The 141,738-nt window shown below is 36.1% G+C and overlaps 2 protein-coding genes across 3 annotated transcripts in view; one reads left to right on the top strand and one right to left on the bottom strand.

The window, feature by feature from the left end:
- Positions 1–36,837: 36,837 nt before the first annotated feature.
- On the bottom strand, positions 36,838–88,459 carry ADSS2 (adenylosuccinate synthase 2). Of its 2 annotated transcripts, none has more exons than XM_044677210.1 (13): positions 88,226–88,459; positions 67,664–67,766; positions 66,475–66,543; positions 64,440–64,481; positions 54,833–54,899; positions 54,227–54,334; positions 53,553–53,634; positions 50,812–50,938; positions 48,800–48,954; positions 47,995–48,119; positions 42,200–42,297; positions 41,314–41,463; positions 36,838–38,106 (listed from the first exon to the last, which is right to left on the bottom strand). In XM_044677210.1, exons 1-13 carry the CDS (start codon positions 88,406–88,408, stop codon positions 38,054–38,056), a joined length of 1,362 nt encoding a protein of 453 aa, XP_044533145.1. In that variant the 5' UTR covers positions 88,409–88,459; the 3' UTR covers positions 36,838–38,053. The 2 variants fall into 2 exon arrangements, with proteins under 2 accessions (XP_044533145.1, XP_044533144.1); XM_044677209.1 differs by having other exon boundaries at positions 64,440–64,490; positions 88,226–88,458.
- A 10,988-nt stretch (positions 88,460–99,447) lies between these two features.
- The window catches only part of CATSPERE (catsper channel auxiliary subunit epsilon), a 177,140-nt gene continuing 134,849 nt past the window's right edge, over positions 99,448–141,738 (top strand). The window contains exons 1-5 of the mRNA XM_044674979.1: positions 99,448–99,545; positions 104,703–104,751; positions 113,584–113,657; positions 117,836–117,905; positions 119,194–119,270. Of these exons, the coding sequence (XP_044530914.1) occupies positions 99,481–99,545; positions 104,703–104,751; positions 113,584–113,657; positions 117,836–117,905; positions 119,194–119,270 (335 nt within the window). The 5' untranslated portion in view covers positions 99,448–99,480. The remainder of the gene's footprint in view (positions 99,546–104,702; positions 104,752–113,583; positions 113,658–117,835; positions 117,906–119,193; positions 119,271–141,738) is intronic.

The following is a 141,738-nucleotide window of genomic DNA, read 5'->3' as shown; positions in this document are numbered from 1 at the left end:
CAACTTTGCAATCAACACATCCTACTTTACTATCTCTCTTAGCTATATATGCACAAGTTCTTTAGCTTATTTATTCAAATGCATGTTATAATATGGTCAAGAAACATTTTTCATCCATTTACTCTTTTCTACATGGATGATCAAACCAAACTCTTTGAGTTGTTAGGAGTCTCTTCCAGGAAGCTCTGTAATATTCCTGAGCTTGATATAATTAGCACAACATAATCTGCAAACAGGAGAATCTGGAAGGCCTCCACCATTCACCAAGAAATTCATCTGGATTCAAATGGATCTCATCTATCAACTTGGTAATCACCTTTGTTGTGTACACATCTCCCTGTTTTCTACCTTATATAACAACAGTATGATCAAAGAGTCATTGAGCAAGTTTATTTCTGTTGTATCTTTCAAGGAATTGCTAATGATTTTGATGTATGAGTAAGGAGCAGAGTGTTGGGTAAAAAATATTTAAAGTAGAATTTTGTTTTATCAATTTTTCCCATAATCAATAAATAATCACAAAGAGAAATTATTTCCTACACATTTAATTAATCCTTAGATTGCAAGAGCCTGCATGATCCCTACTAATGCCCTAATCAAGCGTATCCTTGAGGTATAGATAGAGATGATCAGAAAATAGATGATTCTCATTTAAAAATGTGTATAACTTGGAAAGTAGGCATATAAATCAATAGCTGCTGATGTTCCCTTGGTTATCTTTAGGCAGTATTAATAAAACTGGAGATATTGTTCAGATACACTTTGGTTATCAATCTCCCAATCTTCTCACAATTGTGTCATCTCTGTTATATGTTCTTTCTTATCTATTCTAATCCAGCTACTTCTTCTGTCTTTATTTTCTTTAGTAGCATTTCTTTTTTTAAAGCATTTCTAAGACATCTGGAACTGTGAGTTAAAATTCAAATATCATGGCTACACTGTCCTTGATGGTGAAGATCATCATTATAATGAATATTAGGTTTTACTCTCAATAGATTTCACATTTATTTAACTCTGAACTTCATGATATCTCAAATGAAATAATATTTGTAAAGCTTTTGACAGTGCATGGCACAGAGTGGGAATTTGATAAATGCTTGCTTCCTTCCTACCTTCATAATACAGACTAGGATACCTGACTGCTTCATGATTCTTTTTTCCTCTGTAAATTGGAGGGGGGAGGAATGAATGTGCCTCTAGAACAAAATCAAAACATCTATAACAGAAATGTTTCCAGTATAACATCACCAGGAGCTTAAGCTACAACTAAGATGTTTTACTAGATTCCACCCTTCCCTGGAAAATCCTCCAGATAGATGCCCACCATTTTCTTCCTATGTCACTCCATATTTTCTAAATGTTCCTTCCAGAACATTTTTCCACCTCCCAAATCACAGTTCTTGAGATACCTCCTCCCACTACACTGTCACACTCTCCTGGATGTTCAACTCTCAACCACCTAGTCTCTAGTTCATGAACAATTCCTTCTCTTAAATTCCTCCCACTTCTTGCCCAAGCAAGATTTTATGGAAACAATGTGATACATAGTGCTATATTTTACGGGAAATTTTTTATGCAACTGACTACTAAAATATCAAATTCTACCACAGATGACTCTGTTCTTTGTAGCTTGCCCTTTCTGGACTCCAAAGGTAGGGACCAAAAATCACAGCATGCCATATATTGATAAGTATAAGCAAAAGAAGAGACAGATAACATAAGATATTATTTTTTAATTAAGGAACATGTATGCAAAGGCACATATGTGAAAAAGTGCATAAATAGAAAAAAAAAGTTTGAACAGGTACATGTAAAAGGAATATTTCTGACCAAGTCAAATGAATAGAGAGGCAATTTGTACCTCTAATGTGGCAGAACTATTTGTCTTTTTCTAATGGCATTATCAAGACATTACCAGTGTCTCACTGACAATAGTCTTATATTCACTAACATATGCTGCTCTGCTGATATCCACAGGTCAGTGCTCTGCTAAATACTTCTTATTTGTATTTTCCTTGGACTCCAACTATGGCTCAGTCAAAATCCTAAGCTATGTGCTACAAGCTCTTTAGAACAAGGATCAGAAGGGTGTCCTATAGAGCTAATGTCTTTATCCTTTTCCTTATAATCCTCTTCCTAGTACTATATTTAGTCCACCTGGTCAAAGATCTCACTCCAGTTTATAGTGACTCTGCAATATATTTCCCAAAATATTATCTCTGAATTCTAGGCTACTAATAAAATAATGGTTATTTGTCTAATAATTACCAGCTACTCTGAAGATTTCAGGTTCCCCAGCCTTTAAACCATAAGTTTCTCTTGTTTTCCTATATGGAAAGTGAACAGAAAAGGGATATGGAGGCAGCAAAACCCAGGAGACATGGTCAGTTGTGTTACATTCTTGACTGCTTTGTTTGAAGAAGTGGATGACCCAGATTTGAAGAGGACTTTGCCCCTACCACACACCAGTTGGGATGTGTCATAACTCTCAGAGCTATTCTTGGGGGAAAGTCTTTGAGAAGAGCTTCAGAAACATACTTTTAATGGAGGTAGGGAAGTATCTTGTACTTTTTTTTATCTATAAAATTTATGAAAAGGAAAACAGAAAAACTGGTCAAATTTACATTCTTTGGAATGAATTGAACCAAGAACAATTAAGCAATTTCATTTATCAATAAAGCAGAGCCTCCGTGGGTGTAAATTTTCTAAGCATTTAATAACTAATCTCTCAAAATCCAGACATTTGGCATCACATTTCTTCAGCCTCAGTCAAAAAGTTCTTCCTCATATTTAAACTTCTCTTGCTACAGAATCAAGTCCAGAAAGGATTCAAAGTCAGAATTGTAGAGTTGGGAGGCCCTCAAAAGTTAAGAAGTCCATCCCAAAACTGAATGCTAATCCTCTTTCTTATATCTCCAAGTTTTCATCCAGTCTTTGTTTGAAGACCAACTATGATGAAGGCACACACCTTATCCAAAGAGGTAACCCATTTCACTCCTTCCTAGCTCCATCAATGTCAATTTCTCAGAGGTATTTAGTGTAAATCTTACCTGAATTATCAATTCACCTCTACATGAGGTAGTCATCTAGCTTCATCCAGATGGCATTTGTCAATACCTTCAGTGACAAAGAACTCACAATCTGCTGAAAGGTCACTCCCTTTTTAGATAAATCTAACCTAATTCTTAGTTAGTTTTCCCTTTATGGTGAGTCTAAATGTGCCCCTCCTTACTTTCTCCCCTCTGGCCCTGGTTCTGACTTTCCAGAAGAATGAGAACAAATCAAATTAGCAAGTACTGCATCTTATATACCAACACAGTTCAGTATTCAGATTATACATGTTATATCAGCTATTCTTTTTCTTTTTCATTTCCTTGATAGCTATATTATAAGTTATCTATTAGTTTTCTCCTTTCTAGGTTGTCATTCACATTTCTGAAACAAAATAATCACTGCTCTTTTCCTACTTTCCAGATCTTTGATTATTATAAGTTTTCTGGGGGCTTTTTTCAGATGTGGAACCCAAAGACTAGAAATCTACCAGATTATTTCTCATCCTTGAAAATCGACCCAATTGTGTGTTTTTTTGTTTTGTCTTTGCACAGTTGAGATACAGTTTCAAAAACAATCTCTAGAAGGCAGTTCTCATGTAAAGGAATTAGTCATTATTTTCATGCATAGGAAAGAATATGCTTTTTTTTCACTCTTACTGTTGGCATAATACTCTCCCCCATACTCCCACCCCAAGATGCGCAAGCCAAAACTGTTGATCTCACAAATGAGAAATTTACTATATTAACTGCAACAAACAGGGGGAAAATAGTTATTTTGTTTAGAAATTTTGGAATTAGGACATTTTCATTTCTATCTCAGAAAGTCAGCCAAAGCTGAACCAAGATGTAAGCTAGAAACTCTTTGAGGAGAACCAAATATAATTGGTGGACATTAACTGATAGGTTTGCCCCCTTCCAAGTAACATAATTTATTAAACCATTGTCACCCTACTGCCAGACATGAACTTTGTAGCATGGTATATACCAAGTAAGTCCTACTGGATAACTTACAAATAAATAAATGAGCTGAAGAACAGATAGATAGATAGATAGATAGATAGATAGATAGATAGATAGATAGATAGACCTTTGAGTCCCCTCCCAAGTCTAAATCCTAGAATTCTAAGTGAATTAGTTGAGAAGATGCTTAAGCATCCACCCTCTGGCCATTTTCCTGATAAGGAGGCACTGTCAGTTCTGTGAAGGTCAGGTTTTCTGCTACTCCCCAAGGACTTAACACCAACCTTTCACTGCAATGAACATTTGCATTGATGCTGCTGCTTGAGTACAGCCCAATCTAGACTACTCTTGTTGACTGACAAAACTTGGTAACCAGTGAATGATTTCTTTATTCCAGGGAGCAGTGACTCAGAATTTCTAGACACTGACAAAATATTCCATTCTCAAAGGCAGAGTCAATCTCAGCCTTATTAGGAAGACATTATTTCTAGGTGCACTGAAATTATTTGTCAATGTCTGCCCCCTCCTTTCTCCCCACCTCATCACCACTCCCCTTTCTTTCCTAGTAATAAAAAATAAAGCCTTGGGAGGTGTGATGGAGTGGGGAAAAACACTGGATTTAGAATCAGAGGACATGGGTTTAAAACTAGGCACTACCACTTAATTGCCATGTGACTTTGAGCAAATTGCTTCACCTGGGAATTAGGTCATGTAAAATGAGGGAGGGCTATACTAGACAATCCCTTGACGTCCCTTCCAATTCTATGATTTTTAGCAGCTATGTTGTTTTTCATACTTAAACTATCAAAATAAGCCCAGAAAATGAATAAAGCAAGGGCCTAAAGTTTTTCTCTAAGTTTAGAAAATAGGGTCTGAAGTCAGGAAGGGACCTGAGTTCAAAACCAGACTCAGACATTTACTAATTATGTGACTCTGGACAAATCACTTAACCTCTAGAGATTGGTCTCATTTTTCTCAACTGTAAAATGGGGTAATAATAGAACCTACCTTCCAAGACTGATGTGAGGATCAAATGAGGTAATAATTACATAAAGCACTTAATACAGTGCCTGGCACATAGTAAAAAATATATAAATGTATATTCCCTCTTTTCTCTGCCCTATTTATTTCTAACAAGAACAATAGACATTTACATCACTCTTAACTTTGCAAAGCATTGACATGCATTATTATCTCATTAGATGTACTCTCAACAACTTTGCGAAGTAAGAAGTACAGATATTTTGATTTCCATTTTTTAAAAATAATTTTTATTTTTTAGAAAAGTTATCATGGTTACATGATTCATGTTCTTACTTTCCCCTTCACCACCCCCACCTCCTTCCCCCCATAGCCCACGCGCATTTCCACTGGTTTTAACATGTGTCATCGATCAAGACCTATTTCCAAATTGTTGATGGTTGCATTGGTGTGGTAGTTTCAAGTCTATATCCCCAATCATGTCCACCTCAACTCATGTGTTCAAGCAGTTGTTTCTTCTGTTTTCCACTCCTGCAGTTCTTCCTCTGAATGTGGGTAGCGTTCTTTTCCATTAGTCCCTTAGAATTATTATGGTTGATTTCCATTTTTAAGATTCATAAAGGTTGAATGACTTGCCCATGGTCATATAGCCAGTAAACATCAGAAGAACCTGAATCCAGGCCTCTCCTGCCTCCAAGGCCAGCTCTATTTCTAATATACCAAACAGCCTCTTACAGCAGTGAGATACATAAAAACCTATAATAATGAATGCCAAGTGACTACGAAATTGTTTGGGTATGATGGAATTATTCATATTAACATTGTTTGAAAATATAGCCCATGTTTTTAAGATGCAGTAATAACACTGAGCTGATACCCAGTCTTCCTAATAGTGAATTAATTGGCAGAAAACATTTGGAACCCAGTAAGGGAAGAAAGAAATTGTCAAGCAAAAAGAACCATGGCTCTCTTCAAATTCTAGATCCTAAGACAAACTCAATGGTTGAGTGAGAAAAGAAAGGAGGAGGACACTTTGGGATGCATAGAGAAGCACCAGTGCCAGTTGAGAGCTCTGCAGCAACTAAGGGAAAAGGAGGGGGGAAGGAGAAAAAGAAAGGGGGAGGCAGAAGAGAGGGTGGATGAAGGCAAGGACACTGAGGTACTTAAGACAGTCAACCCTAGTTAAATGTAGTTGGAACTGGGCAACTTTCAGGAAGAGGTAGAAAGAGCAGGAGGCGATCATTGGGTGTTATGGTAGTGAAACAATATAGTAAATGGCAGCAGATAGAGTGTGGTTTTGGAAATAGGAAGACTCCTTTCATGAGTCCAAATCCAGCCTCAGACACTTCCTAGTTCTGTGACCTGGGGCAAGTCAATTAACTATGGTCTTCCTCAGTTTCCTCACCTGTAAAATGAATTAGAGAAGAAAATGGCAAAACATCCTAGTATCATTGCCAAGAAAACCCCAGATGGAGTTAAGAAGGAATCATACACAATGGAAAAATGACTGATGACTGACAGTAATAGTGGAAGATGGGTCCTGAAAAAGAGACAAGAACCCATGATATAATTACTTTCTCTAGGAAGAGACAGAGAAGAGTCAGGCAATAATTTGTTGAAGGAAGTAAGGGTTTAATAGAGAAATAGAGTCCTACCCAAGTGTATAATTAGAGAATTTTATACCTTTTGAACTACATTCCCCAGAATTCCTTTAGTATTACCCACATTCTTTTCTTTCATTTACATGCATCTTTACATTATTGTTTATATAGTTCTGTAATTCCTTCTCCTCACTCTCCTCTCATGACCAAGGCTGGGTTAGCTAGCTTTTTACTTTAGTTATTATTAATAAACTTTATAAAATATAAAGACCCATAATTTTATGAACTATAGGAGAAATAGCCCTATGAGGCAGCTAGACAGTTCAGTAGAGAGAGTGTTGGTCTTGAATCAAGAGGACTTGAGTTTATCCTGTGTCAAATATTTACTATTTTCACTGTACATGACCCTGGAGAACAAAAATCAAAGAGGCAACTTATGCTCTGTGGGAGGAAACAAAATATGTATCTATGAGTAAACCCAAAATATATTCCTGGAAAATAAAAAACAATTACTGGGAGTCAAGGAAAGATTATTGAGTTGGGAGGTGGAGATCAGAAAAGGCTTTTGTAAGAATCCATGCTTGAGCTGAATTTGAAGGAAGTTGCGGATTCTAGGAAGCAGAGAGGAGGTGAGAGTGTATCTGGAATGTAAAGGCCAATCTAGCAAAGGAATAGAGAGACTAGTAAATAGAGGTAAAATACTGTATACAAAGAACCAACAACTGGACCAGTTTGGTCAAACCATCTTCACAAACTTTTTATTTTTGCCTTTCCTAGAAGAAACCTAAAAAACATCTTTCCTAGAAGAACCTAAAAAACATCTTTCCATTAGTTGAAACTTCTTTTTGTTTTCTGGCTTTATTATAGCAAGAACATCAATGAGCTTCTCCAGCAGTATAACTACTCACTGGTCATTGGACAAGGAACTTGCATTTAGAGCCAAATTCAAGTTTATGGACCATCTAAAAATGGTGAGATACTTTTGGTCATCTGCCTTCTTTCCTGGCCTGCTGTTCTATGGCTGCTATAACTGCTTTTTTCTTTGTTCTCTAAATTGCCAAAGAATGTATCGCCATCTGACTAATAGTGAACCTCTTTTGGTTCCTAGGGGGGAAACATTAACTTTTTCTTTTGAATTTAGTACAACTTTGCCTCACTTAACACAACAGATGTGCACCAGAAAAGACATGTACAGAATACACGTTTTCCCATAAATTGAATCACATGGTACAGGCAATCCCTTGACTAGAGGAGTACATTGCTTTTATGAAAAATATGATTTTAAAGGAGTAGTTTTTTAATTGCTTTTGTGTCATGGACTCCTCTGAAAGACTAGTGAAACCTATAGACCTATTTTCAGAATAACATTTTTAAATACATAAGAAAAAAAGAGTAGGCTTTAAAAGAAAACCAACTCCATTCATATATCATAGGTGAATTATATGTACATAAGTCTTATATAATTATTAAAGTAGTAATATATATTTATATAATTTTATAAAATATAGATCCAATATAGATACCACATATGATATATATATATATATATTGTAATGAATAAGTGAGATGGCGATGCTAAAATCCTATATTACAATATATAGAAACAAGTTCACAGGCTGGAGGGTTAGAACCCCTGTCTAAGGGGGGGGAATTACAAGGGAAGTTATTTCCATAAGAACCCCAATTAAAATTGATGAGAAGGACAGAGTTGTAGAGGAGTTTGGTCTAGGGCCTAAGAAGAGTAACTAGAATAATTCTACAGGTACTAATGAGTAAAGTGACAGGGCAAGTCTGGGGAGGGGAAAGGCAAAGAGACAACAAAGAGCTGAGAGCATCAGAGTTAAGTCAAGGAAGCTCTGAGGACTCAGATTGCAGAAGAAGGTAACCTGGTACTGAAGAAACCTGGGAGATTATTATTATGATTATTATTATAAATAGCTAGTATTTATATGGTGCTGTAAGGTTTACAAAGTACTTTCTGCAGGTGAACTCATTTGAATATCACAACAACTTTGTAAGGTAGGTGCTATAGTTATCCTCATTTTACATATGAGGAAATTGAGGCTGACAAGTTAAGTGACTTTTCCAGGGTCATGTAACTAGTAACAGTCTGACACAGGATTTAAACTTAGGTCTTCCTAATACAGATCCTGAGATCTATCCATTTGGCTGCATGAGGTTGCAAAAAGGAAGAAAGAGAGAGAAATTTTGGGATGATTTTGGGATTGGGATTATGTCAGTGTTTGGTTACAATATACTAATAGCACCTAATATACTAACTTATACACTTAACATAAGTCTGTTGAATTGTTGGTCAAGGCACCAAAGTGTATCAGAAAAAATACTGGCTTGGAGTCAAGAGAGAGCTAACTTGAAATCGAGGCTCCATCACTTGATAACCATAAATGTAGTGAATAATGGGATTCTAAAGTTGGTGTGCTTTCTTTTCCTTGCTGAATGAGGAGGGGTAAAGGGTAATTGAGGTAATAGGAGAGAAATGAAATGGATGGCTGAGTTTAGGGAAGGAAGCACAAGGTGGTATTTGGATGGTAAGGGTACAGGTGAAATATTCAGGAGAGTCAGCTAACACAGACTAGACACTCAGGCTAGAGACAGAGGATACTAGGGAAAATAGGCTGAACCCTTCCAGGCAGGAAAGGTATCTCTATAAACACAAAAAGGGCTTTCTTGTCAGTTTCCCAAGTCCCTCAAAGGAAGAGGCAAAAGGCTCCTCCATGTCACTGAAACTGAAGGGATTCAGGAGGAAGTGTCAGGCAACTACTTCCTCCCAAGATGGATGCCTCCAGTTCCCTCAAGAAATAAAAGAGAATAATCCTTCCCTCTTCAACGCTTGGCCAATTCTTCAACACAATGATTCACCGGAGGGTTTGATTAGGTAACAAGGGATTTATTGATATTCAGAATTAGTCAGAAAGGAGAGAGGGGTTTAGGGTTTCTGACAGCTGCTAGGGAGAAACTCAAGATGTGGGGGGGAGGGGTCACAGGAATGGGTTAGACTGAGAGAGAACCTGCTCTCTCAACCAGGGAAGATTTGGCTACTTTTAAAGTAGAGGGTATACTAAATCAATAAAATAAGGGATAGTTTGATTCAAGGATGTCCTACTTGCCTATGGGGAAACTAAACCCACAAAGTCTATTCACTAAAAACCCAAAAGCCACCACAGGAAATCAGGAAAGGTAACAGGGGAATAATATGGAGAAGGTCAGGGAGAGGTCCAGAGAAATTAGCTAAGTTCAAATTGTCCAGAGACAAAAGCACAGGCCAAAAGCAAAACTGAAACCCAAAGGCAGAGCAGAGCGTCAGTTGAACTTTCTGCTCTGCTCAAGCATCAGGATCCAACTGATCCTCTCAGGATTCTAAAGCTTCTAACTGCCAGAAGTTTTCAGTTAACTTTTGCAAGAGCAAACGCCTTTATTGCATCTTTGCATTACATGAACAATATTCACTTAATGTCTCACCCATAAAATGAGAATAATCTATACTGTCAACGTCACAGAGGTGTGAGGGAAGTGATTTATAAACTTGAATGTGCTCTACAGAAGATAATTATATTCACTTATGCAGATGTAATGGGCTTTTGTTTTGCTCACCTACAGATCACTTCCTGTGGAGACACCCATATGGGAGACACCAGGAATCTGCTCCTGGGAAAAGATCATCTGTGTTCTCCTTCCACATAGATAGGAAGGGCCCCTGTCCTTTGACTGGATAGTGGGAACAGGCTGTATCTTGAAAACTACCAGCCTAGGGCAGTTTCTCTCTCTTTTCAGCTATGTCCAAGGGGAGTGCCCTTTCCTCATGCTTAGCACAGTGTTTGGCACATAGTAGGCATTTAATACATGTCTATTGACTGACTGACTAATGTTAAAAGTCCTGCTCACTCACAATCCAGACACCGTGGATTCTCAGAGCTTCCTTGCTGGCTGTCTTCGATATTCAGCATGGAGTCCTGCCTAAACAATTGCCAAATCTTGAATCTCAGTTCAGGGAGACTCCCTTTATTGTGTCTCAACAGGAAAAACAGAACAGCACAGAACCACAAGCCTGTTTGTCAAGGCCTCTCACCCAGCTCAATTTATGGTCCCTATATGGTGGGTAAACAGGACCTCATCTTCCTTGAATGCTGCTGGAAAGAGAGAGATTGTCCCTGTCTATGGGGAAAATGCTGTTCCCACCCATTTGAAAAAGGAATACAAAATTTCCTTCTCCCAGAAGCAGATCCCTGGCCTCTGCCATCTGGATGCCTCCATATTAGGTGATCAAGGTAGGCATAAAGCAAAATTCCATTCCCCTCATTATGAATAAACTCAAGGATCTGACTGTTTAATTGCAACTAAATATAAATTTCTTGAAGGTAAAAATTACTTGACTTTTGTCTTTCTATTTCCAGCACCTAGGACAGTGCTCTGTCCATCACAGGTCTGCCATAACTGCTTGTTAAATGAATGGAAGAAAGCTTCATCAAATGAAAAATCACTTCTAGACTATACAAAAATCTAGACTGTTAAAAATAGAACAAGTCATAAAGTATAATGTATATTTGTTGGCTTAGGATTTGTTTTACTCTTCCTTACCTTGCCATTTGTGTTCTTCCCCAGGTATTCTAAAAGAGGAACACACTCATTTCCTGGAAGAGGCTAGTCATCTCACATGTCATTTTTTTTCTGTGAAGTAACTGAGGAGGGTTGAGGCTGTGACTTAATATCTTTCAACAGTCATTTAAAAAATTTTTTTTCAAGCACGATTATTTACCTTTTATACCAAACTTTTCCCAAACTGGACTCTACCCACTATGTCTTTCATAAGACTACGAGAATTCCTTGATCGCAAACCTGTCCAATATCCCAGGTAAAGTACTAAGTAGTATAGTTGCATCTTCCCAATGCCTTATTTGAAATGAGCAGATATACACCAGAGTAATTAGATAGATTGTACCTAACTGATTAATTGCTATTAATTGCTGCTGGAAATGCCAAAAATGGGACCCTTTGGAGGCCTGGCAAGAATTTCATGGAAGCGTCATGAATGGGCAAACCACTGGTTTTGTTCATTGAATTCCCCAAATCCTGCAACTCTGAATGACTATTGGTCTAGCCTCAGGAGTGCCATAGCTGGAAATATGGAGTTCTTCTCCCTCATTACCTTTTGCCTTTTATTAATGACAAAATAAATAGGTCTCTAATCCTTCTACTATTAAGAAGTGTTGTAGAGAAATGGGATCATCTTAGCAGCGTATTTGGCTGGCAAAAGAATTTGGAATCTTGAGAGGGGACCCAGTGACTCAGGCTGTCTGGCAGTTTGAAGCTGTCAAAGGGAGCCTGTGAATTTTATGGTGGATCTTGTCAGACTCAACAACTCTATGGCTATTTCCCTCAATCTCGGACTGTGTTATCTTCAATCAAGCCCAGTGAAGTAGGAGGTTGAGAAGTGGATTTATTCTGGTGTGGTGGACAAACACAGATTATCCCATCTCCCTCTTTTCACCCTTGGATTTTAACTTGCTATACCAGCTTTTGAAGAAAACATCATTGGGGGCAGCTGGGTAGCTCAGTGGAGTGAGAGTCAGGCCTAGAGACAGGAAGTCCTAGGTTCAAACCCGGCCTCAGCCACTTCCCAGCTGTGTGACCCTGGGCAAGTCTCTTGACCCCCAATGCCCACCCTTACCAATCTTCCACCTATGAGACAATACACCGAAGTACAAGGGTTTAAAAAAAAAAAACATCATTGGACATCTGTGTGAGATCCCCTGTTTCCTATCAAGACATTGCCCTTAGAAGTCTGCAATTAGATTATAGTCTTTAGAGTAGTTTGATCCATCCCTTTACCCCTGGATGGAGATTTATAGATCTTGGTGGCAGTTTACCTAATCCCCTTCATTCCCCATCCCAATGAATAACATTAAACAGTTAAGTTAGTACAATCCTGCTTGTGTATGTCCTTTCCCAGATACTAGGTTGACACATCGAACAGTGGATGTATTGAAGTTGCTTTACCTGGTTATTATTCTGTTATATGTTATTCCCAGCTAAGTGTTATTATCTGTGGTTATTCAGTTACCCTTTCCAATTCCTTTTAGTCAGTTTATTTACCTAACTGACAATCCAGTCCCATTTTACCAATAACTGTTGTGGCACCCTCTTTCCCCACTTTTCCCCATTTAGTGATGTATTTATTTAACCCCTTTACTACATTTATTAAATCCCTTGAATCCAGGAGGAACTTCTAGAGAAGGACTAAAGATGAGTTTTGCATTTTTCTCAGGCAGGTCAGAGTCACAGCATTAGCAAACTGAGCATGATCATTGACTGGGTATCTTTTTTAAGTTTAAAAGGAATAGATAATATGGAAGTCCTCATAACACTGTCTAGATATTTCATATCATCAAATAAATCTTCACATTGTTAGAAAGGCCATGGTTCTGTATTCAGACCTTCATGTTGGATTCTTGTGGATGCTTCAGCCCAAATCCTAAGTCTCATAGTGACTACTTGGGCTGTAATAGCTACCTATTGCTACTTGAATAAAACACAAATTTACTAGCTGGCATCAAACACTTTTTATAATTTGGTGCCAAATCAACTTTCCAGGCTTATGGCATCTTACCTTCTAAACTCTGTGTTCAGCTAAACTGGCCTCGCTTTTCCCTTTGAAGTTAGTCAACTGTTTGTCATTTAATGGAATGGAAATATCGCTGCAGGAAAATGTAGAGGTTGTATTTTTTAATCATATCATTTTTTACCAAAACATACTATCTAGCAGAGTTGATTGGTTCTACGTGAACATACTTTTAGAGCTCTACATCTCTTGACTCCATGCCTTTATCCCATGGGGGACAGGATCAACCTTCTCATGAGACTTTTGGGTCAGTTAACTTCAACACATTAAATGTTCTCTAATTACATCTAATACCTTAGAAAATCTAGTCACTATTCATTCATGACCAGTTTTGTTTTGTTCTTTCCAGACTTGTCTCCATTCCCCTTGAAAGAGAAAATAAAAGCAAAACAAAAGTTGAGAAACTCTGCTTTCTCTCTTTTACCATTTATTAAAATTCAGTCACCATAAACAGTGCTCCTGTCCCTTCTCTTTAAGTTTCTCTCTCTCGAATAGTTGCATAACCTGCTTTTGTCTTAGCTTTTTTTCCCCCAGACTCAGCTCTTCTGAGTTTTAGCACTTCTGATTCTATTCTAAGAAGATTTTCCTTATACATCATCTGTTACCTACTTATTTCTTCTTTATATGACTTTTAAGTTCTTTGTTTGGATGGCTTCACAGCATTAAAAGTACTGTGTGATTTTTCAAAGGCAATAGAGCCCACTTTTCTTCTTCATTTCCATTTTGGGAGCCTAGCTGTAGCACCTGTCCCAAATATATCAATCAATTCACAAGCATTGCTTAAGCATTTACTATGTGTCCCACATGGAGGATAGGCATTGAGGGAGCTCAGACCAAATAGATTCAATCTTCCCAATAATGTAAGAGTTGAGATCATTTGAATAGAGTGCATGTTTGGTCATTTGGAATGTTGAGGTTGAGTTTGCTTACATTCATAAACATTCAGTTAAAAACATCACAGTGTCCCATAAAGCCTTGTGTCTTATTTCACAAAAGGCATATTTCTAAAGTGTTTTACTCCATAGGTTCATAAGCAGAGCTGGGCCTAGTTAATGCTATACTGGGGTGGCACTGTTCCTTATTCAATCACTAATTGCCTTAGCAATGCATTTAGTCATGCAATAAACATGGCTTCCCACAAAGTTCACTTTTACCATACCCTATTAGAAATAACTATAAGAAACTAAGACTAAAACAACTTTCTATGTTTTTTAAATTGATGCTCTTTTTTTAAAAATCACTGTCACTTGCTAATGATTCCTTCTACCCACCACTAGTATTATCCTCATTTGTAACAAATAACTAGTCAAGGCAAATAAATCATCACTGGCTATATTTTAAAATGTATGCCTTGTTCCATACCTATAGTTTGCCACCTGCTGAACAGGAGATTGGAAGATGTTTTGCCATCAGTTTTCCAAAGTTTTAACTTGTCAATGCAATGATCAGAAGTCTAGTCTTTTGATATAGAAAAACCAATTTTCTTAAGGTTATTTCAATGTCTTGTGGATTTTTAAGTTAATAACAGCACATGATCAGAACATTTCTGAGCCTTCTTTAGCCACTTAAGGTATTTGTCTGTTCAAGGTCTCTAGGCTTATTGAGGTTATGATTCATACAGACGGTGGTTTGGTTTCAACAAAAGCTATCAATTTTCTCCTCTGTTTTGTATTTGAAAATGCCATTTATTCCTTACCATTATTCCACTTCATCTACCTTCCCATGACTAAAATCCCTCAGCTATTTATATTCTTAGTATCATATCATACAATTCTGACCACTAGGAAGGCTCAGATTCCCTGAACTTGTTTTGAAAACCAGAACTCCTCAATGCTCCTAATTGTACAGAGAGATCCTTCATGCACAGACTCAGAACCATTTTCTTCCTGAATTTAGACATTAGCCTACAAACAAAATGTTCATTCTTGCTTCTCTATCTTTGCTCATGCTGGTTTTCATGCCTGGAATACTTTCTCTTATCTTTTCTTTTAGCTTTCCCTATCTTACTAATAAATAATAAGAAAAAAAGGACCAGATTTGGAATCAGAAACACTGAGTTTAAACAAATCCTAGCTAGATTATTTTATTGCCTTTGCTTGAGTTACTTAATTTCTATGGGCCTAGGTTTTCCCATCTATAAAATAAGAAAATGGGAAGAGATAACCTGTTGGGTGACTTCAATCACTAAATCTATGATTTTATCATAGATTTAATCTTTTAAATTTAATCTTAATCTCTCAAAGATGGCTCAAATATCATGATTTCTATGAAGCTTTCCTCACCAATCTACACTTTGTTGGTCTCATTCATTTATTCAATCAACAAATATTTATCGAACTGTTACCCAAAGTAGAGTATTAGATGAGTTTGACTTTGCCCCTTCTAACCTCTTTTTTTAAAAATTACTAATATTTCTTTTGTTTTTATATCACCTTAATATCAGAATATATCCTTCCAACTTCCCTAATGAGTAAACCATCCCTTGTAACACAGAATTTAAAAAGTCATATAAAAATCTGAGCAAAGCAAACCATATGACAGCATATGCCACATGCTACACCTCTAGTCCCCCACCCCTCTGACTACTAAAAAGAGAGAGAAATACATTTTCTATACTCTTCTCCAGGACCAAGCTCCTTATCATTATAATAGCATAGTATTCTGCTTCTTTCTTTATTTCTTTGTGCATTTTCTTCCTTCCTTCCTTCCTTCCTTCCTTCCTTCCTTCCTTTCTTCCTTCTTTTCTCTCTCTGTAGATAGATAGATAGATAGATAGATAGATAGATAGATAGATAGATAGATAGATAGATAGATATCCCCTTTCTTGATATTGTTCTTTCCATTTGCATTGTTGTAGTCAATCTGTATATTGCTTCCTGGTTCTACTTATTTCTCTTTGCATCATTTACATGAATTGAGATGCTTCTTTGAATTTTTCATAATCAAATAGTTTTGTGATCTCATTAATTTAGGAATTCTCTTCAATGATGAAAATTACAAGCAATTTATGCCTTTCCATTCTATATTCTTTTTGTGTATGTTCTCCCCAAAATTCACCACATAGAATCCACTTAACAGGTTAGAGGCCTTCCTGGATTTCTCTCAAAATTGCTAGAGCTCCAACAGAGCACTCTGGCTGTCATCTCTCACTTTTGCCACATGGCCAATCCACCTTCCCTTTCTGCCATATAATTCCTGATACACTTCACTCTTGTTCTATTTTTTTTAACTCTGATCTTCCATCTTAGAATCAATACAGTGTATTGCTTCTGATAAATATGAAAAATGATAAAGGCTGGTATAAATATATAAATTAGTAATTTAATTAAAGCCATGCTGATAGATAGTTATTAGACCACACGCTTGTAAGCATTCAAAACTGCCGCCTCCATTACTGTCTCCAGTCTGCTGGCCAAGAGACCACCCTCTCCTAACCCAGGAGATTATAAACCCTCTCTGCGTCGTCGTAGGCCTCCTCATGCCCAAAGACCGGGAAACGGAAACCAGTTGGACCATGTTGGATCACGGGAAATGTAGTTTTGATACATTTTCCCAAATTTCACTTTTACACTTCCAAGGCAGAAAAGTGATAAGGGCTAGGCAAAGTTAAGTGACTTGTCCAGGGTCACACAGCTAGAAAATGTCTGGGGCTAGATTTGAACCAAGGACCTCCCATCTCAAGGCCTGACTATCCACTAAACCATCTAACTGCATCCCCTTTACCCTTGTTCTTCAGAGTTCCTCCTCAATTATTTACCACAATCTGCTTATACCCACCACAGGCCTCTTCATTACTTTTTGTATGACATTCATCTATAGCTCTTCACAAATAATGGTGCTCCACTTCTTGCTGTCATGTGGCCATGAGGGTAAAAGAATAGTATTGAAAAGATAGAAGGCAGCAAAGTGACTCAGTGGATAGTGAGCCAGGCCTGGAGATGGGAGGTACTAGGTTCAAAACTAGCCCCAGACACTTTCTTTACTGTTTTTCTGCCTTGGAAGTGATATTCAGTATCACTTATCAGACAGAAGGTAAGAGTTGTTTTTTTAATGGGCTATTGCTTTCCTAGGAAGACTGATCTGGAATTTGGGGAGAGGTAAGTAAAAGAGCTGTATAATTTTCCAAAACCAATTAGTCTGTTCCCTTCTTTTTTTCCCCTAAATGCTACATCCAGTTCATTATTCATCTATACTATCTGCCCCAAATTTATGCACTGTTAACAAGCTCTCCAAGGTGTCCACTCAAATGTAGATTAAAATCCAGGCACTAGGTAGTCTTCTGCATTGAGTTTTTCCTATGTGAATGGACAAGCCAAAATCCTTTTAGTGAGCAAAGTTCTCTCAAGAGGCTTTGCAATGTTCTAGACTTGAAGAAATCAGCAGTTGGCATATGCTCAAAGAGTTGGCACACACTCACATTCTGGAGGACCTCATCATCCACAGGGAATCTTTCTTTGACCACAGCTCTGCTCTAGATCTCTTCTATGTCAGGAGCAAATTTACTTTGGTAAGCATTCATTTTTTTCATAATTATTCTTTGGGTCTGATGCTTACTATCAGAAAGTTATTGAAGAAGATTCTTTCTGTTGTTAAATATTCCAAGGAATCCTGGATGATCTCAATATATAAATGGGAGTTACATTGTTGTAAAAGAATCCATTGGTGATAAATGGGCAAGGGAAATGAATAGGCAATTTTCAGATAAAGAAATCAAAACTATCAATAAGCACATGAGAAAGTGTTCTAAATCTCTAATAATTAGAGAAATGCAAATCAAAACAACTCTGAGGTATCACCTCACACCTAGCAGACTGGCTAAAATGACAACAGGGAAGAGTAATGAATGTTGGAGGGGATGTGGCAAAATTGGTACATTAATGAATTGCTGGTGGAGTTGTGAACTGATCCAACCATTCTGGATGGCAATTTGGAACTATGCCCAAAGGGCTTTAAAAGACTCTCTGCCTTTTGATCCAGCCATAGCACTGCTTGGTTTATACCCCAAAGAGATAATAAGGAAAAAGACATGTACAAAAATATGTATAGCTGCGCTTTGTGGTGGCAAAAAATTGGAAAATGAGATAATGTCCTTCAGTTGGGGAATGGCTGAACAAATTGTGGTATCTGTTGGTGATGGAATACTATTGTGCTCAAAGGAATAACAAACTGGAGGAATTCCATGTGAACTGGAATGACCTCCAAGAACTGATGCAGAGTGAAAAGAGCAGAGCCAAAAGAACATTGTACACAGAGACTGATACACTGTGGTACAATCGAACATAATGGACTTCTCTATTAGCAGCAATGCAAGGATCCAGAGCAAGGCTGAGGGGCTTATGAGAAAGAAAACTAGCCACATTCAGAGGAAGAACTATGGGAGGAGAAACAGAAGAAAAACAACTGCTTGAACACATGGGGTGATGGGGATATTATTGGGGATGTAGACACTAAATAATAACTCTAGTACAACTATCAATAATATGGAATTAGGTCTTGATCAATGATATATGTAAAACCCAGTGGAATTGGGCATTGGCTAAGGGGCACTAAGGGTTGGGGAGAGAGAAAGCACATGAAACATGTAACTAGGGGGAAATATTCAAAATAAAAAAAATTTTTTTAAAGTCCATTGGGTGGGATTTTGTTCTATTGAATCAAAAGTTCTTCATAATCAACAAACAATAAACATATTAAGATTTTGTAATCTACAACTTTCAGTTAACGGGTTTGTCACGATCCATTTTTTAAGTTCTCTTTTTTTAAAAGTCTGCTTTTTATCCTGCTTATTAAGTATACCCTTATAAGATTACTCTCATAAAGATTTTGAATAGATGGAAATGAATATATAGATATGATAGTGTGGTAAAAATTTCCCAGGTGTCCGTTTGATGTGTGCATGGCAAAATTAGGGTCTTATCTAAAGAATTTGACAGCTCAAATTGATACCATGTAGAGGGAGCTAGCTTTATTATAAGAGAATATAGCAATAGAGTGGCTATGCTTAGCTAGCTAGTTTAATAAGACAGGGTAGCTAGTTAAAGAAGTAAGCGAGTAAGTAAGTAAGGGAGGTGAGTAAGGGGTTTTCAGGAATACCTTTTAGCTTCATTAGTCACTAAGGAAGGGTTATTGCCCTGTCCTTCCCCAGGAACTGATGTTACTTAATCCATGGTCCACTTTAGTCTGTGTGGCTTTACCCATGGTTCACTGCAGGGAGCAAACCCCAACATAAATGGTATGCTAATAACATGTTAAACACCTCAAGGCAATTTTCCATCAAATTTTGCTCTTTCTGAGCAGATTATAAGAAAGTCAGTGGTTGTGGAAACCAGGCATTATTTGAACCCTTGTCCTGGGTGAAAGGGAATCTGATGAACCCCTTCAACTTAAATGATTTAGGAGTTTTCTCATCATTGTAAATCTAAGCATCCTTAAATCTTATCTGAAAGATGGCCCCATCCTAATCAACTAGTTATTGTTTCCATGTTCTTTTGAGTGTTTACAGCTACTTGGCAGTTTCGTGGGACACTTCAGCCCACATCATGTTGTCGCCAAGAAAGAACCACAGTTTCATTATGCTCAGAGCAGAGGTTCCACTGAAAACTTACAAAACACTCAATGCACCTTGATCATCAGTTTTAACAGCCTTTTAGAATGTAAGTATATCAGCAGGATGGATACAATGGAATTATACAAAGAGAGGAAGATAAAGGTTTACATATCAGACAATAAACAGGAGGGGGAGATAAAGATACTTGCATCAGGAGGATCAAGAAACTAACTAGTAAAAACTGGAGCTGTTATTTCTGTCTCAAGCTTGATTTTTTTGTACATTTCTGTAAGAGGTATGACTTGCCTGCTTTAAGCGAAAAATGTCAGGAAGCTCAAGATAAGAGTCTGGAGCAGAGTTTTTCTTAGCATAATAGCAAAAAAGCCTGATCCAGAAATTTATATATTACAATAGTTAGATGTTCTTTTGGTCATCTTTTTGGAGCATTAATGAAGTCCAAGAGGGGAAACCCTCACCTTTGGCATCTTCCCTTCCCTTAGATATCTTGTATTTTGATCCCATAATTCCTTCCCAGTTATGTTGCCTCCAGCACAGATTTTTTTTCTACAATACTTGGTCCATTCTGGCTTAGTTTCCTTTAGTGACATTTCTAGCTCCACTATAAGCACATTAGAAACTGTGATAAGAAAAAGTCCAAGTAGAATGATTCCAGTAGCCTCAAGGAAGAAAAGTTTATTGATATGATTTTTGTGAGTCTTTCTCATTTTGTATCCTTGAATATATTTGCCAATCTGATAGGTATATTGTGGAATCACAAAGCTACTTTCATTTGTATTTCTTGTATTAATGATTTATAGTGCTTTTGTTTTTCATATCGCTGCTAATAGATTGTCTTATTTTTGTACACTCAGAATTGTTTCTGTTATCATCTCTATCTTGCTTGGGTCAAGAGCCCTTTCCTTCCATGGTTGTGAATGGTATCTCCTTCCTCTTTATCAAATTTGTTTGTGATATGATTTTTTATGTTTATCTATTTGGAGCTTATTGTGGTATATGGTGTGAGAAGTTGGCATAAATTTGATTCTTTCTAGATTTTATTTTCCAGTTTTTCCAGAAGTTTTTTATCACACAGTGAATCCTCATCCCAGTTGTTGGTGTCTTTACACTTATCAAACATTAAGTTACTGCTTATTGCTTATGGGTCTTATGTATCTATTTGTTCCTCATTATCTCCCAGGGGATTTTTGACCTTTTATTTCTCCAGGTGAATTTTGTTATAATTTAGACCTTGAATTGCCAGTGTGACTAATGGAATGGGACCATAAGGTCCCATTCTTCTGGGTCCAGTTCAGGGTAAGCCTACCAGATTCTTTGTATATTCTCCAGGAAAGGCCATATTGGTTTCAAGCAAAGAGTAATACTTCAATCACCCTTTTATAAGGCACAGAAAATATAGAGACAAATGGCACAGGGGTTCAGAAGTAGACAATATGGGAACAGGGGATGGAATGGTAGGGGAAGTCAGGCAGCATAGGGAAGAGAATGGAGGGGAAGAGGGGCACAAAGAATCACTTACATAACCATGGATCAGAGCTGGGAGCACTTCAGCATCATAGACCCATAACAGATAGAAGGGTGCTCTGAAGTGCAAGAGTTTGGGTGGGTCCCATTTTTATAGGATTATGAAGATAAACAGACTATCCTTGCTACCTTGGGATTAGTTCATTAACATATCCACAAAATCTCAGTTATCAGCAATGCATTAGGGTTAGTTCATTAGCATAATATTTGCTGGTGTTCTGCTGGTCTTACTAAGCCTGTCTAGAGCTTATCTGAAGCTTACAAGCCATGGGCAGTTAGCAGGACTGAGAGCTCCTTACAGTAAGAAGACATAGCTGTCTTTCCCTGATTTTAGCACATAGTCTCATGATGTGGCCTTAGTTAACATATGAGACAGTTTCCACTGGCTCTTATTCTTCCTGCCAAACCTATGTGACAGTTTTCAAGTAATTGTTATTCTCTCTTAATTTAGGGACAGACTGCAAGTGACTTCTAGGTTCTCCTTTGCAATCTTATTTTCTACTATTGTTACTTTATGCTAGCTATTCATAACTAATTATATCAACTAGAAGAGGTAAGGAGGAAAGGTAGTCAAGGGGTACCTTCTAAACAAATACAATCTTTATAGAGTCCTGTTATATGGAGTAACCCATTAGTAATTTGATTGATATGAGAATGAAACCATAAAATTAATTTAGGTAGTATTGGCATTTTATCAGCAGCAATTAATGTTTCTCTAATTATTCAAATTTTCCTCTATTTCTATAAAGAATATGCTTTTCATTTTCCCAGGAGTTCTTGTCCAATAGGGGAAATGTTCCTTAAATAATCTATGTTCTGTAAGGAACAGTTGGCACAGAGAAGTTGCTTTTCTAATATCCCAAACCTTCTCTGTGCCAACTGTTCCTTACAGTTCTCAGATTTATCAGACACTTGATGATAGGAAGTTGTTCTCGAAAGAATTTAAATTAAAAAATTTTTTAATTTAAAAAAATTAAAGATTTAATAAATTAAAAAAAAAAAAGAAGTTGGTCTCTGCTTTCAAGGAGCTTGCCGTCTAATAGGAGTCTACAGTCTAGTAAGGAGTTTGCAATCTAGTTTTCTTCATTAGTCATACCTTTCTAATGAAATTATAAATTTCAGGAAAGCACAGACGGTGTTCTAAAAATACATGAAAGTTGATTGATCAATTTACATTTGAAACTAGTCAGCTTTCAAATCACTTCAGTTGACATTTGTTCCAGTTATACAGTAGGACCTTGTTTTACATGGCCAATACGTTCCAAGACCCTTTAAGTCAATTGAAAATTGCACATAAAAGCAAGCCTCATTATTTAAAAAGTATTTACTATCTGAACATACTTATTATAATTTTTATTAATAAGGCAAGTAGACATGTGAATCATGTAGATTAGAAAGAAATGGTTCAGTGTGAAACAGAAGCACTGCTCTGGAATGGACATGAATTGTTACAAATGAGAATTCTGGACAAAGACTAATACAGTTTGGTGCAAAACAATGTAATAACTCAAACTGTTGCTTCTCCAAGCAAGAATGATCATGATCAGGTGAGGTGCTGCACGACTTCATGCCACTTGAGAAAATGATGCAGATTTAGCACATAAGTAAAGATTTTTTTTATTTTACGTATTTTTCTGCCTTTATTTTTTTCAATTGCCAATCATGTACACCTGAATTTTTGTGTGCTGAGTTTGTGTAGAACAAGGTCTATTGTAATCATTTTTTTTGCAGAATTTATTTTAAACAAAATAATGCAAATCTAAGAAATATTTGAAAAGAACTTTTAAAAATATATCTTTAGCTTGAATAGGCAAGCCTTCCTAGTCTTTTTTCCCCCCAACTAGCTCCTAATGTTGATCCTTTCCCCTGACAGTGAGGCACGTGGATAGAATGTGAGCCTTAGATACAGGAAGATTTGGGGTCCAAATCTTCCTTATAACATTTAGTTACTCTGGAACCCTTGGCAAGTAATTTATTCACTATTAGCCTCAGTTATTCCATCTGTAAAATGGGAATGATAATAATGGTGCCATTTACCTCAGAGTTGTGGTGAGGATCAAATGAGACAATGTATGTAAAGTGATATATGTGGTGTCCCAAAAATCTTCATGTGGCTTAAATTTTAATTCCTTACCACGACTGCAAGGTTACATCTTAAAGCTATTAAAATAAAGCTTAAAACTTCACTAGGACTTTTGGCACACCTGATATGACTGCCAGTTATTCTTCTTATTCCTTCCCAAATAAAACCTTTTGTGCTAGAAATGGGGGACTCATTTCTTAAACCATTTATATGAGATTTTTCAAAATGATGACCATCTGTTGTTCCTCTGCTAATTCTATGCTTTCTCCCCTAGGTTATATATTGTTCATCAAGGCAAGCACATCAATGGCTATTACACTGGGCAGTTGGCAAGAGTCTATCATGCAAAGCATCTTGAGATACCTCCTGGGTAAGACAAATTTCTAGTTTATAATATCAAAGAATTTCAGTAAGAAATGCAGGAATTAGTTTAGTGCAAGTTTAGAATTAGCTAGTTTTATTTGGGGCAAATCATTTTCCTTCCCTGGGTCTTTGTCATCATCTGTCAATAGTTCCATTCTACATTACTCTAAGACTCTCTTAACCCTAATGGTATCAAGAGCAAAGTCTGTCATCCAAGGAGCCCTCTGAAACATTTTACATTATTTATACTCCTAGTTGGCCTCTTGTCTCTGTATTTTCCTGATATTACTCTTTCCTAGTTCTCTTCCTGTCTGACTCTGTCATATGAACATTCTGAAAATGCTACTCCCTATTTATGGTGTAACTTAGGGTTCTGTCCAGGACTCTCTTCTTTCGCTATATTTTCTTGTTGATTTAATATTTGTTGATCTAAATAATTAAGGAATTCATATAATTCACATAAGGAATATAATCTCTGTAGATAACACCCAAATCTACATATCTAATCCTTAGTTCCAAACTTGCATCAGCCACTCCCTGCTGGTTATATATTTGGATGGTCTATCAACATCTCAAACTCAGCTTGCCCAAAGTGGAATTCATTGGATTTTTTTTAACTTAAACTCCAAATTTTAAAGAAGTTCTACCGAAGGCCCTAACATCCTTCCAGTCGTACATTTTCATTTATCCTGTTTTTCACTCTCTTCTTACCACCACCCCTACACGAATCAGTTGCCAAGTCTTCTAAATCTGACCATAACTCACACGGTCAGCACTCTAATTCAGACTTTCATCATCTCTCGTTTGGACTATTTCAATAGCCTCCTAACTGGCCTTCCTGTCTGCAATTTATCCCCTTAACATTCTTTTATCCACAGAGATGCCACATGGTACAGTAGGGGGGGGAAATGAACTGAGAGTTGTGAGACCTAAATTCAAGTCCCAACCCTAATACATAGCTATAGGACCTCTCAATTTCCCTCTCAATCCCTCAGTTTACTCATTTGTAAAATGAAGTATTTGCACTATGTGACTTCTAAGGCTCCTTTCAACTGTGGATCTGTAATTCCAATATTTCTTGAGCCCTGGTCTGACCATATCATTCTCTGGCTCGGGACACTTTGATGGCTGCCTCTACTCCTATGTCTGGCATTTAAAATTCTTTGCATTCTGAACTCCAACCTATCTTTCCAGATTTATTTCATATTAATCTCACACCCTCTATGGTCCAGCCAAGCTGAAAGGTAGGCTGATCCCCATACATATTTCATCTCCCACCTCCATGTCTTTGCACACGATGCTGCCCATGCTGAGAATGCTTTCCCTCCTCATCTTCATGCCTTAGAATCACTAGTTCCCTTTGAGGTTCACCTCAGACCCCAAATCGTATAAAAACATTTTCTAAGCCCCTTCGTTTATGCCGATTTCACCCTTTCCCTCATTACCACCACCCATTACTCTATGTGTGTGTGTAGGTTACACAAACTGCCACATAAAGCTTATAGAACGAAATTCAACTGAAATGAATTGAGCCACTGAAAACACTGAATCTTCAGAGACTTGTCAAATCATTAAAAGAAATAGACCCAATATGGAAAGAATGAAGGTTTGTCAGAATCAGTTTAGATAAATGGAATGTTTTGCCTATGGTGTGTGTTCAGCAAGCTCTTCCTAATTTCTTTAAGGCATCCTGAAGACTGGAGACCTTATTTTAAACCAAAAAGTCCTTTTAAAGTTCAGTTTGACCAAATAACCCTTGCCAACTACATTTGTCATCGAAGAAAGGACCAACAACCATATAAAGGGTGGTACAATGAAACCACTTACGAAAAAGCCTTTTCTTTGCCATTTTACAAGATGGGTAAGTTAAACAAAGTGCTTAGAATTCTGCTTGAAATTCATTCAAAATTATATTTTAAATTACAAAAAAAAAATTCATCTTAATCTCCCTTTGGCCAAACTGGTCTTTTCTTATCTTAAGGACTAGGTCATAGATGAGCAGCTCTAATGTATAGGGTGTCAAGTGCAGAAGAAGCTGTCTGAAAATGGCCAGGGACTAGATCTGAACTCCTCACCTTTCCTTCCCAATGCCACAGGGAAGAATTTACACAGCTTCCTATTTAATGGAAAGTTTCTTGCGTCTGACTGCCCTGCCCTGAACCTCATTACCATTTATCCAACTAAACTTGGTTATGGGGTGTTTTAAGCAAAAGGGACGACAGAAGAACATACTATTTAATGATTTAGTACAGTGATGGGCAACTTTTTAAAGAGGGGACCAAAGGAAAAGAAATGCTCATCTGTCAGTCTGTTTCTAAGGCAGCTCTTTCAAAGTTTCATCATATTGTATCCTACTCATTGTATTCATCACATTAGGAATACTATCCCCCGTCAGCCTGATAGAACACTTCAGGGGGCTGCATCTGGCCCCCGGGCTGTAGTTTTCCCATCACTGGTTTAGTATATAATTGAAATAGTATAAATTTTTAGTTAGAATATTTTTCCAAAAAAGCACTTGCCAACATCCCTCTTTTTGAAATTCTAACAACTCTATTCATTTTTGCAGACTCCTGGGTCAGACATAAATACATGTGATCCAAATGGAGGACAGGGAAAGGGCCCATTTGACACAATGATTCAGATCATACCCCTGATACTATGTGACCCTGAACAAGTCACTGAAATTTTCTTTTTTCTTTTTTTTTTCAAACCTGTACTTTGTGTCTTAGAATTGATTCCAGTTCCAAGGCAGAAGAGTATAAAGGTTAGGCAGTTGGGATTAAGTGACTTGCCCAAGGTCACAGAGTTAGGAAGGGTCTGATGTCAATTTTTTTTTAAACCCTTACCTTCCACCTTAGAATCAATATTGTTTATTGGTTCTAAGGCAGAGGAGTGGTAAGGGCTAGGCAATGGGGGTCAAATGACTTGCCCAGGGGTCACACAGCTAGGAAGTGTCTAAGGTCAAATTTGAACCCAGGACCTCCCTTCTCCAGGTCTGACTCTCTATCCCCTGAGTCACCCAGCTGACCCCTCTACATAAATTATTTACAATGTAAATGGAAAGTAATCTTAGAGGGAAGGCACTAGTAGTTCTGCGAAAGGTGGCATCTAATGTAAGTCTGGAAGGATACCAGGGAAGCCATGAAACATAGATAAGAAAGGAGTGGGAGAAAGAGAAAGAGAGAAGAGAAGAAGCATTTATACAGGCACTGTGCTAAGTGCTTTACAAATATTTTCACTTTTTTGCAGGTCAGGGAACTGAGGCAGACTGCGATTAACTGAGTTACCCAGGATCACACAACTAGTGTCTAAGGCTGAATTTGAACTCGGGTCTTCCTAATTCCGGTTCAGCATTCTATCTACTATGCTACCAGGAGAGAGTGATAGAGGGAAGACCAGGCAGAGCACTACCTTAGGAGACTCATTAGTAGATGCTAATGTGAATTAGTCGTTCAAGAGGCAACTTGAAGGGTAGTACTAAATATCATCAGGCTAGTTAGAAACATAAAAAGAGAAGGATCCTGCCTCTGACACTTACTTAGCTACGTGACCTTGATCAAGTCACTTAATATCGCTCTGTGCCTGTTTCCTCATCTGTAAAATGGAACTGATCACAGGGTTGTGAAACTTCCCACAGAACAATGTTATACTTCACAAATTTTAACATGATAGAAAGATAGATAGACATAAAGTTTTCTTAGTTGAGAGACGTTTATTGGGCATAACTCACAGTAATAGCTCAAATGTTGGTGATATGAAGAAATATAAGAGAGTAAAAGAATATAGACCCTCGAAGTGTGAAAGAGAAGCCAAGAACTAAAAATTCAGGCAGCATTATATGTGGTCGTAGAGTCATTTTTCAATTGTGTTCAACTGTTCATGACCATATTTGAAATTTTCTTGGCACTAGAATGGTTTGCCATTTCCTTCTCTAGCTTATTTTACAGGTAAACTGAGGCAGAGATAAATGACTTGCCCAGGGTCATGCAGCTAGTAAGTGTCTGAGGCCAGATTTGAACTCAGGAAGGTCAGTCTTCCTGACTCCCAAGTCCAGCACTCTATCCACTGCACCACCTGGCTGCCCTCAACAAGCAGTATATGAGAAGGTGCCAAACAATAAAGAGCAGATATTTACTTGTTGCTTTGTCATAAAGCCCAGACATAACACGGCCCCTTATAAGGCCCCAGGTTTGGCCTGAAGTTCCTACACTTTCTGCATCAGTCAAGCAAAAGATTAACTGGAGGCCTTAATGATTATGTAAGAAAGAGGAGAGTGCAAAGCCATGAGAAAAGAAAGAGCCAGGTACAGAGGAGTCAGATTGAAGAGAATAAGTGCTTATGCGGCAAGTTAAGCACTTCAAAGATATTCTTTAATCTTCAGCCACTTGTGAAGTAGATACTATCATTATCCCCATTTTATAGTTGAGGAAACTGAGGCAGACAGGTTTAGTGACTTGCCCAGAGTCACACACCTTGTAAATGTCTGAGGCCTGATTTAAACTCAGGTCTTCCTGACTCCAGGTCCAATACTCCATCCATTGCACCACTTGCTAGCCTATACAAAAAAGATAATGTTCTTTGTTTTTATTATGTTATTCTTGTACAAATTTTTCTGCTTATTTCACTCTGTATCATGAACTTATGTTTTAAAAATATTTTGATAACTATTTCACAATGATCTATTTCTTTGATAAGCCTATGTGTTTTATTTTATGCATTTAACAACATGATTCTAACAGGGAATCCATAGACTTCACCTGACTGCCCAATGGGTCCTTGCTACAAACAAAAAAAAAGGGGGCAGCTGGGTAGCTCAGTGGATTGAGAGCCAGGCCTAGAGACGGGAGGTCCTAGGTTCAAATCCGGCCTCAGACACTTCCAGCTGTGTGACCCTGGGCAAGTCACTTGACCCCCATTGCCTACCCTTACCACTCTTCCACCTATAAGTCAATACACAGAAGTTAAGGGTTTAAAATAAAAAAAAAAATAAAAATAAAATAAAAAAAAAGGTTAATCCTGCCCCTAGAATAAAGGCTGCAGGGCTTCTTAATTCTAGAGCTGTAATAAGGCAAAGGATTGAAAATTGAGGGAATTCCCATCAATTGGGGAATGGTGGAACAAGTTGTGGCATATGACTGATAGAATACAATTTTGCTATAAGAAAGGATGGGCAAGATGCTTTCAGGAAAAAAAAAAAAAACCTGGATAAGAGGGCAGCTGGGTAGCTCAGTGGAATGAGAGCTAGGCCTAGAGACGGGAGGTCTTGGCTTCAAATCTGACCTCAGACACTTCCTAGCTGTGTGACCCTGGGCAAGTCACTTAACCCCCATTGCCTAGCCCTTACCACTCTTCTGCCTTGGAGTCAATACTATGTATTGGCTCCAAGACAGAAGGTAAGGGTTTAAAAAAAAAAAAGAAAAAAAGAAAAAACCTGGATAGACAAATGAACTGATGCAAAGTGAAGTAAGCAGAACCAGGAGAACATTGTACACAGTAATAACAATATTGTAAACAATGATCAACTATGAAAGACTCAGTTACTCTGAAATAATCCAAGACAATTCTGAAGGGCTGGAGATGGAAAATGTTTTCCACCTTCAGAGAGAAAACTGATAAAATGAATGAAGATTTAAGAATAATGTTTATTTTTCTTGCTTTTCTTTTTGAAATTTGTGGCTAATTTAGAAATACTTTTAAAATAAATTTGGCTCAGGCCCCTTTATATTTGAGAAATGAGATCTTTAAGAAATTTGTTGCAAGTTTCCCCCCCCTTTTTCCTTCTAATTTTGACTATAATTGTTTTATGCAAAAGCCTTTTAATTCCATGTAATCATAATTATCTATTTTACTTCCCATAATCTATTCTATCTCATTGGTCATAAACTCTTCCTTTATCCACAGATCTGACAGGTACATTTTGCCATGCTCCCCTAGTTATTTATGATATCACCCTTTATGTCTATGCTTCTTTCTTCCACCTCATCCCCTTTCTCCATCAACAACACCTTCATTTTAGAAATTCACACTTCCTTTTCTCTGGAACTCATTCCCTGCCTCCTCCTTCAATCTCAAAGAGGGCTAAGGCAAAGTCTAATAACTTAAGAAGCAAAAAACTATAGCTCCCCCCATTACATTCTAGGCTCTCTACCAGGCCTCCGAGAGATATAAAAGAAATATGAAATGGTATCTATTCTCAAGAAGCTTGTATGTCCAGAAAAAGTACTAAACTGTGTGGTATTGATCATAAAAACAATACAAATTCAGGGAAGGGAGAAATCAGTGTGGTCAGCAATGGCTTGAGTAGGTGTCAGGAAGGAGAGGGATTTGTGTTCTAGATCCCACCCTTATAATTTGGTAAACCCAGCTTACAAATGAAGCAAATTTCTTGAGTCAAGAAGTGATGGGATAGAAGAAAAACATTAGAGAGCTTAGTTTCGCAAGAGTATGCAGAATGGATTAATTTTCATCAGAAATTGCACTTCTTTGTTTTACTCACAAATATTTAGTATGGTACTTTGCAGATAGTAGGCACTTGATATCTATTGCATAAATTTGTCATTATTTAAGTGTGGTCTTGCCTGGAAATGATAAAATGATAAGGGCTGATTGTTTCTTTTTAAAATTTTATTTACTTTTAACATTCATTTTTTTAATTCTGAATTTCAATTTTTCTTCCTTCTAATGCCTCCAAATGGGAATGTCCAAAAGGGAAGCGATATATCAATTATACATGTGAAGTCATGTAAAACATTTATATATTAGCCATGTTGCAAAAACAAAACCAAAGAAGCAACAAAAACAGTGAAAGTGAAAAAAGCATACTTCAATCTGAACTCAGTTTATCAGTTCTCTTTCTGGAGATGAATCAAATTTTTTATCATGAGTCCTTTAGAATTGTCTTAAATAATGTAGTTTTTAAATTAGCTAAATCTTTCTCAGTTAATCCTTACTACAATATAACTATTACTGTGTACAATGTATTCTTGGTTCTGCTCATTTTACTTAGTTATCAGTTCATATAAGTCTTCACTGGTAGTTTTAATATTGTCTATACTTTTTACAAATAGCTAACTCATAGAAGATGCTTATTAAGATTTTTATTGATTCAGTTTCTTCTAGAAACTTCTGGTCCTTCTTTAAAATCATAGCCTGGATTGAGATATAGTTATGATAAAACTTTGCCGCATTTGCCTTCCCAGAGCTCAGGTCACATTCTAGAAAAATTAGGTTAGCCTCAATTCAGATAACCTGAAGCATGTTCAAACCTACCCAAGAATCTTCAGGATTTCCCACTGCAGTCCTTGCCATCACATTTATGTCTAAATGAATGTTTTGTGACAGATGCCCATCATGACAGTCTAAACAAATAAATGCAATGTTGGCTTACAGACAGTACATTCTAGGTCCAGTTTAGTGAAAACAATGAATCCTATGAAGTAATTATCATTATTCGAATTATGCTACATTATTTCCAGTGGGTTTGAACAATCAATTACCATATTTTACATAATTATAACTTTAAATAGTATGAACCTGAATACAAGACTTTTCTGTACTAAAATACTAATTACTAACATTTACATGGCATCTACTATGAGTTATATTATCTCACTTGATCCTCACAAGAAGCCTGAGGTAGATAGATGCTACTATCTCCATTTTACAGATAAGGAAACTCAGGCAAAAAGAAGGGACTTGCTTAGTCACATAGTTAATGTGTCTGAGGTTGAATTTTAACCTAGGCTTCCTCATTCCAACGCCACTACTCTACCCATTGTACTGCCTTGCTGCCCAAGAAACCTATCTGTAAACAATTTGCTTTGGAGGCTCAAATGAGTTACTGACCTGATTAGTACATAGTCAGAGAGGCATCAGGGTGTCGTGGGGTACAGAACTACTGTCAGTCAGGAAGACTGGGGTTCAGATCTCTAAAAAACTAACTTTAGGATCCTAGCAAGTCAGAATTACAATTCATTTTTAGAGGGAGTTTCTTCGCAGAAATTCCCTATAACCAATAATGTGACAGGCTTTATTTGTCCTCCCCACCCAAACAATTTCTTGCCTAGTCTAAATTTAACTACCAATTCAGCTGTTAAAAAATCATTTTTTTTAACTGTGATATATATTTGTGTTTTACTATATGTATTGTGCATGTATGTTATGTGAGAAGAAATATTATATATCTAATAATATAAATAAGTACATGTATATACATAGTATATAAATCTTTTTGTATAAATTTGGAGGTCATAGAATTAACTCTAATCATTTAACAGTAGCCAAAAAGGTCCTTTGTAGTTGTGTAAATGTTCTTGAAATAATATAGTACAATTACTAAGAAAAACCACTTACATTCTGTCTTGGTAACTTTCTAAGACAGAAGGACAAGAACTAGGCCAATGGGGTTAAGGGACTTGCCCAGCAGGGTTACTTTGTTAGAAGGGTCTAAGGCCAGATTTGAAACCCAGTCTGTCCACTATGCCTGCCAATCTAGCTGTCTCCAATTTTAAAGCTCTTCATTTTTAATGTAATATTTAATACTTGCATGTTATTTATAATCCATAAAATTAAGTGTAATTTCTTTTTTTTATTTCTGTCAGACCAGATTTTAGGCACACCAGTACTTCAACCTAAGCCACTTAACATCCTGCCAAAACTCATCTGATGTAAAGCTTTTGAAAGAAGTGGATTTGGACTCCAATAACACCCCAGGCAGACAGAGAAATTATTTGGCTTTCTCAGGTGACTTTCCAATTAAAGGCAATTGTAGCAAAATGACATCTAAAGGTATAGATGGGTAATACTAAAATCCAAAACATTGTACAAACTATCGTCTATCACCAATTCATTAGACACCAGCATGAAACCAATTAGGCCAAGATCAGAGATTCTATCCCAATTATATCAGCTAGTTCTCATCTCTCTTACAGTCAGACCATGTGTACTCCTGGCAGACATTCTGCTATTGGTTATTTAGGCTAGTGATGAAGAAAAGTATGGAGAGGAAGCTCAAAGCCCACGTGTGTGGTGGGGGGCTAGTGGATCAGTGTGCACCACTCTGGAAGGCAGGACACTTTAAGCAATGGGTTGAAGGAAGGTAAAATACAGGTGTACTTTACAGATGGATGCTTAGAGGTGATGAAGACTCTGGCTCATCCTACCATTGGTTCAAATGAAATATCTATCTGCTAGAGAAGTCAACTCCTTGTCATGCCCTATCCTCCTGTTTTTCAAGTGGGCTTTAAAATAATCATCTCTATTATAACTAAATGAGCCTTCTGGATTATAACTAAATTACTCTTTGTAAGCAACAAAATGGTAGACTGGGGACTTTCTTTAATCCCCATAATCTCTCAAACCTCTCCCAAACAGAAATTGTGCAATTTCAGCTGTTTCCATGACAGAATCTAAAAGCTAAAAAAAAAATTTTTTTTAAAAGCCAACCCCAAAACTGCTGCTTACTGGCCCTTAGTTCACGCAGCTCCCTTATCCCACCTCCCACACTACTGGCAAGAAGGCACACTCGGCATAAACATGGGCCTCCATCAAAGGCCACCCCTCCACCCCACTCCCCCTTTCCTATTTCTACTGCCACGGAGACCCTGGCTCCAGGCTGCATACATTTTCTTGGGCTTCAACAGTTAAGTGTGGCTACAGCCTTTAGAAACAAAAATCTAACTAGGGGGCTGCAAAACTCCAAACTGGTGGTGCTGAGGGAAAGGATAAGGCAGAGAAAAGAGGGGCGGCTATTGTTACACAGAGACTGTGCAGCACTTCACCAAGCCCAAGATAAAACAAGCCCAGCTTCCAGCCAGGGTCAATCCTGACCACCCGGAGGGCAGCTGGAGCTGGTATCTAAGCTGGTGAACTTCCATGGCAGTTAGGAATGGAGAGATAAGGGGGAGGGAAGCCAGTGAGAAGCATGTTACAGGAGTCCAGGTGAGAGGTGGTAAGGGCCTGAAATGTAGTTTTAGGTATGAAAGGGGCACCTAAGAAAGCTATCAAGATAAAGACAACAAACTTTGGTAATAGACTGGATACGTGTATTGGAAGCGATGAGTCAAGCATAACACGGAGGCTATATATGCCTGGGGTGACAGAGAACAGCTAGGGGCCCCTTTTAACAGGGAAGTCAGAAAAGCTAGAGATATTGGGGGATGTCTCAACATTATTTTTATAGAACCAACATTTAGTTATCCTTTGTTACCTGTACTTACTTCCCTCTTCTATATGCAGCTTAAAAGAATCTATGGTTGGAGAGTTCTCTGGGAATCCACATGGGTTTCCTTCTCAATTATTTTGATTGTCTTCATTTCATGGGCTAAATGATGGGAGGGGAAATGCCAACACTACTTGTTTTCTTAGAAGAATCATTATAGATATATGGAGTAGGTAAGCTACAGAACCATTTACAATATATAATTATAATATAGAAACTTTATTATTTCCTACTCAGTCTTAATATGTTCTAACCTCTCAAATGAAAACTGCCCGAGATGAAGCCTTAAATTAATGGATATAATATATAACGTGATTTACTTTGTACTTTAATGCTTATAGGTTTAAACTCTTTTTAATTGCTTGATTTCTTAGGAACTCTTGCAATTCTCCTTTTCAAAAGAAAGCTAAAATTACTTTAAAAGATTCTCTTCAGTAGAACAGACAGAACCATTCATGCTTGCCCATCCTGTGACTTTCATCCCACTTCTCCAAATTTGTTCAAAGCAGGTAATCCCAACCTATTAGGGTCTACTTCATGGTCTCTCAAGATTAGAAGAACCACAACTGGGACACAATTAGCCTTCCAATTATCACTTGTGCTAAATACCTTGTTGACTGTCACCATACAGCTCCATTGACCCTAGACTAATACTTCAGCTTTAATTTTTCAGAAGAATAATGGCATTAAAAAGATTGGCCTTTGTTTTAAGGAGCTGTTTAAAAAACAATTTAATTTGTGATAAAAATTAACAGAATAAGCTAAGTATAAAGGTCTTATCTATCCAATGCTTTCTTAACGACTAAACATTTATATATTACAATTATAACTATCCTTTCCGTTTATAATCAGAAATGTTAAAGAACCAAGTATTCATTTTAGACAGTTCTGCATAAATGAGGTTGTTGCTGAAGATACCATGACACTCAAGTGCATAATGACTCAAATACAACTTAAATTACTACATTTAGTAGTACATTTAGTCGTAAGATTTTTGTATTCTAATTCTTTGAAAATTGGTAATCTAGGTATATAGTATGGGAGCATTCATGCAGCAAGAAGACTGGACCTGAAATTAAACAAAAACAAGTTAAAATTTCATCTCTGGAACTTATTGGCTAAGCGGCCATGGGCAAAGTAACTTCTCTGAGCTTCAAGTTCCTTCCTTTCTAAAAAAGAAATATTTCTACATGTAGGAGGTTAACACTATACTGATTTCATGGGGTTGTGGTATAAGTCAAATAATATAAGGTACTTAGCAAACCTTAAAAGAAAGACATAAACCCATTATTGCCATTATCCCATTGCCCAATCACTCTGGATAAAGAGTAAATTGTGAACAGTTATGGATTAAGCATGTGTTTGTGCCATCAGGTAAATAAATGTAATATTTTATATGTTCTTTTTTCTTTGCAATTAGAAAAGGAAAACCATACAAGTCGGCTCTTAGGAAAATTGTACAAGTTTGTATTAACTTGATTAAAACTAATTAAAAGAAACCTAAGCTACTATGGAATTTGTGATCATTAAATAGCTTGACCAATGATTTGTGGAAATAAATTATCATGCCTATGATTTGTGTCTGATATTCGGTCAAGAACTCAAAAACAGACCATCTCTATGCTATTCAATTTAGGGAAAAGGCTACATTTAAAGAGAAAAAAGCCTGCCACACTGTCAATGTAACATAATCTATTCTACTTCTCAGTGACGTGAAATGTATTCTTTTTATCTCTCTCTCCCAACCTTGCTTACCACCATTCTAAAACACACTTCCAGATGCTGACAATGCTAGACACATCTGTCTTCAAATACAGGCTTTGTATCAACTTACACAGAGGAGGCATGATACAGTGGAAAGAACACTGCATGGAGAGTTGAGACCTAGATTCTAGTTCTGGCTCTGTCAATAATTTATCATGTGCCATGAAGCAAGTTACTTAGAATGTCTTGATAGATTTCCACATCAGAAGGCTGCTAACATCCACTTCTAGCTATGGTTGCTAGCCTATCAGTACCCAAATGAGTGGGGGGAGGGAGAGGGAGAGGGGTTGGGAGAGAGGGAGAGAGAGAGGGAGTTTGGGAAGAAAGAAGCAAAAATAAAGCATTTCTTTAAAATCCACATACATTGTCTAAGAAATGATAAGCAGTGGGAAGCACTACATGAAATTATGAAGAGTGAAATGGGTAGAACCAAGAGGACATTATATAGATGAACAGAAATATGATTTTAAGAATCATTTGTATATATCCACCACCAGAGAAAGAACAGATAAATAGAAACAAGACACAGTTTTAGACTTATATCTATCTTTCTGTTACCTTCTCTAGGGTGAGGAAGAGAGGAAGGGTGAGAAATACCTGGGAATTTTAACATAACTAATTAAATTTTTTTTTTAAATAATGAAAATCCACATAAGATACTTGCTTTCCCTACTCCTTATTTTCCCATCATTGGGAAGGCACATGACAATATCAGTGTACTATACCAAAGTAGTTAGTGGGTAACACTTTTAAACTCTAACATTGTTCTTATTCAATCTTATTTCTTTTAGGCCTAATTTTTACTCTAATGTTTGAATCTTCAATAATCTGTAAGACACTTTTAAATCAACTGGCATTAAGCATCTGTTCTATTCCAAAGGCTGTTCCTAATTTTATTATGGTAAATCTTCAACAAATAGATTATTTTAAAGAACAAATTTAAGACCAGGAAGTAGTTTTAAAAAATACATAAATTGAGTCATCCCATTACCAAAAGTTAAAAACAAATCATACAAGTCTACTTTATATATAATCCACATTTAAATTCTATTTTTCCAGAGAATAATCATCTCTGAAATTCCAAAACTACCAGTAAAAATTTTATTGCCTTTTTCTCCAGAACAAAGACACATTATGCAAAGGTGTACTAGAAATATTTGGTTCTTTTTAATCAGCTATTGATGATATAATAAAATAAAGGAATTTAAATGGCACCTAATTCAAATATTTAAAATATCTCATTTAATGTGTCTTTCTAATCTGAAACACAATATAATTTAAGCCTAATCTTCAAAATTGTGCCTTTTTTTCCCCAGGAGAGCAGAAGTATAATCATCCAGATATGATTTAGAATTTGGAGAGGCTTGTTTGGTGCATTTGGCAACATGTGATTTTTATAGGCATAGCGGTAGGCACAATGTTGAAGAATAAGCCTACCAGATGGAAGAACAATGCTAAATTACAAAAAGCAAGGTACATCTTTCTGAATTGTTTTAAATCACAAAGAATCAAACCCACCAAATAATCAGACTAGTTTTTTAATTATTATAAGTGAACTTTTTACAATATGCAGATTTTTGTGGGTACCTTTTCCTCTTGACCAATTAAATGTTCAAAGTATTAAATAATTCACAGAAATCAAGTTCTCCATGCTGTCTGTACAAATTAAAGAACCTATGCATGCCTCCCAAATTCAATGGTCTCTGGATAAAAGATAGTTCACAATTTAAACAGAATTTACAGCATTACAAAAATGACCAGAACCATCTTCTTTTAATCATTTACTCTAACAGCAAAGATTACAATGACAGAATTTGAATGATCAGAATGTAAAAGTATTTGTGCAAAACTGCATTAATTGTTCTTACCATCTAAGATTTGCGGGTAACGCCAATGACAGCACAGAGACAATAATGAAAATTAAATACAATTGAAGGAGTTCTCTACATTAGATTTTTTAAAATGTGGACTATATTATGACTAAACATTAAAAGAAAATGTGGCACCATGAGCAGCAGGAGCAAAAACAATCTGGCAGTTATGCCAGCTCAAGAAAGCTGACACTGGAAATGCCGAAGTTTCTTTCCACAGCAGCCATTGATCCTAAATCTGAAAACAACTGTAGGATGTACTTCCATTCAGTGTCCATAACCTTGGCTTTGCAGATTGAAAATAAAATGTTTTTTTAAGAATAAGCAGTCTTTATCTTTCTTCCTTTCTTTTTTCCTTTCTTTCTTTTGAGGGGGGCAGGGGGCGGGCAGGCGGGCAGGGAGGAGTGTGCTTCTTTCCTGCATTGGCAGTCCTTAAAAGAGTTGAATCATTGATTCTCTGGATTTACCTACACCGATCCATTTAACTAAGAAAGAGAAAATTAAAATAACAAACTTATTTTAGCACTTTCAAACCCGAAGCACAAAAAATAGGCAATCTCTAATTTTTCAGTATTTTTATCTTAACCACTACATATTCCAAGCTACCCAATAAAAACCTGTATTGACTTCTTGCAGCCTCTACTTGCTAACTTCATGGTTTATTTCTATCTCTAAACATATGCAGGAAATAGAACAAATTCAGTCAAGATAGAACATACGTTAAAGAATTTCACCTTAATGCAATTCTGCTTTCAATAAGTATATGAGGTACTAAAGAGACATGGTATGTTACTAGCAAGTATGAAAAAAGTTTTTGAGAACAGTATAAGTATTTTATTCTTTAGTAAATTTTTTAAAAATCTGATATTGAATTCAGTTCTGAAATGTCAAAAATGTAATTTGCCCGATGTCTGTAAAAGACATTCATTCAGACAAGTAAATGAGACTGGGATGTCTGAAGCAACTTTTTTTTTCTAATAAAAAAACAATCTAATGAGATTCCAGCTATAATGGGGAAATCTATCCTGTAGAGAATTTTACATTTAAGACTTCCAAATAAGTGAAATCTTAAAGATTCTCAACTATGAACAATTGATGAAAATTAGTCTGGTGGACAAAAATGACAGGCTATTAAGTATTCTCTCCTCTTCCAGATACATACAATTTTTTATTTATTTGTTTCAATATATTTTCAGGTAGAAGTATTAAATTCACAGGTCTTAAAAACTACTTAGGGCATTTTTTTTTGTTTTAGTCCTTTCCTAGCTCTTAGGTATTGTATTAATAAATGACTTTGCTCAGGTAACTTTCCCTTACTTAGCTTAGTTTTCTTCTCCCATACCATTCAGTTTATAATTGACTTTCTGTGTACAGATGATAAAATTCCATTTCTAAACAGTTTGGTATGGCTTCATTATTTGTTATCATTTAAACATTGGTTAATAAGCACCTACCCTGTACAAAGTGGGGATTCAAAGCTAGAATCAGAACAATTCCTGCTCTTAAAGGACAGAGTCAATTTAGCAAATCTATCCCACATCTCTATTCTGTTGCCATCTGCCAAAATGAAAATATCTCCTGTGTTTTTTCTCTGGAAAAAATTTTTCATTCCAGTTAGGACTAATAACATTGGGGAGAATGTAGAGTTAAGAGATCTAATGGTTGTAACATTGTGTTGTAGTTGAGGATCTTTAAGATTTCTCTACAGGATAGATTTCCCCATTTCAGGTGGAATCCTGTTAAGATTTTTTTTTCTTGTGAGAAAAAAATTGTTTCAAACATCCCAATCTCGTTTGCTTATAAAAAGCATGATAGCATCAGAAAAAAAAAAAAAAAACAGCAAACATTTATAGTGGCACAGACATTTATAGTGACATTTATAGTGGCTTCTCAGTGACCCACCCAGGAGGTTCTTTCTTAGATTCTATACCTTTGCTCACACTGTTTAGCTCCTCTTCTAACTAAAATTTTCTCCAGTCTTTAAAATAAATACTACTACTTGAATCAAGTCTCCATACTGTCTTTTCAGCCCTGAGTCTTTTTATAAAAGCAAAGACCTTGCTAAACTTTTTATTTTTCTTAAGGTTATGCAGTAAGCAAGTTAATAAATCTTTCATAAGTGAATTGATTAAATAGTGACAATGTTTGTTAAGTCTGTAGGTGACACCAAGCTGGGATTGCTGGTTACCAGTATGGAGACCAAAATTAATAGCTGGAAGAACATGATCATTTGGAATGAACTGGATGATCATGGGAAAATATGGTGAGAAATCCTTAAGATTTCTTGACAAATTCAGAAAATTAGGCCTGGAAGAAATCTCAGAACATTTTTAATGCAGAGATAAGGAAACTGAGGTTAGATGGGCTATTTGCCCCCAAGTTCACAAAGGTACCTTCTCTTATCTTTATGACTTTCTCCAAGGTTGGAGATTTCATATATTCCTCAAACATCTTATGTTAACTAATCCAATAAGAAGTTTTTGCATTCCAATTAAAATCTCATCTGTTCACAAATTCATTTTCACCTTCTTTCTGTCCAGTCCTCTGTAACTATTTAGCAGTGACCGCATAAAAAACCTTTATAGACTTGGAGTAATTTAGCCGTCTCTTCTCTACATGGAATATTAATCCCTTTAATTTCTATATATAAGATCCATTTAGTCCTTTAATAATTTCAGTTTTCTCTGAAGCCTCAAGCTTCTTCAAATCTTTTTTTTTAAAGTCTAGTCAGTAAAATCAAACACAATACTGAAAAATAAGCTTGAAGAACAATATTCCTTTTAATATATCTTAATGTCATCTAGGTTTTTTCCTTCCTTTTTACAAGACTAATAAAAGTAACAGTCAATTATGTTCCCCCTTCAACATTTTTTAAATTCTTACTGCTCTAGGGATGATTTAAGGTTCAGATAAAATGTGGCCTCTGCCCTCATGGGAGTTAATAGTTAGTATAACAGTAGGATAAGACACATATACAGATAACTAGAATGCATTGACACTCCTTGGCTATCCTTCTACCACGTTATGCATTCTTTTATTTGCTGTTTTTCTTTCCCTCTAAACTCTACTGGATCTCACTTTGGATAGGGCCATTTCTCCAATGTAAAAGCTATTTCCAATTGCATTTCTGTCTTCTAAGCTTTCCTTTGACTATGTTAACAATAAAGCTATTGAACATAATAGGCCTAATTGAGGCAATAATAATAAGTAACATTTATATAGCACTTACTACAATTATTTTATTTGATCCTCACACAATTCTGGAAGGTGGATGTTATTATCTCCATTTTACGAATGAGGAAACCAAAGCAAAGGTTAAATGGTTTGCCTAGGGTCACAGAGCTAGCAAGTATCTGAGGCCAGATTTGAACTCAGGTCTTCATGACCCTAGGCTTCTAACCACAGCACAATTAGTACTTAATCTGTGTCTTCAAGGACTCTTTGATTACCAAGTGGTAATAGTAATAATTCTTGGATTATCAGAGCACATACTAGAGAATAGCATCATAGATCTCTTAGCCAATCATGGACCTGATTTTAGGTTCCTACTATTGTTTGCAAAATAATATAATTTTTTCTTAATCTTCTCATATTTGGCCAAGTATATATATGCTCTACATTTTAGAAAATGGGCTATTTTATGAAGAATAACAATTCACAAATATATGAAATACTCTTTTTTCTTTAGTTACCTGGAATTTGAAGCTCATCTTGAATGAACTGAACATAATTCTGTGCATTGACAGGGAGATCTTTAAATGTCCTTGCATTTGATATGTCTATGTTCCATCCTGGGAGAGTTTTATATTGAACTTCAACTTTATTTAAGACTTCCTGGTTTGCTTTAAAAAAAGAAAACATTTTGTCAGTGCACATTTATTAGCTAGTCTGTCAAAAAGTTTGTAACTCATACAATGCAGCACTGTCAATATTTAATAAACATTACAAAGGTACACAGAATACAAATTGCTTGCTTGCTCTTATCTGAAGAACCTAAATGCAATACTTAGAACCAAAGCAGGCTAAAAGCTTAGCCAAAGTGTTTTTCTGATCTTCCTCCACTTTGTATAAGAAACTGAAAATATAGCCTGGAAATGGTTAACATTCCCCTTATCCTATCCCAACCCATTATTTTAACCATGATTTTTTTAAATAAGAAATTAACACATCTATCACCAGAGCAAACAATTATTTAATGTAGCTTAAAAAAAAAAAACCTCTAAATTCCAAATGTACAATTATGTACCCCATAAAATTAATGAGCTTCAAATAACTTCACTATTTAACATAATTGTTAACCTGAATTTGATAACAGCATTTTCTTCTCACACACTGACAGATTTATTGAGGCCACTCCATAAGTCATATTTTATACGAGATTCTCCTAAGGGTCTATTAGCCCTAAAGTATGTCTGGAACATGATGAATCAGCCCTCTAGAATTAATTCAGAAGAGTAGCCTGGGCACTTTAAACCTGCCTCAAAGCATAACATGTCCAAATGAATTGTTTGTTAAAAAGGCATCTAGTGTCCAGAAATTGTTCATATTAATCAGTAGGCAGAGAACACAAAAGATTACCTGGAAAATGAGGTATAATTTCACCATCTAACTTGTACGCAACTCCAACTTTTATTTCTGTAAACACGTCCAAAATATCCAATTTGGTAAGAGCCAACCTAATTTGATAAGAAAAAGCTAAAGAAATCAACAATGAAACAGCAAACTAGAAAATCCACAATATCATAAAGCCATTAAAGTTAAACTCAAACAAAACTAAATTTTCACATCCATTTGACTGTCAGATTACAGACAATATAGTAAAATTAGGTAAGCTGTCAGAAAATAGGCATACCAATTAATGCACTGTTTGCAGAAACATGAATGGGTCTAGCCATTCTAAAAAGGAATCTGACATCATGCCCCTAAAGTCATTAAACTGAACTTGTCCTCTGACCCAGCAAAAAAAGGAAGACTGTACAAAGAAGACTCAAACATAAAATAGTTTGTTTCTCCCCTTCAAGTACATAACTGTATCCTAAAGACATCAAATGGACTAAGTAGAGTGGGGAAGAGACTTTGAAGCAGGAGACTGACCAATTTAGGAAGCTGTCCAGGCATATGTTAAGGACCCATAATTAAGGTGATAAATAGAAGGTTCGGATTAAAGAAATCTTTATAGTTTACTTGAAAAAGAATTTGATACCAAATAGATGAGTTTGGTTTAATAACACAATAAGAAAAGCTCTAGTCTTTGAAAAGAATCAAGAAGACAGGTAATCATGTCTCTGCTACAATGACATTTATTCTGTTTATACTTAAAAATATACTTCTCTTTCCCATTAGAATGTAACCTCTTGAGAGTGGTTTCATTCTTTGCAATATTTGTATTCCTGGCATCTAGGCTAATACTTGGCATATAGTGGTGTTTAATAACCCTTGTTTGAGCAAAGATATACAAAAGCTTTCTTTTGGACTCACCCTATTCTCATCTATACCCTCTCCCCATGATTTTTTATTGCCTTATACTTTTAAGGGCTTGATGGTTAATCAAAAAATGTTCTTGGTGAATAGATTGCTGAAAACTTTTCAAGAGTCTAAACATTTCTTGAAATTTATTTCTTAACTTAATACAGTATACTAATTTTGTTTGGCAATTGAAGTGATAAGTGATACTTCATGTCCTAGCTTCCTAATTTTAAAAACACTGTATTCTGATTTATTTTAATATTCTTTGGCTCCTTTGAGAAGTGCATTTTGATCCTGAAGAACATTGCCAGGTGGTCTTTTTCTGTCTTTCCCCTGAAAAAACTGGAATTTATCTTTATTTAGTATTTATTGGAATCAATATAATTGTGCTTAGGAAAGTTCAATCTTGAGTTTTTTCTTGTTGATATCCTGTGAATCCTATTAGAATAAACTATCTTCTTTTGCAGGGAGAAAACAAAGAGGTAGGAATTAAATTGGAACATTTTTTTAAAATCTTCTAGAATCTTTTTTTCTACTTATTCTAAACTTTCTGGAATAGCAGTAATTCTGATTTCTCTGTTTGCTTCTATTTTTCAGGCTTGCAATTTAAATGTGTATGTTTTTAAGTTTTTAATAATTATTTTCATTTATATTCTCATATACTGTTCATGTAAATACATTTTCTAATTTTTTTAGTATTTTTAAATTCTAGCTTCAATTCCCAGAATAGTTTTTTTCATAAGCCTTTCTCTTATTTGGTTTATAGTTTTCTTACTAGTGTTAGTTTCTGCTCAAATTCTTTGAAGTATCACTTATCTTTTTAAAAACAACTCAGGATGTTGAGAGTTGTTTTTTGCTCATTTCCTAGTATGGGTAAATTTTATTTTCTTATGTGGACTTTTGAGTTTTTCTTCTCTTTAATGTTCCCAATTTATGAGTTATAAGAGGCACCTGGATTCCTTCATCTCTTCTCAATCATCTTGATATGAATTATAACCCAAAATGTGACTCTGTCCCTAATACTACAGAAAAGCAATTCTAACCATTCCAGAAGGCAATTTGAAACTATACCCCAAAAATTTACCAAACTGTGTATATATACCCTTTCCCTAATATTGACACCACCAAGATTTCACCCCAAAGAGACCAAACAAAGAGGGTAAGGTCTTATGTACAAAAATGTTTCTAGCATCACTTTTGGTTGTAGAAAAAAAATTACAGGAAATGCCTATCATTTGGCAAGTAGCTGATAGTCTAAAAATATAACAGAATATTAGTGTGCCATAAGAAATAACATAAAGGAAAGATTTAATGAAATCTGGAAAGACTTGTAAGAACTGTTGTAGACTGAATTGAGCAGAATCAGAATAATTTACATATTTACTTCAACATGGTAAAAGTAAAAAAGTTGTGATTAATGCACTAAAGCATCCCAAACCCCTAAGACTAATAATGAACCATGTTTTCCAACTCGTGGCAGCGGTAATGCAAGGGCAGAATGAGACATTTCTTTTCAAAAATGGCCAAAAAGTGCATTTTGTTTATCATGGGGAAGACTTAAAGGGGAAAGTCAAAGAAGTAGCTACGGTGATACCAAAATAAACAGGGTGTCAATGAACTATTTTTAAATATTCAGAAGAGAATAGGAGGAAATTCAGAAAGGGACATGAACAACCAGGGAAGTGCTAGTAGCATCATTTAAAATGTGTGTATTTAAAAAGACTAAACTCCATATTTAAACAGAGACTAATGGTTTCATCTACAACACTTTTTAAAAATTTGTTTTTCTGTAGGCAGTGAAACGTGTCCTGATCAAACCAATCATGTTTTAAACAAGACTCAAACCTAGCTCTATTGACTTTAAGTCTAACATTATACACAGGGGATTGTATTGACTTGGATTTCTGAGATGCCATACTTATGAAACTGATATTATTCTACCTCCCCTCCTAAACTTTGAATGCATTCCAACTATAAAATTTCATTTCAAATAAGATGCAAACAGAACACTGAGTTACAATAGTGACAGCTGTGTACTTAGCCATACTTAAAACGAGACTGAATAATGGATCATAATTTTAAAACAAAAACAATGATTTATTAAAAGGTCTCCCTCAGGCTATACAATTTTCAGGAAGTGTTGCTGGGACAAGGTATGTTTTCTTTGACAATGGAAAAAGGAGTAGCAATAGTTAGCAAAGTTATAGTGGCTACATATACATATACTTGGCATCTTCCCTTTTTTCCAACATTCCTGGTCAAACTCAGTAAAGAAGAGTCAAATAGCATTGGATTTGAGAACATATTGATGAATCTCATGTACATCTTCTGAAAACAAAATACTAGTTGGTAAGCAGTGCTATAACTAAAAACTTAGCGGTGGACAGTATCTAAAATACTAAGTTTGGTCCTAGTAGAATTGCATGTTGGCTACGGTGGGGAGACACGACACAGGATTCATGTAACCATGAGAAAATATTCTAAATAAAAAAAAAAAATAACAAAAACATAAAATACTAGTTTGGGATTACTGCCCCAAATCAAGGTTGCACATTCTGACTGTTTAACTTACATACGGAGAAGGGAAAAAAAACTGTTCCAGAACACACGATCCCATTTGTTATACACCTTCTTTCTTGTTTTTCCTTTTACACTCTTCTCTACCTTCATTAAGTGGGAAGGCTTATCTATCATTTCTTATTGACTATATATTCTCTTTCCTGTACACCTTGTTTCACCTTTCCACTTCCTGGTAAAAAGAACAACATGGAGTTCTTATGCAATGACTTATGTGGCTCATTGCACAAGTCCATTCTTCATTCTAAGCAGGTAACTGTCCATCACTCTTGACTCAACATGGCTGCCATATATTTTCTTACAATGGAAAGTACCCAAAGAGAATGGTAACCAAGATGATAAAGGCCTTGAGTTTAGGTCATAAAAAGACTAGTTAAAGGAACTGGGAATGATCACACTCCAAAGAAGGGAAGATTTCAGAGTGACACAACAGCTCTATTTAAAAGTACGTAAATAGGGAACAGCTGGGTAGCTCAGTGGATTGAGAGCCAGACCTAGAGACGGGAGGTCCTGGGTTCAAATCTGAACTCAGATACTTTGTAGCCATGTGATCCTGGGCAAGTCACTTTACCCCCATTTCCTACCCTTCCCTCTCTTCTGCCTTGGAGCCAATACACAGTATTGGCTCCAAGACAGAAGATAAGGGTTAAAAAAAAAAAAAAAAGTACATAAAGAGCTGCTACATAAAAATCTTGTCCTGCTTGGCTCTAGAGACCAGAAATAGGAACAATGGATGTGAAAGTAGCAAAGAGAGAGGCAGTTTTGTAGCACAGTGAATAGAGAACCAGGCCTGGAGTTGGGAGGACCTGGGTTCAAATCTGGCTCAGACACATAGTTGTATCACCCTGGGGAAGTGACTTATTCTTGATACCTGCCACTGTTGTCTTAAAACTGATTCAAAGACAGACAAAAGGTAAGGGTTTGAAAAGAAAGGAGGATGGAGGAAAAAGGGGAAAGGAAGGAAAACACAAAAAGGAGGGAAGAAAGGAAGGAAAGAAGGAGTAGAGGAGGAAAGGAGGAAAAGAAGGGGGACAAGAGAAGAGAGGAAAGGGTAATGTCCAATAAGGTCAGAAAGATAGGTTGGGCCTGGATTATAAAGGCCTTTAAAAACTAAACAGAAGGGGCAGCTGGGTAGCTCAGTGGATTGAGAAGTCAGGCCTAGAGACGGGAGGTCCTAGGTTCGAATCCAGCCTCAGACACTTCCCAGCTGTGTGACCCTGGACAAGTCACTTGACCCCCATTGCCCACCCTTACCACTCCTCCACCTAAGAGCCAATACACAGAAGTTAAGGGTTTAAAAATGTAAAACAAACAAACAAAAAAAACTAAACAGAGCAGTTTATAGTTTAGTTTGGAGGCAGCAGGAAGCCCCTGGAGTTGACCAAGATTACAAAATATTACTTTTGCAGTAGGCAGTAGTATAGGCTGGAGTGGGAAGAGACTGGATGAGTCCAATGATCTAGGAGAGGTGACTATTTGGGATTGTGTGAGTTGAAAATAGGTGCTAGAGATTTTACAAAAAATACAAACAGCAAAATTTAGCAACTGATTATGTGGGATGAGGGACGGTGAAGAGTTCAGGATAATGCTAAGATTAAGAACCTGAAATACAGAAATAATGATGGTAAGGAAATGTTTTTTGGCAATTATAGCTACCCAAAAGTGAAATGGGCTGCCTCAGACAGAATTTGGTTCCCTCTTACTAAAGAATTTTAAGCAAAATTATTATATAAGTACTTGTTGGAACTGTGTTAGAAGAAGGTCTAATTCAAACACAATCTGGACTCAATGAACTCTGAGATTCCTCTAACTCTGATTATCTTGTGATACCTGGTAAATATTTTGTCCCCAGTCTGCCCTAAAACATTTCCCTTCACTCAAGTATTGCTGGCACTCTAAGGTTCACCTTTCCTCTTAATGGATTTTTAATTGCAAAAATACTCTTATTATTTGCTGTCAGGTATGGTCAATGTGTTTGGTTTACTGAACTGTGTTTTTTTCTTTCTTTTTAAATGCTGCTTCAAGGGATGGCTTTCTCAATAAGAGTAATGGAAAAAATATTTTCAAAAATATGAAGCAAAAACAAAAAGTATTTTTTTAAAAAGGTGAAAGAAAAAAGGTACTCCACACTCATCAGAAAAGAACATTGGAAGAAAAGAAATCATAAACAAAGTTTTAATAAGTAGAGGATCATTTTCTAACTTCTAGACCAGTTGTGCCAGGTAACATTGCCTGAAATATGTTAAAAAAACAGCATGCAATTTAAAAGTCACATTTGTCAAAAAACAATGTAAAGTCTTGATTTAAATCCAATAAAACAAATTACTTACGCAGTAAATCCATTAATCATATGAGCATATTTGAGCAAAACAAGATCCAACCACCCACACCGTCTTTTTCTTCCAGTGGTCACACCAAATTCTCTACCTCGGGTCTGTAACAATTCTCCAATTTCCTAGGTAACAGAATATAAATTAAATAGTATGTAATATAATATTATCATCATTAAGAGAATTATCACAGCTTATATTTACACAGTGTTTTTCCTCAAAGCAATCATATGAAGATTGGTAAGGCAATTATTAATATGATATATAAATATTCATAAAAAATTGTGCTGATCAACTACAAAAAATCAACTAAATATTGACTTGTCAAAATACTTTATATATCAGTAAGTTTGGAAATTTTGATTTATTATAATATTCTTACTTTATAGATAAGAAAACGAAGAGTATTATAATTCAATGAACTTTGGAAGCTGAAGAAAATTACTGGGCGGATCCATAATTATATACAGGTCCCATATAGGTCAAGAAATCAGTTTTTCTTAAAAAATGAACTAATGCTGAACAGTAACAAAATATGCCATCGCTTATATTCAATTTTATTTCATTGATTCCCTGTTCCTCCCCCTTTCTACCTGTAGGGATCTATGCCAGTGCCTCCTATTTTCTCATATTCTTCTAATTAACTTATTAAGAACACCGTTCTGGGACAATCTCCCTTCCATATAAGATGGCACAATGAATAAAAATCAGCGAATAAACAAGAACCCATAAGAAAAAATACTAACATATATATTCAGTTATTTTTTCACTAGAGTGAACAAGATTTACTAAGAAATCAGCTTACATTGTTCTGTTCTGTTGGAAAGGCTCCAATTCCAACTCTAGTTGTATATGCTTTTACAACTCCATATACCTCACCTACATTCTGAGGAGGCATGCCCAAACCTGTGCAAACACCTCCGACAGTACAGTTTGAAGAAGTCACAAAAGGGTAAGTCCCTTAAAAAGAAAAAAACAGAACATGTCACACTTTTGTACTACTAATTTAATTTCAATGTGAGTCCTATTATTTCTGCAATCTCTCACCAACAAAACTGCAGAAAAGGACAAAAATTTATTAGTTTGTTTTTTTTTAATCCAAAATCCATGCAGAGTAACAAACTACAATTTTTGATCTAGCAAACTGAAAACTGAGCTATGACCTGAAGAAGTTAATTCTTTATATATATAAAAAGCATAACAAACCTCTTAGCACATTGGCCTAAAGAAAATTTAACACTTTAAAACAAAATTGCTAATGAAATTTAGAATCTGAGTATACTTTATTAATTAGAAGGCTTAGATGTATCAGTAACTTCTTGAAGTCCCATTTTTTATTCGTAGTTACCACTCCATTCTTGATAGGAATTGATGATTGTGGGGAAAGAGGAGCATAAGAGCAATACCCTAATCAGTCTTGCCCTCTCAACCTCCATTTAAGCTAATTGAGACTATCCGAGGGTCTTGGTTGGCTAAAAGGAGTAAAATTTTAGATTAATATCATTTCCTAGTGGACTAAGTAAAAAGTATCCATGAGAAACTCCAAGAACAAACATATGTGTCTGGGGATCAATAGAGGCAGCTCGGGCAAAGGAGCTTCCTTGCTCAGCTGAATCAATTCCAAGTGCCCTCAATGCCCATCTTTGTTGAATATGCTCACTGGCTATGGCTAAGTAAATTTCATTTTAACTGCTGAATGTCTCTTTTTGTTCTAATACTAAACCTAAACTATCAGGAGACTGGCCTGAGTCAAGACAGGCCCAGAACATTCCTTTATTGTTAGAAACTAATTAAACTTTTGTAGCAGTTCCCAGGGAGCCATCAAAGCATGTTTTTGTATTCCAGAAAGTATCCCCAGACTTCATTGGAAGATCAGCTGTTAATTTTTACCCCAAAGGACCCCAAAATAAATTAAGCACTAATTTGGACCTCCTACCTCTACAAAGGGGTAGAGTAAGAATGTCTTCTCTTTTATCTTCTTTTGAGTTAGCATATAGTTTGCAATTTACAAAGTAACATGTCATTCCACATCACATTTATCTCAATTTAATTAGACAAAAATTTGATTTATATATTTTATATGTGAAATTACTGGCTTAAAATAAGATTTGGAGCTAACAGGGAGGTCAAAGTTTATCTTATATAATATCTTCATTTTACATATAAAGAAATTAAATTTAGAATATTGATTTTTCAGGTCATACAAGTAGTGACTAGTAGAGCATTAAATCTAAAGTTCTTTTGATTACATCATTATTTTCTGCTCCCTATCAATACATTTTGTATATACAATGTGAGGTTATATCTCTGAAGTAAGGGTTTATTTTAGCTTTCACTCCTACTCTCAAACTTGCAAAGCATTCTGTCATTTTGACTAAGAAATAAAACAAAATGAACAAGAAGTAATAAGAAGTATATTACAACTACTTACATACAAAATGTTTTTCATTTTGATGGGCTAAATCTCTATACTGTTCGTCTGGGTTTTTTAGGGGAGCAAAAGTACTAATAACTTGTAGAATTACAACCCAGAGTGATATGAATCAATGTGAAAAAACATAAAATAAACAAAAAATACTCTGAGCCACATCTTAGTAAAACTTCTAAATATAAAAAAATTTAAACAAATCAATTAAATATAACAAATAAAACAGACACTGACTTTAGCAAAAGATAACTTTTATGATTTATGATCTGTACATGGCTGTGTTTACCTAGAAGTCATTTTTTGAACCATCACAATGCCAGTGTTTAATAATGAAAAGTACAAAAGCATGTTATGGCTTTATTAAATTTTCAATAAATGGAAATACTTACCAAAATCAATATCAAGCAGGGCTGCATTAGCACCTTCTACCAAAATTTTCTTTGGAGGGCCATGGAGGGCCTCATAGAGAAAATAAACACCATCTCTCACCATTGGTTTAATCCTTTCCATATAGCCCTATGTAAAGAAACCATTTTTCAGATGAGATTTTTTAACTTAATAAGCAACAGAAAGACAAACGAACTTTGATGATTGCATTTATCAACAACTCTAAGTCTTCCACCAGTGCCACTTGTTCATTTTATCACCTTACCCTATCTCTTCAAGATGAATATTAAGCTTATTCTTCATAGATTAAATAACATCATAGTAAATATTGCTACCAAAAATAATTACCACTTAAAACATGCAATAGAAAAAGTACTAAAAATATTTCTGAAAACTATTTGATACGTAAATTCAATTATGTTTAATATGACAAAATTAGTTCATTTGAGTAGGATACACACACACACACACACACTTTCATCAATATAACTCATAAAACTTGTTAGGAACAAAGAAGACTTGATTTGCTTCAGTGAAAAGAGCATACATAATGATGGAATCATGAATCTCCTTTAGTTTTTGTTTTACATTCATTCATGAAGCTTTAGAATGGTCTGTGAGTCATCTGAGTTGACTTGTAAGATAGGAAGGAAACAGATAGCAAGGAAAGGAGAGATCCAACTTTAAAGAACAGTGTTGAAGAGATATGGTTGCAGTGACTGAAAAGTACCACTGGTGCATAATTTGTTATCATTCTAGACTAGCTTATCATTATTTAACATCAACTCCTCAGTTTAGCATTTAAAGTCCTTCATCACCCAGCTCCAACCTAACCTTTCTAAGCTTATGCATTATTCTTTTTTCCACACACTAAGATCCAGCCAAAATGTTCCTCACACAGGTCACGCCATTATTCTGTCTCTATGCTTTATTTAGAATTGAATTAACTTATCTAGAACAACTCTACTTGCCCCTCTAAAGTCCTTTGTTTCCATGAAGACTCAAGCATCACCTTCCCATGAACCTTCTCCTGATGTCCTCATTAGTAAACCTTTACCAGTATATCTTGTATTTATTTCGTAGCAACTAAAAGCTTAAAACACACTAAGATTTTTATTTTTAGGCTCTTCTTTATATGTACATACTGTTTTCCTTGAGAGGGAAAGGACTATTTTACTTTGGTCTCCATATCCCTAGTGGGATGTCTGGCCCTCTATAGGTTCTAAATAAATGCCTACTGATTGATTTAACTTGTTTAGGCCATAGGGTCAATGGAAAGAGTAATTGATTTTGTAGCCAGAGAACTTGGGATTCAAATTTTTATTCTGCCTCTTATTGCCGTTAAAATCTTCAGCAATGTATTTAACCTTTACGGGCCTCAATTTGCTCACCTATAAAATGAGGAGTCTGAACTAGATTTCCAAGATGTCTCCTAGAGCAACTAGATGGCACCAGGTTGAGTTGGGAAGATATGAGTTGAAATACTGTGTGATCCTGGGCAAGTCACTTAACTCTGCCTTACTTTCCTAATCATAAAATGAACTAGAGGACAGCAAACCACACTAGTAACCCCAAAAAAGGTCAAAAGAGTGAGACATGACTGAATGGCTTAACAAGGTCCCTCCCAGCTCTACCTCAATAGGTTCATTTGTCACTGTCAGGAACTCAATCCTGTGTATACAATTGTTATTTGCTTTTCTATCACAGACTGTACCTACCTCTACCTCTACCCTTACCCAGAAATTCTTCAAATAAAATGTTCTAAACAGGTCAAAAAGAGGTTCAAGTGAGTAACCTCAAAACTTATGTTGTAATGACAGTGTCCAGTAATGTTAAAGTTAATTAAGTTCATAGTAAGTAAACTACATCGCCCTCTATTTACTGCACATCGAAATGGAAATGCTGTATGCCCCAACTTGAAAGAAAGTTCCTTAAAGGACCACCACTACACTTTTATTCTCCACAAAGTGTAAATCAGATTGGGCACATTGGCACTTGATAAAAGTCTGATCAAGAAACTGGTCATTTTTTGTTTCTCTATTTTTAATACTTTTTAGACAAAGCAAGAAAAAAAATTCATCTACATTTTTATTTTCTAGACATGATTCCTGCATAGTGCAAAAAATGTTTTCCCCCTTTCTCTTTACAATTCCTCAATGAAAATGATAAATTATGCCAAGTTACTTATTCTAAGGTCCTCAAGAGGTTGTCTGATCAAACCCCCTAATTTTGCAGAGAAGAAAACTGGGGCCCAGAGTGGTTAAGCAATTTGTAGAATTTTGTCTGAGTGGCAGAGCCAAGAACTGAACTTAGGTTATCCTGATCTTAAGTACAATTATTTTTTCAAACTGCATAACAAAATCCAACCCTTTAGACACAAAGTTGTTTTGAGTTCCCATAATTCTACAGAAAATTTTTTATTCCCAATAAGTAGTCAAGAATTCTACAGATTTCTCCTTAGAATTTCTCTTTAGAGAACAAAATCTAGTTAACTTTAAAAATTGATAAAAGAATGATTATTAATTACTCTTATATCCATTGTGGATTAACTCTTAAAACTTAAGCACCCAAGTAACTTTAGGAAATTTGTTGTTAGTAAATGTACGCACACAAAAAAATTTAAGTAAAATGTATACTTCTTAAAATACAGGTACTTTATAATGGAAAAATAACAAAATCTGAAAGCTTTGACCTCAAGATAAGCATAGATGCAAAAACTGCTAAAACTGGCACAAAGTTTTACCTTGAGTTTTTGTAATTCGCCTTCAATATCAATTTCCAAAGTGGGATATATAGATTTATATTGATTAGCTAAAACTTTGAACCTGCAAAACAAATACATTTTGATTACAGTTGCATGTCATTTGATTTTTAAATCTCCACAAATATTTGACAGTATAAATTGAGTGTGTATACTCAAGCAACCATGAATTAGGATGTGGGGAAGAGAAACAAAATACCAGTTAACATTTGCGGGGAGTGGGGGATGGGAAGGTAGAGGACACAAGATATTTGAATTAATTGGTATTGAGAATTTCCTGGAAAGAAACTCCTCAACGAAAGCAGATTGGCAACTATCTTTTAACTCAAGAATCTTGGAAAGTTGTCAGAAAGTTGTCAGAGGATCTTAGGTGTTAAGAAACTTTCCCTCAGTCACCTTGTGTGTATCAGAGGCAGGACCTGAATTCGGGTCTTCCTGACTATAAGGTTAGCCCTCTATTTACTTATACATTGCTGCCTCAGCACATTATTAAATCAATTTAAAATTTAGGGTTGGACTATAATGACAACCCATTAATATGTTTAATTAAAACATCATTCATAATACCAGTAGCCTGCTATTCTCCTCGCCCCCCCACCAGATTTCTGAAACTCATCTTTATTTTTTTTTTTTAATTTAAATAAAATGTGAGTTACCTCTCAGAGAAGCCTTCAAAATCCGAAACAAGATCACACATCCTGAGTCCACTTCGAGAGGCTTTAGAGGAATAAACTGGGCCAATACCCTTTTTTGTGGTGCCCAAACTTAAAAACAAATAAGAAACTTTTAAAGCCAACTTTCCTTGAAATTGGTAGAATAAAAACATAGTTAGTTCTTTAATTCTTATGATCATGTCAGCACAAAGAGGTTATTTTTCATCTTGATAATAAATCTATTGATATTTTTCATAGAAGCACTAAATAAATTATCCAGTATTCCTTCCCATAAAAGTTTGGTCCACCAAATATGAAGTATATGGCATCAGACTGTGCATGTGTGTGTATGTGTGTGTGCGTGTATGTAAAAACATAGACAAGAACACAGAATGAACCTCTGATTTCAATGATACATGGAACAACTGAAGGAAGGAGCACCTTTGGGGGGGAAAAAAACTTGCCCGGGGTCACAGTCAATATATGTCAGAGATGCAACTTGGAACTTAAGTCTCCCTAACTCTGAGACCAGCTCTCTTGCCATTACAAAATAACATACACAGACATGCTTGAACCATATAATCATATTTTTGATAAAACAAGACATACTTCTTTCCAGCTTGCTCCTGTCTCTGTTGTTCCTGAATGCCATCTGCTGCTTGATGGAAGTCAAATACTAGGAAAAGAAAACCACAACTATTGATGAAATCAAGATACTGTTTAATCATATATATGGATCTGTTAGAATAATCAAAAACAAGATTGCCATCTTCTGTGATCTATAAAAACTCAGTTTGTTATATAGGAGTCATCTTTCTGCTTTAAACTCTTTATGTGTTTAGATGTTTCTCAAATAAATTAGGCTTCTACATGGTATGTGTATACAGACAGACACACAAATATTCACAAAGTTCTTGAACTTTGGATTGTCTCTACTCTACAACCATAAGAGACAAACTAGGTCATCTTACAGCCTTTAACCACAATTTTTAGACTCTATGGTAGACCAATGAATTTCCTCACATCTCCAAAACTATTTGAAGGGTATACTTTTGTATATTATAAAAATTAGTATTTGGACAGCCCCTTCATAACTTCTTTCCTCAAATGAGACTAGTCACTGTAGTCTAGGAGAACCTGAGGCAGAGGTCACATGAACAAATGAACAAAATGATAACTTGTTTCTATATAAATACATATATATATACATATATATATTTATATATATATACACCCCCCCCCAAAAAAATTTTTCAAGATCAAGGAATACATGGTAGAATTAATTTAATGGGTAACTATTTAAATTGCTAATGTGTTATACAAAAAAAAATCCTTAATCTGCAATTAATATATTAAAAGTAGAAATAGCCTTAGCAGGATGCAGTTTTAACTAACACTTGTCAGGACTCTGCTTCTATTATTAACATCCTCAGTGACCTTCAGCACCATATTTGAATTTTAGCAAAACATTTTACAAAGTCTCTTGTACTATATTTATAGGGGAAACTGGAGATATGTAGATTTAATAAGACTAGTTAGGAGATTCTTAGCTGGTTGGATAACGATGATTAATAAAGCAATGCCGATGTGTAGAGAAGTCTATAGTGGTATGACACATGAATCTAGCCTGCTCAACTTTTATCAACAACCTGAAATGAAAACTATATTTATTAAATCTGCAGATAAAAATGTTGGGAGACCTAAAACTAGATCACAAAATTGAGGTTAAAAAAACACTGTGGCAAGTTGGAAAGAGGGCAAAGCAAACAAATTGAAGAACAGGAATATAAATGCCAAAAGTTAAAAAAAATCAACTACAAAAGTATGTATGATGTTTGAAAATATAGCTTAATAGTTGTAGAGAAAAATACTAACAGGTTTTTAGTTAATGAACTGTTGCTTTAACTATTTAAAGTGATCAGAACAAAAAAGTTCATAGTCCTACTGTATTCTATGTGCTGATGATTCAGGTCTGGGTACCACACTGACAAATGGTGTCTAGAGGAGGACAAGCAGAACTCTGGAAACCCTGACATCTAAGAAATAACTGGAGATGATGTTTAGAGAAAATTTGGGTTAGGGAGAGAAAAGATGGTATTTAAAGCCAAGAAACCCAAGATAATCTAATCTAATACCCTTATGTGTGTAGAGAGAGGAAGTCACTTTCCCCAAGGTAACCTAGAACTAATAAGTTGCAAAGGCCAGTTTAATGCTGACATTTTTGCCTGAAGTTTTTTTTTTTTTGTTTTGTTTTGTTTTAAAGAACAAGAGATTAGAACTTGCAAACCACAGGCCAGTGTACCTGATGTCAACTGCTGGTAAAATTCTGTCATTAAGGAGATAAATCAAATGAGATAATGTTTGTAAACACAATGCCTGGTAAATAGTAGGTATCTAATATATGCTTGCTCCCTTCTCCTATAGTTAAATGAATTTCTACATAGAAAAGTCTAACTAGAGATCACAAAGAGGCTTCATAAAGAACATTAACCTTAACCTCAAAGTTGGCAGACAGGTAGATCAGGGGCTATAGCCATAATTTTAGATTTCAGCAAAGAATCTGATTTTTAAAAATTGTTAAAGACTAATCTTACAGAAAAGATGTAGAGGTAAGCAAGAAAATATAATTTGATAACTTGCAACTGGTTGAAGGGAGACCCAAAATATAGTTGTTAATGATTCTAAGACCCCCAAAAGGGCACTCCATCTTCTTTTTCTAAGTCTTTGAACTGATGGTTTCTCAGCTCTACTTCTTAGAATACTTGAACATCCTTCTCAATTAAACTAGCATGCCATCTTCTGCAAAATGACATGGTCCATTCCCCTCCCCTCAGCTCTAGGAGTCTTAACTCTAAGGTTACTTTCTGTCTACTCTATGTAGCTTGTTTCTTTGTTGTTGTTTTTTTTACTAATTTACATGTCATCTTCCCCCATTTGAATGTAAGCCCCTTGAAGGCAGGATCTGGTTTTCTTTGTATCTCCAGCACTTAGGACAGCTATTGGATCACAATAAGTACTTAATCAAATGCTTGTTGCTTAAAATCACTTTGAAAGGTCTCCAAAGGAATCCCTCAGAGTCATGTTTGAACTATGTTTTTTAATATTTTTATCAATGTCACAAAGAAACACGTATCAGCTTTGCAAATGTCACAAAGCCAGGAGGTATAGCTAACAATTGAATATCAAAAAGAGTTGAGGCTAGACAGGCTAAACAATGGGGCTGACAGAAATAAGATGAAGATAACAAAGATAAAGGCACAAACTCAACTAAGTGCCAAGACAGAGGAATCATAACTAGACTGGTTTGTCTGAAAAAAGACTTGTTCACCTAACTAGACTAAAAATCAAATGGGTCAAAAAAGCAATATGAAGATCAAGAAAACTCAGAGAAGTTTAGGTTGCATTGAAATGAACAGTGTCCAGGACAGACTCTGCCCCAGTCAGATCATGATTGGAATAATGTCTTCTGTATGTTCTGGTTGCCACAGAATTTGTAAAGAACATTTAGAATTTAGCTAAAGGGGAAAAAAAACTCAATTATTAAAACTATCTAAAAAGTACAATGAACTGCTTTATAAGGAATTTATAAAGGAGGATTCCTCCTCATCTAAGGTCTTTGAGCAAAAGCTAGAGGACAACTTGTTAGGTATAATGTAGAAGAGATTCTTATTCAGGTATGGTTGGAGACTGAATGATTTCTGAGCTTCTCCAAATCGTCTTTTCTACTAAATCATGATGTCTAGTCTCCAACAATAGTGCCCTGCCCCACCCCACACCCCACCAACCCAATCAATCACAACTGCTGTCTCCAAATTCTTTGAAGGTTCTCCTGGGGAAGATGAATGGCACTATTCCGGGCAGCACTATGACCTACAGGTGGAAGGGCTTTCTAATAATATCTAGTCAAGGGCACAAATGAAATAATTTGGCTAAATAGAAAGAATGCTAATTGTTCTAGGAAGAGGAAAAGCATAATCTTAGTTACAGCTTTGATCAACACTTAATAGCTGAGAGACTCTTGGAAAATAGCAACTTCTCAGCTTCTTATTCATAAAATAAGAATAATAATATTTGTCTAGGATCACAAGGAAAATGTATACCTCAAGGTACTAAGGAAATATAAGCTTTTCATTATTTTCCAAAGTAGTGAGTTTCTTGTCAATGAAGGTATTCAAACAGAGGAAGGATTAGTATTTCTGAGCAATGCTTTAGAAGGCATTCTTTATTGAATGAAAGTTCGAATAAATTCTCTTAAGATTCAAGTTCCTCTCAAGTCTAAGGTTTAGCTAAAATCTCATTTGGAATATAATTTTTTGTTATAAAAATTTATATCAATTAGATCCTAGAAATCTTTATAGTTAATATGGTTCCCTCAGATTATTTCAAATTCCTTTTGAAATAAAAAGTGATAACAAGGATATGACTTCATGCCAAAATGAAAGCTTGTAAAAATCATCATTCTGTTTGCACCAATGGTAAAAGGTTAGGAGGCCTCAGGAGGGAAAAAAAAATCCCTTTTGGCAGGGTGATGGCCAATTTTATCTAGGCAATTTAGTGTACCTGTTTTTCCACTAAAATACTTAAATAATTAAAGCTTGTTGTTAGCTTGCTCCTCCTCTGATCATAAGAAACTTAAGACAACAAAAGAAAAACAGACACTTATAATAGAAAAAAAAAGTTTTATTTTTTTTTTAAATGTCACACAATAACAAAGCAATGTAATCAGAATTAATCCATTGATTGGATCACACAATCCAAAATTAACAGACTTCAACAATACTGAAAAATATTCTTTATCTACTCTGGTCCCTCAAAAGTGAGGGTAAATGAGAAAAGAGAAACAGTAAAACAAGAGCGTGAAGATATAAAATAGTCCTTCACCTGTGATTCAGAATGACTGTTAATCAAGTCTTAGATAGAATTCAGGTGGCTGTACTACCATAACTCTAGAGCCGGGGTGCTCAACTTTTGTGTCATAGAACACTTTGGCAGTCTGGTGAAACCTATGGAATCCTTCTCAGAATGTTATAAAATACAAAAAATTACAAAGGAGAACAATTATATCAAAATATAATCATAAAAATAAAAATATCTATAATACAACTAACATTTGTAATTCACATTTCCTAGGATAGGAACCTGGTCCTGGAGAAAGCTAGATATTCTGTGGCTTTCTGACCCATCATCACAAATTTAAGAAGTACTGAAAAAGGCTTTCACATGTACCTGGTGTCACCATACCAGTACAATAGCACACTCTGCTTCCTCAGGAACCAGTGCTTATTGCCAAGGAATTCGATCACCTAAAAAGGCAAGGGGCTGATGCAAAAGAGAGGGTACAACTGCAGCTATTTTGTGCTCAATCCATCTAGGTTTAAGAAGCTGCTGCCTAATTGCCAGGCTACATGTCTAGAGGGAAAAGGTAGCAGAAGAAAAAAGCAAGATTTGCCTATTTCTTTCTATTACTGTTAACTGTCTATGTCTTCCCATTCTTCAGCACATCAGCTCTTATTCCAAAGAACTCTTTAGGTTCACTCAACTCTTAGAAACTTTTAACAAAGTTTTTGTTCTTATGATGCCTAAATTATATGGATGGATCACTGACTATTTCTATTAATAAATAAGTCACATGCAGAATAATTAGGATTTTTACAAAACAAATTAAAACAGTTGTTACTGGTGGTCTCTTCTGGCTTGGGAACCATAGTCATTCCTGTGAATAAAGATTTATATGTGAAAATTATGATAGCTATAAAAGAAGGCCTTGGGTTTGCTTTCTTTTTTTAAATGGAAGATAACATTCTACACTAAACTTTAGATTTTTCTTGCTCTATAAATTTCTATACATAGTCTGATATAGATATGAAGGCTAAAATTTTAGACTTTTCAAGAAAAGCTGATCTAGAAGTTCAAATTTGGACACATTTAATTTTTCAAAAATACTATTTATAAAAACTAGATTTTAAAAACTCAAAGAAAAAATAAAAACTCAAATAGATACTGTGTAAATAGAATTAGCTTACCTCCCATTCATAGTTAAAACCTAGCCACCAGAGATAATGTCATCCCCACGTCCCTTACTGGGGAGGGGAGATGAATTACCCACACGAGACAATAAGTAACAAATCAAGAACAAGGGACTGACTACCCTTTGGGCAGTCCAAAACAGTGTTGAGGCTGCCATTTGTCCACTTGAATTAGAGGTGGGTCCAGGAAGTGACAGAAGATGCTATTCTTCAAGTATGATGGTAACTTCCTGTTGAGGAGTTCAGGCTTTGAACTTGGTGCTGAAGGATCTCTGCTGAGACCTCAGGCGGCTTCCCCTCAGAATTGTCATATGGGTAAGTTAAGCTGACTTCCTTTCACCTACCTTGGCGTTTCTAGAGTCTCTACCTCAAGGAGGCTTCTTTGCCTCTCTAATTGCTAAGGCTTTGTAGCTAGTAGCCTAGTTTAATTAATCTCTTAACTGTCACCCGATCCAGACCTGAAGAGTTTTTCTCTCTTTCCCCACCTTAAACCTTCCTAATTGTAAATAAACTTCCATAAAAGCCATCCTGACTTGGGTCTATTTTTAATTATGGAATCAATNATTTCAAGCTTTAAATTGGATGAATTTGAGTTATTAATATAACTTACAATCAAAACACAAAATAAAAGAGTATCCTAAATATTATTTAATGATTCTCCAAACTCCTGAAATGGTTTCTAAATACTGCACTCATCTGGTGATTTTGACTCTTAAAATGTGATTTGTATTCACATACTAAATAAAATGAAGGTGGAAATTAACATTTGTTTTTTCTAGTTCATAATATAGCCACAGCTTTTCTTTTCAAGTGCAGTTTTAAAATTATAACTAAATTAGCTTTTTACATAAATATCTTTATTTTATTAATTTTCATTTTAATTTACTTTAATATTTTTATTAATTTACATATAAATATTGCATAAAATTCACATAATTTATATAAATTTTATAAATACTACCTATTATAATCATTGTTGTAATGATATTATAACATAAATAATATATAAATAATAATTTATATGAATTTTATATTAAAATAACTTTTTAAAATTATACCAAATAAATTAAATAATAACTAAATAAACCAAAACAAGTGTTAAGTATCAGGTTAGTATCAAATAAAATTGACTTTAGACCATTTCTCAAAAGAAATATTTTCCATTATAAATAGGCTATTAACAAATCTGTATGTATGAATTAAATATTTACTAGCAAGGCACTCAATGTGTAAACAGCACTACAACAGTCACTATAAGTTTATAAAGGTAAAGGAAATACAAAAGATATAGGTCCTAGCGGAAATTAGACAATAATAAAAATTTACTTCAGATTAATAGACTCAAATCAGGAAATACTAAAACAATATAAATTGAAAAGGCACTAACATGCCCCAGTAGGAGGAGTTCCTCAACTAAGTTTCCTAAACCAATGAAAAAAAAAAGTTAAATTACCCCTAAGTCAGTCTTTATTTCATTGGTAAGATGAAAGGAGGAACTATTTGTTTATTAAGACATTCTTTATTAAGGCAAATGAAGTCATCTACTTGATAATTCTTAGTTACATAATCTATCTTACTAATAATAAAATATTTTACCTATAAAATATTGTTTTAAATTCCCAAACTCCAGTTTAGTCAAAGGAGTTAAACAATAAATACTTTGAGCTCTTTAGAATATAAAGTTAATCACTGATAACTGACATTACTATCAAGTAAATGCTAAAAACACTGTCATGTTTCAATAAATTCTCTCCAAAATAAATGTTTACTGTCTTAGATGAGACAAAATAAAATACTCCAGGTGAATTGGCTCACCAATTCACAATGGTAAGCAATTGCTTACACTGCATAGCTGGTATATTAACAAAAATATTCTCTAGACCAAAAGTTCTTACCCTTTCTGTGTGATGGACTTCATCTGGCAATTCTCAGAACATTGTGAGATACGTAAATAAAATACACAGGATTTTTTAAAGGAAAGCAATAATATCAAAAAAATTATTCAAAAAAATTTTAGAAGTTCAAGGACCAAGTTAAAACACACCTATTTTATATGTAAAATAACACTGGTAAAATAAAAAAATAAAAGATTGGTAACAATGTAAAATTCATTCAAATTTCCACACATTAACAGAAAAACTGTGAAGTTAAATTTAAATTTATCTCTTAGACTTGCAGATCTTGTGCCCTAAGTAATTAAAAAGAGGCCTTTAAGTAAAAATTGTTTAAAATGCCTCAATTCAAATAAAAGTTAATGGAAAAACCACTTCCATTTTTAAAAAGTATTTAAGAGGCTCAAGTGTACCTGTTTTACTGAATTATATTTGATATCTTTTGCTTTTGCTATATAATTTCTGTTAAAAGAACAATTCTGATTAGGACAGTTGACCTCTTTCAAAAAGCAACCAGTCAAAGGGAAAAAAACAGGGTAGTTACAAGAGAGACATAAAAATTTCAGCACTCTGGATCATCCAGGTATTTTCTTTATGTGGATGCTTCTGCTTCTGTTTCCATTTCTTTTTCCCTACCTCATTTCATCATTAGGGTTGCTAATTAGGAGTTTTAAGGGAAAAGAACAAAAAGGAAAAAATCTTTATCTTTGCAGCTCAGCATTTTATTGCTGGTGGAAACACAGAATTTTAGAAATGGAAGAAACCTCAGTATAAATCCTTACATATCCCCAAAGTGGCCATCAAATCTATTTTTGCAACTCTGCTTGAAAAATTAAGAAAAAGCAGTTTTCTACCTTTCCAAAGAACCTCTTTCTTACCAGTTATGCAAAGACTTTCTGACATCAAGTCTAAATTTGTACGTCTCTGCAACTTACAAACTCATTCCCTGCTTTTGCCTTCTGTGATAAAATGCAACCAATCTAATATACATCTTCTGACATAAAAGCCTTTCAAATTATTGAACACTGCTAACATGTCTCCCAAAAACAAGCCTTTTTTCTAAGATAAACAAATACTTCTCCTGAACCTTGGTTCCTTTAATGTATCCTCAGATATGACATGAACTGAAGACTTTTCATCATCCTAGATGCTCTTATCTGTATACTCTCCTTCCTTAAGCTGTAGCTCCCAGAACCTAAAACAAAAGTCCAGAGGTGGTCTAATCATGAAGAAGAATATTAGAACTATCTCTTCTTTATTCCTAGAAACTAGGCCATTCAACATCGCCCAGGACTTTAGTACCATTTTGGGCTGCCATATCACAGTTAATTTGTACTAAGCTTAGAGATTCCACATCTATCTTTTTTTTTTTTTTCCAGACATTTACAGGAAATACTGAAAGAAGATGGTCAAAGACATCTTACAAAAAATTTTACTTTATGTATCTGGAAATAGCTTGATTCCCACCTAGTCCTATAATTCTCGAAAGGGAATACAGTACTCTGAAAGGACTCAAAAGACAAGGCATTTGATAGCCTTTGCTCTGTAAACAACAAAGCAAAATAATCAACAATAAGTCAAGACAACAAACACTATTAAGTGCCTCTTATCTTCCAAGTACTGTGCTAAGCAGTTGGGATAAAATGAAAAGCAAAAAGCAGTCTCTGTTCTCATTTCTGTGGCTTAGAAGAAAGATAAAAAGGTTTAGAACAGCAATAGTGGGGGAGATAGAGCTGACAAGAATAGAGTAGAAATTCAGCTGAGATTTTGTGACATAAATTTGTTTGAATCAACTAAATTTTGTGACTTTTGCAAAGTTACCACAGCAATTTGGGAGTAGCAGCAAAGGTATCGGATGACAGAGATTATCCAGAACTGATATTATATGAGCTACACGAGATATGTCAAGTGTTATCAGGGAAGTAATACCTTTTGATAAGTGGCAAATTGTGTGCGAATAAATGCTCCTAAAATGTTTTGAAAAGGATTCTCAAGTTAATTTTAAAATGTCCCAAACTTCTGCTTAATCCTCATACTCCACAATATTTAAAATTGACTTTAGTCTTTATCAAAATGAGGTTTTTATAGTGGGACTTTGAATAGTCCCCCCTTTTGTTCTTATAACCTAATACCAATGAAAATCAAAAGTTGGATATTTTAAATATTCCCAAAGTATGAGAATTAAAAAAGTTAAGCCTCCAGTCATAAAAGAAAATAATTTATCACTAAATGCTTTTAAAAGATGAATTTCTTATTAGGCAACATTAACAAAATTAAATGTAATAATGTTCCTCTTACCAATATGAGCTCTGTCAGAAATTATAAGCCTTTTTTCCCAGCCTTCGAGGCCTAGAGACAAGAAAAAAGTGGGGAGGGAAAAAAAAAAATCAGGCTTCAACTGAACATTTGTTTTACAATAATTCTTGAACTGTATTTTTTAAACTAGAATGAATAAGGTTTTTCCCCTATCAAGCCCAAGATTGTGCTTTTAACAATGTTTCCCTTTAAAAAGGTACCCTAAATAGCCTAAATATGGAATGATACAACTACAACAAATATCAATGGTCATCATCTAGACCAGTTTTATTTTGCAGATAAACAGATCTGAAAGTATCCCTAAATCCTTACCCCAAAAACTTACATCAGAATGCAGACCTGAATTATAAAATAAAAAGTCTTCTGAATTCTTAAGAAATGTCTCCTTCCCCAAAGAGCCATTCTAAAAAATGGCTGATTTTTAAATGTTAAAAGTTCAAATTTACACAAATTATTATTTCTGAGAGGCCCTAAAAAGGGAGAATTATAAAAGCCTTTCCCCAGAAATCAGGAATAGCTTGAGCCTTGAAACAATCGCCATGCTCAAGGGATTTATATGCTATTGGAGAAGACAAACTATAAATATACAATAAATATCAAGAGAATAAAAATAAAATTGTTAATTAAGTAACCCTCTATTTAGGAGGCAGCATGGTATAATGTGTAATACTTGGCTCTGGAGTGGAAGTATCTGAGGTCAAAACCTGCCTCTAACAATCACTCCCCCTCTGACCTTAGACAAGTAATTTAAACCTCCATAGGGCTATTTCCTTGTTCATCTACTACCTTTATTCAACTTGTTCACTGCAAGCCAGTACCCTCCACAAACTGTTTTGGTTCAAGTTATCAATGATGTCTTAACTGATAATGTGATGATTCTCAATAGCTTTTCTCAGTCCTCATCCTTTTGACTTCAATGCAATTTTTTACTGTTGATCATTCTTCCATAGTTTCATTTCCTAAAATATCATCTATCTTTAGTTGAGAATTACCTTCAGAAATAACCTATTGTCAGGACTTTTCTTAAAGGCCCTGCCAGAGCTGATGCTCAGCTGGCATAACCTTCAAGAATACAAAGTTAGGCCATGCATCCACAATAAATATCTGAGGACTTTATGAATCAATTCCCCTGCTTGATAGATCTCTTTATTTCTACTATGTAGTAAGTCAAATATTATATAATAAATACTTCAATTTCTATAATTTTACCATTGGTTATTATTTTAAGTAATAAAAGTTAAAGATACCAATTAAAATGCACTTTAAATGAAAAAAAAATCTTTATTTTAAAATTTGTACTATCAAGAGCTATTTGCCCAGTATTTTCTCTTGAAAGATTATCTTCAAAATAAAGTTTGTCATAGACCTAATTCTTTTTTTTTTTTACCATTTTTTTTAACATTTATTAATAATCATTTTTAACATGATTACATGTTTCATGCTCCTATTTTCCCCTTCACCCCCCGCACTCCCCCCACCCATGGCCGACGCACTTTTCCACTGGTTTTGTCATGTGTCCTTGATCAAGACCAATTTCCCAATTGTTGGTGGTTGCATTGGTGTGGTAGTTTCGAGTCCACACCCTCAATCATGTCCGCCCCGACCCATGCGTTCAAGCAGTTGCTTTTCTTATATGTTTCCTCTCCTGCAGTCCTTCCTCTGAATGTGGGTAGCATTCTTTACCATAAATCCCTCAGAATTGTCCTGGGTCATTGCATTGCTGCTGGTACAGAAGCCCATTACATTCAATTTTACCACAGTATATCAGTCTCTGTGTACAATGTTCTTTTGGCTCTGCTCCTTTCGCTCTGCATCAGATCCCGGAGGTCTCTCCAGTTCGCCTAGAACTCCTCCAGTTTATTATTCCTTTTAGCACAATAGTATTCCATCACCCGCATATACCACAGTTTGTTCAGCCATTCCCCAATTGAAGGACATACCCTCCTTTTCCAGTTTTTTGCCACCACAAAAAGCGCAGCTATAAATATTTTTGTACATGCATAGACCTAATTCTTACCTTTTCCCTTTTGCACATTTTTCTCTGCTTCTTCAAATAATCCTGGCAGGTGAATTACCACACCATTTCCTGAAAGAACCAAAATATTTAAACTACAACTCAATCTCAGATGAGTTACATTTTTAAAAGTAGAATAAACTCTTATTATCTAGAATTATAGTAGAATGTATTATATGGGTTTGCCAAAAATTCTGAATTATGAGTACTACACATATCTTTCATAAATTACCAATTTTCAAAAAGTATAAAATGTACTTAAGGCTGAAATTACACTAAAGAATTAACTGCTACCATCTTAATACTTCCCTTCCCCCAGGTCCAAGGGGAAAGGCAATATAGCTATGTATTTTGGATGAATTCTTGGAGGTAGTGAGTTTTTAGTAGGATTTTGAAGAAGAAAAATCAAGGTCTGGTAGAAGATGATAAAAGAGATATTGTAGGCAAGGGGGGCTTGAGTCTAATGGCCTTGATCACAGAATGGTATAAAGAGATAAGAAGCTGCCAAGAGGCAGGGAAGGGAGAAAATTAAAAGATTTCAGAGTCTGATAATTAAGACTATAGCAAAAGGAAAAAGGAATCTTATAATAGGGTAAAATTACAATAAACAAGCAAAAATTTGTAATTGGTTGCACCAACCAATACCCTTATTTCCTAAATGTTAAGACACAAAAACACTTAAATCTTCTTTACCTATTAAAACTTATCTTCCCCCAACTCCTTCCTTCTCCCTCCTCATTTAGAAGACCTGGCTTTTGCAAATAAAAACTTCAACATAAATTCTTCTGTATCTTAAGGGGAAAAAAAAAAAAGATGAAGTGACTTTTAAACAAGTCACTTAACCTTTTTAGATAGAGTTCCCATCTATAAACCTAAAAGGAACTTGGACTAAATTTTCTCTAAGGCCCATTTCTACTCTAAAATTTTGTGACTCCAACACCCTTTTTTGCATCACAAGGAAGAATTACTTTGTTGACAAGGTATATATAATACCATTCCAAAGATGTTACTATTGAGAATAATGAGAATATTAACACTAAAAGAGATTAACAAACAAAACTAAAGGTTTTAATTATCAATATCATAATCAAACACCATAAGAGATTTTAAAAAATAAGTCCAAAATCATCTTTCTGGGCATTCAAAGTGGAAAACTGACCACACAACTGTTAGGGAAACATTACATATTTACCAATGAATGCAGTGACATTTGGATTGATGATCCCACTTGGTAAGAGATGAAAGTCATACTCCACAGAATCCACAACAACTGTATGGCCAGCATTGTTTCCTCCCTGAAATAAGCATTTTAATAGGAATTATTTTATTCATTCTAAAAGTTAAATCTATATTATAAACACTTTGCTTAAATAAGGCATTTTCCAAATATTTAATATCCATACCTCCTATAACATACATTCCCCCAAAAAAGTTCAAACAACGACACAAAAGAGCAATTATAACTATGTTTCCACTGTAGATGACCTTAAGTTTAATGGTGGGGAGGGGGGCAATTTGTCTTGTCTTTATTTGTTTTTATAGTTATTATATATATTCTTTTGACATGGCTTTCTTTATGCTTTAACACAATACATCTTCTTTATGTCCCTCAATTCTTCTCCAAATTCAATGACCTTGAAGACCACAATTACCATCATATACCATAATGTTTAGCTACTTCCCAATTGTAGGCACAGCTTGTTTCCAGCTATTTGTAATTACAAACAATACAACTATGAATATTTTTGCATATGTAACTTTGGGAAGGGTGGTTGTATTCTTGAGGGTATTGATCCATTAAGATAACTGGATCAAAAAGTATGAAACATTTAGTAACTACCTGCACACTTCCAAACGGTCTTCCAGAACAGCTGGTCTACAACTCCACCAACACTGAATTAATGCCTTCCCATAATAATTCCAACATGATCTTTTTTCCATCTTTGCCAATTTGGTGGGAATAAAATGATGTTATTTTAACAAACATTTTTTATTAGTGATTCTGAACACCTTTTCTGTTCTTCTGAAGGGTGTTCATATCATTTGAACATCATAATGATTAAAACTTAGTGATGGGGGGGCAGCTGGGTAGCTCAGTGGATTGAGAGCCAGGCCTAGAGACAGGAGGTCCTAGGTTCAAATCCGGCCTCAGACACTTCCCAGCTGTGTGACCCTGGGCAAGTCACTTGACCCCCATTGCCTACCCTTACCAATCTTCCACCTATAAGTCAATACACAGAAGTTAAGGGTTTAAAAAAAAACAACAAAAAAAAAAACTTAGTGATGGAAGGAGGCAGCTGGGTAGCTCAGTGGATTGAGAGTCAGGCCTAAAGACAGGAGGTCCTAGGTTCAAATCTGGCCTCAGACACTTCCCAGCTGTGTGACCCTGGGCAAGTCACTTGACCCCCATTGCCCACCCTTACCACTCTTCCACCTAAGAGCCAATATACAGAACTTAAGGGTTTAAAAAAGAAAAACTTAGTGATGGATAGTATATAAAACCTTCTGTCCATTTGGGAGTTCAAAATTTTGAAACCACAGCAAAGTTACTCAAGGTAAATAATTCAGGATTATCTCAACCTACTTACCTTTTTTAAAAAAATCTAATTCCAGCTATTTATTAGCAAATAAAAAAGATCTTTCTAGTCTTCTTACTCTTTTCCATTTACTCTGCAATTCCATGACACTGATCTCCTTGTTGTTCCTTGAACATAACACTATTCTGATTCTGAACTTTTTTTACTTCCCTGTCCCCAAGGCTGGAACTGGAACTGAATCACTCCTTCTCATCTCTAGCTTCTAGCTTCCCAATATTCCTTCAAGTTTCAACTAAATTCCTTTCTTCTATAAGAAGCTTTTCCTAGGCCTCTTTAATCTTAGAACTTTCCCTCTTGAGACTGCCCCCAATTTATTACATATAATAAATTGTTACAATAAACAGCTATTATATATATCATAACTGTACATAATTGTTTGCAGGTTTCTAACCACTTAGATTGTGAGCTCCTTGAAAACAGAGAATATTTTTTTGTATTTCTTTGTCAGGTCACCTAGTTCAACCTGAACAACCACCAAAAAAAAGAAACTTCTATAAAAACCAACAGTCAGGGGCAGCTGGGTAGCTCAGTGGATTGAGAGCCAGGCCTAGAGACGGGAGGTCCTAGGTTCAAATCTGGCCTCAGACACTTCCCAGCTGTGTGACCCTGGGCAAGTCACTTGACCCCCATTGCCTACCCTTACCACTCTTCCACCAAGGAACTAATACACAGAAGTTAAGGGTTTAAAAATATTAAAAAAAAAAAAAAAAACCAACAGTCATCTGGCTTGTGCCCAAAGAATTTCAAATTAGAACTTCTATTATCCAATGAAAGATCCAATTTCCTATCTTGCCTATTTCTGTTTATTATTTCTTTCTTGGAAGGGTCATACGTAAGTCACTCTTCAAACAATATTTCTTTTTTTGCCCAAGTTCTTCATTTATTCTTTTTTATTTATTGCTTTTATTTTTTTATTCAGTCCTGTCCTCCACACTCTACAGAAGAGAAGATATCATTTGGCAAATAAATATATATACAGACCATGTTCCTTGTGTTTCCATTTCTCAGTACATTCTCTGGAGACAAATAAATATATATACAGACCATGTTCCTTGTGTTTCCATTTCTCAGTACATTCTCTGGAGATGAACATTCATTGAGTTAGTCTTTAAACATTAAAACTGTGGCTATATAGAATGGTCTCTTGGTTCTATTCATTTCACTCTTCAATAGTTCTAAGTTTTTAAAAAATTAATCTGCTCATCATTTCTTTCTTTTTTTTTTTATAACCCTTACCTTCCACCTTAGAATCAATATTATGTATTGACTGCAAGGCAGAAGAGTGGTAAGGGCTAGGCAATGGGGGTTAAGTGACTTTCCCAAGGTCACACAGCTGGGAAGTGTCTGAGGCCTGATTTGAACCTAGGAACTCCCATCTCTACACTTGACTCTCAATCCACCCAGCTATCCAGCTGTCCCCTGCTCATCATTTCTTATAGCAGAGTAGTATTCCATCACAATCATATGCTACAATTTGTTCAGCCATTCCCCACTGATGGACATCCCCACGATTTCCAGTTCTTTATCGCCACAAAAAGAGTTGTTATAAATATTTTGGTACATATAGGTTCTTTTCCTTTTTCTCTGGTTCCCTTGGGAAACAGACTCAACAAAGGTATTTTACTGTGATATCTAATTATAGTTTTATAGCATTTTAGACATAATTCCAAATGACTCTCCAAATCAACTGGATCAGTTCATAATTCTACTAAAGGTGTATTAGTGCCTCAACTTTTCCATATCCTCTCCAACATTTGTCATTTTGTCCTTTTGTCATTTTAGCCAATCTGGTGAATATGAGATAATAACTCAGAACTGTCATGGTTTGCATTTCCCTAATTAATAATGACTTATAGGATTTTTTCACATGCCTATATATGGCTTTGGTTTCTTTATCCAAAAACTGTCTGTTCATATCTTTTGTGTATTTATCAAATGGGAGGATGTATTTTATTCAAATAAATTAAACAAAGTTCTCTATATATTTTAGATATGAAGAAACTGTCTATAAAACTTTTTCCTCCAATTTTCTGCTTTCCTTCCAATCTTGGCACCAATATTTTATTTATACAAAAGATTTTCAATTTAATGTACACAAAATGATCTATTTTATATCTCACATTTCCCATGTCTTATTTATTCATACATTCTTATCTATAAAACTGATAGGTATATACTCGCTGTTTTATCTAATTTGCTTGAGAATTCCCTTTTATATCTAGATTACTGTATCCATTTTGATCTTATCTTAGTGAATGGTGTAAAATTATTGGTCTATTAAGGTAAGGTATTGGTCTATACCTAATTTCTGCCAAAAAACTTTCTAGTTGTCCTAGCAACTGTCGTTGATAGATATTTTTATAAAATACAAGGTTACAATAATCTTTTACTATTTGTTGTCTGTTCTGTTCCACTGATCTACTTTTCTATATCATAGGCAGTACCAGATAGTTCTAATAATTACTTCTTTATAATACAGCTTAAAGTCTGGTATTACAAGACTTATTTCCTTTACATTCTTTCACTAATTATTTTGCTGTTCTTGATCTTTTGTTCTTTCAAATGAATTTTGTTATTACTTTTTCCAACTCAAGTAATTTTTTGGTAATCTAATTGGGATAGCATTGAATAAGTAGACTAGTTTAGGCAGAATTATAATTTTAATCTTATTGGCTCTGCCAATCCATGAACAATTAACATTTCTCCAATTATTTAGATCTGATTTTATTTATGTAAAAATTAGTTTTATAATTATGTTCGTGTTGTTCCTGGGTTTGTTTTGGCAGGTATACTCTCAGATATTTTCTTCTATCTGTGGTTATTTTAAATGAAATATTTCTATTTCCTCTATATATTACTATATTTTATTATATATATATATATATACACACATGCACATTTTGTTAATAATATATAAAATTGCTAATGATTTCTTGGGTTTATTTTATATCCTGCAACTTCACTATAATTGATAGTTTCAACTTTTTCCATGTATACCATCTCATCTACAAAGAGACTGCTTTATTAACTCTATATATTCTGATTCCTTCAATTCCTTTTTCTTCTCTTATAGCTATTGCTAGCATTACTATCAGCATACTGCTGGTAATAATGGACATCTGTTTCACTCCTGATCTTAACTGGAAAGGCTTTTAGTTTATCCTCATTTACATATAATACTTGCTGGTGGTTTTGAGTGGATGCTTTGTATCATTTTTTTTTTAAACCCTTGCCTTCTGCCTTGGAGCCAATACACAGTATTGGCCAATACACAGTATTGGCTCCAAGGCAGAAGAGTGGTAAGGGTAGGCAATGGGGGTTAAGTGACTTGCCCAGGGTCACACAGCTGGGAAGTGTCTGAGGCCAGATTTGAACCTCCCATCTCTAGGCCTGGCTCTTAATCCACTGAGCTACCCAGCTGCCCCCCTATATCATTTTTAAATGGAAATGGGTACTTATGATTTAGAGAATTTTTTCATGTAGTTACACTTTGCTTTGATTAATATTTTGATTTTTAATTTGTATTTCTTTAATTATATTAAATATAAAAGGTTTTATACAAATAAAACTAATGTGGCTATGAATAGAAGGAAAGCAGAAAACTGGGGAAAATAACTTATAGACAGCTTCTCAGATGGAGGTCTCATCTAAAACAGAGAGAACTTTGTCAAATTTATAAAAATCATGAACCATCCCCCAATGAATAGTCAAAAGATATGAACAGTTCTTAGATGAAAGTTTTTCTCTAAATCTAGCCTAAATCTACGCCTCTGAAACTTCTACCCATTGCTACTGGTTTTACCCTCAGGGGCAATATAATAATAATCTTTAATCCTTTCACACAAACACATGAAGGTAGCCGATCTGTTCTCTCTAAGTCTTTTCTACAGACCAAAAATCCCTAGTCTTTCAGCCAATCCTAACGAAGAATATTTTTATCTTTGTACAATACTAATTATCTTCTTCCCATTTTTCAGAAAACAGTATGATCTGACCAGAATAAAATAGGGAATTAATTATTACCACCTTTGGGCTAGATGCCATGCCTCTCTATGTAGACCAACATTAGCATTTCGGGCTGGCACATTAATCATTTTTTCACCCACTGAACTTTGGGTTCATTAAATATGATCTCTGACAGGGAGCATATATCCCCTCCCTTTTCACTCCAAAGTACAAGGTATCCTCTTTATAGTGCTTCCTTGTATGATCCTTAAGTGGGAATGGAAATTGGAGAACTGTTTAATTGAACTTACTAGAGCAGTGCTTGATATCCATCCAGATTATGACTCAGGAAAAACTCCTTGTATATAAACAAAAATGCCAAAAAGATGACAGATATACTTGAGTTCCATCGTATTTATTAACAGACAAGGTAGTAAAATATTTATCAACTGGAAAGAACAATTAAATTACTCCTTCAGAGAATCACTTTATATATACAGAGGAACCACTTGTCCTGTGAGCAATTACTAAAAGTTTCCAGCTAATTTAAAGTGGTTAAAAATAAAGTTATAGTGAATTCTACATGCTATAATCTAAGGGTCTGCCCAAAAAGAATATAAGATATACATTAATCTAATTCAATTTGCCTAGAATCCCTAATTTCCTATTCTGCCTATTACTGAAATCCTAACTCTAGTTCCAAATATAATCTTTCAATTTTTGTTTTTGTACCTCTGTTACACAGAAGAATGCATAGAACAGGAATGGTTAATAAATTCTTGCTAGGGGGCAGCTGGGTAGCTCAGTGGATTGAGAGCCAGGCCTTTGAGATGGGAGGTCCCTCATTTCAAATCTAGCTTCAGATACTTCCCAGCTATGTGACCCAGGGCAAGTCACTTGACCCTCCTTGTCCAGCTTTTACCACTCTTCTGCCTTGGAACCAATACACAGTATTGATTCCAAGACGGAAGGTAAGGGTTTAAATTAAAAAAATAAATAAATAAAAATAAAAATAAATTCTTGCTGACTGATAGTATATACATGCTTATACATAGATGGGATCTTGAGGATCATGGTCAACTGGTTCATGTAAAAAAAAATAAGAAAACTAAAGCCCAAAGGTTTTAAGTGACTTTTGCCAAGATCACAAAGTCAAGATTCAAATTCAGGTTTTCTATATCCATATACAATTATCATAAGACTTTGTACTACAGTTGCACAGATTTTAAATTTCTTGCTAAATCATAATCTTGGCACTAAAGAAACTAAAGAAAAAGGGACAGGACAATGTCTTGGTAAGCCTTCAATAAAACTTTCTTGAATGTCTGTGATCAAGAGCTCCATCCAATAGCAAAAGGATATCTTCAAGTCACTGTGGCTACTTGGAAAACATTTGTTGACTAATATGTATTTATTTCAGAATGTCAGTAATAGTAGTGATAACAGTACTAATAGCAATATAGTACTTTAATGTTTGAACAAGTACTTTATCCATATTATCTCATTTGAGCCACCCAATCCTTAGCAGGTAAAAAAAATGGGACAAATATAATACCCATCTTATATAAAAACAAACAGGCTCAGGTTTAAATGATCTGCCCATTGTCACATGTAGGAGATAGAAGAGTCTGAACATCAGTCCTCCTGATGACTAAAAGCTATTCAGTCATTTACTCAGCCTTCACAAAAAGTTTGACAGTCAGGCATCAATGAGTTCTATTAATAGGTGGATGGGCAACCTATGAGTTAAGTTTGTCAGAATATATCTTGGATTGGAATTGTAAGCAGAAAACTTTCAAGTGCTTTCAATAAACCCAAGGCTTTTTAAAGATGCAAAAATTCACTTTCAAAAATATCAAATATTCTTCCATTCATGTTACATGGATGCTAATAATAAAAATTGTTTATGACCCAAAGGACAAGGCAGAGATATGTGGTAACTATCAAAGGTATCTAGTAAGATACACTATCAAAAAATGAGATCATGTAGCAAGAGAAGCATAACAAACTGATAGACCAAGTAATACACAAATATCTACAGAATGTTTTTAGATCAAGAGGAAGTCCTTGGGCAAACTAGGTAGATTCTCTACATACAAGTCTTGGGAGAATAACAATAGGTTACAATTTAACTATGGGGTGAAGAGAGAAGGGGAGAGGGAATTGTCCATACTGATTAGATCACAAATTCATTGAACACTATTTGAAATACAATTCCTGTTCTATGATTGTGTCTAAGTTTCAATATCTAAATCTATTCCTTATAAGGGTTGTTTTTGTTTTTAAAATGAATTATTAAAAGTATTTAAACAATTAAAATATACAAGTGACTTTTTTTCACCTAACTCAATACACCAATGGCAGAGAGAACAAATGTTATTGAATATTTGGTGATATGAAAAATGTTACTTTCAAACCTCCTTCAATTAAAATATTTGCTTACTTCTATGATGGGTAAAAAATAAGTTGAAGACATACTTTCTGCCTTTAAGAAACAATAGAAGGAGGCAAGTAAGTGGCACAGTGGACACAGCACCAGGCCTAAAGTCAGGAGGATCTGGGTTCAAATGTGGCCTAAGACATTTGCTAGCTGTATAACTCTGGAAAAGTCACCTGTTTGTCTAGCCCTTGCCCCTTCTGTCTTAAAATTGTCATGAAGACAAGAGAAAGCCTTTTTAAAAGAAAAAATAAAACATACATGTACACACATTCCGAACAATGTAAACATGAAGAGAATTACCTAAATAATGATATCAAGAACTCAATTCTGTAAAGTCAGAAGAACCAAAGGGTATAAGGTTTATTTTTACTTCTGTCAAATAAAGATTGAGATAAATTGCATAAGTTCAAGAGTTTATATTATGGATAGGGTTCAAAGTTTGGGAAATAAGTCAGTCAATAAGAATTTATTAATCCCCTACTATGTGCCAGGCATTGTAGCAAATGACATTTCCTACTCATAAAGAGCTCACAATCTAATGGGTGACAACAAGCAAACAACTATATTCAAATAAGCTATATATGGAATATATAAGGAAAATAGGAAATAAGCAACAAAAGGAATGCATTAGAATTAAGAGGTTTGGAAAAGGCTTCCTACTGATGGTGGGACTTTAATTGGGAACTGATGGATACCAGGAAAAACAGGAGGTTTAGATGAGGAAGGCGAGCATTTCAACGATGGCAGACAGCCAGAGAAAATGTGCATAATGAAAAGAGTTTGTGTCTTGTTTGAGGAACATTAAGGAATCAGAGTGGTAGAGAATAATGTATAAGCCTGGAAAGGTGGGGGTAGAGTGCTAGGCTGTGGCAAGAAGATCCATCAGTAGGCTATTACAGCAGTCCAAATGTAAAATGAGGAGGGAATCAAAGGGATAGCAGTGCCAGAGAAGAGAGGAGTGTATTAGGAAGCTGTTACAAAGGTGAAGTCTATAGGCCCCAGCAACAGTTAGTTTAGATTAGGGAATGACACAATGAGAGACAATGAAGACTGAAGGATTTAGGTAACAAGACTGGGACACTGGAAGGATGGTAGTTCCCTCTAGGATAATAGGCAAGTTGTTGGGGGAGGGGGGTTGTTTAGGGAGAAAGATAAGTTCACTTTTGGATATGTTGAGTTTAAGATGTCTATTGGACATCTAATTTGAGATGTTTGAAAGGCAGTTGGAAATGTGAGACTGAAGGTCAACAGAAAGGTCAGGGTAGAATAGATAGATGTGAGAATCATCCTTTCCCAAGGAATATAGTTTAGAAAAATTGGGACATTTTCCTCCTAAAAGCTAAATAGTCTTATTAATACTTATTCTGATAACCTTGTCCTCATTAATAAAAATATAAATTCAAGATGAACTGGCAATTAAAAATAAAAATACAATTCAGTAAAAAGATGTGGAATTTATAAAACAAAAAATTGATGAGTAATTATTGACATTACAAAATAACTTAAGTACTTTTCTCTTAGGAAATCTAAATTTGTAATTACCCATTATTATGTACATGGCACTGTACAGAAAAGAATACAAATCAACTCAACATATATTTTACTGATAAAATTTGAGCTCTCTCAACTTTCCTACAGAATATCTAAAACAGTGTTGTTTAATCATCTCCTTCTATCTCATCTTAAAGATCACTGAATACCAAGCTAAGGAGTTTAGACTTGAGAAATGGCCCAAACTTATTTGTGTATAAAATTATTTTGGTAATATGGTGAAAGATGGATTAGATGGGCCATAGGGAGAACAATCAAAAAATCTGTTATAATCTAGGTGAGAGATAAGGACTTCTATTGTATGGCAACAACAGAGAAACAAAGGAGTATTTACTGCTAGAGCATCTTCAAGGCATTATGATTGGCAAGGGTAGGAAGAGAGAAAACAAGAGCAACAGGGATGAGGACATTTGGATATCATAGACATCCTAATCTGTCACAAAAATGTACGTGTCAAAGCATGCAGAAAGGTCAAAAAGGATTAGAATTAAGAATTGCCATTAGATTTTGGCAATTAAGAGATCACTATTAACTTTGACCAGAAGCCAGACTACAGTTAAGAACAGAGTAAAGTTGTGTAGCCACAAAAAGGATGGTGGGATGGCAGAACTGAGAATCAAGGTCCTTTTACAGTAAAATCAAATGAGAGGGACTCAAGGATGGGAGAGACATCAGAGGTTTGTAGGTAGCATAGAAGCAGTCAGGAGACAAAAAGTAATTGGAGATTATTAAGAGTGAGAATGCTGGAGAGGAAATCTATTGAAGATGATAGGATGGAATGAGATCTCATGTGCTTTAGGGGTTTGCCTTGAAAAGAAGGGTCACTTTTTCATGTGAAGCAGGGTAGGAGGAAGAGATAGTGGCACTGTTATAAGATGAGGAAATGAGAGAGTATAGAGCACTTGGGTAATCTCAATTTTTTCAATGAAATACAAAATGAAGTTCTCAACAGAGGAGTCCTCTGTGTTTTGAGGAGGGAGGGATGAAAAAGTTTGGGAAAGATACTTTAATGAATAGAATAGTGTAAGGGTCCAGTTGAAATTATTTAACATAAATTTATAGTGGACTCGGATCCATCTTTCACCATACTACCAAAATAGTTTTACACATAAATGTTTGTGTCATTTCTCAAGTCTAAACTCCTTAGCCTGGCATTCAATGATCTTTGAGATAAGATTAGATATTCTGTAAGGAAGCTGAGAGAGCAAATTTTATCAGTAAAATATATGCTGAGTTGACTTGTATTTTTTGTAAAATTTTCTCCAACTCCATTCAGCAAGAGGAGACTAGGCATAGAGACAGCATGGTCTGCATCATCCAAGTTTGGGGTGTAAGAGGGCATGTTTGGCAACAAAATAAGGAGGCAAGAAAGTAATTCAGTTCAGGTGGTTACGGGAATATTAATATATATGTTGAAGATCGCTAGTATGAAGGCAGGAGTTGGTAAGGAGAGAAAGACTGTGAGAATAAGGCACTGAACTCCCTGAGAAAGGAAGGAATGTCCTGAAGGTCCACAAATAACACCTATAAGAATCTTAACTGTGATAGCATAAAGTCTAGAAGGGGCAATGGAGAGGCAGGGACTAATTCCTTCCACGATAGGGGAAAGGGAGGAAAAAGGGGGAACACAGAGATATGGGAGGAATGAGGACTAACTAGTGCTGGAAAGTTTGATCACAGAGGCCATGTGCAAGATAGAGGGAGGCCAAACAAGGAGGGTCATATTAGGGCTGATGTAGGGAAGAAGGCAGAGGTCTAAGTAGACAGGCTGAATTTAGGGCACCATGGGAAGTCTCTGAGGGAAGGCCTGAAGGCCAGCCAGGACTGGCTCCCTATGAAACAATGTTCACTAAGAAGTTGCAGAGGCAAAAACAGAAACCACAAAAGCCTGGCTAAGACTGGATCAAGGCAAAACAAGCCTCCCTGGGAAATTCCAGAGGCAAAAACAAAGATTGCAGGCAGGAGTCTGAAGGATCAAAAAGAAACACACCTGGGGAAGGTCCAGACGCAAAAAACAAGGGGGCCTATTTCATGAAAGCCTTAACTATAAGCTTCACTTTACTCCCCACTTAATTGCTTTGTCCATCACCTTGGCCTTGCCTCTTTCCTCAAAGCAGTGTAACAGGAACAATAATCTATACTAGCACTATACCATCTGTTGAGCTTGACTTTAATTTTTTTTAAAAGGTTAGCTAAATTACTTCATGGCTGTCTATACCTGCATACCAATCCCCTTCAAATCCTAACCAGATCTCCCGAAAGTTTATATCTTGTAATCTGTGTACCATCAGGCAAAAAGAATTCTCAGAGGGAGAAAATCTTTCTATCAGTGCAGGCTGAGACTAGAAGCTAAGTGATGTGAATTCAGGTCTTCCTGGCCTCCAGGTTAGCACTGCACTCTATTCACTATGCCACTCTAGCTCTCAACAGTAACCATTTTAATAACTCATTTACAATAAAACTTATCAAATGACTAATACTGGGAGGAGAAGAGAAAAAATTAAAAAAGGAAAAAGAAGGATGTAACTTTTAATGGAGTGAGAAAAGACAGGACTTATCAGTTGATTAGATAAGAAATAGGAGTGGAGAAAAGGGGGAAATTCAAAAGGAGTGAACCTTAAAGAACACCTAAAATTAAAGGGAATCTATCAATCCTTTCCCCCATGAGTTCTTTTATTATTATTACAAGGTAATCTTAGAGTAGAACATAAGTCTATTTTCATATCTGGATTGATAGAAGTGGAAAGAGCATTAACTGGTGGATCTGGCTCTAAAATCATACCTGTGATGATTACTACTTGTGGAATGCTATGGGAGAGAAGAGAGAGGGAAGAAAGGAAAGAGAAGGAAGGAGCACAGGAAGAAGGGACAAAGGGACTATTCACCAAATACTGCATTCAACAACTGACTAGTTCTCTCCTTCACTGCCAAACTTGGCCATGCTCGTAACTCAATTTGCTGTGTGTCTAATCGAATTCCCCCATTTACATTAATGGAAATGCAATTAATCTGCTCCAGCACCAAAAAAACCAAGAAGGAAGTTGGCTTCAAGAAGGTCAGCTCAACCTCAAGAATCACCTTCAGCTCGAGTCATTGTCTTGACCTGCCTCTTAGAGGGAACTTGGGTGAGTGGATAGCTGGCTTTCCCTTTCTGTCTTCTTGAGAGTTTAGTTCCTGTTGAAGGTCAACAAGTCATGGCTGGGTGGAGCACCAGAGCAATATTTAGTTAGATAGGCTAATGTCTTCTCTACCCTTCTGTATTTCTCTGTTTTCATTCTTTCCACCTCTTTTGTAAATAAAAGCTATTAAAGTCATTTTTGACTTTGAGCAATAATACTTTGAATCAGCAACCACCACTATTATTTATAACCTTCATATATTTTAGCCAAACCATTAAAGTTTTATCCTTACAATATTCTCCAGCTTATCAAAGTGCTTTTGAATCATGGTATGCCAAGAAATGAACACAATACTCTAGATGAGGTCTGATAAAGGAAAAGAACAACGGGACTATCACCTTCCTATTCTCCCTAAGCCAGGGGTAGGCAACCTTTTTGGCTGTGAGAGCCACAAATGCCACATTTTTCAAATGTAATTTTGTGAGAGCCGTACAGTGCTCACAGTGTGTGCTTCTGTAACAGCACCTGAAAAAAAATTGACTTTATGGCTCCTGCAGAAAGAGCCATACCTGGCCCTCAAAAGAGCCAGATATGGCTCCAGAGCCATACGTGCTGACCCTTGCCCTAAGCTATGCTTCTCTTTTTTTTTTTTTTTTTAATTTTTTTTTTTTAAACCCTTAACTTCTGTGTATTGACTTATAGGTGGAAGAGTGGTAAGGGTAGGCAATGGGGGTCAAGTGACTTGCCCAGGGTCACATAGCTGGGAAGTGTCTGAGGCCAGATTTGAACCTAGGACCTTCTGTCTCTAGGCCTGGCTCTCAATCCACTGAGCTACCCAGCTGCCCCTCCAAGCTATGCTTCTCTTAATGGAGTTCATTAATTACCTTCTTAGGCTGCCACTTCATCCTATTGACCATTCTAAGTTGAAAGCTTTCCACTGAAATACCCAACTCTTTTTCAGATAAACTACAATCTAACAATGCCTCCCCCTGATCTTATATTTTATATTGAAGTTGATTTTGATAAACAAGTGTCAAGGCTTTACATGAATTTCATGCTGCTGAACACTCCAGCCTATCAATGTCTTTTTGCATCCAGTCTGTCATTCAGTGTGTTAGCTATTCCTCATAGCTTTATATCATCTGAAATTTTAATGAACATACTATCTATAGCCTCTTCAAAGTCACTGACAATAATCAATCAGCAAGTTCTTAATTAAAAAAATAAGACACACAAAAGAATGAAAAAATTCCTCCTTGAAAAAAAAAAGATTACATTCCAATAAGGAAGTCAACAAAAACATAACTATGAACAGAATAAACATAAGTATTCAAATAAATATATTCAAAAGTAAATGCAAAGTAGTTCAATACTCTCAAAATACTGTAAGAAAAAGCATTAGCAATTGAGCTGATCAGGAAAAGCTTCACACAGAAGGTAGTACCTGAACTACATCTTAAATGAAGATTCTTTGAGTTTTAGGTATGAAGACTATCCAGTGAAAATGCCAAGACGCGAGATAGGATGCCTTGTTTAAGATATATCAAGGATGCCAGATCACTGGATTATAGTATGGGAGGGGAAAGCACAAGAAGCCTGGAAAGGTAAGAAAGTTAAGAAAGGGCCAAATTATGGAGGGCTTTAAAAGCTAGGTAGAAATTTTCGTATTGATATCATTGACTGAATGGGGGAGGAAGGAGAATGACATGTTCAGATCTATGCTTTCGGGAAATTAAGTTTGACAACTGAATGGAAGATGAACTAAAGTATGGAAGAGACTTGCAGCAAGGAAACCAAATGGCAGACTATTATTGCAAGAGTCAAAGCATGAAGTGATGTGGCTCTGTATTAAGATGGTGGCAGTGTCAGGAGAAAAGGGAGGAGAGAAAATCTCAGCTCTTGGTAACCCGACTGCGTACTGGGAAGGAGGGGAGATGTGTGAGTAGTGGTTAAGAATAGCTAACATTTACATAGCACTTTAAGATTTATAAATGGCTTTATAAATTTATCTCACAGGGCCTGTTAGGTGCCTCAGTGTTTTAAGAGCCAGGCCCAGAGATGAGAGGTCCTGGATTCACATGTGTGGCCCTGAGCAAGTCACTCAATCCACACTGCCTAGCCTATACCACTCTTCTGCCTTGGAGTAAATAGACAGTATTGATTCTAAGATGGAAGGAAAAAATTTTCTAACAACAATCTTGCAAACAGGTGCTGTTATTATCCTTATTTTACAGATGAAGAAACTGATGAACAGAGGTTAAATGACTTGCCTAGGGTCACAATGCTAATAAGTGAGGCTGTGTTTAAACTCAGAACTTAGGGGCAGCTGGGTAGCTCAGTGGACTGAGAGTCAGGCCTAGAGACAGGAGGTCCTAGGTTCAAATCCAGCCTCAGACACTTCCCAGCTGTGTGACCCTGGGCAAGTCACTTGACCCCCATTGCCCACCCTTACCACTATTCCACCTAGGAACCAAAACACAGAAGTTAAGGGTTTAAAAAAATAAAAAATAAACTCAAGAACTTTTTGATTCCACGTGCAATGCTTTATCCACTGCCACACCTAGCTGCCTGTAAAGAGGATCCTTAGGTTTCAAGCCTGGGTGATTGGGAGGATGGTGGTATCCTTAACAGTTAATAAGGAGGTAGGAAGAAGAAAGGGTTTAGAGAAAAAGATTAATTCCATTTTGTACATGTAGAGTTTGTATTTTATTCTAGAAACAATAGAAAGCCAATGGAGTTGACTAAATAGGGAAATGACAGTCGGATGCAAACTTATGGTAAAACTTCTCTAGCAGCAGTGTACAAAATATGGAGACTGAAACAGAGATCAGGGAAGGAGACCAATTAGTAGCACAAAGCCAATCACAGATTTCTGGGTCCTTCACTGGAGACCTCCTCCCCCAATGGCCTAGAGCAGTGAGTAACAGAACTTTTTAGAGCCCAAGTGCCCAAACTGCAACCCTCACACAGCATGTGAACCCTGCCCCCTGACCCTAGACAGGAAGGGAAGAAGCACTCCTATTGGGGTGCTGTGAACAGGGGCAGGTGATGTGAGAAAATGTCCTCAGGAGTGTGTAGAAAGGGAGCAGTCCCTCCAGCATGCTCCAGCTTCCATGCCATAGGTTCACCAACACTTGCCTAGAACAATTACCTACTACTACTGAATTGCTAATAAAACCAATTCTGAAAAAATATTATATTGATTAATCCATATTTTTCTATATTCTAGAAAAGTATGATATACATGATCAAATATTATTAAATTATTAAATAATCCTGTCAAAGGAAATGAAAGCAAGATTTGTTCAGAAGGAAGCTATTTTGGCTCTTCATCATGACTTGGTAGGTGGTTGGTTCCACCAATCTTCTCTTTAATGTCCTATTCTAGAATTTTCCCAACAATCAATTAAAACTCAATACCAGTTTTCAGACTGACCTCTTCTCCCTCCTCTTTAAAAAAAAAATCATATTTGCCCTTTCCGAAATCTTGTGGCACTTCTGCTACTTTCCATAATCTTTTAAATATATCACACAGTTACCAAGTAATGCATCTTTTGGTTCTTTCAGTACTTGAATTTGCTATGGGCAGGAAAGACTACTGCAATAAGGCTCCCCAATTCATCTAATTTCCATACTTTTAATTTCTCCCCTCTCTAATCCATCCTTCTTACAGTTAACTTGATATTTCTAAATATCAAGGTGCTCACCAATTCCTCAAAAGACACAAACTTCTCTTTAAAGTATTTTAAAAAGGGGGCAGCTAGGTGGCTCAGTGGATTGAGAGTCAGGCCCAGAGACTGGAAGTCCTAGGTTCAAATCTGGCCTCAGACACTTCCTAGCTGTGTGACCCTGGGCAAGTCACTTAACCCCCATTGCCTAGCCCTTGCTACTCTTCTGCCTTAGAACCAATACACAGCATTGATTCTAAGATGAAAGGTAAGGGTTTAAAAAAAATAAAGTATTTTAAAAGTTCTTCATAATTTGGCTCCTATATGGCTTTTATTCAATCAACAAGAATTTAAATGTTTATTATGTATACATATGTGCCAGGCACTACTCTTAAGAGCTAGTGATACAAAGAAAGATAAAAATAAAGTTCCAATTCCCAAGAAACTCACATTGTAATTAGGAGTCAACATCAATCATGTACATACAAGATAATACACAATATTAATGGAAGGGAAAGGGATTAGACATAGTAGGGGGTTATCAGGCAAAGGTCTCCTGCAAAAGGTGGGTTACTTAAGTTGAGTCTTAAGAAGCCAGGAGTCAGAGAGAAGGAGAAGGCATTCTAAGCTTGAAGAATAATAAAGGCTTTTAGACAGGATAAGGCAGTGTTGTATGTGAACAATATAGCAAGCATGCTAATATTTCTGGATAATGAGTCTATGAAGGGGAATAAAGTATTTAAAAAGGTAGAAAGGTAAGGAAATTATAAAGAACTTTTTATTCCAAACCAAGGACTTTATATTTAGCCCTCCAAGTAACAAGAATCAACTGGAGTTATACTGAATAGTCAAATGGCATGACCAGACTTTCAAAATATCCCTTAGGCAGCTGAGAGGAAAATGAACTGAAGTGGGGAGCCTATGAAGTAGAGACTAACCAGCAGGCTACTAAGATAATCCAGATAGTTAAAAAGGACACAGGACTGTGTGGCTAGAGAGAAGGGGCCCAAATTAAGAGATGTTATGACTGTCAATAAAATACTAGGCTTGTAGAGTGAAGCAGTGAGGTAAGTGCAATCAAGAATGTATTAGAGAGAACCTCAATAATAAAAGGAAAAGTTGAGAAGAGAATGGAGGAGAGGATGAGGTTTTTTGAGACATATTGATTCGTGACACCTATTCATCTAATTTGTATACATTTGATTTGTTTAAAAGGCAGTTGGTGATGAGGGACTAGAGGGCCTAGAGCTCAGGTAATCAGTAGCAAATTAAACTAGGATATATAGCTTTGGGAATCATCTGCAAAGAAGGTAATTTTTAACCCAAAGGAGCAGCATGATAACCCAGAGAAAAAGGAGAAGACTCAGAGTTTGAAGGGACATTCAAGTTTGTGGGCATGTTATAAAGACACAACAAAAGAGACTGATTACAAAAATGTTAAGATAGTAGAATCAGGAGAGAGTTGTGTCAGAAAAACCTTGAGAAGACAGTATCCAGAAAGACACTAATTGATAGTGATAGAGGCTGCAGAAAGGTGATCAAGAAATTTGAGGACTGAGAAACAGCTATATTTCCATACTTAACTACATAGACTTACTTGATGTTCCTTATAAAGGCCCATTCCATATTTACCCAGTATCTACAGTGCTTGAAATGTTCTCCTCACTTTTGTCTTCTAGAATACCTAGTTCTTTCCTTATTCTACACCAAGTATTCCAAATTACAACCTAATTCCCAAAAAAATTATTTTTTATTTTCTTATGGATTCGTATGTATTATTTCCTACTCTATCATCAGTATAAAATAAAATTTTAAAAGGCAGGTGCTGATTCTCTTTGTATTTACAGTGCCTAGTATAGGACCTTACAAATAGCTTATCAAATGATTACTTAATTGAAAATTTTGTGTAATTTTTAATCCCCACTTAATAACTTAATTCCTTACTCCAAGCCCAGAAATTTATCATGATCTTTTAAATTGATTATTTTTACACTGGGAAATTTGGTAAGTATCCTACATACTAAGCTAGAATATTTTCCAGTAATTTTAAACTTCACTTTTTATAGGGAACATAACCTTCAAAGACCTACTAGGAGGCTAATAGCACTTTACAATGGTAAGTATAGGGTACATGTGATTCATTTATATTTAGGTCAAGGAAAGAGTATAAAAATTTAAATCCATCTTCAAAAATGTAAGGAGAGATGCAAGTTCACAGAAGAGTAAATTAAAGCATTTTAGTTAGTGGTAGAATTAAGTCAAGATTAGCCTATTGTCCCCCTCTACAATAATTCAACTTTCCCCTGTCTATCTAACTTTTCTATTTCCAATTAGGCACCTCGGTAATTAACTGCTCAAGCAGCAGTTAAGTGACAAAAGGCAGATCTTTGCTTGCCTTCTCTTAAGGAATGCTTTATTTCCTAGTCTTTCCTAGCCAAGTGGATGCTAAAATACTATCCTTCTAAAAAATGGCATGGTATTGATACTATGAAACAAGTAAGATAATGTAAACCGAAGCTCTGCTATAAACTTTATATAACTATAAACTATTTATTAACATTTAGCTTTCAATTTTGATTGTCTTCATTGGTGTTATCTAATACCTCCTCAGTATCCTCTGGCCATGGAGCCCATCCCTCAGATGGACTTCTAGGAATTCCTCTGTGATTCACCTCAATTTAATGATGGCACTCAGGAAATTCTCATCATTTTCCACCTGGCTACCATCAAACTCCAAAAATTCAGTCATTCTGCTAGTTGAAATCAACTCAGGAAATTCACACTTCCTCAGATCATTTCCTATCCTGCAAGCAGCATGATTTCATCATTCTTTCACCCCATCCACAGCAGAGTAACCTCATCCCCCCCATTTCTGTTGGGTTTTTTTAAACATGTCTCCCCAGTAAACTGTTAACTCTTTGAGGGCAGGGCTGTCATGCCTTTCTTCTCATCCACAATGCTTGGCACAAAATCGGCACTTGACCAACTGCTTCTTCTAGTCCTGTTTTTGGTTTCAATTTGATAAGATAGTGAAAGTTTCACATGAGTTAGAGCTAGCAGGGACCTTAAGAGTCTTAGTTCATCTCATATTACAAGTGAAAAATATGCCCACAGAGAAGAAGCAATTTGCCCATGGACACACAGGCATAGCTTGGACTTTGGCCCAAATCTTTTGGTTCCAATAAGCTTAAGCACAAGTCTCCAAGCATGAGGCCAAGCTCTACTTTGTAAAGCATGACTATATTCATTATTCAAGTTTCTATTAGGTTAAGGATGGGGAAGTGAAGTTAAAACGTGCCTATTATGTGTAAAAAAATTTACAAATATTATCTCATTTGATCCTCTCAAATATCTACCTGTATGGTAGATATTATTACTTCCCATTTTGAGTTGAGGAAATTGAAGGAGAAAGAGGATAGGTGATTCACTCAGGGTTTAACAGCTAAGTAAATGGCGAATTTGTACTCAGGTTCCTGACCATCAGTCATCAGTCTATCCAGTGCCCAGTTGCCTGTTGACTAATGCCAACCAAAAGAAATTGGCACTGGTAGGCCTGTTAGACAGCAAACCTTAATTAAGTCCCTACTATGTGGAAAGCATAGTGCTAGGATCCAGGGATTCGAAGGGAAAATGAAACCAATCGAGTCCCTGGGCTCTAGGAGTTGGCAGCCTTTTAACTAGCCTATCTCCACAAAAGCAAAACACAGAGAAGGAACCCTAAAGACCACGTGTCTCCGCTGGAAAGTACTTGACCTAGACTTTTTCCTCGCAGGGTATGGACTCTTTCCTGGGTTTCCACAATATTTCGATAAACTACACTTAGTAGTTTCCTTTGAAAGTTGCGTTCTTTATTTTGTGCTCCTGAAAGCATTATTAGGAGAAAAGAACCCCAAGGTTGTTCACCAGACTACGCAAGGGACCCAACATCGCACAAAAAGAGGTAATTTATAATAGAGTACTCCAAAAGTCATTCGGAAAACGAAACGCAAAGGAAACGTGCTATTCTCGGGATTTTATTATTCCAATTCACATTCCAGCAATACATTTTTCCCCCTTTGAGCCAAAGAGTAGCGCAGACGCCAGGAGCGGCTTCCTAAAAGACTGCGGGGGGGAGGGGGGACCTTCGGAGGGCCCCAGGGCCTATGCCAGGGCGAGCCCACAACCTTAACGCCGCTGGATCCGGGCCGCGCCCCGTCCTGCACCCACGAGAGCCCTCTGTTCCGCCTGTCCCCAGGCCCGTTGCCTCCTTGCTGGGCCCTAGGCCCCCAGCCCTCGGCTCCCGCGCCCTTTCTCCCGCCATTTCTTCCCGCATACCGGCGAGGAGGGGCTGGAGCCGCGCATCCGAGGGCCGTTTGTGGGCCTGCGGGGGGTAGGGTGGCCAGGACCCCAGACTCCTTCCTGCCTCCCTTCCACAGTCCCGACCCACGCTCTCACCTGGCAGCGGCAGACGATGTCGGCGTCCTGCGCCAACAGATCCACCACCTTCCCCTTGCCCTCGTCGCCCCACTGCGCGCCCAGCACCACCGTCACTCGGTTCCCTCCTGGCCGAGTCAGGGAACTGCTGCACTCTCCGTTGGGCACCGAGGCCACGGCGAGGCCAGTCTCGGCGAGCGACATGGCTGTCGCAACTGGACACGCAGGGGAAGGGACAAACGGTAAGCAAGCGCGGTTCCAAAGCGGACACCGCCACACATGCGGAGCGGAAAAGAAGCCCAAGGATGGTCCCCGCCCCTCGGCCGGGGCAGCCACCACCCTGCGGCCCGGCCCCGCCCTTCTTCCCTCCTCCTCCCCCTCAACGGGGAGCCATGACTGGCCCACGCTGGACGGCCAGCAACTTGAGGCGGGGGAAGGGGCGGTGGCAACCCCCGCCTCCACCCGGGATGCGGCGCCCTGCCCCGCCTCGCGCTCCAAGGATTGTGAGATCGAAGAGGCGCAGGGGCGGAGCATGGAACACACTCCGAGATCCTCGCTCCTCCCTCTTTTCCTCCTCCTCCCAGCGCCCGCCCCTGAGACCGCGCCCGGCTTTGCAGACTGGAGAGGTGAGTGAGGAAGGCCCCAACGCCCAGACCACTCCCGGCATGCAATGCAAACTGGTCGCATGATCCATCCAATTGCCGTCAGGCGCTCTGTGAAGTAGTGCATCCTGGGAACTGTAGTGTCTTCTGTTTGCAGGTGTCACCATAGAGACCTTACTCAGAAGCTGCCAGAGGTTTTCAGACTTCTGTTTCCCTGACGCTTCAATTTTGTTTTCTTGCGCCTAGAAACAAGTTCAATAACAAAGAAGGTTCGGCTTCTGCTTTCTGCGATTTCTGTCCAGTTGTGTTAATCTAAAATTAGAAACAAGTAACAAACAGATTTCTGAAGGAATAAAAGATTAAACATTTTAGCAGAGGGAGAAGGGGTAGGAGAGAGTTTAATAACCCCAATATAGAGTGAATTGGAATAATAACATTTTATAAGGGAGAGGAAGACTTCAGGATTTCTTTAAAAGCTCTATTTTATAGCTGAGAATACAAACCCAGGGAAGTTAAAAGAGGTGACTAGATAGCTCAGTTGATTGAGAACCAGGCCCAGAGATGGGAGGTCCTGGCTTCAATTTGATCTCAGACACTTCCTAGCTGTGTGAGCCTAAACAAGCCACTTAATTCCCATTGCCTAGCCCTTACCACTCTTCTGCAGTAGGCAGAAAGTAAGTGTGAGGAGCAGGAACCTATAAGATGGTGGGATCCTCTCACAAAGTTACAAAATGGAATCTAAATAGGAAGAAGTCAGGACATGTCACCTAAGTTTTGATCCAAACAAATTAAAGTTGTCCCAGCCTAAGCCCCATTTCCTCAAAACCAGAGTCGGCTCAAGCTGACACCAGGACTGAAAAAAAAAATAAAATAAAGGCTCATAAAAGGCTATAGGATGTGTAGATAGATAGGATGGAAACAAATCCTTTTTTGGTTAGCTAAAACCTGCCTGAATAATTAGGCTAATTGGTTTTGTAAATTGTGCATTCAGATTAGCTAGCTTTTGAAATATTATTGTAACTCTCAAATAACCAGCCAAAGGTGAATGGGGGAGGGACTGTTACTATCAGCTCCCAAAGCTTGTACTTGATTGCTGGCTGTAACTAGTTTGTTAGTACTCATTCTTGCTAGGATGAAATAAAAGATGCAGAGTTCAAGATTCTTTTGAGTAGGTGGTTGTTCCTCTCAGCAAAGGTTTACAATTAATAGCTGGCATGAAGGCTTGCAAAATACTTTGCATAGCTTATATTAGTTTAATATTCACTGATTTCCCCCATTTTAAATATAAGGAAAGTAAGGCTTAGAAAGGTTAAGTGATTTGGCAGTGATCTTATAGCACTCTTTTCTCTGCTGCTTCTACAAGTTAGGGACAACAACAGCATTTACAAAGTCCACAATCTCTTGACTAATTCTAATTAAAACAAAAACAAAAACAAAAAGAGCTTGTCATGCATGTTGTAATGGGGATTCTTTGTAGCACAGTGTCTGGCAACATAGTAAGTGCTTAATAAGTGCCTGTTGCCTTTTTGGGGTATGACTTAAACTAGATTTCCATAATGTACATTCTGATTCTGAGACTATAGTATCTTTTTATTATTAAGCAATTCTGATGCTTTTGAAAATCAATGATCTAGACCAGTAATGGCGAACTTATGGCATGGGTACCAAAGATGGCACACAGAGTTCTCTTCTGTGAGCACTCAGCCACCTCCCCCAGAGTTCATTACTAGTAAGGCAAAGAGACTTAGGCAGAGATGCTCCCCTCCCCCTCTCCACCATGTCTGATGACATTTTTCACATCCCCTGCCCCTCTACCCAGTAGTCCAATGGGAGCTCATTAGGAGTAAGGTGAATGGTTCACAGGAGGCAGAGCTCCCAGTCGAGCTCTTGGGCCACCCCCTTCTCCTTCTCTCCACTTGCTGAGAACATTCCTCATTTCCCCTGCCCCTCCACCCAGCAGCACAATGGGAGTGCTTCTTCCCTCCTCGGTGTGGGAGAAAGGGGGAGGGGCACGGCACTTGGGGGGGAGCAGGGGTAGGGCCCAGCACTCCATCTGTAAAAGGTTCACCATCACTTATCTAGACAAACAAGTTGAGTTCAGAAAATTTTGAAAAAGCTTATATGAACAGATACAAAGTGAAGTGAGCAGAACCAGTAGAATACTGTATATACAGTTTTCTATAGGATGACCAACTATGAAAGACTAAAATATTATCAGCAAAGCAAGTTTCCAAGATATACACAAGAGACTCATGATGAAAAACACAATCCACAGCCAAAGAAGAAACTATTGTAGTCTTATTGCAGAACAAAGCAAGCCATTTTCCACTTTATTTCCTTTATGAATTTTTTTTATTGTATGTGTGTGACAACCTTATTTTATGAAACCCTAAATTTGCCTTCATCCCATGGGAATTTGCCTTCAAAAGACTCCCAGCTTGATCCAGGAGTGGCTGAGTACCCTGAATAGGAGTGGTGGAGGTAGTCATGTTAAGTACTCTTTTCTGTGTTTTGTTTTGTTTTCTTGTTTTCTCTGATTGTATTTAAATCTTTCCCAGATACCTTAATCTCAGGCTACAACCTCTTTTCCAAGGCCCTATGTAACAAGTCAGTTGTTTCTTTTTGATTATATATTCCCTAATGTATAAATAGAACCCCAAGTTCTTTAGTTCCTCAGAAATTCCCATTCACAGTGTCTTCCAGAGACATTGTTCCCAGAGGCTCAGAGCTTGGCTCTGTGTGGTGTTGTATGTGTGTGTGACTCTGTGCGTGTGACTCTGTGCAGTGGCCATAAGAGCATTGTCTCCCTTGTTCTAATTATGTGTTCTTTTGGAATCGCTTTGGTGGTTTTGCATTTTTCCAAGTTGACATATGATTTGTCTTCTGTCACAGCACGAGCAATGTGCATGTTACATGAAAGCTGAAGTACATTATATACTACCCAACTTTCTCATAACCAAAACAAAAACTAGATAAGCAAAATGAATCAACATTGCTATATCTGATCACATGTAGCATTCCTCTACCAGCAGGAACAAAGTTATCCATTGTCTTTTTTTGTTTCTGTAATGGGAATCCATAGCATGTGCAAACTCCATCATTTTGCTAAGATGGCATCTCCATATGAATGATACTAGGCCGCTATTTCTAGTAGAATTTGTTGACTAGATTATGTGTGGACATTCTGTAACTGGTTCCAGGTATCCTAACACATATTTTGGAGGAGTCTTTTTCAACTGGATAAATAGCCAGAACTGTTAGGAAAATCTGAATGGGTTCCAGCAATTTATTTTTGCTGTTCTGGCTTCTGGGCGAGTGAAGAGACTCCCTCACTCCCAGTTTCTAATGAGATCATGCATTAGAAGAGCAGTTTTATTCACTTCCCATAAGACTTCTCAAGAAACAAGGTGGGAAAGTTGTATTTGTTTTATTATTATTTTGATTTTGCATCCTATATGTACAAAGTCTCCAACCTTACTAGAACACAAGCCACCCAAATCTGAATCCAGGGAGGATGTTGCATCAGTCCTAGCACTAAGACTTCAAAGTACAGAGAGCAATCTTCTGGAGTTATCTTCAATGATTCCAGTCCAGCAGAAGCCAGCAGCAATGCCTCCTTTCAATATAAACTTGTTGGGAACCAACATTATGTAGGAACTGAGCTAAGTTTCAAACTTACCCCAGTATAATTTGAGTTAGCACTAATATTTAGAATCCCAAAGGGAGAAAACCATAAATTTCTCCATGAGACCTCTGATCCTTCCTTCAAGAAAAGGACTCAAGGTTGTTCTTTCTGGAATTAATCAGATAATGTAAGAGGCAGAAATCTCTTATTGGTTGGCTATTTATTATCCTATTAGTGTTAATTGTTTCTTTAACCTTACCTCCTGTCTTAGAATTGATACTAAGTGCCCAAAGGGCTTTAAAAGACTGTCTGCCTTTTGATGCAGCCACACCACTGTTGGGTTTATACCCCAAAGAGATAATAAGGGAAAAGACTTGTACAAAAATATTTATAGCTGCGCTATTTGTAGTGGCAAAAAATTAGAAAATGAGGGAAAGCCCTTGGATTGGGAAATGGCTGAACAAATTATGGTATCTGTTGGTGACGGAATACTATTGTGCTCAAAGGAATAATGAACTAGAGGAATTCCATGTGAACTGGAAAGACCTCCAGGAATTGATGCAGAGTGAAAGGAGCAGAACCAGGAGAACATTATACACAGAGGCTGATACACTGTGGTACAATCTAATGTAATGGACTTCTGTACTAGCAGCAATTCAATGATCCAGAACAATTCTGAGGGACTTATGAGAAAGAACACTGTCCACATTTAGAGGAAGAACTGTGGGAGTAGAAACCCAGAAGAAAAACAACTGCTTGATCACATGGGTTGATGGGGATATGATTGGGGATGTAAACTCTAAGCGATCACCCTAATGCAAATATTAATAAAATGGAAATAGATCTTGACCGATGACACATGTAAAACCCAGTGGAATTGCTCTTTGACTAGGGGAGGGGGTTGGGAGGAGGGGAAGGAAAGAACATGAAACATGTAACCATGGAAAAATATTCTTAATTAATTAATTAACGTTTTTCAAATAAAAAAAAGAATTGATGTTAAGTATCAGTTCTAAGGCAAAAGAGTAGAAAGAGATAGTAGGAAATAGGATTAAGTGACTTGCCCAGGGTCACATAAATACAAAATGTGTAGACCAGATTTAAACCCAGAACCTCCCATCTGCAGGCCTGGCTCTCTAATGTTGTTTCTTGATGTTTTGCTTTTCTAAAACTAATTGAAGTCTTCCCCTCTTTTTGCAAGAGTAACTTAAAGTACTGTTCTTGGCTCAAACAGCTGATATCACAGAAAAGACCCTCTATGTTCTTCATGTTAGCTAATCTTAAACCAGAAGACATTCCAATCCAATCCAACTCTCAGATTATACACAAATATCACAAAATATAGCTGTGGCACTAGGGGTAGCTTATGATACCATTCTCTCTGTTGATCATTATCATTGAACCTCTATAAAGGAAGGAAAATGTTTAATGTATGACTTGTCCTATACAAAAAGAGAAAGCTGAGAAGAGGTGTCATGCCATCTCTCTAATCTGGACACTGATTTGGAGGCTTGCAGCTTCCTATGCCAATTTCCATATGTCTATAAGCACAATCCCTTTAAATTCCTTTAGACGTATTATCAACCTGAAAAAACACAGAACCACTAAAAGAACAAGTCTTTAATCAGGACAAGGGAGGCAGAGTTCTTATGGCCACCACATAGAGTCTTGTGTATACACACCAATACCACCAGACTAAGTTAGGCTCTGAGACTCTGAGAACAATATCTCCAGGAAAATGCACCACAAATGGCAATGTCCATCATGAGAATTTCCCTCAGTGGGAATTTCATCCAACAAAAGAACTTGGGGTCTTATATACTCTTTAGGGAATATAATCAGAAAAACAACTGACTAGTTACATAGAGTCATGAGAAAGAGGTTGTAGCCTAAGGCTAGCATATCTGGGAGAGACCCAAATGCAATAAAAGAAACCAAAAAGCATACTTAAGACTTGGGTATCTCTACCACTCCTATTGGGGTGCTTAATGGGTGCTTAATGGCTTACTGTTCAGCCTGGGACAAGGACAATTTGGGAGTTCCTTGAAGGCAATTCTACATGGAATAAAGGTAAATATGGGGGTTTCATAAAACAACCTGTAAATATAAATTAGGTTTATTTGTTTCCTGTCACCATCTTTCCCCACCCCATACAAAAGATGGGTTACTATATCATTCATTAGAAGAAACATTAGCTTCAAAATGGACAAGAAAAACTATCGAATCTTATTTTTAAAACCATCAAACTCAGCCTGCATTATAAATGCAATAGTAAGTGACCCTACTTTATTTGGATAGCCCACTCTTCTTTGTGCTTCATCTCAAGTATCAAAGAGCTATTAGAAGAAATTTTTTTAAACTGTTGACTGGATTCAATATGTTTGAAATTTCTTATTTCAGCTGGGCCTTCAGTCTACCCCAAACGTTTCTTAACAAAGAACTTGGCTATTTTAGTTTAAAAATGCACACTTTCACTACTTTCCTCTAAATCTTGTGTTTTCTTTTTTAAATATTTTATTTTTTCCAAATATGGGGAATAGAGAGAGCATGAACTCTTCTCAGAAAAGTATATCTGGCTGATGAGAGAAGTGACATGTAGAAACTGAAACTCAAGAGTAGTGTATAACCTCCTCCTTCTCTGATTGGTTAAACCTCAATCCTTGTCCTTACTGGTTAAACCCCAATTCTTGTTTTGATTGGTTAAACCCTGCTTGAATAATTAGGATAATTGGGTTGTAAATTGTACATTCCAATTAGTTAGCTTTTGAGATAAGATTGTAACTCTCAAGTAACCAGCCAATGGTTAACAGGGAAGGGAGCATCTTTGCTCAAGGACCAGGATAAAAGGAAGACTATGAGCCTCCTCACTTCACTCTCACTTGCTCCCTAAACAGGGGGGTTCCCCAAGATTCTATCCTAGGCTCAGTTCTTTTCTTTTTTTATACTTGTCTCTCTTTGGCAACCTCTTCAGCTCTATGGATATTACTTAGAAATCTCCATATCCAATTCCTGTCTCTAATCTCTTGAGTTTCAATCTCAACCACCAGTTGCCTATTAGATATTTTAAAATACATGTTCCAGAGTTATCTCAAATATAACATATCCAAAATTTAACTCATTATCTTTCCCCTCAAGCCCTCCCCTCTTCCAAACCTTGCTATTTTCCAGTGCTTTACGTTCATAACCTCAACATTAACTATTGGTAGATAGGTATTCCAGTGGATAAGTTGCTCAACCTGTAGTCAGGAAGACCTGAGTTCAAATTCAGACTCAGATACTTCTATGTAACCTTTGGCAAGTTATATAACCTCTATTTGCCTCAGTCTCTTTAATTGTAAAATGGGTATTATAATAGCATTGGAAGTAAAAGGTTAGTATGAAAAGAAATGAGTTTATTATTCGTGAACCTTAAAGCACTAAATAAATTCTAGCCTAGTACCCTGGACTGTTCATTCTCCATACCTATATAATCCATTGCCAAATCTTACCATTTTACATCCAAAGTGTCTCTTACATCTAACCCCTTCTTTCTATATATATAGCCACTACCTTTCTTCAGGCCCTTGTCACTACTAACTGTAATTATTGCAACAGCCTCCTAATTTATTTCCCTGACTCATTTCTCTTCATTTCAGTCCACCCCACATCCTGCTACCATGAAATTTTCCTCAAGCACAAATCTGACCATGTACCCACCATATTCAATCATCTCAAAGAGTGGCTTCTTATTGACTCTAGGATCAACTATAAATGCCTATTTGGCTTTCAAAACTTTTTACAATAAGGCCCCAACTTTATCTTTCCTCCTTAATGGACATTACTACACTTCTTGGTAGTCTTTAATTCACCCAAACTCACCTTTTCTCTGTTGCTCACACACATTACTCCAAGTCCTGTCTTCATGCCTTAAAGCCAGCCAGCTCCCATCTCTGAAATGCACTTGCGCCTTACTTCCACCTCAAAGTCCCTTTCTTTCTTTAAGATGCAGCTCAAACTTCTCTCTTCTGGTCTCAACTGCTAGTGCTATCCCTTCCAAATTACCTTGCATTTAACTACTTTGTATTTGTTCACTTAATAATATATATACTTAGATATGTACTTGTCTCTTGTGTTAGGAGATAAGCACCTTGGGAGCAAGGACTGTTTCATTCTTTGTACTTGTATTCTTTGGGCCCAGCACAAGAAAGGGCTCATATTGTTTTCAATAGTTGTTGTTTTATTAATGTGTTTCATTTTTATATTACAAACATTTGCAGATTACTCTCATTTCTTAAAAGATCTCTAGTGACAAAGTAAAAGTTCAATAAAACTTAATAACATGACTTCATTTGAAAGTAATGCAACAATTCAAGTCTGTAGCCCTCTCCTACCTCTTTGTTTTAAAAAATAAAATGTAATGAGACTTTCATGAATGAGCCTAGATTGTTTAACATGGTGGCTCCCTACACCCCCTATAATGTGGTTGGGGGGAGCTTCCTTTGAATGGCTACATAGCTGGGAAATCTAAGTCCTAAGCAAACTCTATTATTGCAACATCAGGAGAGAAACAATAATTTAGCCCTAAGATGAAGTTAATGAAAATTACTTTTTAAGGAAAATTGCTATTTGAGGTGAAATCTCATTGGACTGTTTTTTCTGATTTTATTCTGAGTTTTTATTTTAGATACGATTGTCTGAATGGTTCTGAGACCAAAAGTCTACCATTCAAGGAAGATGCCGTGTGATACCCAGAGGGAGTACAGTCTGGGACCTATTACAAGTTTGATGTTTGTGTTTGGGAAAGATTTAGAGGGTGACCTTGACATGGCTGAAGGTAGGATCCTCTTGACACTATTTCCCCATTATTGTGCTTCCTTTTGAACAGGAATGTTTCCTATCTGGTTAAATCCTGAGTCTGGCTTTGGCACCCTAGAAATAGAAGTGGAACTTTCTATAAAACTTAACTATAACTCTTAAACTGATGCTTTATCCTGAGCTAAGGATGCTTTATCCTGGTATACCTATAATGAGTCATTCTATAGCCTTGAACTTGAAACTAGAAGACCAGTTCTGAAGCTATTATCATATCCCTATACCTCTTTCTCTCAAAACAAATATCTATTATCAAGGCAGGATAGCAGTGGAGATTTGCCATTGAAATACTGAATTTATTGGTTATTAGATTAAATCAATGACATCTGAATTTCTATAAACTGAAAGATCTTGCTGTTTTGATCTGAATGTATAGGCATTCCATAGCCTGACTAAGAGTTAAATTAGTGCTTGAACTGTCTTGTGTATAAGATTAAGATCCCAAAGAATCTTATTCTTTCAACATGATATGGGAATAACTAGAAAAAGGTAAAGGAGCTTGTGAAACAAACATGTAAATATGTTAACTTGTAAGATTAATATTAAAAACTTTTTCTGTTTTGTTTTAACGGGATAGAAGTTTAAGGCAAACTGTTATCTTAATGGAGAGTACCTTATGAGCTGTTTTATGTTACCTTAGTGGGAAATTTATTTTTTACTGATTTTACTTAGGGTTGTTATTTAAACTGGCATGAGAACCAGTGTATACAGTATGACCTGAAATGCAGGCAAACTGCTTAAGAGTTACCTTAGATATGCTCCCATTGTTTAAAAGGGGCTTCTGAGAGCAGGGAGAAAGTGTTCCACCTGCACACTGTCTCCTGGCCATTCAACATGACTTCCAAATTAATAAATTTCTCTTTTTAATTTAAGCTGTTTTGGAGTCTTCCATTCTTGCAAAGGGTAACCTGTCTTGAACCTAGGATTTCACCTCAAAGTTCTCCCACAAGAGATGTAGATTTCTAAAAAGGAATCAAAGCACATATGACTGCCTTTCCCTATATTCCTGTTGCCATGTACACTGGCCTACACTGGGATTAGCATCTACTGCCACCTACATTCAGACTGGCACCTACTGCAAACTGGCAGGTACTAATCTAGGAAAGGGCCATGGGAAATCTTGGATACCCTCAAATTAACGTGGCAGTAGTGGCTAAATTCTGTACAGTATATGCTTGAGATACAAAGGTGTCCATGTTAAAAAAAGGACTATTTGCTTACTTATCAGTCATTCCCCTGACAGGCAATAAGATTCTTAGAAATCACTGATGTAATACAGCCCCATATTTTTACAAGTGAAGACGCCAAAGCTCCAAGTAATTAAATAATTTTAACACAGACTCTTTCCCTCTAAAAGTACAACAGTCTATATATGAGACAAGGTTTCTTCCCAGTTTTGGCATTGAAGTTTTTAATCAGGATGTATTATTTCAGTGAGAACGTTTTTTCTCCCCTCTCTAGACCTGTAATTTCATCAGTGAAAACTTTTCCCCACCACTACCTATAGGGTGGAAATCATTAAGGACCTGGGTCTTGCCCAGAGCCCTACAGTCCTTATTATACACAAAGGTGGAATTTTTACTTGTCAGCCTGACTATGAGGAAGGATCTCCTTTATTCATTCCTCCATGCTGTCTCACTACTGTAGTAGACGACATTGGGGGTGGCTTAATAATTCTTGGTTCAGGTACTCAAGAGTGATTTCCCAGAGAACTAACTAGGAAGCCAAATTCATTCAGTATAAATTACACGGATTTTTTTTCCCCTCAGGGATTTCAAAGGGTTTTCAAATTTTGTCCTCACACCCAAGAAAACTATGGTATTGCATTCATAGGAGCTACTATTTGGCTTTTTCCCCACAAAGTGCCCCCACGTAACTAAACACAGCTGCAGGATGCACATGCAATAAAAATAACTCATAGGTTCTAATTTTTTCAATACGTTTCCTTCTAATACTTTTTAACCAGGTTAGGTGACACAACCTCTGCTCTCCTCTTTGCCAGTAAAAAGGAGATCGAATGCTAACTACCATGCTTGGCAGAGTTCCCCTCCCCCACCCCCATGCAGACGCAGTGGAAGGCAAAGGCTGGAGCGAGGTAGTGTATTTGGTCTTGGCCTCGTGGCCAGACCGTTGGACTCAGTCTCGACTTCTGGTGCTGGAGAAAACGCAGTTGCCGCGGCTGTGTGTCCTTACTCGCCATGTTTTATGGGAAAGTCCTTGTTGCCTGGGTTTTACTTCTCGGCCAGTGCTTCGCTTTGTGGAGGTACAGATAAACCTGGGGATAGGGGTGAAAAATTTCATTTCCCGAGCCCCAGGGAAGAGCCGTGGGAAACTTGGGCTCAAATGCTTAGTGTACTTGAGGTTTTATTTAGCCGCTGTGGAAGATACTGGAGAGAGCCACTGATCTTGGTGTTTCTCTCCCCATGACGCCATCTGTGCCAGCTTTGCCTTTTCCTCGGACCTCATTCCTTCAGCATGTAGGGGTGGATAGAAACCATACCTTTTGGCTGGTGCCTTGACAACTGCAAACATTTTTTTTTAATTGAATTAAACCATAAGAATTAAGAGTGATCAGGACCAAGATTAACTCCTTTAATAAATCAAAGGTATTGTGAGAGTGGCAAGCTGAAAAAAACAGACCCTCCAAAGCAGTTACAGAAAAACACGTCTTTAATCAGGACAAGGGAGAAAATGCTCTTATGGCCACCACACGGAGTCATACTATACACACACCACACAGAGCCACCCAAGCTCCAAGACTCTGGGGAACACCGTCTCTGGGAAAAACTTCCAACAATGGGAATTTCTTGTTGAACTAAAGAACTTGGGGTTCTACTTATACCTTATGGGGTATATCCAAAGAGAAAGAACTAATGGTTACTTAGGGGCGAGGTTATAGCCCAAGACTAGGGTACCTGGGAGACCTAAATACAATAAGGGAAAATAAGAAAATAAAAAAGGGTACTTAAAAGTTGACTACCTCATGGGTACTCAAGGCCTGCTTGATGGTCTCTTCAGTCTGGGGAAAAGGGTCACTCTGGGAGTTTCTTAAAGGCAAGTTCCCAAGCAAAAAAGGTAAGTTTGGGGTTTCATAAACTAGGTTGTCAATCGAATGAGTCTCTTTAGCTGTTTATAAAAGGGGGAAAGTTTTCAGAATAAGAAAAAGATTTGCTTGTATTTCCCTCTTAGAGGGCAATAAATTGGTATATTTTGCTTCCTACCACCACCACCACAGCATTTAGTAATCACTCAGTAAATGCTGGTTGATTATCTCATGGCATTGTCCTGAAGATGAAACAAGTAAAGCATCTCTGCTTCACTGTAACCCCAATTATTCCTTACTGAGTTCTTATGGGCAGGAAAAGGTAAACACAGTAGCTTGGGGTTATTTTAATGAAAGATTCCTTACCTACTGGTTACCTTATGCTCAGAGTACTGAATTAGTTACCAGTTGACCTTCACTTGTATAAAGTGAAACTTGTTAACAATGATTGCTTAACTAGTATTTTTTCCTGAACTCTTTATCATAAAAGGACAAATAAGCAGATGACTTTTTTTTTAATAAGGCCTTCAAGGTCATTTTTTATAGTAAATAACTCATAAGTTCTAATTTTTTCAATATGTTTCCTTCTAATACTTTTTATTCTTGTAATAGAACCAATATCTTGCTAGAGTTCCCCACTTCTCCCACCACAGGAATGCTATAAAGATTATTTTTCCCTAAGAAATGACAAAACTGACCTTAGGACTTAATTGGCTTTGCCTACCTTGACAACTGTTTGGTCACATAAGGAAATAAAATATCCCCTGCCTCCATACAACACTGGAAGTCAGGGATTCTCTGGGTTAGGGATGTCTTATGATCATACAATTTCTCATATCCTCCCCTGCTGACCAGATTTGTTTCCATATTGAGATGAAGGAGGCTATGAATGTAGAAACTAAATGCCTCAACATCCTTATTTCATATTCTTGCTTTATTAGTGCAAAGTAAGCCTTTTGGAGCAGCTAGGTAGCATAGTGGATAGAGCAGCTGGACCTGGAGTCAGGAAGACTCCTGGCTTCAGACACTCTAATTGTATAACTCTGGGCAAATCACTTAACCTTGTTGGCCTCAGTTTCCTCATCTGTAAAATGAACCGGAGAAGGAAACAGCAAATCACTCCAGTATCTTTGCCAAGAAAATTCCAAATGGGGTCATAAATAGTAGACACAACTGAACAACAACAAACTCCAAAGTAAATCTTTTTTATTAACTTCTCATTGCCTTATAAGAGGAACCATCTCCTACTTAAAAGAATCTTGAGCTCAGCATTAGCCTGTGTCTCCCAAGAATGGGCACTCCTGAACTAGTGTTACAAGTATTACAGCTATGAATGAGAAGGCTCACAGGCTTCCTTTTATGCTGGTTCCTGAGGAAAGAAGGTCCCTTCCCTCATTCACCACTAGCTGGTCACTAGAGAGTTACAATCTATACATGGAAGCTAGCTAACCAGAATGCAAGTGCGCAATGCCTAATATACTAAATATTCATTTGGTCCTAACCAATTAGAGTAGAGCACATCTTCAATCCTACTGCATAATGTTTTTTTTTTTCAATCAGAGAAAGAGAAGGTTATATAGTTATATACTGCTCTTAAGTTTCAGTTTCTATATGTAGCTTCTTATCCATCACTTTCCTTGAGAGAAGTTCATGCTCTCTCTATTCCCCACATTTCAAGTGTCTCATTTTATCTCAGATTTGAACCTGAATAAAGTGCTTGTAGATGACTTAGCTAGGTGGTACTGTGTATAAAATGGAGGGCCTGTAATTAGGGATACCTGAATTCAAATCCAGCCTTAGACACTTATTGACTGTGTTACCCTGGGCAAGTCATTTAATCATTCTGCCTCAGTTTCCTCAACTATAAAATGGGGATAATAATATCACTTACCTCACAGGTCAAATGAGATATTTGTAAAGTACTTAAGTCAGTGCCTGGCACATAATAAGTGCTCTATAACTGCTTATTCCCTCCCTTTATTCTGCTGGTGTCAAGTCAAATCCTAACAGTTATATTATTGAACTTTTGAGTTCTTTTTGTGCCACTGCATTTTTTCAGCATATCCACTACTGAGTAAGATTTTCTACTCTTTGCTTCAGTTCTTAGTACAATAAATTCATTTTGTATCTCTTCATTTATTTCTTCCATTCACTCTTGAGTGATGAGGTTCTGCTTGTAATTATTGCCGTATTTTCTTATGCTTGATACTGTGCTTGGGTTCCTTCTGCTCCCTCTAAAGTTTAGGTGCCACTTTGTTACCACAGTCCTAGGTTAAGTCGTTGAATCCTGATACTTTCTTTCATGTTATTGTAGTCCCTGGCTCAGAAACTATCTAAGAAGTTAATATTAACAGGAAGCCAGGTATTTGCTAAATACTTATGATGTGCCAGTCATTGTACTAAATGAAGATCATGGAGAAAAAAAAAACAACTGGCACCCTTTTTTAAAATGTGTTTTACAAACTTTATTTTTTATTACATTTTAAATTTAATAACAAATATCCACATAAGTTCTCTAAGGTCATATGATCCATATTGTCTCCCTCTCTTCTTCCCTCCCCCCTCCTGGAGCTGACAAACAATTCAATTTGGGTTATACATGTATTATCATACAAAACATGTTTCCATTTTATTCATTTTTTTGAATGAATAATCTTATAGAACCAGAACCTCGAAATATATATCCAAATAAAAAAGTGATAAATCATATGTTTTCATCTGCATTCCTACTCCAACAGTTCTTTCACCGTAGGTGGATAGCATTCTTTTTCATATAAGCAAATTTCTCTCTCTCCAGTGTCACTTTTTTTTAATGTCATCTCTCAGTAACCTGGAGGTCAAATACCACTGAGTAAATTCAGGTATAGATAAACCCTCAGAGAAAGGAAATTAAAGAACCAAGGAACCAATGAGACAGGAAACTGATTCCACAGGCACTGCCCCCTGGATGGCCTAGGCACATTTAGTAACTATGATTGGTTTCTGAGATGTGACCTGTGAGGGTTAGTGGGTGGAGAAAACAGCTTATAAGGGGAGACCTAGCAGAAAGTTGAGGTCTTGGGTGTGAGCATGGAGAGCAGAATGGACCCTTGTCAGAGTTCACCTAGAGACCCATAAATGATGACCATAGATTAGAAAGTTAAGTATCCCTCTACCTGTCCCCTGCCTTTCCCTCTATTTACCTCTACTACTTTGATTTAATAAAGTTATTAAGCTACAAACAGCCTCATAATTTTAAATCTTACAATAATATTGTACTTATTGTGTATAATGATCTCCTGGTTCTGCTTATTTTACTCTGCATCAGTTTCACGTGTGACTTTCCAGTTCTTTCTGAAATCATCCTGTTCATCATTTTTTATAGCACAATAGTATTCCATCACCATCATATACACAATTTGTTCAGCCATTCCCCAGCGATATAGGTCTTGTTTCCTGGCTCAGACCTGACCCCAAAGCCCATGTTGACCTCAGCTCATCCTCTTATATATTCTAGACCCAAAGCTTGCATTAGACTTGTCCACACAAGCAGGAAATTTTCTGTCTTGGGATTATTCTCAGGTTTCAGTCTTCCTGAACTGAGTGGTAGAACGCACTGGTGCTTCTGTTTCATTTTTTTGAATTTTTGTTTCTTCTAGAATTCTTCCCCACCATTTGTTAGCACAGTGCTTAATAAATGATCTTGTTTGTTTGTTCAGCCATTTCAGTCTTGTCCAACCCTTCATGACCTCATTTAGGGATTTTTTTTTTTTAACAAAGATACTAGAATGGTTTGCCATTTTCTTCTCTAGCTCATTTTACAGATGAGGACACTGAGGCAAACAAGGGTTGAGTGATTTGCCCAGGGTCACGCATATAGTAAATATTTGAGGCTAGATTTGAACTCCAAAAGATAGATCTTCCTAATTTCAGATCCAGCACTTTATCCATTATAACACCTAGCTGCCCTCAATAAATGTTTATTGAATTGAATTGGCTTGGCTGAAACTTTTAATGTAATTATCTTTGCCAAAAGATCTAAAATTATTGCATTCTAGAAATTTATAATTGCTCTGCTACACATAACTTCATCTATTATGTTTGAATTTATAAAGCCTTCAAAATTAGAGCAAAATTAAGCTCACAGTATTTTATTAGGTCCAGAGCCAAAGTTGACTTTAATTAGTAGGCTTTTGTTGCTTTTACTGTTATTTTGTATGAAGAGGTAATGCAAAGACTACTAGACTTAAGAAGTTCAAGTATTACCTCTAACACATAGGACAGTTATTTAACCCTTTGAGTCTTAACCAACTCACTAACATTTATTTACAAAGTCAGATATTGACATTTTGTGGGGAAATTAATGGTAATGTTAACATTTGGTACTTTTCTCCATAGGTATAAAACAAATGCCAATAAGTATGCTATTTTCAATACCAGAACAACTGTAAGTATCTCATACTTTGAGTTTTTAAATAAAAGTTGAGTAATCATGTTTATTTGTACAGAATTGTGCAAATCAAATAAGGACACATCCAAACAGGAGTCACCTTAGCATTTCTTCACTGTCAGCTTTCAGATTCTGCTCTTCACCAATTTAAAGATTTCTCCCTATTTACTTTTAACCAGTCAGTGAATTATACACTTAATTAGGAAAATTGCTAGGGCAAATTAGACTTCAGTATAGCCCATCATGTGCAATATTCTCTTATACTTCCTCCTCTACCTTGAATGTTCATGTGGTTAAAATCTAGTTATAATGAACATTGCCATCATTGGTAGGCAAGAGTGGACCAGGGCTGATCTTGAGAGAGGAAGTTTAGGAGATGGGCTAGTGCCAGTGATGGGCAAACTACTGCCCCAGGGCCAGATGCAGCCCCCTGAAATGTTCTATCCAGCCACATTATTCCTAATCTGATGAATACAATGAGGAGGATACAATACAATGAAACTTCGAAAGAGTTGCCTTAGAAACAGACTGACAGATGAGCATTTCCTGTCCTTTGGCTCCCTCTTTAAAAAGTTTGCCCATCACTGGGCTAATCAGTAAGAAGCATATCATATAGATCAGAGGTCACCTAAAGGGGAATGTAAGTAAAGAAGAGTTTCTAGGAACTTTGAATCTACAGACTGACTTGCAGATCAGAGTTTAGATCAAATCAGAATGACTAGATAAGGTATAATATCCAAACAAGGAGACCATGATTATTATGTAGATAGTTAGACCCTATAGGATAATGGAGACTAAATGAGTTATACTAGCCACAAGTGATAGGCAGAGGTTTCAATTAAACATAAGGAAACACAGGCAGAATCATATCTTTTCATCTTTTGTAGGTCCACACAACCACATGATAAGTCCTTTTTTTTTTTTTAAACCCTTAACTTCTATGTATTGGCTCCTAGGTGGAAGAGTGGTAAGGGTGGGCAATGGGGGTCAAGTGACTTGCCCAGAGTCACAGAGCTGGGAAGTGTCTGAGGTCAGATTTGAACCTAGGACCTCCCATCTCTAGGCCTGACTCTCAATCCACTGAACTACCCAGCTGTCCACTACATGATAAGTCCTAGGAAAGATATTAGCTGCTCTCTGTTCTGAGTTCAAGAATACTCTTAATAGTAAAATGGATAAGGGCTAACAGCTCATTATTTCAAAACAGGGCCTATGCATATTTATGGTTAGATATTACAGCACAGGTTAGATATTACAGATTTACAGCCAGAGTCCTATGGAGACTTCCAAGAGTTTTAACATAGGCAACTCTGAGTTTTATCACAGGCAACTTTGAAAGGAAAGGGAAGTGGCGGGGATTAGGGGGAGGCAGTGATGTGCTTACTATGTGCCAGGCACTATGGTAAGCACTTTACAAGCACTTCATTTGATCTTCACAACAATCCTGTGAAATAGATGCTATTATGATCCCCATTTTACAGCTCAGAAAACTGAGGCAGATGGCAATTAAGTGACTTAACCAAGATCACACAGCTAATAAGTATCTGAGACCAGATTTGAACTTGGGTCTTTCTGACTCCAGGCCCAGTTCTCTATCCATAGTGTCACCTAGGTGTCTTTGAGAAGAAATGTTACAGACAAGCAACATGCTGTCTGAGGAAGCTGAGTATATGGAAAAAGGTGGAGGAGGAAATTGTGAGCCACCAGAGTCAATGACTGTTGAAGCCTTCTCTATACTCTTACCCTAGCAGCCTTCTCACTCTGATGAAAGACATTACTGACCTTAAGACTCCCTCCTCCTTTTGGTAAAATCTTTCCTGAAACTTCTATTTGAGGAAGTGGTCAAATTAGCCATGCTCAGTCCTCTCTTGGCCTTACTCTTGATTCTTTGGACCTCTCCACCTCCCTACTACCCTCTTCATATTCTTCCCCTTCCCCTATTTTTCAATTTCCTTTCTTAAAAGCATCTAGGTGGCATGGTAGATAGAATACTGAGTCTAGAGTTAAATCTTGACCCTGGCCAAGTCACTCTATTTTAACCTCTGTTTGTCTCACTTTCCCCGACTGTAGTACAATGACAATATAATAACACCCACCCACCCCCACTTGTAAAATTATCATTTATTAAGCACCACCTAATAAATGCTTATTGCCTTCCTCTTCTTTTTTATGTGATGTCTTCCTCTATTAGAATGTGAGCTCCTTCAGGGCAGGAACTATCTTTCTTTTTGTTTGTATTTCAGTACTTGGTGCAGTGCCTAGCACATAATAAGTGCTTAATAAATGCTCTATCAGTCTATATCATCTCTCTCCCTCTACCTCCCTCTCTTATACCTCTTTCTCTTGTTATCTATCTAGTAGTTCAGACCTTGCTTTTTAGCACACTTGGTTAGGCTACCCTATTTGCTCCCACTGGTAGCTTTTCATCCTGAAGGAAAATGGAAATACCAAAATCATGAGGCCATGGCATTGATACCAATCACTGATATTCTCAGTATAACCCTGCTCCTTATTCATTGTCCTAGATCACATATTCCTAGTCTCTATTGGAAATCTAGCTACCCTATAGCTTTGTGTTCAGTGGAAGGTTGAGAAGGCTGAAGGTAATAATATTGTTGTGGCTGTTGTTAAAGTCATTTTTCATTTGTGTCTGAATCCAATGACCCATTTGGAATTTTCTTGGCAAAGATACTGGGATACTAGCATTGGTTTGTCATTTCCTTCTTTAACTTATCTTATAGATGAGGAAATTGAAGAAAACAAGCTTAAGTGACTTGCCCAGAGTCATACTAAGGGTTTGAGGCTAGATTTGAACTGAAGAAGATGAGTTTTTCTAACTTTAGGTCCAGCACTTTATCCTTTGTGCCACCTAGCTGTCTTGGGCAATAATAATAGTGCTTACTATGCGCCAGGCACTGAACTAAGCATTTATGCTTTTTTACTAAATTTACTAATATTATACATACATATATATATGTACATATATATATATAAAATTTGATTCTTACTACAACCCTGGGAAGTGTATGTTATTATCCTCATTTTACAGTCAAGGAAATTGAGGCAAACAAATGTTAAGTGACTTGGGTAACTCAGCTGCATTTAATTCAAGTCTTCCTGACTCTAGGTCCAGCACTCTACCCACCATATCACCTAACTGCCCAAGTAGAGAAAGGGAAAGAAATTTCCAGGACCAGGACAAAGTATAAACTAAAGCTATAAATGTTAGAATGAGCATGACTTGTATGTAAATAAATTGACTTAAGAGAAGCAGAAATTTACATTGAGGAACAGTAAGAGATAATTATGTTCCATAGAAAAGATGAAATTAATTGATGAAAGACTTCATATGCTGGGCTGAAAATGTGGGATTTGATCTAGAATCATATTTATTGAACAGAATAATGAAAGCAGTGACTTAAGATTCATTTTGTCCTAGAAGGCAGTATCACTTTTACAGTGTTTTCAGGCAAACAGTGCTGCTTTATATATAATCATGCAATATGTAATATAATATAATAATAAGATATAATAAAAATAAAAAAGAAGAGACATTAGTACAATAAATAGTGTAGAATCATACTAATGATGGATTTCACCTTGATGAATTCAATTACCTGAGCCTCCAGAGTAAAGGCTTCTTTTAGCCAATGACTTGACAGCTTTGTAGCTGTTCTTTGTTATTCCTCTTCACATTACCTGCCATTGAGCAGAGCTTGAGGGCAACAGTTCCTATCCTAGAATCCATCTCATCTGTAAATGTTTGGCTTTTTATATCCCTGGTCTGTCTTTTTTTTCTCCCTTAAAAACCTCCTTCTCTAGCCTCCTTTCCAGGTAGGTTTGGATTTCTGACTATCATTGGCCTACTGGGAACAAGAATACTGTAGGCACTGGTTGCTTGTACAATCTTGATTGGAGCCTTTGTGAAGAGGAGAACCTAGCCTGGGCAATTGCTGAATGCAGTCATTCTTGTTGGGAGATTCTTATTCCTTCCTTGGTCCAAATCCATAAAGGGAAGGGAGAAAACTTGGGAGGGGACTACTCTTTATTTTGAACAGCAACATAGGAATGAAACTATTTCCAGAGCAACCTCTTGCTCTTCAGTTCCCCTTAGAATGGTTGTTAAAATTGAGAGGAGGAAGAGTTTGAAAGAGGAAGAATTTCACCTTAAAGTTAGGTTCTATCTAAATAAGAAAATAATGATATTTCTAGCCATTTTAATGGTGGTGAGTGTATTAGTGAAGATTAAAAAGGCATCAGTTACATTTCTAGACACATGTAAAAATGTGTCTGGTGAAGGTGTTTTGTAAGAAAAGAATCTTGGCCTCTGTTGTTGGTCATTCATTTTAGTAGTCTAACTCTTTATGACCCCGTTTAGGATTTTCTTGGCAAACTTCCTGAAGTAGTTTGCTATTTCCTTTATCAGCTCATTTACAGATGAGGAAACTGAGGCAAGGGTTAAGTGACTTGCTCAGGGTCACCCACCTAGTGTCTGAGGCTGGATTTGAACTCGGGAAGATGTATCTACTGTACTACCTAGCTGCCTATGGAGTTCACATTCTCTCATTGAGCCCAAGATATACCTGTTTAAGTATAGAGAAGAAAAGGAAATTGAAGGTATCAAAATGGGCAATGAGGAGACTAAGCTATCACTCTTTGCAGATGATATAATGATCTACTTAAAAAATCCTAGAGAATCAGCTAAGAAGCTTGTAGAAATAATCAACAACTTTAGCCAGTTATATTTTAATTGCTATCCTTCAAAGACCTTTTGGTATCATTTGATATAATTGGCTAATCCTCTCTTCCTGGATATTATTTCTTCCTTTCCATTCATACTCATTCCATATATCCAGTCAGTGGCCATGGGTTGTTTTGTCTATCTCTAAAACACTCCTCATACATATCTCCTTCTTTTAGACTTTAGAGGAAACATGATAGTAATTTTAAAGTAGTCATGTTGATGGTCACCATGAAGAAAGATGAGACTGATTCTGTTTGATCCTAAAGGACAGAGCCATATGAACAAATATCACAAAGGAGAGCAAGGTCAGTAGGCTTGTTCTCTCCTCTTCCTTCCTTGGAAAGGGATACAATGGAATCTTTATCAATAGTTTAAAAAGACAAAATAATATTTGGCAACTCAGATATTTGGAGTAAGTGTGAATCAGGAGTTGAGGATGATGTTGAAGTTGAAGGATAAGAGGTAGCCTCAGCTGAATGTTTGGAAGACATAGGTGGGTGTAGAGGAAAGATAATGGTATCCTCACAGAGCACTCCCATCCTCACCCATGAGCTATCTTGGAGGTGAGACATTTCTATCTTGTATCTACTGTCAATATTGAGGGACAAAGATGAAGTCCCTTTTGGTGAAAGAAAGATTTTTTTTGCCTTGTAGGCCATGGTCACATTCTCCTCTACTCATCTTAGGGTTGGAGACTTAGTGAAACAACTATTCCCAAATTATGGGAGATTCAGAAGTCCAGAGGCAATGACTCCAGCTTCAGTTTTAATATTCTCCCCATGAAAATTAATAGAATTATTCATAAAACAAAATTGCAATATAATTCATGAAGCCCCTAAGTAATAGCCAGTGAAGTTCTATGTACAGTTAGAACGACTAGAATTGATCCACTTGTACTTTATGAGCTTGAGCAAAATACACCTAAAGAATTAAACATTTCTGAATAAATCACAAGTATTTTATGTGAAAAACAGGTCCAGAATGAAAGAACAATTTAGAACTTGTTATAAAAAAACAAAAAAAAGTGTAACTGGATATGTGATATGAACAAGCATGGAAAGGGGAGGACAGTTGCAAAGAGAGAGAGAAGCCCATTTCTCTTAGGTTCTCAGAAACTGGAACCAGCTGCTTCCGTAGGAGTGAGCGTCACCTCACTAGAGATCTTTGAGCAAAGCCCAAGTTCATCGAGCATGTTATAAAGGTCATTCTTTGTAAGTTATGTGTTGTACCAAATGTCTTCTGATATAATTTCCAACTCTGAAATGCCCGAATTCTCTGGATCTTGGTGCTGCCAGACCTTGGAAAATTGACTTCATTTCTCTGAGCTTTAGTTTCCCCACCTATCAGATGAGCAAAGTTGGACTAGATCACTTTTAAGGTCCATTTCAATTTCTCTTTCTGTATTCAGAATTTTAATCCTGAAAGCTTTTCATCTCACCTAAGCAGCCTTCCCCTATAGGATTTTTAGTTCATTGGATCCTAACATTTCCTTAAACCTTTTGAAATTTCTTCTCCCCAAATAGATTACATGCCAAATTATTCTTGATTTTCTTTTCCTTCTTTACCATAAATTTAAAGATTCAGTGGTGTAAAAGGACAGGAATTAGGCTGTGGTATAGTTCTACCACAAACACTACACATATGAACATCCAAAGTTTGAAGGGGGGGGGGAGACCTTAGGTAAGCAAGATTATAAGAGTCCTCAGAAGAGTCTACAAGAGCCACCCAACCCGTTTATAGCCACCCTACTTCTCAGGGCTGATAGAATCCCTAGTTTGGTGGAGGCTACTCCTACTGGGGTTACCAAGTATATTTTCACAAGAGAAAAATATTTCAGGAAACTATATCCTTGTTCTGGTGCTTGAAGGTTCTATCATTTATATCTCAGTAAAGCTGTCACTTGCTTGTATACCTAAACTCAAAGTGCTTCATTATATCTGATTTGATCCTTAAATAACTAAAATAATTGGCATAGTTGAGCATAGCCTAGTGACATGTTAGTTCAGAAAGAATAAATTGAGTCCAAACCCCCCCAGCTCTTGGTACCCTGGTATCTGGTGCTAGCATAATAATAATGAATCTTTTGGGATAAACCCTATTGGTGAGACTGAAAAGGATATCTAACCTGGTGACATAGCCCAATTGGACAATAAGGAGAAGAACCTCCTGGGACTAAGTGTTGCTAAGAGAACATTTCCTAGTTACTTGTTATAGTAAGAGAGAAACAAGGGGAGAAAGTTGCCTGAAGTTATGGCAGCTAGATCTGAGACAAGAGAACTATTGGAATAGAGTGATGGCACAGGTAACTAAAGTCAGAAGAATTAGGAATGGGGCAATCTGGTGCCTCTCTTTAGGCACTTTGTTTGGGGAGGGAGGGCAGGAGCTGAATGGTCCAAGTTTGATAGTTTGGGTCTAGCTATACAACCTTTTCCACTTGAAGAACAGGAAGAAGTCTGCCCAATTGTAATAACTAAGTTAATTTGAAGGTTGGGAATAGATACCAGGTAAGTGCCTAAGTGTCAAAAAGAGTTCCAATATTATGCTAAGGAATTTAATCAGGTACAGATAGATGATCCTCTAGCAGCCAGAAGAGAGATTTCTTCACTGTGTACTTCATCTGTGGGAAGATGCCCAAAGCCAAGTTAATAAGACTGCTATAGCTACAACTACTACTACTTACTGGTATTTATACAGTGCTAAAAGGTTGAAGCTAATTAATAATTGCTTGTTTCATTCATTTTATTGTTCTTGTTCAGTCATGTCGATAACTCTACATGACCCCATTTGGGATTTTCTTGGCAAAGATACTAGAGTGGTGGGGCAGCTGGGTTGCTCAGTGGATTGAGAGTCAGGTCTAGAGACGTGAGGTCCTGGGTTCAAATCTGGCCTCAGACACTTCCCAGCTGTGTGACCCTGGGCAAGTCACTTGACCCCCATTGCCCACCCTTACCACTCTTCCACCTAGGAGCCAATACACAGAAGTTAAGGGTTTAAAAGTGTAAAAAAAAAAGATACTAAAGTGGTTTGCCACTTCCTTCTCTATTGCACCCCAGTTTACAGATGAGGAACTGGATCAAATACTTAATCCTTATTGCTCTTTTGCCTTACAACCAATATTTGTTTTTTTATTCTAGTACAAAAGGAAAGGATTCTTAAAAAAAAAAAAAGACTCAGCTCCAATTCTACCTTCTGCAGGAGACATTTCTAGGCCTCCTGGCTATTAGTAACTTCCCATTTCTGATTACCTGTCATACTACTGTGTATGTACTTTGTACATACTTAGTTATTCATTATCATATACTTGGAGAAAAAAATCTGTTATTGTGCTTTTCTTTGTATCTCTAGAACTTAGCACAATACCTGAAACATAGTAAATAGTTAATAAACATTATTGACTAACTGAAATAGATATAGAGCTGGTCTCAGAGTCTGAAAGAAATAGACTAAAGTCTTGTCTATTATACATACTAGCTATACAACCTTGGGTAAGTCATTTAAATTCTCAGCCAACTCCCTAAGATTATGTTATAGAATACCACAGTACATGGCATATAATTGGTAAATAATAAATGTTTATTGATTGATAGAATAGGTATTGATCTGTACTGGTAGAGGAGGTTTCCTGAATAGTATTTTCACATATCAATGAAAAAAAGCTAGGACTCATTAAAAAAAAAACCTACAGAAACCATTAAGTATAAACATTATAACATAATATATCTAATGAGAATGGTTTAAATTGGAGAGCAATCTGGAAGTTATGATGAACACATGGATGTTTTACCAGCTTCCTACTTGTCTTATTTGCTCAGTGGGATCCTTCCTTTTACCCCCTCAGTGTAAGTATTCCCCCAGCATCAGTCATAAGCCCTCTATTCCATTCACTATACAATTATTTTCTCAGAGAGCTCACACATCTTCATAGCTGGTGCTACAAACTTTCACCTGAGTACTAGTTTTCTGTCTAGCTCCTCTAAGATATCTAAGAAATGGAGAAGGAAAAGATTAGCATGAATTTAGAATCTTAATAAGCAGTAAAGTCTAAAATTATGTTATAAACTTTATTTTTCTTTTATCTTTTTTAGATCCATTTAGAGTATAATGGAATCGGTTTTAGAGAATGGGAAGGCCCAGCAGTTTGTTCTATTGAAAACAAAACGTAAGAAAACAATGGTTATATATGTATATCTATACACATGTATATTGTATATACTTGTATTTAAGACACATTCAGATTTCTTTTATAGTGGTGTTTCCAAGATTTGAAGGGAACTTCTGAGAACTGTGATAAAAAGATTAATTTTAAAGTAGGAAAGAAATTACTGAGGTCAGAGTTTTAGTCATTCTTATAGAAGGGTTGTTCTAAAGATCAAATGAGATAATATGCATAAAGCAATTTCATGAACAAAGACATAAAGAACAAAACAATGGAGATAGGTAGGTGGCTCAGTAGATAGAGCTCCAGGCCCAGAAAGGGAAGGTCAAGGGTTCAAGTCTGGCCTCAGACAATTACTAGCTGTGTGACTGGGCAATTACTTAAACCCAATTTCCTAACTATTATGGCTCTTATGTCTTGGACCTGATCAATTCTCAGACAGAAGGTAAGTTTTAAAAAAAAAAGGGGGGAAAAATCAATGAATGGGGCATGCAACTAAAAAGATTAGAAAGTCAACAAAAACTCCATCAAAACAAAAAATAGAAATTGTGAAATCAGAGAAGAGAGAAAACTGAAAATAACAAAGCTACTGAATTAATAAAATAAGGAGATTTTTTTTAGAAGAAAAGGATTAATAAAATAAATTATTAGCTAACCTGATTTTAAAAAGAGAGAAGAAAAACCACATTTCTGATATAAAAAATGAAAAAGTAGAATTCACAACAAATTAAGATGTAATAAAGAAAATTATTAAAAACTTTTTTGTCTTCTTATGCCAATAAAACTTATAAATTGATAATTATTTATGAGATATAAAAAACCAGATTAAAAGAATAATAAATAATGAATTTAGATTTAAATAACTCAATCTCAGAAAAAGAAATTGAATAAGTCATGGTGGTACTCCCAAGGGAAAAAAAATTCTATGACCAGATGAATTTATTAGTGAATTCTATCAAACATTCAAAGAATAATTAATTACAATGTTACATAAATTATTTGTAAAGGTAGGAATTCGAGGTATCCTACCAAACTACCAAAGATAGATATGGTCCTGATCCATGAAAGAAAGATAAACCAGATAAAGAGGAAACAATAGGTCAACTTCTCTAACATTAGTATAAAAATATAGAAGAAAATATTATCAAAAATACTATGTCAACTTATTAGAAAAAGATTCTATAATATAACCAGGTCATTTATATCAGGAATGTGGGATTGGTTCAATATTAGGAAACTACCAACATAATAGGCCACATTAATAACAATAACAATAAAAATCATACAATCAAATCAAAATGCTGAAGAAAAACTTTGGGGAAAATGTATCCATTTATGTTTGTTTGTTTTTTAATTCTGGGTCAGGTAGGTGGCACAATGTATAGAGAGCCAGGCCTAGAGTTGGAAGGTCCTGGATTCTCAGACACTTCTTAGCTTTGTGACCCTGGGCAAGTCACTTAACCCCAATTGCCAAGCCCTTTCTGCTCTTTTGCCTTGGAACTGATATTTAGTATTGATTCTATGATGGAGAGTAAGGATTAAAAAAAAAACATTCAAAAGAGCAGGAATAAATGGACTGTTCAAACATAAGGCCTTTTCAAATAAGACAATAAGAGGTAGGACAAGGATGTCCCTTGTCACCATTATTATTTTTATAGTTCTAGAAATTCTTATTATAGTAATAGGACGAGAAAAAAAAGCATAGGCAAAGAAGAATCAAAATGGTTGATTTTTAAAGATGATATTGGGGACCCCTAGAGTAAAACAAGAAAATAATTAAATAGTAGCAAAGTAGCAGGATATGAAATAAATCCACAAAAATTATCAACTTTCCTGTGTATTACCAAAAAAAACCTAGTGGGAGGAATGGAAAAAAGAATCATTCAAAAGAACATTTTAAAAAATAATCTGATATTCCAGTTAATATAATAGAGGAATGATACAAATATAGCTATAAAACACTTCATAGATATGAGAACAGACCTTAAAAATTGCTAAAATATTAATTGCTTGTGGTCGAGCTATGACAATATAATGAAAATGATAATACTATCCAAATTAATTTCTAAGATTCTATATAATACTAATCAAATTATCAATGTGTTACCTTGTAGAATTAGAAAAACAATAGTGTTATATATCTGGATGAACAAAATGTCAAGAATCTCATGGAAAATAACAAAAACTATGGACATAATGGGAATCTAGCAGTGCTAAATCTTAGTCTATGGTATACTCGGGGTCTGACAGTATCAAATTTAGACTATACACTGATAAATTAATAGAAAAGTTGACCAGTGGAACATCTTAAGAACATGTGACCCAACCAACAATTGGATGTGGTAGCACTCTGCTCACTAATCCCAAAACCTAAAGCCATTAGAGTCAGGACTCTTATATTCAGGAAAAATTTCTGGGAAATTTAGCAATCTTGTAGAAATTAGATTTAGATGAATACATTGGATACCATAATAAATTCCAAATGGATACATGCTCTAAATATGAAAGGTCATATCATAAACAATTTAAAGAATCAGAGAAAAATACCTTTTATAGTTATCAATAAGGAAAGATTTACTGAATAGGCAAAGAATAGTAAGGATCACAGAAGAGAGACAATTTTGATTTTGCAAAATTTTAAACTTTTGTACAAACCAAAGCTGTGTTTTTATAATTAGCAGAGGACAGTTAAATAGAGGAAAACATTTTCAGCAAATTTTTCTCTTAAAGGTCTGATAATTCAAGATATATGGAAATTTGATATAAATACATATGAACCAACCGTCACTCAATAGATAAATTTTCAAAGGATATGAAAAGTCAGCTCTTAAAAGGTGAAAAGTAGGCTAACAGAAACCAAACGAAAGAATATTCCAAATCACTAATAAGAGCTGGGCAAATTAGAAGTTTTCTAAGATTCTATTCATTATCTTAAGATTGTCAAAGACAAATACATAAAGGAAAATACAGTTATTAGAAGGTATATGGTAGAACAGTCACAATAATGACTGTTATAGTTAGTGGAACTATACATTTTTTTTGGAAAGTGGTTTGGAAATATATCCAAAAAGTCACTGTATTGTGCATGCATGCAATATTTTGATTCAGAACTAGTACTTCACTTATTTCCCAATGCAATCAATCAAAAAGGGAAAGAACCCATAAAAACAAAAATATTTACTGTCACTTTTTGTTTTAGCAAATACCTAGAAATAAAGTGTGTATCCATAAATTAAGGAATGGCCGAACAAATTATATATGGTATACAGATATAAGGGAATATGCTCTAAAAATGCTCTAAAAACTGATGAAAGGGATGGATTTAGAGAAACCTGCAAAGACTTAATATGAACTGATGCAGAACAAAATGACCAGAACAAGGAGAAAAATTTATACAATAACTATTATATTGTCAAGGAAAACAACTACATAAAATTTGAACAAACTTAGTTAAATGGAAACATAATCTCATATATTCCCTAAGCAAGCAATCCTAGTTAAATAGACTTGATAAGTAAACCAAATCAGGTTAAGGTTAAATACTAAGTTTCCAAAATCCTATACTTACAAAAAACAAGCCAAATTTTAAAAAAATCATAATGTACTAATTGAGAAGAAGAGATTTGCATTTCATGAAGACTCAGTGTCAGGGAAATTGTTTAAAAGGTTTTAAAGAGACTTTCAAAATGACCTGGCTTTGGTTACAACAAAGTTTTTTTTTAGACAATGATGAAACAATCTTGTTCACGTGGCCCTCTTTCTGCTATTTATGGAAGTTATTAAAATTATTAATAAAATCATCACAATAAAGTAGCATTCCCCTTTAGGTTCAAGGAGAGACTTCGATCTCTGATCTGGTTAAATTATGTGTATTTCCCACTTCTACTTTTTGTTAAACTCTTAAAAACCTAAACAAAGCAAAACCCAAAGTGAAGGTAATAGATTTTCACTTTCACATGCAGACCTTTTCTATGTTTAGGAAAATGTGCATTTTTGTTGCTATGTCAAGTTCATAATAATAATAATAAAATTAAACCATGGAATCTTTGATTTCTATCTGAAAGGGAGAACTCTTGAGATCATCTGGTCAAGTATACTTATTTATTTGCAACAAATAAGATGTTCATAATTAAATTTTAAGTAAAGTGCTTAACAGATTAAAATTTTTCTTTTTACATTAGTGCAATAAAAACAATTATGACCTGTTCATCTCAGGGTATTCATCGGATAAGACCTATAGTTGCCAATCAGGTAAGTTGACTTTAAAAATGTCTTTCTTCTGAATAACTACATTTTTTTAATGTTGGCTATAGAATGCAGTTTGGCAAGAAAGAAATAAGGCAGGTTGCCATGTGACACTTAAGGGAACTAAGAATTTAAAATGTTATTTATGATAATATGTATTTGTACTTTAATATTTTAGTTACTTTAAGTATTTTTAAATACAATAAAAAATTAATAGGCTCTCATGGTCATAGCATAGCCAATTTAATTGCTATATGAACCCTTGTTTTTTTAGCCAACTTGTCACTGTGATAGTAGTAGAACTATAAAGAAGACAGCCCTGAAGCAGAATACTTGAGTATGTGATGCTCCTCCTCTTAAAATGTGAGCTCCCTGAGTGCAGGGGCTGCTTTGTGTTTTGTTTTGTTTGTGTGTGTGTGTGTGTGTGTGTGTGTGTGTGTGTGTGTGTCCCTAGCAGTTAGTTCATGCTTGGCCCCTATTAAGTTCTGAAATGATTTTTAAATTTATTCATTCAAGAGTGATAATGGAATTTCACTTGTTTCCATTCTATAGACTTCTAAACACATAGGAGAAAGTGGGGCAGGGGGGGGACGACTCTTGGCACATAATACTGTGTGCAGTTTTCCTTTTTCCTTTCTTTTCTGGGTTCCTTTGACTTGTTTTTGGTTTGATTCTCTATTAACTAACACAATAGAGAGAAGAGCAGACCCTGGAGCAGAGATCTAACATCGGGTATCTAACTACATATAACTTAGCATTGGACATTTTTTATCTTTCTGCAGTTAGCAATCTATTTTCAGTAGAAGTGCAAATGGCTAAATGACTAAGAAATAATTCAAACCCCTTATTTGTCAAAAGAAGAAATAGAACCTCAAAGAGGACTTGTTCCACATCATCTGGCTTATTAAACATAAGACTTAGAACTGTATTCCAAAGAGATGAGAACTTTCATTCTTCCTCTTACTTTTTGAGGTTCTCTTCTCCTTTCCGCACTTCTTTAGAGTTCCTTCACATCTCTTCTTCAGTTTCTTATGGAAAAGAAAACAAGAGTAAACATCAAACTATTTTCTATTTATTATTGAAGAGATTGTTTTCCATGGCAGTGATTAAAAAACTGTAATAAGTGCTATTATTTCTAGGTTCTTGATAATATTTTGATTATCTTGAATAACTGGTTTTTCTACTTAATTATTCATCCATAAATAAAGATTAAGATCATATTTATGATATTGTTTTTATTTTAAAGTTAACTCGGAGCATGCTTCAAACTCATCTTTCTTCTGTTTCTTTCTAGGATCCAGAATTGGAAGAACGCTTTTTATTTGTGGAACGTTCTAGTGATTGCTTTCTGTGGTATTTACAATCAGAGTAAATAATACTTTTATGCATTATAATTCAATTTTATGTTCCATATGTGGATTATTTATTTTGTGCTTCTTAAACCAGCCTTCTCATTACTGCTGTGATGGGTGAAATCTGCAATAACTGAGGAAAAAAATGTTTGAACTTCTGAGTATATCAATTTATTAAGCAATCTATGTCATTTGCATAACGAAGTATGACCTGGACTCCTCAGCATGGCACTAGACCACAAACACAAGAGGAGACAGATTTTTGTACATTTAAAAAGATAGTTAATGGGATATAAATCAGGATACAAGATTACATCATTTGATTTCTGATTGGAGGAAAAATATGGGGCTTTCTGAGTTGGGAGGGGAATGAATGATCTTTAGAAGTTGGGAGGAGAGAAAGTAAGCAAGTATAATTCCCTAAAATCAGAAAAAGAGGTGTTCCGATCATCCCCAAGTGACTGTATCAAATCAGAGGAACAAGAAAATAGTCATTGATTTGATTTACCACTACAAGGCAAGTTTTCAGATAAATCATATGGGTTGCTTTATAGGTATACTTGTGAGAAAACTCTTTGCATCAGTCTTCAAATGAGTTTCTGGTCAGCATAATCTTGGTCCTTAGTTAAGGGTCTCTAAAGAAAAGGTAGAAGTGATCTAGCTTCCCAGCCAGGTAGGAGTAGGTTCAAACAATGCATTAAAGTTTTCTCACAATTTCCATAATTGAATAAAATTTTCTCACAAGACAAAAATTGGAATAAACCCATAATTGAATAGAAAGGGAATTAAGCTAGATCCAGAATTAAGTCACAACATGGAATCAGTATGGTTCATTCAGTTCCCACAAATCTCTCAATTCCCTCCACTTTGCTTCATGGGGAAGGAGGTAGCCCATTTCCAGCATGGATCACTTGTCTATAACTTTCTAACATGCTCATGCTCACCATCAACATTATGTATGAAGAAAAGACCACTGGGAAGCATTTTCTCATATAAATTTAGTACAAGATATTCAGATTAGACTGTAGATAAACTAAGTCAGGCTACAGATCAGACTACTTAGAGGGCTCACAACAGGCTGATTTTAACAGGAGAAATTTATATGCCACCAGTGTAACCCAGAAAAGTCAGTAAACACAAATACCATGAAACAAAAGGCCAAAGTATTGCAATGATGATCATCAATATTAAATAACCTCGAGGCAACTAGGTGGGTAGAAAGCCAATCCTGGAGATGAAAGGTCCTGGATTCAAATTTGCTCTCAGACCCTTCCTGGCTGGGTGACCCTGGGAAAGTCACTTAACCTTAATTGCCTAGCCCTTGCTGCTCTTCTGCCTTAGAACTCATATTGATTCTAAGACAAAAGGAAAGGGTTGAAAAATATATATTAAATAACATCAAGTCTCCCTGTATCCTACTGCCAACATTTATTTAATCAGAACATTTTGTCTTGAGTCCCAGATGTCCATGGAAATATGTTCTCTTGGACTTTCTGGAATAGGCCATATTCTCTTCTCTGGTTCCAAAATTACTTATAGAAATTCCTGGATAATTATACTAAAATCTTCCTGTAATAAGACTTGATACAATTTAGTACAATCTCTTAAATTTGGTTTTCCAATAACTAGTTCATGTAGTGAAAATGAGTTCAAGCCCCTGGTCCTGCTTCCATTAACAACAAAGCTATAAGAACAACATCAAATTAGGAACCTTTAGTTTACCTGAAACTTTAAAGAATTTCAGTTTTTATATACCATTTACTGTTTCTATCTTCATCTAAATATCATGCCTGATATAAAAATCTCTTTAGAAAATTTATGAGGGCCTAACTTATAAAATAATCCTTCTGTCTTGAAAAAGTATCAGACAGATATTTTAAAATGGGAACATAATTTCAATGTCCTTACAGTTACCAATGCAATTTTATATGTAAAATCCTTAATCTAATTTTAAGAATTTATTACTAAAACATACTCAAAGCCTGAATTTTCCATTAGAAACATTTGGAAATAAATCATAGACATCTATATAGCCTAGAAAACAATTTAATTTTGTTGCTTTCTCAAAATTTACTATTCCATTCCTAGCTGTGACTGTGGGCAAGTCACTTAAGCCCCATTGCCTAGCCCTCTCTACTCTTCTGCCTTGGAACCAATACACAGTATTGATTCTAAGACAGAAGGTAAGGTGGTGGTTTTTTTAAAGTTACTATTCCATTTAATGAGAAAACTTTTTACATTATGTCTTTGTCTTATTACTTTGTTTAATTGCCCCCTGAGGAGAATATCATCCCTATATTATAATTGACCACAAATACATATTAAAATTGTAATTTTTCATATATTTTCATCCTATTACAATAACTCAGATGTTTCAGTATAACTATTAATATATAGATTTAGACTTATAAAGCAAAACTTCTTCTGCTCCCTGTCTCTGATTATAGAAATTTGCTATGAAAAGAAAAGGAGGGCCATAGTTATAACACTATAAAGACTCATCCCCCTCAAGGGCACAAATTGACCAGACAATAATAATAATAGGGAGAAATTCCCTTAACTCTGAGTCCAGGCATGAGTTGTATCTGATAGCCAGTCATGAAGTAAAAAACATTACTAATAGAATATTAAAAGCCAGGTAGGGAAATTTCCTGTTCAGAAAGCAAATAGCCCAATGAAGAAACTGAGTCAAAAGGAACCTATCTTAAGCCATTCCAAGGTCATCCCTTCAACTTTTCTCAGGAATGAACATCCTCATATAGCAGTTCTCAGATTGCAGCACATGCCATTTTCTACCATTGGCTTCACGACAATTCAGACAACCATCCCTGTAATGAAAACTCAAAAAAATATTAAATTATAATCCCAAGAGTTTTTATCTCAAATAACAAAAATTTTACAGCTTATGGCTTTAATATTATTAATTCTCTCATGTTTCCCCAAGAGTTAACATGGCCTTTACCCATTACTTATAAATTAAAACTAACCACATTCTGGGGTAAATACCTGATAATTGATTCATATTAATGTATTGAAATTACATCTTAAAACTATGCATTTTCAGAATTTTTTAAAGTGGTAGCTAACCATTTTAAAATGACAATTCAAAATTATATTCCCCCCCTTTAAAAAGGGATGAGAGACGGGATCCTATTTTTTCAGTTCTAGGTTCTCAAACTTTGGTATTTTAGAATTTTACAACATGCAATTCGTAGGCCTGATAAGATTTTATGATCCCAGAGGGCATCTAGGTGACTCAGTGGATTGAGAGCAAGCCAAAAGACCAGAGGTCCTGGATTCAAATGTGTCCTTAGACACTTTCTAGCTATGGGACCTTAGGCAAGTCAATTAACCCCCATTGCCTAGCTTTACTGATCTTTTGCCTCAGAACTAATGCACAATATTGATTCTAAGATGGAAGATACGAGTTTTAAAAAAAAAAAAAGATCTTATGATCCTGCCTGAATACAAAGTCTCTAGGGGCCTGACATAAAAGGATGTCTTAAAGTTCTGTGTGACTTATTCCCCAATCAGTAAATTATTATTATTAATGCTATTTTTCCAAACAAAAAATACTCCATTACCTATTAAAGTTTTTAAATATCTATTTTTATCATATTCTTTTAACAACTCAATTCATAAACTAACAGCATCCAGATTAAGAGTTTTATCTAAAAGCATTTTGATACAATCATTTATTACAGCATTTCTCACACAATATCATGTACTTAAAATTTATTACCAGTCATATGGCATTAATTCAGCCTAATGCATTTCCAGATAATCTTATGAAGAATATTATGTATCTTATCACATTTGGTATTCTATATTAAAATAAAAAAATAGCTAAAACCCAGTATGCAATTATATTTAAATAAGAAAACAACTATAATAATTAACAATAGTTAATGTTTATTTAGGGCTTACCATATTCCTGTCACTGTATTAAGTACTTCATAATCATTGTATCATTTGACCTTTTTAACAACCCTGGGAGGTGGCTACCATTAATATTTTCCTTTTAACAGATCAGTAAATCTGAGGTAAACAAAGTTAAAATAAGTTGCTTAAGATCACACAGCTAATAAATTTCTGGGATTGGAGTGTAATTCAGGTTTCCCTGCATTTCCACTACCTCCTCTTTTTTTTTTTTTTTTTTTGCATTTGATGACACAATTAATAGAACACAATTTCATCACATCATAATTTTGTTATGGAACAAATCAACAAAATCAAATCTGAATTTACAACCACAAAATCAGAATCTCAGTTTTCTCTAGGGCCATTAGTTTAAAGGTAGTGCTTTAAAAATGTAGAGCCCTGGGGGCAGCTGGGTAGCTCAGTGGAGTGAGAGTCAGGCCTAGAGACAGAAGGTCCTAGGTTCAAACCCAGCCTCAGCCACTTCCCAGCTGTGTGACCCTGGGCAAGTCACTTGACCCCCATTGCCCACCCTTACCATCTTCCACCTATGAGACAATACACCGAAGTACAAGGGTTAAAAAAAAATGTAGAGCCCACAGTTAACAATTAACTTATTTTTAAAGACTTGAGGTAAAGAAAAGAGGGTAGTGGGAAGATAGCAGAATAGAGCAGGAGATTTACCTCACTTTCCAAATTCCCCAACAAATAACAAAATATAAATAATGCCATAGAGTTCACTTTAAAGCAGCAAAATAGTTAAGATGTTAAGGATAAAATTATGGTTTAACTGAATATGCAAGAGGGTGGCCACCAAGGAATTGATTCAATTCTTAATGAAAGACTCGAGTCAGAATGACTTTTCTGATAGTTTATTTACAAATAGGAAGAGAGAGTGAAAGTAAGAAAATTAGAGAGAGGATAGGGCAAGATATCTAACCTAATACGCTAAGTGTTTTGCTCCAGCCCCTGGCTCATTCAAGGGCCTGGGGATGAATAAAGCAAAGACTTCAGTCATGAAGCCTCTCTTAAGAGGAAAGTCCCTTAAGAAAAAGCCAGGAAGGGGAGACAGTCTTTTTCACTAACCACATGGTAGTTCAAAGGGAGAGATTTAAGCACCCAAGTCCAAGGTCTCAGGTCCAGTAAGCAGATTCTTCATCAGCCTCCAACTCGAACACCGAACTCCGAACTCCAAAAAAAGGGAAGAAGTGTCCCCATAGGAAGTTGTAACTCCCTTTTAAAGACACTACTTTTACATCACTTCCTGTGCCTTTCTCTACTTTTAATGTGTACCAATTATAGCTAATGCTTTGCTTAGGACTGCCCAGGAGACAGTCAGTCAATTCTGATTCGTCACCCACTCTTGCACATGTAGTTCACATTCCCCCACTTGAAGATTAAGTGATGGTGTTAACACTTTTGGTGATTAAATCTAGAAATCTAGAAATCTAGAAATGGGCAGGGTAGGATTAATCTCTAACCCATCTTCAAAATCCCCCCTGTGATCATTTGGGAGACTAGTCTCCCCAATTGATCATTTGACATAATTATCTTCTACCCTAATTATATGTGTATATAATATTGCATCTTCTCAGAGGAAACTACAATAGTTAGAGATAAGAGGGAAATAGAAGAGAGAGCAAAACCAATGTTTTGCTAGGCACATTGACAAAAAGCCAATTAGGGCATAAGAGTTTACATTCAAAATAAATGTGTTCAGCCTCCTTCAGTTCAATCAATTGCACCTTAAAGTTAATTCTGGATCTTCTTGATTCAGTGTAGGTTTCTGCAGGCATCTTTCTCTAAACAGTTATTTTTCTGGATTTAAGGAGTTAGCAAGCTTCTTTCCCTGAAATTTTTCTCAAACAAGATTTTAAATCTTGGATTTTTATGAAAATATAATACAATCTCCCCTGAAGAGGGTGTTGTCCAAACATTTGTAAAAACAAATGTTAATCACATGATTGAGTTATGGAGGTGTATGAATCAATTATTAAAACAAAAACAAAAATATAAAAAGAAAAACAAGTAGGAGAAAAATTAAACTTTGAGAGAAAGAAAAAATTCAAAATCGGAATCAAAATATCAAAATTCTATGTGTATACAAATTTCTGAGTAAACAATAATAAAGTCATAACAGGCCCTTGTATTAGGGTCCAATTGAATAAATTTATAATGAGCCCTTATATTAGGGTCCATTTAAAGTAATTTCTGTCCCACAAGTCTGTAGGACAAAATATAGTAATATTGCATTTACCCATTGGCAGCCAGGACTATGGGAAGTTGCTATACTATAAGAGAGTAAAAAGGACTAGATTTTTGTATAAAAGGGAAGTATCATTCCCTGGTCTGATCTATCTTCACTCTCAGGGATAGGGGAGCCAGAACAGCCAATTATTAGGTACTTGATAGAAAGTATTTCACAAGAAGGGTGGTACAAGGAGTCCTGCATATATCAAGCATATGTCTTGAAATATGTCAAGCTCCACAACCTCAAGTCTCACACTAAGTTCAAGTCCTTTCCAAATGGCACAGAAGTTCAACAATCCTACCTGGATTGGTTTGGGTTTTTTTGACCTTGTGCTTCTTTGCACTGTATAATGGCTCTTTTGTTCCCTTTTCCTGGAATCAGGCACAAACATTAATCACAGTCCCATAACATTTATCAATAAGTGGCAGGTTTCCAGAGTCTAAAGCTTTTGGATATGCATTAAAATTATAGCAAATATATATGAATTTATATACATAGGTGGTTTTGTGTGTGTGTGTGTGTATACACACACACACACACATATATATATATTAACTTCTATTACTGCAAAATCAGAAAAGATTAATATTGATTCTATGTACTTTAAGTACAAGAAAATAAGAAAAGGGAAAGAATCAATTATTCTATTAAAAAAAAGAAAGGCAATAAAGCTAAAAATTCAGGAATTCAATGTGTTCCCAAAAACAGTGTCCACTTGTATATGGACTATTATCTCCAATGCATGTGACAGGATACAGTCAATCAGTTTCAATAGAAGATGCTCTATTTACATGTGAGCAATGAATTCAAGAGTCCTTTTTTGAAATAGATGACCAACCCAGGATGACTTGGGAAGTATACTGAAAAGGCTCTGGCCTCCCAGGATGGGTATCTTACCTAACTGAAATGCAAACACCTCTGGGCAAATATTCCCACAAACAATAGGCCTAAGAGGAAGCTGTGTGGTAGCAGCCTCACCTCTTGAGATTTCCCCTCATTTATGATATAGGAGTTGAGTGGCTGACCAAGGAAGATGACTATGGGGCCCAGGACACTGAACAGATACCATCCCAGGCTGTGGCTAGTGAGTGTGGCTGCTGAGAAGTCACTACTTCTGGGGTTACTCCCAAGAGAGCAGAGTCCCTAGTTGTAGTTCTAGGGTAGAGAGGTAACCTGACACTTGCAGTCTCTTCTCCATAGGGAATAAAAACATTTACTTGAGGTGGTAGCATTGCCAGGGGCTTTGTTGGGGATCAGATGAAGAGGAGCAACTGAAGGAACTTACAGAACTGAATATTAGCCAGGGGAACAGGGAATACATCTGACCCTGATGAATGTTCATCATTCCTTACAGCACAGTAGCATCCCCTCACCATCACATACCACAATTTGTTCAACCATTCCCCAGTTGTTATATATTCCTTCAATTTCCAATTCTCTACCACCACAGAAAGAGTAGTTATAAATATTTTTGTACAAATAGGTCCTTCCCTACCACACCTCTTTTTTTTTTATCTCTCCAGGATACAGACTTAGCAGTGGTATTACTGGATCAAAGGATATGAATTGTGAGGAAAAATAGAACAAAGGGAAATAAACAACTAGTAATTAACTTTGAATGTGAATGGGAAGAATTCACCCATAAAACAGAAATGGATAGCAGAATGGATCAAAAATTAAAACCCAACAATATATTGTTTACAAGAAACCCAATGAGACACACATAGAATAAAAACACTATGCTTTAGCTGATGAAAACAAACATAGGGCTAGAAATCATGATCTCAGACAAAGTTAAAGATAAAATTGATAGGGGCAGCTGGGTAGCTCAGTGGAGTGAGAGTCAGGCCTAGAGACAGGAGGTCCTAGGTTCAAACCTGGCCTCAGCCACTTCCCAGCTGTGTGACCCTGGGCAAGTCACTTGACCCCCATTGCCCACCCTTACCACTCTTCCACCTATGAGACAATACACCGAAGTACAAGGGTTAAAAAAAAAGATAAAATTGATTTAATTAAAAGAGATTAATAAGGAAACTATAATGTGTTAAAAGGTACCAGAGATAATGAAGTATTATCAATATTAAATTTATATGCACCACAGATTATAGCATCCAGATTTTTAAAGGAAAAGCTAAATGAGTTGGAAATAGATAGAAAACAATAATAATGGGAGACTTTAATCTTCTCCTCTTGGAACTAGATATATCTAACTAAAAAATAAATAAGAAATCAAGGATGGCAATAGACAAAAGCTAGGGAAATCTCTAAATTCTCAGGAGCTGGCTGAAAGCACCATCAACTTAACCCTGAGAGCTGAGCCAGGCCTGGGCAGTGAGAATCAAGGTTTAATATCACAGAGATAGGTCCTGGCAATGAGGACAGCAGCCTAGTCATAGCAGTGGCAAAAGGGGCTGGTAAAATACTCCCAGGGCAAAATGGTGATAACCCCAGCCTTTGGAGATGGGGCTCCAGCAGAGGCAATGGGATGGCAGTGGAAACAGGTGGTGGTAACAGCAGCAACAGCAACAGGCAGCAGAAGCAGCAACAAGGAGTAGTAGCAGCTGAGGAAGATAGCCTCAGGGCAAAACACTTTGAAGCATACTACACAAAAAAGCACCACAGATCTACTGCCCTCACTCAGGCCTCTGACAGGGAAAAGAAGATAGTCCCAAGGCAAAGCCCTGCAAGACAAAAGCTAAGATTGCAATGACCACCAACATGCAGGAATCTAAATCCTCCAGTGGGAAAAGGAGTAAACAATAGCAAAAAAAAATCTCTTGATTCTGGAAAATTTCTATGGAGAAAAAATGCACCTACCATCAAAACTGACTATATACTTTCAGGAGAAAGTGTAGAAATTTAATAAAATAAAAGATTTCCAAGCATTCCTAAAGGAAGGACCAGAATTATATGGAAACTTTAATGTCCAAATACAAAATTCAAGAGAACCATAAAAAGAAAAAATTTAAGAGCTTCAATAGGTTAAATTGATTATATTTCTATATGTAAAAATATCTAACTCTTAAAAATTGTTTTCATTATCATAGTAGAAAGAAGAAATATATGTAGGCAGAGGTTTTGGTATTAAGCTGATATATTAAAAATTAGGGGGAAAAACAAGAGGATTATACTAAGAGAAATGCAAAGAGGTAAAAAGGGGTAAATTAATACCACATTAAAGAAGTGCATGGGTGGGAGGTGGAGGTGGAGAATACTATTACAAGAAGGGGAGGAAGAGAGTGGTGACAGGTAATACTTAAACTTTACTCTCAGTGGAGTAGTTCTGAGAAGGAAGAACAGCCAGTTTCATTGGGGTATAGAATTCTGTCTTACCTTATAGAGAAGCAGAAAGGGGATAAGGGAAGGGAATATTAAAAGGGAGGGAAAAGTTGGGGGGCTATTAAAAGTCCCTAAAGAGAACTAGGAGAAGAATATGAAGGGAGGGAGAGGGAAGGAGAGTAAAATAAAGGTGGGGAAATGGAGGACTGATTTAAAGCAAAACACTGGTGTAGAAGGATATGTGAAAGAAGAAAGGGCAGGATTAAAAGAGGAAATCAAAATAATGGGAAATACACAGATGGTAATCATAACTCTGAATATGAATGGAATGAACTCACCCCTAAAAAAAAGTGATAAAGTGGATAGCAGAGTGGATTAAAAACAAAAAGCCAACCATATGTTGTTTATGAGAAACAGACATGAGGCTGGAGCAGAATTTATCAGGCATCAACTGAGAAAAAGAAGGCAGGAGTAGCAATTATGATTTCTGACAAAGATAAAGCAAAAATAGATCAATTAAAGGAGATAAGGAAGGTAATTACATCCTGATAAAAGACATAGCATCCAGATTTTTAAAGAAGAAACTATTGGAGCTTAAAGAAGAAATAGACAGTAAAACTATACTAGTGAGAAACTTCAACCTCCCTCTATTAGATCTAGGTAAATCAAACCAAAAAATAAGAGATGTGAATGAAATTTTAGAAAAGATAGAGTTAATAGATATATGGAGAAAAGTGAATAGGAATAAAAAGGAATATACCTTTTCAGCAGCACATGGTACATTTACAAAGATTGACCATGTACTAGGGCATTAAAAACATCACAAACAAATAAAAAATAAGAAATAACAAATGCAACTTTTTGGACCTTAATGCAATAAAATTGTAATTATTAAGGGTACCTGGAGAGGCAAATTAAAAATTAATTGAAAATTAAATGAGCTAATTCTCCAAAACTGGTGGATTAAAGAACAAATCATAGAAACAATTACTGGTTTCATTGAAGAGAATAACAATGAGAAACAACAAATCAAAATTTATGGGATACAGCCAAAGCAGTTCTTGGCAAAATTTATATCCCTGAGTGCCTATATTAACAAAAAAGAGAGAGAGGAGATTAATGAATTGGGCATGCAACTAAAAAAGCTAGAAAAAGAACAAATTAAAAAGCCTCAGATAAATACCAAATTGGAAATCCTAAAGATCAAAGGAGAAATTAATAAAATTGAAAGTAAAAGAACAATTGGTATTTTGGGGAAAAAAATAGATGAAGTATTGTTTAATATAAAAAAAAGAAGAGAACTAAATTAACAGTATCATGAATGAAAAGGGCAATCTCGCCTCTAATTAAGAGGAAATTAAGGCAATTATTAAGAGCTATTTCATCCAATTGTATGGCAATATGGCAATCTAGGCAAAATGGATGCATATTTACAAAAATATAAATTACCTAGATTAATAAATGAGGAAACGGAATACTTAAATAATCCCATATCAGAAAAAGAAATTGAATAAGCTATCAAGGACCTCACTATGGAAAAAAATCACCAGGGCCAGATGAATTCACAAGTGAATTCTATCAAACATTTAAAGAACAATTCCAATAATCTACAAATAATTTGACAAAATGGGCAAAGAAGGAGTCTTAAAAAATTCTTTTTATGATACCAATATGGTAGTGATTCCCAAGCCAGAGAGACCAAAAATAGAGAAGCAAAACTATAGACCAATCCCCTTAATGAACATAGATGCAAAAATCTTAAATAAAATACTAGCAAAAAGACTATAGTAAGTTATCATAATGATTATTCACTATGAACAGGTGAGATTTATACCAAGAATATAAAAATGGTTCAATATTGGGGAAACTATCCATATAATTGACCACATCAACAACCAAACTCATAGAAATCACATGATTATCTTAATAGATGCAGAAAAAGCCTTTGATGAAATACAATACCCATTCACATTGAAAACACTAGAAAGTATAGGAATAAAAGGGCCCTTCCTCTAAATAACAAGCAGTTTTTATTTATTTTTTTAACATGGAAATAGGTTTTATTTATTTTTTAAATTATTTTATTTTTTTAAATAATTTTTTATTTTTAGAAAAAATTTCCCTGGTTACATAAGTCATGTTTTTACTTTACCCTTCACCACCTTCACCCCCCATCCCCCGAATCACCCTCTCTCCCCCCCCCCCCCAAGTAGCTAATAATTGCATTTCCACTGGTGTGGTCAGTCAAGACTTATTTACACATTATTGATAGTTACATGGGTGTGGTCTTTTCAGGTCTACATCCCCAATCATGTTCTCATCAAGCCACATGTCCACGCAGTTGTTTTTCTTCTGTGTTTCTACTCCTGCAGTTCTTCCTCTGAATGTGGACAGTTTTCCTTTCCATAAATCCCTCCAAATTGTCTTGGGTCATTGCATTGCTGCTAGTACAGATGTCCATTACATTCATAATATATCAGTCTCTGTGTACAATGTTCTTCTGGCTCTGCTCCTTTCACTCTGCATCAATTCCTGGAGGTCTTTCCAGTTCACATGGAATTCCTCCAGTTTATTATTCCTTTGAGCACAATAGTATTCCATCACCAACATATACCACAATTTGTTCAGCCATTCCCCAATTGAAGTGCATACCCTTGCTTTCCAGTTTTTTGCCACCACAAAGAACACTGCTATAAATATTATTGTGCAAGTCTGTTTATCTATGATCTCTTTGGGGTACAAACCCAGTAATGGTATGGCTGGATCAAAGGGCAGGCATTCTTTTATCGCTCTTTGGGCATAATTCCAAATTGCCCTCCAGAATGGTTGGATCAGTTCACAACTCCACCAGCAATGCATTAATGTCCCAATTTTGCCACATCCCCTCCAACATTCATTACTTTCCCCTGCTATCATTTTAGCCAATCTGCTAGGCGTGAGGTGGTACCTCAGAGTTGTTTTGATTTGCATTTCTCTAATTATTAAAGATTTAGAACACTTTCTCATGTGCTTATTGATACTTTTGATTTCTTTATCTGAAAATTGCCTATTCATGTCCCTTGCCCATTTATCAATTGGGGAATGGCTTGATTTTTTATACAATTGATTTAGCTCCTTGTATATTTGAGTAATTAGACCTCTGTCAGAATTTTTTGTTATAAAGATTTTTTCCCAGTTTGTTGTTTCCCTTCTGATTTTGGTTGCATTGTTTTCCCTTTTACAAAAACTTTTTAATTTAATACAATCAAACTTATTTATTTTACATTTTGTAATTTTCTCTAACTCTTGTTTGGTTTTAAAATCTTTCCTTTCCCAGAGATCTGACAAGTATACTATTCTGTGTTCACCTAATTTACTTATAGTTTCCTTCTTTATATTCAAGTCTTTCACCCATTCTGAATTTATCTTGGTGTATGATGTGAGATGTTGATCTAAATCTAATCTCTCCCATATTGTTTTCCAATTTTCCCAGCAGTTTTTGTCAAACAGTGGATTCATGTCCCAAGAGTTGGACTCTTTGGGTTTATCATACACTGTCTTGCTGATATCACTTACCCCAAGTCTGTTCTACTGATCCTCCCTTCTATCTCTTAGCCAGTACCATATTGTTTTGATGACAGCTGCTTTATAGTATAGCTTAATATCTGGTACTGCTAAGCCACCTTCATGTTTCTTTTTTCATTATTTCCCTTGATATTCTTGATCTTATGTTCTTCCAAATAAACTGTGTTATAGTTTTTTCTAATGTAGTAAAAAATGTTTTTGGTAGTTTGATAGGTATTGCACTAAATACATAAATTAATTTGGGTAGAATGTTCATTTTTATTATGTTAGCTCATCCTACCCATGAGCACTCAGTGTTTTTCCAATTGTGTAGATCTAGTTTTATTTTTTTTTGGAAAGTGTTTTGTAGTTATGTTCATATAATTCCTGTATTTGTTTTGGTAGATAGATTCCTAAGTATTTTATATTGTCTAGGGTGATTTTAAATGGTGTTTCTCTTTCTACCTCTTGCTGCTCTAATGTGTTGGAAATATATAGAAATGCTGATGATTTATGTGCATTTATTTTGTGTCCTGCAACTTTGCTAAAGTTGTTGATTATTTCTACTAGCTTTTTAGTTGATTCTCTAGGATTTTTTAAGTAGACCATCATATCATCTGCAAAGAGTGATAGCTAAGTCTCCTCCTTGCCTATTTTAATACCTTCAATTTCTTTTTCTTCTCTAATTGCTACTGCTAGTGTCTCTAGTACAATGTTAAATAAAAGAGGTGATAATGGGCATCCTTGTTTTACACCTGATCTTATTGGAAAGGCTTCTAATTTATCCTCATTGCATATGATGCTTGTTGATGGTTTAAGATATATACTGTTTATTATTTTTAGGAAAGAACCTTCTATTCCTATACTTTCTAGTGTTTTCAGTAGGAATGGGTGTTGTATTTTGTCAAAGGCTTTTTCTGCATCTATTGAGATTATCATGTGGTTTTTGTTGGTTTGCTTGTTGATATGGTTAATTATGTGGATGGTTTTCCTAATATTGAACCATCCTTGCATTCCTGGTATAAATCCCACCTGATCATGATGAATAACCCTCTTTATCACTCGCCTAGAGTCTTTTTGCTAGTATTCTATTTAAGATTTTTGCATCTATGTTCATTAAGGAGATTGGTCTCTAATTTTCTTTCTCTGTTTTTGATCTGCCTGGCTTTGGAATCAGTTCCATATTTGTGTCATAAAAGGAGTTTGGTAAGATTCCTTCTTTGCTTATTATATCAAATAATTTGTATAGTATCGGGATTAATTGTTCTTTGAATGTTTGATAGAATTCACTTGTGAATCCATCAGGCCCTGGTGATTTTTTCTTAGGGAGTTCTTTAATGGCCTGTCCAATTTCTTTTTCTGATATTGGATTATTTAAGTATTCTATTTCTTCTTCTGTTAATCTAGGCAATTTATAATTTTGCAAATATTCCTCCATATCACCTAGATTGTTAAATTTATTGCTATATAATTGGGCAAAATAGTTTTTAATGACTGCCTTAACTTCCTCTTCATTAGAGGTGAGGTCTCCTTTTTCATCTTTGATACTATTAATTTGGTTTTCTTCTTTCCTTTTTTTAATTAGATTAACCAATACTTTGTCTATTTTATCTGTTTTTTCAAAATACCAGATTCTGGTCTTATTTATTAATTCAATAGTTCTTTTACTTTCAATTTCACTAATTTCTCCTTTGATTTTTAGTATTTCTAATTTAGTTTTCATCTGAGGATTTTTAATTTGTTCATTTTCTAGTTTTTTAAGTTGCATGCCCAATTCATTAACCTTTGCCCTCCCTAATTTGTTAATATATGCACTCAGTGATATAAATTTTCCTCTTAGAACTGCTTTGGCTGCATCCCATAAGTTTGGGTAAGATGTCTCATCATTGTCATTGTCTTCAATGAAATTATTGTTTCTGTGATTTGTTCTTTCACTAAATTATTTTGGAGAATCAGATTATTTAATTTCCAATTAGTTTTTGGTTTGCCTCTCCATGTATTCTTACTAATAACTATTTTTATTGCATTAGGATCTGAGAAGATTACATTTATTATTTCTGCTTTTTTGCATTTGTTTTCCATGTTTCTGTGCCCTATTACATGGTCTATCTTTGTGAATCTTCCATGTGCTGCTGAAAAGAAGGTGTATTCCTTTTTGTCTCTATTTATATTTCTCCAAATATTTATTAACTCAAATTTTTCTAGGGTTTCATTCACCTCTCTTGTCTCTTTCTTATTTATTTTTTGGTTTGATTTATCTAGATCTGATAGGGGAAGGTTCAGGTCCCCCACTAGTATGGTTTTGCTATCTATTTCATCCTTGAGCTCCACTAGCTTCTCCTTTAGAAATTTGGAAGCTATTCTGTTTGGTGCATACATATTGAGTACTGATATTTCTTCATTGTTTATACTGCCTTTTCTTAGGATGTAGTAACCTTCCCTATCTCTTTTAACCTTATCTATTTTTACTTTGGCTCTGTCAGAGATCATGATAGCCACCCCTGCCTTCTTTTTCTCATTTGAAGCCCAAAAGATTTTGCTCCATCCTCTCATTTTCATTCTATGTCTGTCTGTCTGTCTAATATATGTTTCTTGTAAACAACATATGGTTGGGTTTTGGTTTCTAATCCACTCTGCTATTTGCTTCCATTTTATGGGTGAATTCATCCCATTCACATTCAGAGTTATAATTATCAACTCTGCATTCCCAGACATTTTGATTCTCTCTCCTAGTCCTGTTCTTTCTTCTCTCACTGTTTCCTTCTATACCAGTGTTTTGTTTTTAATCAGTTCCTATAATCCCCTCCCTTATTGTACTTCCCTTTCTCCCCCCTCCCTTCTTATTCCCATCTTATTGTTCTTTAAAGCCACGCAGTGCTCCCCCCCAAGCCCTCTTCCTCCTTAGTATTGCTTCCCTCCCCACGAGTCCCTTTGTTACCCTTCTACTTCTCTATAGGGAGTGAATCAATTTTCTGCCCCTATGGATCTGATTGTTCTTCTCTAAGTTGATTTCAATGCACTTTTAAGTATTGAATATTCCCTCTCTCTAACCTCTTTACCCTTACAATGTATTGTTATTTTTCCCCTGTTGATCCCATGTGCTTCTTTATGGAATATAAATTTATTCCTTTTTGTTTGCTTTCCTTTTTTCTTATTGTTATCTTGTTATCTTCTTCCCCCCTAGTTTTGTACATATTTATACATACATACATACATATATATATATTTATATATCTCTTGACATTTCATCCTATACAGTTAGTCCCTGTTCCCTCTATGTAAACTTCTTCTAGTTACCCTGTTGGTAATAATAATTTTTAATATTTGCCAATACCTTCTTTTCTTCTTGGGATATAAATTGATTGAATTTGTTGTGTCCCTTAAAGAAAAGAATTTTTTTTCCTCCTCCCCCCATTGTCTTAATTACCTTATGTTGATTCTCTTGAGTTCTGGGTTTGGGCAGCAAACTCTCTGTTTAAGTCTGGTTTTTTCTTGATGAATGTTTGGAAGTCCTCAATTTTATTGAATGACCATACTTTCCCCTGCAATAATATAGTTAGTCTTGCTGGATAGTTGATTCTTGGTTGTAGCCCCAGTTCTTTTGCTTTCCGGAATATTGTGTTCCATGCCTTCCGGTCCTTCAATGTAGATGCAGCCAGATCCTGTGTTATTCTAACTATGGTTCCCTGATATCTGAATGACTTCTTTTTAGCAGCTTGTAATATTTTTTCCTTGGTCTGGTAGTTTTTGAATTTGGCTATAATATTCCTGGAAGTTGTCAGTTGTGGATTAAATGTAGGAGGTGATCTGTGGATCCTGTCAATTTCCACTTTTCCTTCTTGTTCAAGAATTTCTGGGCAATTTTCTCTGATAATTTCTTGTAAAATGCTATCTAAACTTTTTCTTTTATCATGATGTTCTGGTAAACCAATAATTCTTAAGTTATCTCTTCTAGCTCTGTTCTCCAGATCTTTGGTTGAATCAATGAGGTGTTTCATATTCTCCTCAACTTTTTCATGTTTTTTATTTTGTTTAATATATTCTTGCTGCCTTGTGAAGTCATTTTCTTCTAGTTGTTGAGTTCTTTTTTTAAAGACTGAATTTCATCCCTGGCTTTTTGGTCATCCTTCTCTTTCTGGCCCGATTTTCTTTGTAGATCATCCTTTGCCTTCTTTGCTTCATTTTCAAGCTGGCCAATTCTGGCTTTTAATACTTTATTTTCTTGTTTTAGCTCATGTATTTCTTTTTTAAAATTGTCTTCAGCCTCTCTTGATTGTTTTTTGAGTTCCTGAAGTTCTTGAATTAATTGAGTTTTAAATTCTTGAGTTAATTGAATTTTGAGATCTTCCAAAGCCTGTGTCCAGTTCACTAGAACTACTTCCTCTTCTTCTATTTCTGTTTCATTTGCTCTCTTTTCATTTCCTTGAAAGAAGCTGTCAATTGTCATTTCTTTTCTCTTTTTCTGTTGCTTGCTCATGTTTTTTCTCTTCCTTGTTCTGCTAATTTGAGCAGATGTATTTAATGATCTTTGATGAAAGATCTTCCCCCCAGGGGTAAATTACTTTCTCTGCCCTTGGAAGACTTCTTGTCAGTCCAGTTGTTGGGATTAAATCTGTATGGATTGGATTAGTTTGCCCTGAGGCTAAAACCTCACCTCCTTGAGGGGAGGGAAAAACAAACAAACAAACAAACAAAAAACCGAAAAAAGGTGGGGTGACAAGAAGGAGTGTTTTTTGCTGAACTGAGCTCTCCAGCAGTGGGGTCCCCCTGCACTATCCACTGTGTTTGATCTGGTTTTCTTTCCTCTTGAAACCCTGTGTTCTCTATCTCCGTATGAGGAAGCCAAGCTGTCTGCGCTCTGGGGTTTGGCTCTCTCTAAGCCACCATCTTCTGGGCATTTTTGCTGTGTTTCTCTGGTTTTCTCCTCCAGTCACCTCTCCAGTGTCTGTGTTTGACTCCCTAAGTCCTATGCCAGCAAGGTCCTCTCTCCCGACCAGTGGACCCACCAGCCCTGAGATTTCCCGGGAAGCTGGAGATTCCGCACAGCACGTGGGGGAGGCGTCTTGGGATCCTGGGATTCCCCTTCTATGCCCTCAGTCCTGAAAGTTCAAGTATTGAAGCCTTTTTCTTGGCTTACCTATTTAGTTGTGCTGCAGTAGGGTTCCCCCTGCTCTGTCCCATTCTTAGATTCGGTCCTCTTTTTTCTCAAAGCACATTGTGATCGCTCTGTCTATGCCGCCATCTTACCGGAATTCTCAGCAGTTTTTATTTAAAATCATCAAGTATCATTGACAATGGAAATAAGTTAGAAGCCTTCCTAATAAGATCAAGAGTGAAGCAAGGATGCCCATTATCACCACTATTGTTTAATATTGTACTAGAAATGCTAGCAGTAGCAATTGGAGAAGAAAAAGAAATTGAAGGGATCAAAGTAGGCAATGAGGAAACTAAACTATCACTTTGTAGGTGATATAATGGTATAATTAAAGAATCTGAGAATATCAACTAAAAATCTAGTAGAAATAACTTTAGCAAAGTTGCAGGGTACAAAATAAACCCATATAAATCATCAGTATTCCTATATATTTCCAAACGAAACCCAGCAGTAAGAGTTAGAGAAACTCCACTTAAAATCACTCTAGACCAGATGAGGCCCCCTGAAATATTCTATCTGCCTGAGGGACATTATTCCTAATCTGATGAATAGAATGAATAGGATACAATACAATGAAACTTCAAAAGAGTTGCCTTAGAAACAGACTGACAGATGAGCATTTCATTTCCTTTGGCCCCCTCTTTATAAAAAGTTTGCCCATCACTGCTCTAGACAACATAAAATACCTGGGAATCTACTTGCCAAGACAGATTCAGGAATTATATGAACATAACTACAAAACACTTTTCACACAAATAAATCTAGATCTAAATAATTGGAAAAATATTAATTGCTCATGAGTAGAATGAGCTAATGTAATAAAAATGTCAATCTTGCCTAAATTAATTTACTTATTCAGTGCCATAGTTGTCAAACTACCAAGAAACTTTTTTATAGAATTAGAAAAAATTATAACAAAGTTCATCTGGAAGAGTAAAAGATCAAGAATATCAAGGGAACTAATGGGAAAAAAATGATCTCAAACTATACTATAAAACAGTGATCATAAAAACAATATGGTACTGGCTAAGCAAGAGAAGAGTGGATCAAAGGAATAGACTTGGGGTAAATGACAGCAGCAAGATAGTGTTTGACAAACCCAAAGATTCCAGTTTTTTGGAACAAGAACCCATTGTTTGACAAAAACTGCTGGAAAAATTGGAAAACACTATGGGAGAAATTGCGTTTAAATCAACAGTTCACACTATACCAAGATAAATTCAAAATGGGTAAATGGCATAAAAGTAAAACAAATAAGAAAATTTAAAGGACGTAGAAAGAACTATATGAAATTATGAAAAGCAAAATTAGTAGGAAGAAGAAATATTATATACTCATAACAGAAATAATATTTGAAGAATAGCTTGTGAATTGTCCACCTCCGGAGGAAAAATTGTAATATAGAACTGTGCAAGACAGTTTTATACATATGTGTCAAATGATACCTTTTCTTGTGCAGGGAGATAACTGGAATTTTTAATGTAATAAGTACATTTTTTAAAAAATGTTAGCAGTAGCATTTTTACCTTTTCATAAACTTTTCACTTATTTTCTTTGCAAAATCACCTAAAGAGTCAAATTAATTCCTTTCATGTTCATAATCTAGCCCCACCTTTTCTTTCCCCAAGGAGTTTCAGTTTTAACCCTTTATGTCTCTAATCCCAACATGGCCTGGGTTGAAATGACAGAGTATTTTGCAGGCTTTTTTTTTAACCTATCTCCCAATGAAAGCTTAAAGTGATAATTAAACCCTGGTTCCTGGGACAGAGTTTGGCATCATTGTTTCAAGTGTGAAACTATGAAACTTCATTAATCTCCTCTAGCATTCTGAACTCTATGGCTGTAGTTTTTTATCCATCTTTCTGACTGGCCTCATTTTCACTTAGAAATCTTTCAAGGTAGAAGAGTCTACAAACACTAAAATCTTTAAGACAAAGATTTTTCTGAGCATTTTATAAAGAAACAAAATCAGACAAAATGATAAGACAAACATGCTTCCTAGGTTCCTTATCTTCTGCTTTTCAGTAGGAATTTCTTCAAAGTCTTTAATTCAATGCAATTAAAAGTTCTTTTTGTAGGCCAATTTTGGGACCTATTTGGATTTTTATATATTTTAGCATAATCTGAGAGCCCTAGGGATCTTTTAGTTATTTTCTCCTCTCTTACATGGTGTAATGCTAGAAATTTGTCCAATCTGCAATAAAATAACTGAGGCAAAGCTCTGAGCCAATAACAATTTATTAGAGGCTCCTGGCCCCCTCCAAGAAATAGGATCCCAGATCTTACTCATGGTCTGAAACACCTCCTACCTTCCCCAGTGCTGAGCTCCATCTTTAAACACCTGGTCAGTCCAACCATTAGTGTATTATCTCATTTGTGGGCTCCAAACTCTTGATATGTATGCCCATTGATCAGATTGCTACCAAATAATAAGATGGATATATAGCGACCAGCCCATCCATCCCAACTTTAAGAATCCCACTTTAACAACATGTTCAGGGCAACCCTGGTTAGTTCAGTATCAGGCCCTGCACTGATATTATTTGGTATTCTATCGTCTTGTCTAGGCAGCCAAGCCTACCCAACATGGGTCATGAGGGAAGCAATACTGGGTAGAGGTATGCTTAATGGATCACAGGACTTTCCACTAAAGCATGTGACATCTGGGTGAAGACTCCCTTCAAGCTATTTTGACAAGTTAAAGTTTAACATAGAGTGTAATTAAAGGAACGACTTTTATTTTTAGAAACTATTAAATTATGAACTATAACTAGTTGCTTCTGATTATTGTTTGCTAATAAGTAATTAATCATTATCCCTATGGAATCACATTAAGCTAGATCCTACTAATTAGAACTAATATTATGGATAAGGGGGCAACTGGGGAGCTCAGTGGATTGAGAGCCAGGCTTAAAGATGGGAGGTCCTAGATCCAAATCTGGCCTCATTCTCTTCCTAACTTTGTGACCCTGGGTAAGTCACTTAACCCCCATTGCCTAGCCTTTACCACTCTTCTGCCTTGGAACCAATACACAATATTGTTTCCAAGATGGAAGGTAAGGGTTTATAAAAAATCACATAGATAAAATTCCTGATTTGAATCAGGCAGGGGTCTAATTGAAATAGGGTAGTGGTCAAATTATTTCTCAAAATGGGATGTTCCAGACCAATAAGGATTTCCCTAGTGTTGTATCAGTTTAATAATATAGTCTTTCCCTGGTCTTATACTAAAAGAAATTTTTTCCAAGGAGGAATCCTTCACTACCAGATTTTTTTTGATAATTACTGCTTTATTATAGTTAAAGATCTGGTACTACTAGGCCAACATTCTTCACTTTTTTTTTTCACTAGTTCCCTTGATCTTTTCTTCTTCCAGATGAATTTTGTTATTGCTTTTTCTAGTTCTCTAAAATGGTTTTTTGGAAGTTTGATTGATATGGCTCTGAATAAGTAAATTATTTAAATACTATCATCATTTTCATTATATTAGCTCCGCCTACCCATGAGTAATTAATGCTTTTCCAGTTGTTTAGATCTACCTATATTTGTGTGAATAGTGTTTTGTAATTGTGCTCAAATGACTCCTGTGTTTGTCTTGGCAAATAGATTCCCAAATATTTCATATTGTCTAGAGTTGTGTAGGCAAAGATGGAGCACACGTACCCCAGAGGCACAGAGGGTGTTGCTTTTGTTCCCCTTCTCCACCATGTCTGAGGATATATTTTTGCCTGCCCTGCTCCTCTAGCCAAAAGCCAAATGGGAGAACTTCCTTCCTCCACTCTCTGGGGTAATGAGGGTGGTGGGTGGGAGGGGCTCACAGGTAGCTTGAAAGTGTAGTTTGGGCATGTGATCTCTGAAAGGTTCTCCAATGCTGGTCTAGAGTGACTTTAAATGGAATTTCTCTTTCTAACTCTTTCTACTGGATTTTGTTAAAAGTATATAGAAATGGGGTTCCGGGTTAAGATGGCGGCAGAGTAAGAAGCAGCTCTAAACCTCTCCTGACCGAAACACACAAAACTCCTCAAGGGGACATAAAAACAAGTCCAGACGAACGGAGGAACCCCACAACAGGGCACAGCGTGGAAGGTACGTGGAATCGAGACATTTCCAAGCTAAAAAGGGCTCTTACTCAAGCGCGAGCTGAGCAACCGCCCCACCCCCACCCCCTCCACACTCACCTATAGCTCTGAACCCAGCTAAAAAGAAATAGAGCAAGTTTGGGGCACCCATCGAGTCATCAGCAGCTCCGGGACCTGTTCCTGAGAGCAGCAAGACTTAAGACCCCATTAAGTCAAGAACGCACGCGAAATCTGAGCGCGCGCGGGAGCGGACGCTGGGAGC

This window comes from Gracilinanus agilis, chromosome 4 (assembly GCF_016433145.1).
Source record: "Gracilinanus agilis isolate LMUSP501 chromosome 4, AgileGrace, whole genome shotgun sequence".
NCBI lineage: Eukaryota > Metazoa > Chordata > Mammalia > Didelphimorphia > Didelphidae > Gracilinanus > Gracilinanus agilis.
Note: the sequence above shows the minus strand (reverse complement) of the source record. Positions and strands in the feature narration are given on the sequence as shown.

What these genes read in the sequence shown, in the direction of transcription:
- ADSS2 (XM_044677209.1), bottom strand. Translation starts at nt 88,408, where the DNA reads ATGTCGCTCGCCGAGACTGGCCTCGCCGTGGCCTCGGTGCCCAACGGA. An exon ending in CAGGAGCAAGCTGGAAAGAA is followed by an intron (nt 54,335 to 54,832) that starts GTATGTCTTGTT and finishes TTTGTTTTTAAG; the next exon opens with TTTGGGCACCACAAAAAAGG. An exon ending in CCTGCTTGATATTGATTTTG is followed by an intron (nt 48,955 to 50,811) that starts GTAAGTATTTCC and finishes TTTCTTTTTAAG; the next exon opens with GGACTTACCCTTTTGTGACT.